This window comes from Coloeus monedula (genome assembly GCF_965178545.1).
Source record: "Coloeus monedula genome assembly, chromosome: Z".
Lineage (NCBI taxonomy): Eukaryota > Metazoa > Chordata > Aves > Passeriformes > Corvidae > Coloeus > Coloeus monedula.
In genome coordinates this window covers 70637859-70782037 of record NC_138822.1, presented here as the reverse complement: position 1 = coordinate 70782037, position 144179 = coordinate 70637859, and the positions used below count along the sequence as shown (strand labels likewise).

The window sequence follows — 144179 nt, the reverse complement described above, 5'->3', positions numbered from 1 at the left end:
TTTTAAACTTTATCCTAATATACATTTAATAATGTAAATGTACACATCCCATAAACCCTTGCACCCCTTGGTAACCTAATTTAAGCACATGCTACCCTATACATGCAATTCCATAAAAATTATCCCCTTTGACAGCTATTCACCACAAGCTGGAGTAGTTAAGGCCCCATCTCTTTAATGGGAAATGAATAAAAAATTTTAAAATTATTAATAGACATTCTCAGCTTGTACACCACACACTACACAAGTCTAGACAATCTTGTCTAGTTAGACAAGACCAGACAACTTTTAGTTTGGGACTCTTTCTGAGACATGTCTGTAAATGAAAACTGAATAGTCCATAGTGCAAATTATTACCTCATACACCTGCAGCATAATAACACTTTTCCTTTAGGAACTTATTTATGAGGAAATTTCTATTTATGTATAATAATAATAATAATGCATTTTATTTTACAGTTATGAGGATGATACTGCACTTAATGGAAAATGCTTTACTGAGTAGTAATGTCTTTAAACAAACTTGTATTATGAGCAATTTTTATTTCCTTGTGTCTCCCTGAATCTTCACATAATCCTTAAATATTTACTAAAATTCCAAATTAAATAGTATTCATAATTACTGTATTTTAAAAAATTAAACAATTTGGCCAACACACCATAATACTATAACCAAACTGTCTACTCCTTTCTAATTTTGAAGCTAGTAATCATCTGCAAATTTAGTACCAAGCAACTACAGGGGAATATAGAATTTAGTAAAACTCTGTGATTGCAGGTTCAAAGAGGTGTGGATAGACAGTGTGAAATACAGACAGTGTTTCTTTTAAAATGGTTGAATACAAGAGTCCAGTAGGACTCCTAACATATAAATAAATTTAAAAGGCTAATTGAGGGTTTTTTTAGAAGTATCCTCAGTAATACTTAGCATTTATATAGAACTTCTCACTTTTAAAGTGCTATACAAATACTATCTAGATGAAATGTATTCTCTAAAGGCAGAATACAAATCCAAGTGAATGGTGATCAAATGAATGGCACCATGACAGCAAAATGCAATGTAATTACTACATAGACAAACTAAGTACTTTATAAATCAGCTTGCTAGGCATGAACTATCATGGAAGACCACACACTTTACAAGGGGAATGTACAGACATAAAATTATTGTCATTCATTAAATAGGTTCTATGACCACAAGGAATTGACACAAGAGCTGTAATTGGCTCCAAAACCTTAAAATGCCTAATTCAGAAATTGTAGGAAACATAAGGAAACCCTTCAGTGATAGACAAGCAGGTTATTTCCAGTGCTAGCACAAACCACCTTTAAAGTCATTATTCCTATACATCAATGTGGATTCCATGTTTTATGGACATTAATTCTCTAGTGCCCGTTAAATACATAATAAATGAACATAGATGAGGTAAAGATGCTGTAATTGCCACATACAGCCAGTACGGCAAGGGAGGAGTTTTTCCAAATGGGCAGATCCAGAGGCCATGACGAATCCCATCACGGACGTGATGAGAAGTCCAGGATATGAACAACATCCAGGGAAGAAAGCACCATGAGTCCTTAAGCCTGAAAAGCTGCATGATAAACTTTAATGTCAGAGCCACCACGGGAATCACAGTAGAACAATGAAGAAGTGGTCTCCGTGGAAGAGTCAGAGCAGCCTGCAGAAGAGAAAAATATTATTACCAGTGGCTACAATTGTGACAAGAGAAAAAAAGAAAAAAGTTTCATGAGTGTCTACAGGTGTACTGTCAGGTGACTAAGTGGAAGCAGAAAGAAAAACATACTCTTCCTTTCCATTGGAATTAATTTAAAACCAATTTAATGCATGAGAGTTGTGTGCTGCCCTGTCTCTCTACTGTATGATATGAATCATGCATCCTCCTAAGTACTATCAACACCAAGACAGGGAGGGAGAGGGATGAGGCATCCTATTTGTCATATAGTCATGTGGTATGCAAGGACTTGTATAATCTGCTGCACTAATTATATGTATTTAATTTCAAGATAATTAAAAGGAAAACAACCACGCAATACACTTGAAATATTTAATATGTTTTATTTGAAATAAATAATGTGCTTTAATGGCATTTACCTTCAAAAATACCACCTGTATTTTACTGGAGTTGTCAACTGTAATGTTGTTTCAGTTGCACAGTGTTTAAAACAGAACAATAATTTTTAACAGGACAAAAATATAATCAAAGTTACATGTATTCTGATCACCTTGAGACAGTATTCTTCATGGACAGGCAAAACAAAGTTCATAAGGCAACATCTGAAACATTTGTGACTGGGCTTTTTGTCTCAACAACCTGTTTAACAGTAACTCACTTGAAAGCCTGACATTGATTTTAATCAGGTGAATGTCTAGCTAGTGAGATTAGATTTACCCATTTTAAGAAGTGATAAGGTCGATTTAATATATGTATTTGAGAAGATATTCTATGGGTGTACTCAGTAGCAACTACACCAGCACCACAAATTCAAACACAGCAAAAAACCCGTAATGGTATTCTGGATTTCTATTTGACAAATCAGTAGATTCTTGTGTCTGTAAGCACAGAAGAAACAACGGCACAATGCTAAAAGATCTACAGAAGTGCTGATATAATATTCATTGGCTCAATTCAGATACTGGTGAACATTTGGAAAGACTGTTAACAGGCACCAGAGATAGAACGTGACGGTGTTGTCTGTTTGCTGTGTTGAACACATCCCTCACTGCACCTACTGCAGGAAGTAAACAAAGCATCTCTAACCTGTTCATTCTTCTGTTGTATTAATCCTTGCAGGATTCAACACCAAGAGGGCCTGGCAATGAGACTCTGGAACAGTTTCATCAAGTTCATGCATAATTTAGATAACTGCATGGAACCCTATCTTCTCTGCAAGGAGACTTAACTAGCCTTAGCCAGTTAACACAGAGATGGGAAGGTATGGACTACCTTGAAATGTAACAGCTCATGCTTTAAACCAAAGCCAACATTAAAAGGCCTGCAGAAAGTTTTGCTCTATTAGCTTCCTACCACATGCTTGTCCATGACTGTCCTGATCAAGTAATGGCGACTAAAAGGTCACAAACTGCCTCAACAATTTTTAAGTCTAATGTTGTGGACCCAATTCATTTAAGTTGGTGCAAAAGGTGTATTTTCTCCAACTTCAGTTCTGTTTCACACAAGCAGATTGTTTGTGGGGTATGCCCAGCCCCCACCCTGGAGAGATGTCTGCTGAGATAAGGAGAGTGCCTAAACCTCCCAGCAGAGCTCCCCTGGAAAGGCAGCCACTCTTCAGTTATAGCGAGAAGCAGACAAACCCAGAATCCTCTGGGGGACTCTATGCAGATCCTTTGTAACCCATTGGCCTTTACCCTCTGGCACCCACTCCCTGTATCCCTATAAGAGCTAGCCCCCTGCCCCTGCGAGGACAGAGAGCTGCCCATCCCTGGCTCCCCTTCGCTGAACTAATAAAGCTCCCTCGTGCGGAACAGCTGCATGAGCCTCTCGTCTCTCCCTGGTCTGGCCTGGAGGCTGCCCTGCAGAGCTGAGCTGGAATCACGAGCTGACAATCACTGAAGAGCTGACAGCTTCTGCACGGGCCCTCCTAGCCAGCAGCTGAGGGAAGACACCGGGCTTCGGGAAGATGATCTCTCTTGGGACCATCTCTCCAGACCGGTCACAGCTTCCTCGGTCAGAGATACTGACCCCTCACCAGCTGCCATAACTGGCACCCGAACAGCCATTGGACCCCGGACCTCCAATGGTCCCCTGGCCTGAGCTGCGTCTTGACCACGCCAAGACAGAACCAGCCATTCGTGTGCTGATCCTCTGAAAAAAGGACCTACGTTGTAGCAGGGCCTTTCCGAGGGGGACAATTCGAGACCCTCCTCTCTCATCTGGGACAGAAATCCCTGAGGATCAAACTGGCCGGACCACCCCCCCAGCAGATGTTTTTTTGGACTTCAACAGGAGCCAGCCTCACCAGAAGATGGGATTTGTAGGTTTAAAACCGGGCTCTCCTCTCTTTCTTGTGTGCAATACTTTTAAGTTCTTTTTGTTTTTTTTTTTCTCTTTTTTCTGCTGAGGGAGGCACTTAACTCAAATGGGAAACAGGCAAGCAAAACCCAGCCTTTTCCAATCTGAGAGAGACCTATACCCCTTTCTTCTAACCCTTCTCTTAAAATCCAACTTTAAATTCTCTAAAGGTGTTCTTTCTAAGAAAAACCTTAAATCTTTCACTAATTGGATATCTCGAAATTTTCCTGATGCCACCACAGACTCTGTCCTTTCTGATCCATTCTGGGACACAGTGGGGAAGAAACTCTATTCCTTTCAAGCAACGGGAAACCTCTCTGTTTCCAGATTCATTCCTTTATTTCATTTAATAGTTAATATGTGTTACGTAGCAAAAGCCCCTCAGCCAAACCCCTTCTCTGCCCTTCCCCTCTCCCACTCCCCCTCTCCGCCTCCATCACCGGCCAGTCAGAGCACGGAGCCCGCCTGCCCCCCAGCCCTGACCAGGCTGGGGCGCCGGCCACCCCACTTCCCAACCCCGATCCCCTATTTCCAGCAGTTCTCCCATACCCAAATCCCCCTTCTAGCCCCCTCCGTCCCGCTGTTACCCCCCAGGCAGCGCGCACGAGACCCCCAAACCCATCCTCCTTCCCCGGGATGGATAGCTCTGAGCCTCCCGCAGCCCAATCTCCCTGTGCCCTTGGTATTTCGCAACCCTCTGCACACGACACTACCCCCCACCCCCGCACCGGCTGGCGGTGCCTCTGACCTCCCCTCCCACCCCGCGGCATCCCAGCTCCCTGCCGCGTCCCTGCTCCTCACAGCCTCGCTCCCCCCACCCCCCATGGCCCCCCCCAGCACCACCGCCATGGCCCCGTCTCAGCAATGCTCTCCGCCGCCGCTGCCCCTCCCCACACCCCCGGAGCAGGCGTGGTACAGCACGGGGCCGGTCCTGCACAGTCCCATGCACGCACTGAGGGGCACGGAACAGGCGTCACGCCCCCCGCCAGTGTCTACCCCTCTCGCCGCGGGTGGGACGTAGCTATCCGCGCCACCGCCCCAGGCTCCCCTCCCCCCATGGCTCTGCTACCCTGGCAAACGCCAGCAGACCCCCTCTCTCCCCCCCACCCAGCTGCATTTTACGCAATCCCTGCTACTAATCTCTCCCTTCCTATACCACCCCCCCCCCCCAACACGGGTTCTTGCGGAATCCCCACTTCCTACACTCCTGCCCTAAAGCCCACCGCCCCTGCACACCCTCCTACAGCCCATGCTGACTCCACGCAGAATTGCGAAACCAGCACCACCTGCAACCCGACCCCCCCCCCCCCAAACAACCTGCTGCTGCACAGCCTCTCCACCCCCATGCTGCCACAACAGACCCCCTTCCCATCCCTCAAAACACCCCCGATCCACCACCACTCCCGCCCTGCCTAAAGCAAAGCCAGCATTTCAAAAATGCCGCGCTACGCCCCCTATAGCCCAGCCCCGCCCTCCCACAGCTAGCTCATTTTCAGATGACAGTTGCAGCAGCTCTGATTCTGAATCTGAGGACTGCTGGGCGTACACACGCAGGGAGGCTAACCGCGAGGGAGACTGGGAGCTAGCCCAAAAAATCTCAGCCTTCCCACTCATTACAGGGAAAGGGAGGAGGGGTGGTCCATCAACTACAAGAACATGGGAACCTATCCCATACAAAGAAGTCAAAGAGCTTTGCAAGGCAGCAAAAGAACATGGGAGAGGGTCACATTTCTTTAGAAACTTAGTGGAAGCCACCTTCTCTGCCTATACATTAGTACCACATGATATTAAAAACATTATTAACTGCATCCTTTCCCCTGCTGAATATATGTTATGGGAAAGGCATTGGAAGAGACATTTAAAAACACTGACACTTATACTAAAGATGCAAATCAGACAGATTGGACAATAGAAAACTGGCTGGAGAAGGTGACCTCCAAAAACCCTCAGATCAAGCTACAACCTTATCTGAAGTAGCATTACAAGACATAGCTATTGCAGCTAAGACATCGCTGTTTCTCACCCCTGATGATTCTGTTCCCACACAATATTTCTCTAACATCAAACAGTCAGCAAATGAAAGCTTCATTCAGTTTGTTGATCATTTAAAAGCTAGCTTAGAGAAACAGAGAGCCCGGATGGACAAAAAGAACTGTTGAATAAACTTGCCTGGCAAATGCTAACGAACAATGTAAGAATATCTTGAGGGCCCTACCCATGGACACAGAACCCACAATAGAACAAAGACAGAGACCTGTACCAGACACACATCCACAGAGAACACAATGACCCAAGCAGTTGTAAAGGGCATCACAGAGGGAGTTTCCGGTGCATTTGCTGCAGCAGCCTCTAAGGAGAATGCCCGCTGTTTCTATTGTGGTGAACTTGGACACTTTATAAAGGACTGCCCACAAAGGTCACCCACCCAGGACCGTCATGCCTCCTACCAAGGACACCAGAGACAGCAACAGCACCAGCAGCGTTCAAAAAACTTCCATCGGAGCGCGGTGTCAAGGCCCCGTGCTCGGATAACAAATCAAAGGCCATACTACCCTGCCGCAGCGGTGAACTCCACATCGGACCACCGAGAGCAGACAACTGGACCTCACCCAGCACCATCATCCCAGGCGATCCCAGAACACGTGAGAAGGATCCAACACATGGAGCGCTACTGATGGGAACCAGACGTCAACTGGTAACATCACTGCCATTTAACTTCGTTGACAAGTGTTTTTATCGTATCCCCACAGGAAAGTATGGACCGCATGACGGCCCATGGGACATTCTTATCCTAAGCGATACCCTCCATGGTCCAGAACAACTCTTTGTATTACCTGAGATACAAACAGTGCACCCTGGACAAGAGATTCTTGTCCAGCTTTGCTGCACGGACACACCTTTCTCTCTCCCACAGGGAACACCAATTGCACAAGCCTTTTTACTTCCACAGAACTGCCCAGAACAGCTTCCTCTCAATCCAACAACAATGTAGATAGAGATTGTGGGCTCAAACAAACCGACCATTGAGTGCAGCTTGTTCTGTAAAGGAGAGGATCTACCGCCCAGGGATGCTGGACACTGGAGCAGACGTGACCATCATCGCCCACTCTGAGTGGCCAGGGAATTGGGAACTGGAGCCAGTGGTAGGCATGATCTCCGGGATTGGAGCAGTATCCATGAGAAGCAAACGGAGTGTCATCATCGAAGGACCCGAGGGCATGATAGCGACCACCCGACCATTCATGGTAAGAGCCCCCATCACCTTATGGGGCAGAGACCTTCTATCCCAGTGAGGTTCCACCCTCACCATTCCCAGCCAGGATTTCAAACTGGGGCCACTGAGAAACGCGTGCTACCATCTATTCCCCCACTCACCTGGAAGACTGACAACCCAAAGTGGACAAGGCAGTGGCCCCTTGAAGAAGAAAAACCCTGTGTGTTGGAAGCCCTAGTGGAAGAGCAACTTGCCAAAGGTCATATCACCAAGACCATGAGCCCCTGGAATTCCCCTGTCTTTGTACTGAAAAAGCCCAGCAAAGACAAATGGAGACTACTCCAGGACCTATGGAAGATCAATGAGGTCACTAAAGACATGGGCCCCCTCTAACCCGGCCTGCCATCACCACCGATGCTGCCCCGAGACTGGATGCTTGCCATCACAGACATAAAAGCCTGTTTCTTTAACATCCCGCTCCATCCCCAGGACACACCATGGTTCGCCTTCTCCATCCCCTCTCTTAATGAACAAGCCCCACTCAGAAGATACCATTGGCTTGTCCTCCCACAAGGCATGAAGAACAGCCCGACCATCTGCCAGTGGTATGTCGCCCACATTCTGTCCCCTATCAGGAGCCTGTTCCCAGAAGCAATCATTTACCACTATATGGATGACATCCTAATCTGTGCATCAGAAAAAACTTACTTGGACAGAACTCTTAAAAAGACAATTGAAGCCCTAGAAGAAGCAGGGTTCGAGATTCGTGAGGACAAAGTGCAGCACTCCAGCCCATGGACTTACCTCGGCCTCCAGATCTGTGAGAGAACCATCGTACCCCAGCAACTCTCCATCAAAGATGATCCCAAAACCCTAAGGGACTTACACAGCTTGTGCGGATCCATAAATTGGATACGCCCCTTACTAGGAGTCAAAACAGACAACCTCACTCCCCTCTTCAGCCTCCTCTGTGGCAGCGGAGACTTGGACTCTCCACGTGCCCTCACACCTGAAGCCCGAGATACCATCACCAAAGTCCAAGAAGCCCTGTCTTCACGCCAAGCCCATTGCGTCGAACCCAGCCTGCCTCTCCAGTTTGCAGTTTTGGGTAAAAGCTCCCCATTTACACTGACTGATCTTCCAATGGGACCCTCAACTCCAAGACCCTTTGCTGATACTTGAATAGGTCTTCACAAGCAATCAACCTACAAAAGAAATAACCACCTTCCCAGAAGTAATGGCACATTTAATAAAAAAGGCTAGAACTCGTCTCCGCTCTCTTGCAGGGTGTGAGTTCGCATGCATATACTTGCCACTGACAACTGGAGATCTGAAGCATTTGCTCCAGACCCATGAGAGCCTCCAGTTAGCCCTAGATAGCTACACAGGCCAAATTTCCATCCACATTCCAAAAGATAGACTTTTCTACCGTGATGCAGCCTTTTAATTGATTCCAAAATTAATCCAAAGTAGAAAACCTCTCAAAGCTCTGACCGTCTTTACAGATGGCTCTGGCTCGTCCCATTGGTCTGTCATGACTTAGAAGCAACCCAATACTCAAAAATGGGAGTCTGATATCCAAATAGTAGAGGGATCACCACAGATTGCTGAGTTAGTAGCTGTTGTCAGAGCCTTTGAGAAATTTGAAGACGAACCTTTTAATTTGGTCACAGATTTGGCTTATGTCGCTGGCATAGCTATGAGGGCTGAACATGCTTTTCTCAAAGAGGTCTCCAATCAAAAATTATACCAATTGGTTTTACATTAATCCATTTAATCTCGCACAGAAAACAGCCTTACTACATTATGCATGTGAGGTCACACACTGACCTCCCTGGTCCCATTGCTGAAGGGAACAGGAGAGCAGATGCACTGGCCATGCCAGCAGAGACTGCAAATGTCCCCAACATCTTTGCCCAGGCAAAGTTGTCACATGCATTTTTTTACCAAAACATTCCTGACCTCGTCAGAATGTTCAAGCTCTCAAAAGATCAAGCAAAAGCTATCATTGCAATGTGCCCGAACTGCCAGAACTACCAAATACCATCTATGGGTACCGGAGTCAACCCCCGTGGTCTGAGCAGCTGCCAATTGTGGCAAACCAATGTAACCCACTTCCCATCCTTTGGGAGATCCAAATACGTGCACATGTCAGTTGACACATTTTCTGGGGCAGTGTTTGCATCAGCCCATGCAGGGGAAAATGCCATCCATGTCATCAAGCGTTTTCTCCTTGCCTTTGCCACCCTGGGAGTCCCTGAAAAAATCAAAACAGATAACAGGCCTGCCTACACCTCTCATAAGTTAGAAGACTTCTTCAACCAATGGGGGATAAAACACAAGACAGGCATCCCTCGTGGAAAGGACCCACCAAACCCTCAAAAGAGTCTTCAATCAGCAACGGAGAGAAACAGGAATTTTGTCTCCTGTCAAAAGACTCTGTAAGGCTCTCAATGTCATTAACTTTCTAAATGGTATCTCATCAGAGCCTGACCCTCCAATACTCCACCACTTCTCAAATTCAACCCAAGCTAAGCTCACAGAGAAACCGTCAGTGCTGGTGAAGGACCCAGAATCACACCAGGTCTCTGGGCCCTTCCAATTGATTACCTGGGGGAGAGGCTATGCCTGTGTCCAGCTACCATCTGGCCCGAAGTGGTTCCCAGGAAAAAATATAAAACCATACCTAGGCCCTATGAACACTGCTCCCACAAACACCAACAAGAACTCTCCTGAATCAAATGCAGGACCTCCCCAAAACCAGACCAGCTCTGCATGGAGACGAAGATGTTGCTGAATGCCCACCGACCAGAGAAAAGATCGTCCCACCACACGGCAGCAGATGAAAAAGCAAGCTGAACAAGATGCTATGGCAAAAGTTAAGCTGTAGGCCAGACACAGCCTGAAAAACTGATCCTTAGTTTATATGTTACCACCCCTTTTTACCCCAAAATATCCTCTTCCCTTGTCAAACCTCCTTAAACTCTAAAACCTCCCTTCTTATCACAAAACTAACAAATCTCGCTTATATTCCCTCTCAGAAGCCCCATCCCTGTCCAAAGATGAAATTTATCTTCGTTGATGCTGTCCTCACTGCTGCTGCGATGCTCTTCAACAAAGAACTAGTAAAAGACCTAAAAGTAGGTAAGAGCCTAGACTGGGTCAATGACCTTTTTGGACGATAGGGAATAACAGGATGGATTGCATCTTTGATTAAGGGAGCTTTGTGGGTATTCATTGTAATTATTATTATGTTACTTATGTTCTCTTGCCTCCTACGTTGCTGCAGAAATGCCTTTTTAATAAATACAGAAGGGGGAGTTGTGGGGTATGCCCAGCCCCGCCCTGGAGGGATGTCTGCTGAGATAAGGAGAGTGCCTAAACCTCCCAGCAGAACTCCCCTGGAAAGGGAGCTACACTTTAGTTATGGCGAGAAGAAGACAAACCCAGAATCCTCTGGGGGACTCTATGCAGATCCTTTGTAACCCATTGGCCTTTACCCTCTGGCACCCACCCCCTGTATCCCTATAAAAGCTAGCCCCCTGCCCCTGCGAGGACAGAGAGCTGCCCATCCCTGGCTCCCCTTCGCTGAACTAATAAAGCTCCCTCGTGCGGAACAGCTGCATGAGCCTCTCGTCTCTCCCTGGTCTGGCCTGGAGGCTGCCCTGCAGAGCTGAGCTGGAATCACGAGCTGACAATCACTGAAGAGCTGACAGCTTCTGCACGGGCCCTCCTAGCCAGCAGCTGAGGGAAGACACCGGGCTTCGGGAAGACGATCTCTCTTGGGACCATCTCTCCGGACCGGTCACAGCTTCCTCGGTCAGAGATACTGACCCCTCACCAGCTGCAGATTAAAGTAGAAAAATCTTGTGATGGTGAAATTGTTTATCACCTGCCCTAGTCAGATTTTTGTTACTGTCAACAAGAGCCTCAAAAGTACATACTAACCTAATTTTGAAAAAACCTGGATAGTGATATGTTTCAGCAGATAATCTATTGACTGGTCTCTATTTCTTCATTTTGAAAAAAGCCAGTAGCAATGTCTAAATTAGTCTTTTCCCTCTGGCCTATTAAGGTTAGGTGCCAACAGCAACACTGTGAGTAAGCAAAATTTTAATGTTACTTATGTACACAGTTTATCAGTATTGGTGCCAAGGTGATGCTTAAATTCTTTTCATACAAATTTTAGATGGCAGGGTTGCTCATATAGCAAACCTGTGTGCTCAATTTTAGCAAGAGAAAGTCCTATTCTGTAATTGCAATACAGCCATAAAATTTCTGATACGCTGTTGCCCAAGGTCTGAGGGAAGAATAGCCTGTTTCCTGTTTTACATTCTATGACTAAAAGAACACTTACATCCTTGAGTTGCCAAGCCCTAGAGACAGACAGTTCTGTTTGATAATATAAGCTGCTATACTCTCTTTTTCCTAACAGGCAAATTTGTTTGCCTTTACAGATCACCAGATCTTTAAAAAAAAAAAAAAAGGTACAAGCTTTTTCGCTTTAAACCTCCTGGAAAAAGCTGCAAACAGAATTTATTTGCAAATTACCTTTTCCATTTGCCTATGTGTTCAATCAGGTGCAAGATCATCTTGAAGTTGCTGCTCCTCCAGCCTCTCTCACTATAATGAGCAGCTGGAGACAGGAGACAATAACTGCATGCAGGAGAACCCACGCAAATTATCTGCTTTAACGCTCATGGTGACACCATGGATGTTATGTAACAACAGATGCTCCCTCACTCATACTCTGCAGTGCCTCACAAGCCTGAAGTCTTCAGTTTATACTAACATATGCAATGTAACATATATTACAGTAGTAATATTAACAATATAGTAACATATTAAATTCTATATTAATTGTGCTTGTGCAAAGTTTATTCTCCAGTTCTAGAAATGCTCCTGTGCAGCCCAGGTCAGTCATGGACAGCACATTTCCCAGCAGTGTTATGTATGTTTGCCACCGATTGCCTTTACTACACTTTTAGAATTTGGCGAGTCTTTAGTAGCAAGACAGCAATTTCTGCATGTCTATTCTGCAACATGAGTGTCTGGGCTACAATCCTGGTGGAGTCTGGGAGCAGCCCATCATGTCATATCTGCACTCTTGACTGATGACAGGCTGTAGGAACTACCACCTTTAGATCTGTCAGTGAGATAGATTCTTCTACACTTACGTGCACAGTAAAAACTACATGGAACACAAAGAACTACAAATTCCAAGTATGAAGTCATTGTAGACTTCATACTGGTTGCAAAAATAATGTGGGCAAAAGGTCAGATCACATGGCACTTGGTACAGAAGTATTTATCAGAGCAAATATATAAATACCCCAGGTGATGAATACTGCAGAAAAATAATCATGACCATGAAAAACAGACCAGTAGCCAAACAATCCAAGCACTGAGCTGTGTCAGCAGGAACAGAAGGAGGTGACTGGAGTAATGTGAAGGTAGCAACTGGAGGTAGAATGTAGTGCTGCCTTGTGCTGCATAAAAAGGTTACTCCATAAAAAATAATCCATCATCAGATTTACAAGTGATGACAACGAGCTTTATAGGTAATTGTGTACAGTAATGTGAAAAATACTATTGGTACAAATTAGTAATAGTGGTGTGGTTACTTAATTAGACATACTAATTTATTAGTTACTTAGAATTGTGTTGCAAAAGCAGCAAACATGGTGGGCTCTTAAAGCAGGTAAGCTCAATCATGCAATTTAAAGATGAAGAAAGGGACTGTAACTACCAAATACATAGTAAAGAAGTATCCCACAAAGTAATAAATTACATAGGTGACAGCCTGAAATTATGCCATGAAACTGAGAGGCACATCATATTAAGCCAAGGAAAGAAAAATCACACATTACTATCAGATCTAGCTGGCCAGACAGCACACAGAAGAGAAGTTTATGGGGATTACATTATATCACAAACCAAAGGGACTCTGATGGCACTTCAAGAAGATGTAGAACCTGTAATACACTACTTTTTATTTTTAAAAGGACAGAAGCACTGTATTTTTGTGCCACTGAAAGGAATGAATCTATGGTATTTGGCTCAAATGAAGTCTCACCTAAAATACTACTCATGGTTTTGGACAGTACCCTTTAGAGGTAATTTAGGCAAAAAAGCAATACAGAGGGAAGGAGAAAAATAGTATGAGGTTTAGAAAACATAAATTTATTCTCCTAAGATTTGGTTTTTTTGAAAGTTATTTAGTTGAGAAGAGAGTTTTTGTAAAGAATACAACTTTGCAAGTTGTAATGATGTTTTTACTCTAAGAGTAAAGAGACCTACACTGGATTATTTCCTTTATTAGCCCAGTTAATATGTGGAAAGGAAAGGAGTTGGTAGGCAATTCACTTTGAAAAAGCCTTTGGGCATCTTGTCTCCTCCTTACCTCAGCTAAGTACATTTGGCTTGGCTACTAAAAGGGCTATGATTCTACCTGCTGTGTTTTGTGCTTCTGATTTGAAAAACAATTTTGGGGTGAGCACAGAAATAAGCTGTCTTTTGCATAAAAACCTTAAAGAATAAGAAAACTAGATCTAACTGTCAACAACAATACTTCAGGCTGGATTAGAAAATGAAATGCTACCTGCTTGGGAACTGAAACAACAGTTACAAATTAAGTGACAAAATTATGAAAATTTACTTGGTTTCACATTGTAGGGATAGGCTAGGCTACACAAACATTCCCCATCATGAAAGGTGTAAGTATATTTAACCTTGCCTCACTGCCAAGAGGCAGGTCACCTCCCAGTTCCATGGATATAATTTAATATTCAACTTTTCAAACAGGCATCGGTGAAGTCTGACATCTAGTGGTCATAATTAAGAAAAATACTGGTAATCATCTCAAATGCATGAAAAAGCAGCAATAAAATGTTAATACTTTCTAATAGCTAGCTAATCATTTACTTACATTCAGTGATTTTAAAATAAGGAAAAACAGATGAGAATAACTAGAGATTTATATTCTATTCCATATTGTCATTCAGTAATAATATTATAGGACCCATTAATCAACCAAGCTAACCTTCCTTTTCTTTATATAGCTTTATAATTGTACAGTAAGTATTTCTCCATGGAGGAAGTACAGAAAGGGGGAGAACTACAGACTACCTAGGAAATAATGATGCCAGGCACCAGGACATGCTGGTGTCTGACTGTCCATGTGCCAAAGATGGACAGTGGTATCCTGGGCTGCATCAGGAATGTGGCCAGTATGTCGAGGGACCTGATTCTTCCCTTTCTCCTCAGCCAAGAGGGGAAAACTGACCAAATGCACAAATAAAAGGCATTTTTTCTCTACAATAAATAGTGATACTGTAAATAAAAAATATTTTTCCATTGGAAATCTGATTTTTACATCTCAACTATAAGCAATATTTGCTTATTGCACTTAGCCGTCACCGAAATATTTTTAAAAAATTGGTACACCATTTTTCTTCCTTACTTACATGAATATAAAGAACAGGATTTCTTTCCTCCTCTCCTCTCCCTCTCCTCTCCTCTCCCTCTCCTCTCCTCTCCTCTCCTCTCCTCTCCTCTCCCTCTCCTCTCCCTCTCCTCTCCTCTCCTCTCCCTCTCCCTCTCCCTCTCCCTCTCCTCTCCTCTCCTCTCCTCTCCTCTCCTCTCCTCTCCTCTCCTCTCCTCTCCTCTCCTCTCCTCTCCTCTCCTCTCCTCTCCTCTCCTCTCCTCTCCTCTCCTCTCCTCTCCTCTCCTCTCCTCTCCTCTCCTCTCCTCTCCTCTCCTCTCCTCTCCTCTCCTCTCCTCTCCTCTCCTCTCCTCTCCTCTCCTCTCCTCTCCTCTCCTCTCCTCTCCTCTCCTCTCCTCTCCTCTCCTCTCCTCTCCTCTCCTCTCCTCTCCTCTCCTCTCCTCTCCTCTCCTCTCCTCTCCTCTCCTCTCCTCTCCTCTCCTCTCCTCTCCTCTCCCTCTCCCTCTCCCTCTCCCTCTCCCTCTCCCTCTCCCTCTCCCTTTCCTCTCCTCCTTTTTTTCTTCCCCCCTCTGTCCCTTCCATCCTTCCTCTTTGAGCTATATCAAAGTGCCCTATCAACAGTGTAATAGTATTATGAGAAAACTAGAGGAGGAAAACTACTGAAAAAGAGTGCCATAATCTGGTATAACAGGAGCCAATTCACCTTTTTACTTTTATTAATAAGCTGATGCTCGCTTTCCTACTATTTTTTCGCTTGTTGAAATTTTTTTTCAACCTGACTTTTTAAAGGTGACAGCTTACATATAGCTTGTCTCTGGGAGAAATATTTAGGGCTGGCTAAAACTAATATATTACTCAGAAACACTGATGAAATGAAATGGAAGCTTTATCATCTACGTTTCACATATTTCTACCCCACATTTCAGGTATTTCAAACCCTTACTGTAAAGAGAAATGGAATAATCCACTTCATCCACAGAAGTGTGCAAGGCAGCACTTAACTCTTTTAAGTTGGATAACAAAGCAACTATGTGATACACTTAGAATAGCATGTATATGTGCAAAACTCCTTTTTTTTCCTTCTAAGTAGCAGAAACTTAACAGTAGATGTAAAATATTTTTATGGCTTTTAAAATCGTAACAACTGCATATAAACATAATTCCTGTATAGCTATTAAATGTATTTAATTAAATTATCAATGGAACTTTTTTTGTCTAGGACATGGTAGAAGAACAATGAAGTAAACAGTGATAAAGAAATTTAACAAATTACTGATCTACTGACTTACCTTTAACGACAGGGATCCAGCAAGAAAGAAGTGGTCCACATCAATGACAGAGGCAAGGAAGCCAGCCAGGGTGATCTCACTGAAGTCACTTTTCTTCCTGAGTCCAATCACTATAGCCCAGGACCACATTCCCAGTATACCATGCACCGCATTATCAGATAAGGCTCGGAGCCAGTCATTTTGCTGAATGAAGGAAAACTGCAGAAGTCTGTCTGCTACAAAGCAGAATATTCCCAAACCTAGACTGGAAATAACTGAGGCTGTACTGAAAGTCTGGAGAAGAGCGTGGGCCTTTTCAGTCTCAGATGCCATGACAAAAACCATGTCACAGCACACAAAATGTCATCAGGACACACACTGTGCATTGTCCTTTGTATCGTCAGTTGTTCTGTAAATGTCACAGATCAGAAAGAAAATTATTAAGCAAAGAAAATCCATTTGCACAAAGCATTTGCTATCACAGTTACCACTGGGCATTAAGAAGCCAAATTCAGTGTTTGCATTTAACATTCCCAGGGAATTTTTTATGTCAATTAAGCTGATTTATTGACTTGAACACTACAGCTCTGAATTAAAACACCTGCCCTGTTTAATTAGAATCAGCACAAGTAACATGGAGAGCTCTAATTCCACTTACTGAAATGTTAAATATTACAAAATTACTTGAAATATATCTATAATGATACACTGAATATGCTTCAAGATTCCTTCTCATCTTAAAGACATGACTTAATCCAATGAATACTTTACACTGTAATAATAAAAGAAGATTCAATTTGGAGGATTCTTAGGACTGATGCTGAAAATCCCAGACCTCTTCATACAGTAACTGTTAAAACTGAGTTTTTAATCTATAATCCAAACCACTGTTTTAATTTACATTCTTTGCCAACATATGTATTATTCCCCTGGCACCCTCTCCTGAGCAACACCTTGTTTAGTTTGGAGACTGGAACATAGAATAAGCCTTAAGAAAACCAAACCTACTAAAACATCTTCCCTATTTATAATAAACACAAAGGCAACAATCATTTAGTCAACCAAAGTAACCAAAACCACCTCCTTACAGAGTAAAGCTACCTAAGCTTTTCCTTAGCATGTGCTCCAGTAGAAAAGTCTGCTGTTACTTTTAGGACTTATCTATTGTCTGCCACATTACCCTCATAACTCCTCTTTTTGCAAGGTAAGTTCTAACTGTCCCAGCTGTTATGCTAGTCTTTTTGGGGAGCTGTAGGGACAGACCACAGTCTTAAAGCCTATATCCTGCCTAAAAATGGATTCTTCCCACGAGTTTGCCATTCTTGTGCAATACATTAAATCTTGACAACCCTTCTTTATTAGGTAAATCCTTAATCTGTACGGACTTTTTTGAGTGTATTAGACTTCCTAAGATGACACATAACAATTTATGATTTTAAACTGATTATTGATTATAAGTCTCACAAGTTAAGAGTGTTTCTTCCAGATTATTTACACACCTGCTTATTGTAGAATTATCCACAAGACAGAACTACTGGCATCTCTGTAGAAAAAAAAAAAAGCCCACTGAATCATTTATTTGGAAAACATTTTAAAAAGTAAAAGAGAAGAAAGCATGAATAATACATGGACTTTGCACAGAGATGAAAAAAGTGGGTCAAGTTTAGAGTCTGTTAACCTTGACTGTGCCACTTCGGAATGAATGTGTAGAAACAAAGTATTTCCTGAAACAATGGAAGTGCTGTTTTCTGGCGGGTGACCTTCCAGTACACGGGACATTGATGAATAAATTCCATTTTAAGGAAAAAATGGCAATCTTGTCACAAATGTTTCTTCTATATAGCCATCATGTCAGATTGGATTTCATTTAAAATTACCATAAAATCTGTGTAAGAATCCAACCTGTGAAGAGGCGATGTAGCAACATACCTTTAAAAAGCACACCAGTATTCAGAATCAAACTTCCCCTGGGACTAGGAGAACATTTTTTTTCCCATTGCAGGTGTCTTACTCCAGTAGGAAATGTGGTCTATGCCTCAGTGTTGAGCCTCCGTGCTTTCTGAATCCAGTGTGCCCAGTCCAGTGCAGGAAATACCAAACACCATTTGTTCCATCCTAAATAAAACCAAACCAGGCACCAGTAAGCACTGATACTATGCAAAACAGCACACATGAAATATGAACAACAGTAAAACAATTCAGAAAGAATAAACATATATTTGACTAATTTGTAAAAAAAATATAATTGAGCTAAAGGCAACTTCAGCTAGTGCTTTGAAGATCTGTAAAAGAAAGCAGAAAAAAAGACCATAAAACAAGATAAGAGCAGAAATAAAAATGGAACATGATAATAACGAAAAGATAATAAAATACAGAGTTCAAAAAGAACAGTACCAATGAGTAATTGCACTTCAACAGATAGAGCAATCCATTTTTACAGATTTCTTCTTGTGCCTGGAAGATTCCCACCTAATGAAACATTTATGAGTCCCATTCAGGGCTTTCTTTATTAATTCCACCCCATCACTCAGTGACCTTGGAATAGATAAAGAGAGACCTAGAAATTAATACAGCAACAGAAGTCTGTGTCAGTTCTGTATTAGGCTTACACTTTCACTATCGGTAGTATTAACATGTGTTCTTTGAGCCAGAATGAAGAACAGGCTGCAGAACTGGCTTCAGGTTGACTGCAGTCAAGAGCCATGTCCAACTATTGTTTTTAAACAGCCTGTCTCAGCCTCCCTTTTAGACAAAAGTGAGTGCCACCTGTGCAAAAATCATATCACATTCCCAGGTACAGCAGCATTACCTAGAAATATTCTGCAGATCAAGAGTGAAGTCAGACCAGAAAAAGCAAAACTGTGTTCAACCAAAATAATCTCTGAATTTACAAATTTTAATGTAAAACTAGAAACTTGTTTCCTGTGAAAAATGATGCTTTTCAGACTGTTTACAAAATATCACAGTAAAGCCTAAATTTTCCAGCCTATAAATCTCAGAAAGCAGTTGTGGATCTTACATTCTTGTTAGAACAGGAAAGTGGGGAAAAATTCACACAAGAATGCTTAAAAAACTGCTGTGTGGTCGGTCCAGTTAACATTCTGAAGGGAAGTTCTAGGTTGGTTTTACATAAAACACAACAGCTGATAGAGTAATCCTGCATGGAGTTGTGGTTTCCCATGTCATTCTTGCATGAGATAAAGAACTAAGCACAATCTCTGTCTATAGTCTCAAAATGCAATTTTGTGGATATGCTTAATTTAATTTAAGGATATCACCATGATAATTTTAATGAATGCACAGTTAACACTTTAAATTACTGACACAAGAAGATATTTTGATCAAAACTGTAAATATACTCTTGGGAAAACAGCTGACACTAAGAGGCCATGGTGTATGAGGAAAACAAAAATCCAGTGGCTAAAATTACCACATAGAAATATTGCCCTGCATAATTTTTGCCACAATTTTGCCCAGTGTTTTCAGGTGTGCAAATATGTATAGGAATTTAATGCATAAAATTACAGAATCACAGAATCAATTAGGTTGGACAAGACATCTGAGATCATCAGGTCCTACAACTGACCACCACCTTGCCAAATAACAGAATTATGCATTCTACACAAGGAGTTAAAAGACTGTAATCCCTTACAACGCTATAATCTCCTAAACCCCTCATTATTTGATATTGGATGTTTGTTTATATTAAAAACTGCATGGAGCAGAATTAAGACACCAGCTCAAACCTCTAGCATACGATCTCATGGAAAAGGAGATCCCAGCCTAAGACTACCGGTGAAGAACTGACAGCGCCAGCATTTTTGGGTCAGGTACTTATAACACATTACTGGAGTGATAATGCAAATATTTTTGGGCCAGATAATTATAATGCACTGTTGTGGTGATCATGCAAATATTTTTGGTCCAGATATTTATAGTGCATTTCTGGGGTTGGAGAGGACAAAAGCCCAGAAGGAAGCGGTAGGATTTTACCAAGATGCTGAAGAACAAACTAAATGACACCGAACAGAAAATTAACCTGGAAACCCGAGATCGGCAGGAGCGTGAGGGGAAGCGCGGGGCCTCGGCGGGTGAGGGGCCCGGAGCCGCCGCCGCCCGCGCCCCGCCCGGCCCGGAGCCCACCTGAGTGCGGCCGCCGCCATCCGCCCTTCACCCCATGGGGTTCAGCCGCCCCGATCCCCGCCGGAGCAGGCTGGGAAGCACCTCAGGCAGCGGGCCAGGAAAAGCGACAGGGAGCCGGTCAGGAAGCATGCGTGGCCGCGGAGCAGGCTGGGACCCGGACCCGCCTCGTCTCCTCCCATCCCCGCCCGGTCCGGGGAGCGGGGCTTGGTTGTGAGGGGGAAATGTTTCCAGGAATATTAAGTACAGGGTTTGGGTGCTCGCGCTTTGGCTCCTTAAAGTGCTGGGAGGGAAATCGACGGTGAGAGTTTAGTTTTGTCACTAAAGACATGGCGAGCCACTGACAGACCACACAGCAGAAAAGTGTCTCCTACCCTGAAATTAGTATTTATTTACTAAAAAAGAGCACCATAGAAAGCGTTTGGGAGACATTTTATTCGGTATTATCTTTGTGTAAGCATCTGAATAAAAGCACGTTTCTACAGTTAAAACTTCCCACCTCTACCCTGGTCACTTCAGGAGCGATCCATCAATCAAATTCATTCGAAAACACATTCATACATTTAAAAGCAGCACTGTCCGGTCAGGGCTGATGTATTTACACAGCAGTGCTCTATTATCTCAGCTGTTCTCTTTGCCTATACCAAATATACCACTGGCATTATAAATGATATTACACTGGCACCTGGCAGACTTGACCAGGAATACACTTGTGCCTCTGGCTTCAGCCTTCATTCCTCTCTCCCCTCAGAGCCTCCTCAGGCACAGCTGGTGAAGACACAGAACACAGGGCTTCATGTGCCCGTGGGCTTCACTTCCCAGAAGCGGCAAGCAAAGATTCAATATCCTGAATGACTTTAGAAGTTTTTTCCAAAGCCTCCAAGACGCAACCTTCGCTGAGTTCTTCCGTCTCACTCCTGTTTTCATTTTTTCTGACTGTGATACCAGATGGATTGGATTTTTCAGCAGAGGTCCTTCTCAAAATGTTGCTATTGTCTAATAAAACTAGTGTTACTTTGTTAAGAAAGAATTTCAAACTCTTCCTCCTAAAGAAAAAAATTAGTTTCTTATAATAAAAATTAACATTTCTATTCATCATTCTGCTTACAAAGTCTCACATTTTGTAGCATGGTAATTACAGCTAAAAAAAAGAAAAAGTGTGTATTGCTTAAAATGTCTACAACATTTATAGGAAAATGTCTTTTAGACTTCAATTTATCCAAGAGTTACTTTAAAAAGAAAACAGGTGTTACACTGCAGTTTAACAGCATGCACTTTTCATACTAATAGAATTGAACAGTTCTGGCTTAAAGACAATTACAGAGAGTGGCTTTAAGCAGATTCAGCACAGTACACATTTTGAGCTGGCTGAACAAAATAGAACAATACTAAGGTAGCTGATAAACAGAAAGATACTGTACTGCAACAACAAGCCCAAAGGCAACTGTGTTATTTCTCTTTCAAGAACAGATCAGCAGATGACTCTTAGCAAAACTGATGCAATACACATAAAAGGGCTTTATTTTCTGGTGACTTTTCATTTTAGTTTTGTACTTAGACACTGTTTTTGTTTGGTTTTTTATCTTTACCACAAGATAAGTGATAAAACAAAAATTATAAGTAAGAAAAAGAGGTAATTTTAAGAAGTAAGACAGTAAAAGATGGTAAGATCAGGATAGAGAGCCTTTGATGATCTAAAGTGCATATTTGAACATGCAGATGAACATCAGAATATAAAAGTGAAAAAAATCTTTACAGATTTTAAAAGGATACAATTAAATCTCTGTATTTTTTCGAGCTCAGCATCAGCAGACCTATCCAAGAAAATAAAGGCTATTAAATTATTTAGTATCATAAAAGGTTCTCAAGGATATTTTCTACTTCAGACTTTAATTTTTAACAGTTTCCAGCAATACTGAAAATTATATCAGCAAAATGCAAGTGAAAAAAAGCATTTTCTCTGTCTTTGATACCATTATTCAATGGCTGACGTTTGTCAATCACTTGTGCTTCCAAAAATTGGGTCTCTGCTCTAAGAATAGTCTCTTTGCTGTAAGTATGTATAAATATAGATAGAATTTAATTTCATCAGCTATAAAATGTGTCAGCTGAATCTGCTACAATTTAAGTAACAACTGCAACTGTAATTGATTTCAATTAGCACATTTTTAATATCCCAATGTGTTTGCTGATGATGTCAGTAGATTTTTGGTCAGTAGCATGTATTAAAAGGGACAAGTACATCAGCAAGAGATACAAGTGCCATTAAGCAGGTTAAAGTACTGTTTTGGACTGCTTGATGTTCTGTTAAAAGACACTTTCTTAGTCTGGTATTCCATCTTTGCCTTCCAAAATACTATCTTTGTAACATTAATTATCCTTTGACAAAGTCACCATAATTCTGATTTTTAAGTAAGACAGGCAAAGCTCAAGGAAACAACCTTCACCTGAAACTCACCTAATATTTTAAACACTGAATGAAAAATACGAAACCATATACAAAATAAATGGACTTTTAAAATAAATTTTCATTTTTGACCATTAGAAAATGCAAGATATAAAATTCACAGCTTATAATATTTTTGAGTTTTGTTTTAAACATTATTTAGAGTCAATTATTTAGGACAAAGATGAATACCAAGTTTCTTGAGTTACAGGGTGTGCAGTATATTCAGGAATCTCTTTCATTTCATTCAAACTTCTGCACCATTCTATTGCTGTTCTGACGTACCTATGTTAATACGAAAATACAAAAAAGTAGTTATTTGTATGAGAAATATACTCCATTAATTTGAGCAAAAAACTGAAGGCATTAAGGAATCCACCTGGATGTGAAAGAAAAAGCTATGATTCAAAATCCAGCTTTTTCTCCTAGCTTGCCTTGCCATTTTTTGATTCGTACTTTTTGTCCAGAATCTTCTTGATATTTAGACCTATACAGATACAGTGAACTATAACAAAGCTGTATGATTTGCAATGAATAGTGTACAAGTGTTAATTTTTGTTTGTGAATATCTGCTTGCTAAAACACAGCACAGAAAACTTCTGATGATTCCCATAATGAGGCTGTAATTAGAGCAAACAGATTAGAAAAAGCAATCTGCAGGCAGAGGTCAGTATCTGTAATAAAGCAAAAACTGGATAAAGTGCTGTGCAGTTCTATGTATCAGCTCTATATAGGACAAATGGTTTTGGGGTTTTTTTTCTTATCCCCTGAAGTAAACGGCAAGTTGCAGCTCTAGTTATTTTTCTAAAAAGACATTGCCATAAACAATTATAATGGAATCACAGCATGCATGGGCCCTGAGTCACACAGGTCTTGAATCTTTGCCAAAAGTAAGATGTCATATCATTACATGTTTGTTCCATCCCTACCAGTATATTGTCAGTAAATACTGGTTTTTTTCATATAAGAGGATTTATAGAGAATCATTTTGTATTTAAATTGTTTCACTTGCTTATACCTTTCAAAGACTCCAGGATGACTTATCTGTATTAGCTGCTGTAGCCCATTAGGAGTAGATAACTTACACCAGCCTACATCTTCATTTATCTTAGAAGGAAAAAAAAATCAAATATTAATTTTCTGCTGCAGTCCAAAGAAAAAAAAAGCAAGTATAATATGCCAATTTAAGAATTTAATATCTACGAACAATCCACTTTTAACACTTGCAAGTCTTTGTTTTGCTAGGGATAGAATCTGGTATTGTCTGCTATGACGAATACAGAGGAAAAACACCTGGCAAAGCCCCAACTCTTGCTTTGTGCTATTCAAGAATAAATTATTTCTAAAAGTGTGTAAAAATGTCTCCAAACCTGTAGAATTTAATTCTTTCTTGTTTTTGTATTTTATAGGCACCAGAACTTTTGTTTCGTATCCTCATTAGTTTCCTAGTAATACTTTTTCCTGGAAAGTTTTAGGAATAGTCCTTCTTCTAAGTTACAAGTTACCTGGATCTCACTACAGGAAGAGCTGAAATCCCAAACCATAGTCAGGGTTGTCCCATCCCAAAATCCAGCATGGACTTTATGATCTGAGTACACAACCAGTCTTCCTACACTGGGAATAACCTTTTCATGCAGCAAAACTGGCAACATTTCTCGTCCATCTGCCTCAGGTACCTAGAACCAAAAAAATGCATTAAAAATGTGAGGAAAGGATATTTACATCATTAAAACTATCTGTATCTGTTCCAGATTTTTAATTAACTTGTTTTTCCGGATCACAACCAGCTCTCTTCACATGCAATTGCTTCTTAAATATAACTTTTAAATACATGCTTCTGATATGCCTTCTGATCTGTGAGGATTCATTCAACATTCTTCCCTCTAGATTAAGTCCTATTCCCTATAGCCTGTATAATCATCCTTATAACACTACAAGATTTAAAAATTTTCAGCTACATACCACTTTCCAGCAGCAAAGATAATAATTATGATTTAATGACAGTTTTGTTTTGCAGCAATACTGAAGTATTCTGAGAAGAGAAAAAAAAATGAACAAAAATTTAAGCATTTCATCCCTACTATGTCTTCTAAGCACTTGCAACCTTTGTTTTATAAAGTTTAGATACATCCTCAGTGCTAAGATAACTTCCTTTAATTTTTATACTTAACATAATAATAAGTGTTATGTGTAATTTTAACTCCTGTGCTTCCAAAGTCAGTGGAATTAACGTAAGAAGGGTACAGTTACTTGGTTGCCTGAGTAATAATTGAGGATATAGAGTATGGATTTCCTGACACATCAGGAGGCAGGCTGTTCACTGAATACATCTTTTCTTCCACCTGCAGTGAAGAGCAGAAAGAAGATGAGTTAGTTACAGGTGCCATAGCATGAAAAGAGCATTAAGATCTTGCAAGTTATGAAATTTCTAACTTCTCAGAAACCAACTATAATCACATTTAAATCTGCCAGAGAACACAGACAAATATCTCATTGATAAGTGTATCCTTAACCTTATGTCTGTGTGAAGAAATATTCAAATATTCAGTTTCTTTACAGTCAGAGAGGAGGCTATAGTTCATTACTGAGTGACAATGTTTGACTACAAGTAAAAGCCTGTGTTCCAAGAGAACAAATCTAATTCTTAATTCTGCTTTAAAAATACAAGGTGCTGCATTAGCACTTGAGAGGACCCCTCCTCTGGTAGAACTTGACAGACACAGAGGGGCAAAATCCTTTCTCCAGCACTGAACAGCAAAGACAGAACAAAACCTGCATCTTCTAGGTTCTAGTAGAAAACACGTCCAAGTAGAAAGAGATTAAACTCTAATCAGTACACTGGCTTCAAGACTAAACTTCTAAATTAGTGAGAAATGCTTGTTGTAGAATCTTACTTTTGAGTTTGATAAAATAAATGTTAAAATGAGGAAGATTTTTCTTATTGTGTAAAATTTACAACAATAAATTCTGAAACAGAAGGAATAATCTCATCTTTTTGTATGACTGATGGCTTGATTGAGGCATTATAGTAATTACCAGTGTTGACTTCACTACACACTGCACAGCCAAATGTCTTAAGGAAGCTGCTAACTTGAAGGAGTTTGAAACATACTTCTAAGTAGTTTTAGTTTTTAAATAGTTTTATACCTTTTTTGTTCCTTTTTGGATTGTATAACGTATGAAATATTTTCCCAAAAATGCTCCCTCTGACTTGAAAAATGAGTCATCACCAGGATAAATTTCTGTGATGTTTGTCTTACCATGGATAAATCTAAGAAAAATAACAAGATTTTATCAATTATTTGAAATGCTGTGTCACTATACAAGGAAAACAGATTAGTACACCTGAAGAAAACAATAAGCAGAGACACACAGCAACTCACATGTGAAAATTTTCTACTGTTTGACGAACAGCAGAATGTACCAATAATTTCTTTTAACACAAAAGATTAGCATTACCAGGCTCTTTGTTTGCACATGTGCATGGGCATGGGATTTCAGTAGCTAAGGGAAGCTTTTTTGTATTGAGGTAAACACCTCTCATTCCACTGACCACAAAACATGGTGATCCCGAAAAGAAAAATCCAACTTTCTTGGTAGACCAGCCCTACCTAGTGTACACAGGAAACAGCCAGACTGAACAGTTCCTGAACCATCTGAAGATCTTAATTTTCACTGCAGCTGTGTGTTTTTCACAAAGATCAATGGTTTTTAAGTTGTGATCATATGGTATCTCTGAACCTAAAACCAATTTAATGACCCAATTTTGCAACTCTGGTTAGATGCCTGGACTTTGGAGGTGGAACTTATAAGAATAAGTATGGCTACTCACCATACTTCCAAGGAAATTAGGATTCTCAGAAAAAAGCTCTGAAGTGCTGCTAAACATTTGGTTTAGATTAGTTGAAAATTTAGGAATTACACTGACAAAAAATGAAGAGCACTGGGCAGAAAGATTAGAAGTTTAAACACCAGTAATACTTTTATTAAAGACTTTTAGATGCTAATAGCAGTTGTAGCAATTTCAATTTAAAGTCTTATTGTTGTGTTTTGGTTTGTTGGTTTTTTTTTTTTGGTGTTTTTTTTTTTTTTTTTTTTTGGTTAACCATATGGACAAGGTGACTCGCCAGAAAAATCCACAGCTGAAGTGCCTGAAACATGTGAATTGGGTCACCAAGATAAACATTTATAAACTAAGAAATTTTCAGCACCAAAAGGAGAAAAATAATTTGCAAAGAAACCAAGTACCATGATTATTAGTGAAATCTGTGGGAAGTCCAGCTGTCCAGTAAACCTTTAAGGAATCATATAATCACTTAAACATGATTTCAGATTCAGACCTGATAATACTGTGCTAGAAAATGTGAAGTTCAGTGAACAAATAGAAGAAACAAAGAGACTCTGACATGAAGATTATGTTCCATTTCTCAGAGAGTGAGAAAGGGACAAAGTAAGACATTTAAAGTTTAACTCCCATACAAATAAAGTCTTCCAGATAACACAAATTACGTCCTACATACCTGTAGAAAACACCCTGGCACCACACAACGTGAATTAGCTGAGGGAATGAATACTTCTCCGTATCTTCATTCTGAAAGAAGTCACAGAAAGTCCACCTGTATAAAATGCAATGAAAGTGTCACTAAGTCCATGTGCTGGTTGTTTTTCTCTGTGTGTGTGTGTGTGCTGGTAATCATTTCTGTAGCTAGAACTGATGCATGCACACTTATTCAAAAGAAAAAGGGACGCATATTTTCAGAGTCCTCTGACTCCTTGATTATCCCCATTAGTTACCAAATTAAACTTCTCAATCCTGCAAATGTTTTTTTTTTATTATTATTTTTAGTGATGCTGACAGACAACATATGCCACTGGCCCACCTCAGAAGCATTATCTTTTCAAAAATGAAGAGGAAAAACCAAGCCAACCCAATACAAAACCTGTGTTCTTTTTTCAATACAAAACCTGAGTTCTTTTTTCAACATTCTCTTTTTCTTTTGCATGTTCATACAGCATGTCAGAAAATAAAATTTACTTTTTCTCTGAACTAAATACTATAGCTTCACTACAGTAGGTTACAGAATGTTGGTTTTACAATGTCATGTTTCAAGAAGTTCCTAAAAAACCCCCAACTGATAGTAATTTTAAACTTTTTTTTATAGCTAGGATTCAGTTATTTCACTAGAAGTTGAAGTTCCAAACTGCAGAATTGTAAAACATATGTTAACAACTACAAAGTAAACAGCTTAAATTACCTGTGTAAATGTGGGGCTCTGCAGCTGAGTGGCAAAGCTGTAGGTAAACGAGAAACTGTTTCATGTGTTTCAGGGTCTGCTAAAACATCACTTTCAACAGCTGTACAGCTGTTTTTCTCATATGTCTTCATTACATTCTTCACAGTATGTAAGTTACAGCATTTTAGTGCCAAGGACAAAGGGTATTTCCATTCTTCTGGGCAGGAGGAAATAGTCCAGCGCTGTGTAACCCACGTGTATTCAGAAGAACAATTTGTGTGGAACAAAGGGACTCCATCTCCAGCTCCTTCGTCCTTTGGTTTTGTTGGTTCCCGGTATTTTCCTTCAGCACAAACATGTTTATTCTTACCGTTTATTCTTGATTTTTCTGCAGCATAATTTTTACTTGGTTTTCCACACTGATCTCTGCTTTGATAGTTGCTGTTCTTTTCAGAGGAGCATGAGTATGCTGCAGATGACTGGCTGACTTTGCATAAGAACTCCACTGTAAATTCTTGCTGCAATTCTGACAAGTAAAGGTGAGCACAGCCATCTACAGATGAGATCTTCACACTGCCATTGTCTAAACATCTTGTCAGATCAGCTGTAGCAGGGTCAGGCCATTTAATTTCTAAGGTATCACTGAGAAGAATCTAATACAAGAAAAAGGATTGGAATGTACAGCAAGATAAAAAATGACCTGCCTTCCAGAACCTGCAATGGAGCATTTACATTTAAATTAATTCAGTCCTTCAGCAAGGTGATGTATGGCAAGAAATGTTGCTCCATATTTATCTGCATGTATGAACTCAGAGGAAGCAAAACATCTAATCTTCATATCTGCTTCCTCCCATACTAAAGAGTTCTATCTAGCAATAATATTTTAATTTAATATCCAGTCATAAATTAGTAAGGTACATGGGCAACTGACCAGGTACAACTGACAGTCCACAACTGTCCACAAATATAACTGTATGTATTTGTGTTTCCAACTGCTTTTTAAAAAATGGGAGAGAATGGCTGAACTATCTTGTTCATACTGATTATCAGTCAATTTGATAAAGAATCGCAAAAGGACACTAAAAAAATAATCAATACCAGACAATGAGGCTGCAGATAAAAATTCAATTGAGATAAATATAATGTGATCTAAATGGGGAAAGGCAATCCTAACTATATATAGTTATATATTTTTTTTATATAGGAGAATGGGCTCCAAGCTGACTGCTGCCAACCAAGATCCCAGTGTTGTAATTCTCACTCCCATGAAAACGTACTCAATGCTCACCAGCAGTTCAATCAGTATGAAATGCTTGAAAATTCTAGGAATGGAACAAGAACAAACTGAACACATAGCGATATCACTGAATATATATTCACAGTTAACCTGCATTTTGAATACTAGCTGCAGTTCGGAACACTGACAAGATCCCCCTCATGGAGCTGTCTAGAAATGTGGGTGGTTGGAGTGGCCAAAGGAGAGCCTAAGCACACCACAGGAATGGGTTGTTTTGAGCTCAAGCACAAGGCAAGTAATGCAGTCTAAGTGTTTTTGTGCCCTGTGGCCCATGAAAGTATTGTCACTGGTAGTAACAGGTCTCAGGTTAACTGTGCAAGGCTGGCCTGTCAGGCTCATTAACAACTTGTTATGAGAGCTAGCTTAATAAACTCTTACTTTATTATGGTGGACTGCTGGAGTGTGGCAAAGAGCAAAGGCCTTGAAAACATGGGCACTGGTTGGTAACAGGCCACAGAACAATTAACTGACAGTAAATTGCTGGAGAAGGACAATCTCAGGAGTTCTAGAAAGACTATTTTGGCTTCAAAAAAGCAGGAGTTTTTCTCAAAGTGAGGGGGAAAAAAACAAAGCAACAAAAAAGGAGTGTGGGGGAGAAGCCAACCAGCACAGAAAGGTTCTTGCTGTGGCCTAGGAAAGTTATTCTTCAGCATGCTGAAGCAGGTAGTCACAAGGGATGCTGTAAGTTAAAAACAGTCTAGAAACCCAGCCAACCTCCAAACGACCAAGATCTTTCAAGGCCTGAGAGAAGGTGGAAGTCACTCACCAGTGACTCACCAGTCACTCACCTAAGAACAGACCATCAGCTCTTTGTTGCTGTACTTTGCAGAGAATGCAGAACTGGTAAGGGCTGATGTCTTTTAATTAAGTATATAGTGATATTGAGCAACAGTACTTTAGGCAGCTAAACATCAGCATGAAGTGTGTTACTAATGAAGGGTCAGTCTAAAAGCTTTAAAACTTGCCTGATTAATCAGTTGTTTTAAGATTCCCACTACGCTGTGCCCTCATTTTTGGTGGGTACACCCAGAGAGATGCTGATCAGGAGCAAAACTTCCATAAATGGTAAATTGGTCTCTGGATGGATGTTCAGTCTGACCTGGAGCAGCCATTCCCACAGAGAGACACTTTGCCCCATTCCTCTCACAGACCTCAGCAGCATTTTCACGCAGGTACTTCAACGGGAAGATCTGACGGCCTCACGGAAAACACCCTCCCGTTGCACTGTGACCCTGACTGCCCTGAAAAGTTTCTACTGCCAAAATGTAACAATGTACAAAATCCTAGGTTTTGCCCTTACTAGGAGGAAACTAACTTCAGTGTTTGGCTTCAAAGAAGTGCATAAACAGAGGGCTAAGTAAGAGTTAAAACCTAATTTAAATGGCAGTTTTAAGAAAGATGATGAAGATTAGCCAAACTGCACTGGATAGATCTCCACGACCTGTGAAATGATATTAGTCCGCTAGAGAAGTTTGTTGTACAAAAGCATTACACGGCTAACTCCCACCTTTTTTCTTTCCGGAGGTATAACACGTGAAGGCAAGTAAGGGCGAGAAGAAAACGCATTCCGGAAATCTAGCGCTCGTAGAAGTTGCTCCTGTTGAAGTGCAAAGAAAAACAATCCTTGTTACGAGTTATTACATGCAGTAATAAAATTTCAAGCTGATTTCATACTGATCTTTTGTGGAGCTGAGGCTATGAAACCACCTCCTTTTTTCACAGAGAGAAACAAGAACTCTTGTTGGTGCCGTGATGCCCCGGGCCGCCCCGTTCCCGCGCAGGGAGGCAGTCCAGGCACTGCCCAAGGGATGGTCCCTGGGACGGCGCAGGGACGAGGTACAGCGCTCCCGTCCCCAAAAGCACTGCCCGCCGCATACCCGGTAGGCACTGACGACGAAGGCGACCCGCTGGCGGGTGGTCACCGCCGGCTGGAGCGGGTGGGCGGCCGCGGGGAGCGCCGCTTCGTACAGATACTCCGAGCCGCAAGGAGACAGCAGCAAGCGGGACCCCCCGGCGTAGTGCACCTCCACCGAGTCGTCCCCGAACAGCACCATCAGCCTTTCCGCCTCCATCGCACCGGACGCCGAGCCCGAACCGCGGGCGGAGCTCAAGCCGAGCCGGCTGAGGCGGCCGCGCCGCCGCACGGCGGGAACAGCGGGGCGGGGCGGGGCGGGGCGAGAGCCCGAACTCCCCCACCGAGCTCCTGCCGAGCTCCGCCCGAACTCCTGCCGAGCTCCGCGCGATCTTCTCCGGAGGCCCTACCGAGCTCCGTTAGTCGGCCAGGTAACCGCACACTCCTGCTCCCTCACGGAATGTGAGCGTATTTCATACACACATCTGTAAAATAACCTTAAGAGAACAGCACACGGTGTCTTTGTATTTTTTTTTTGAAGTAAGTTTTTATTTGCTGAAAACGGGGGTGTCTTTTTTTGCTGCTGCGGAAATGAAAGTTAGCAGTACAAAGGCCTAGAAAAAAACCCCACCCTGTTTACGTGTAACTGTGCTTTTCCAGGAGACACCTCGTCCAGTAGGTGCGCCGCTGCAGAACTTCTTCTCCCGCATCCCTATGCAAGACCGCGGCTCAGCAATTGGGCATTCATTCCTCACCTCCCCACAGCAGCACCTCTGGAAAATCGGGAGGCAGACTGCCCATCTACAACACAGGCTACAGATAAATAATTATCTAGTGACGGCTCCTTTTCATTCACGCATTCACAGGGCAGGGCGAGCCAACACAGAGCTGCGTAGCAAGAACTGGGTAGTAGAAACCCTCCCTGAACGGAGAGAAAGACCAAGGTGCCAAAGGACAATTTTAAAATGATACATAGTTGACTTTTTTGGATACACTCTCCACCTCCCGCCAATACTTACAGTTTAATCAAAGCTGTTTTAAGTGGATTGACAGTTCACATCTAAGTGACAATTATTAAGAACCTCCACTCCAAGCACTTAGCAAATGCAGTTGAAGATCCACACTAGATCAATATGGTCTCTCTTAGCTGCAACAATTGTCCCTTACCTGCTTAGGGAAATACAGGTTTCTCAGATCAATGCAATCATGGACTAAATGCATTCAGTACAAGTTTCCATTCTTGACAGCTGTTGTCTCAGCAGAGAGTAGATCAACACTCAGTCAAGTGGCTGCTGACACAGCCATGCATCAAAATAACCTGGTTATATTCACAATACCTCTTTCTAATGAGTAGTATTATGTACAGTAGTTGCCTAAAGCAAGTTTCAAAGTATATATTGGGATTATGAATGAGTTATGAATATTAATTTTTATAATTCATGGATGATGCATTGTGTTTTGCTGGCACTTACACTGCTCTGGCTGGAACCCTCAGCATAGGAACTGTGGAAATAGGTCACACAGGCTGAAGTAGAGGGAGCAAATCAGCAATTCAGGGTACAAACAGTGTAGTATCTTCCCAGACTTTTGGCCGGAGCGTCATTTTCTGTTCCTGTATCAACTAATGATCTACAGGCATCAACTGGATGATTAGAACTATAATTCAGGCAGAGAGAACTTGCAAACTTGAGCTATCAGTAACTCAATGAGTTGTGTGCAGCAGGAAGGAAAGGCAGAATGGGATAAGGAAGTAATGACCCAGTGAGAAATAGAGATTACTACTACAAACCAGACTGAGTGTCACTAACATTCAGTGCCACAACAGATTATTCTATTGAAAAAAAAATCCCAGCTGTGTGCAAGTTGTGATACCTGTGAAACCTGATGTAGTTGGGCCAGTTTTTCTTCTCTCTGTAGGGCTACAATTATTCTAAAACACAACAGTTAAAGCCCAGTAACCTCTTCTGGTAAAAAAAAAAAAAAAAAAGAAAAAAAAAAAAAAAAAGAAAAAAGAAGGCCAAAGGCCAGTAGCAAGAACTTCCTTGCAGATTTGAAAGGAAACTACTGAGAACAAGCTGACTTCATTTCTGGATATGAAAATCACTCAACAGCAAAGCACATGCAAAGCAGCAACTCTTGCAGCCCATTTTGAAATTACTTTAAACAAAGTGTGATTTTCATATACTAAACATTTTTGTTAAATCATAATTAATTTGTCAAGAGTGGCAAATTGTGTGTATACTTTTACTGATCTGCAAAGCTTGGGTCTCATGCTCAAATTCGAATGTGAAGCCTGTTTCTTTTTAGAACCAGTGATAAAGAAGCTTGCTTCACATCTCCCCCAAATTTTGCTTTCCATGTTTCTGTGCCTTCACTGATTTACCATTCCACCATTAGGAAAATACATCTTTTTAAAAGGTTGTACATTTGCAAGGCACTGTTCAGAAACCTGTAGACAAGAAACACTTTTATACAGTGCAATTGAAATTTGTAAATGCTAAAATTCAGGTGAAATCATCTTTTAACCTCTCATGACTCATCTCTATCATACACAGAACAATGAGCAATTAAGAGTGGGCAGACAAGTGGCAGACGAGGGGGTCCTGACAGTGAAAAACCTGCTGCTTTCTTCTGCTCTTTCACATTCACTAGCTTGTATTGAAGTTCTGTGAGATTTAAGACAAGTAGGAAAGACTTAAGTGTTTAATGAAAAGATTATCCTGTCTTCCTTAGGCAGCAGGACAGAGTTAAAACTAATTTTTCCCTGCTGCAGTAAAGACTGAAAGCACTTACAAAGTTCATCTGTACAGACCATAAACTTGTCCACTAATTTGAACAAAAGTCTCACTTTGATTTTTCAGTATTTTCAGTGGAGGAAAAAACTTGTATTGCAAACTTGACCTGAGCTGCTCTATATATACACAATTCCTAGTTCCTGACTTTTTTTTTTTACACAATGATTTGGCATGCTTCTTATCTACATGTAAAATTGCTGCTTCCACAAGCTGACAGTACATCTGGAGCTGACAGCTACCTTAAAGAAGACTCACCACCAACTATGCAAAACTAAAACATATAAAATGCAGTCCCTTGGAGTCACTGTTACTTTACTGTAAAGCATATATGAATGCTCGTTCCTTGGGACTTTAAGCTCTGAATAAATATGTTTTCCACAAGACATCTGCTTGTAAAGTCAGCAGAAAGTCTGACCTGTATTTTGATTTAAAGTTTTGTATTAAAATTATGCGCAACTTAGAGAATATGTATTTGGAAGTCATCTAGTTTTCACATTTCTAGTTTCTGGATTTTAGTCTAAAGACTTTGAAATGCTAAAATAGTCTTTATGAACATATTGCATTTTGATACATTTTATTTTTCCAGCAAGAATTGAAAGATAATAGTCTCTGCAACTGTGTGCTTTGAAGAAGAGAAAGGAGTGCTCAGTGAAGGAGAGATAAAAGAAGGCAAAAAATCATTTTTGTTTTAAAGCAAGAAGACAAGGTAGTGATATTATACCAAAGGAAATAAAGCTAGTTAAATTTTATTTTCCAAAACTCCAACCTAAATAAGTGTGTTAAATAAACATCCAGAAAACAGTCACTGCTCACTCTATTAGCAGATGCACAACTTACTTAACCAAAAAAAGAACAGTGAAATATTATCAGAATTATTTACATGCATATTTACAATGTGTGTACTTTAGAGTAGCTAACTGTTGGGAAATACTTGCGTTTGTTTTTGGTAAGGATTTCTACTCAAGTCTAACCAGCAACAGGTAACAGGAAACAATTCAACTGCGTTTGGCAACAACAACAATGGAGTACCCTAGGAAAACTAACATGATTATATGGAGTCAAAAAAAAAGAGCAGTTTGCTCCAGAATGTTAACATTAATGAAATTTATGAGTTTACTCCAACTACAAAACTAAATCAAACTACATAAAATTAGAAGAATAAAAGAAAGTTACAAGGGTTGCGAAAGGTAAGACATATTAGATACATTACTAGAAAAAAAAGCAAAATAAAAAAAAGCACTGCACATACTCTTGAGAAGCATGGTTTAGAACATAACTATATTACTATTGCCTTAAAGAACACAACAAATTACAGAATAGCTTTTTCTTGTAGATTTGAAAATAAGCTTATCTGAACTAAAGATCTTGTAAACACCTCACTTCCAAAATACTGCTTGCTTTTTCACATATCAACATGTGACATATTTATTCCAAGAAAAAAGAAAAGTCCAGACCTCACCGATGTGTATTTTGAAAGAAGAAGAAAAAGGGAATGAACAAAACAAAAACTCATACACAGAACTTCCACAAGCCACTTTTCATGATTGTGATCTACAGACAAAAAAAAAAATTTCTTTCTTATTTGGATCATACTCTTCTTGGGGGCGAAGTGGAGAAAGTAAATGCAAGATATATTGTATATGGTAAATAGGATGAGTAAATCCCAATATATACTAAAGCAAACAAGCAAGCAAATTCAGATGATTATTCTTTCCCTTTCTTCCTCAAGGGAAGTTTTATGGGACAGTTCCCCATTAAATTTTAATTTCAATTATAATTTTTAAATAATTTTTATTGCAGCCAAAACAGTGTTCAAAAAACATTTTTCATAAAATAAACTATGATATATACACAACATTTTAAGTTACAGGGCATAAGTTTACAGTTTTTGGCAGATTCTGTTAAACAAAATGGAAATTGTGTAACTTTAGTACTTGGAGAAACTGAAGTTCCTCATTTTGGTACAAATGTTTTGTGTCCCCCTGCACTCTAACCATATCTAAAGTGGTTAAATAAACTAACATTAATATGTAACATCTCACTGTTTTCTCTTATGTTCTGATTCTAGACAGAATTTTTCATATGCTTCTTCAATTTCTGGATCCATCTCATCATCAATCTCATCAAAATACCTGAGGAAAAAAAAATCACCAAATGTGTTAGGTTTACATGCAGATTTTCAGAACCAACAGATCTGTGTAGATGTCAACAAAAAACCAAAGCTTTATAAATGACAGTTATTTATGATATTTTCTTAAAGGGAATTAAAAGGAAAAAAAATAATGGATACTAGGAAAACAAATAAACAGAAACCTCAAAGCAGCACAGACGTACAAATACCTACAGTGTTTGCCACCTTTTTTAGATCATCTTATGCTGCCCAGTTTAAAACACAGAAATAGTTTCCAAGATGACAGAAAATGCAATAATGCAATCCAAGCTTCCCAAAATTTAATAATGCATCTGTACTGATCCATTTACCGGGAAAAAAAAAATTACCAAAATATCAGTGTAATTTTGATTGGTTAGCATCCTAGTTCAAAGACAGAATACATTAATATAGAAACCCTGCATTCCTGTTTGCTGGTATGTAAAAGAAGGCCATAGAAAATGTGTAAGAAAAGTTTTTTTGTTTAAAAGTGTTGTGCATTGAGCAATCAGTCTACGTATTTACCTCATTTGTTCCTTGTAGAAGTGTAACCTTCAGAAGAAGGAGCCCTCACACAGAACCCTCCTCCCTGGTGTCTGTCAGTCATGAGAAATAGCTGACAGCAAATCAGCAGACATTTGTCTAAGCTTTTCTTAAGCCTTCAACAAAGAAGGTTATAGTCACCTTGCTTGAAGGTTGACTTAGAGTGTTTTACATGTAATTTTCAGATTTGCTGTGTTTTTTAACTGCTGTCTGTCTTCAGTTTGCATTTTTCCTACTAAGCAGAGGTTCACATGGGTCTTTTTTTCCCCTTCAGTATGAGCTTGTTGATTTCTGATGGCATCTCTAATATATCTTCCAAAGTTCTTGACATTCCCCTCAGCGAGGTACAACCTGAAAGTTTTCTAATTTACTAACAAAAATACTGATACAGGCCTGCTGTGTTACCACACCTAAAAACAACACTGCAAATGTTCTTGTGTGTCAAATCATGATCTGAAAGTCCTCCTTTGTGAGTGTAAAGCTCAGAGCAATTTACTTAGACCATGTTTCTTCTTATTTTACATATTTCTTTCTTTTAAACCAGTGCCAAAAAGTCAGATTATAGTCTCATCTACTGCTTCCACCTTTACCATTACCTTGCTTTTCTTGCTCAACAGGAATACTGAATGGCCCTCTAATTGAAGGGAATGCTACTTAGGCTGAGGAGAGAGAGTTAACACTTCCTCCCTTTGAAAGACACTGGAAATTCAGTAATCATGTCTTGCTGGGATGTTCATGCACATCAGTCAAATGAATTTAGATTGCCTCACTACAAACACTTGAAGGCCTGGCACTTCACTTTGCTTGCAATTTTTTTTTTTTTAAATGCAGAAGTATGTTTGTACATGTGCATAAACATCTGAAATGTAATTATCATACTCAATAGAACAAATATGAAATAGGTTTCAGACTTGTGTGATTAAAATCCATTTTATACCCAGACAAATACATCCACTGTAGAACTAAATAACAATTACATTATTTAGTTTCATTTTTGTCAAGATTGGAATCCTAAGCCTGTACTATCACAGCATCACAGTAAAAATAACTATTATTTAAAAAAAAAAATCACTAAAAAAGAAAACATACAGCTCTCCATGTCCTGACAGATCTGCTCCATTTTCTTCATAATATGGAAACAAATCCTCTCTTTCAAGCAGCTCTTGGTATTTTTCTTGATAATCTGGCAAAGTAAAAATGAGACTGAGTAGATATATAACTAGTCTTCTAAATTAACAGAAAACTATAAAGTTTGAAAATTAGCCAGTTAACAAAACCATAAACTGCAGGAAACATATTAACAGGAAAAGCTCCCCCTACAACATTTTCTCAGGACATGAATGGATCTCTAGGAATGATGCTTAACTTCCCACAGAACTGTAAAGGTAGTGACAGATGTCTTTACTTCAAATGATGCTATGCCATGTTGTGCTCAGACTACAGATAAAGAAACGAAGGATTTTGATTTGATTTTGTTACTAACAGTGGACAAACAACAGACTTGAGTATTTCTGGCTTTTTGGAAAGATGAAATGCTGTGGACTACTGAACTTCTGACCTTTATGAACTCAAATGCACATTCTCCATTTCAAACATCTACCTTCTTTTAACACAGAATGAATCATGTGCTCCACCAAACCAGGAATTCAGGCAGAATTTTGTCTTTTAAGTTGCATAGGTTTTAGATTCTTGAAGAATAACATTTTATGTTCTTCAACAGCCTGTAAACTTGATTACAACTTTTTAAAGAGGATTGAGAAGACAGGTAAGCTAAACTTGTGCCATACCTGGGTCTGCTGCAGTGAAAGGAACACCATCAGAAGTGTAAAATGTTGGTTCATTCTAAAAATAAAGTCATACAGAAAGTTATATGTGTTCAGAGAGACAGATGTTTGTAGTTTTGAGTAATGTGATTGTCTATGAATCAAACTAAATTCACATGAAAGTAAGGAACTGAAATGTCCATATATTCTTACCATAAAATAGTTTGGGTCATTTTCAGGGGTAGCTTCTGTGTGTGGAGTTGTTCCATGAACTCTACCCCAGTTACTAGATCGCAGTTCTACTAGTTTCAGAAGCATGTGTTTCACATCTCTGAAATAGAGAAGCACTACAAAAGTTAGAGTGTTTTGTGCCAAGCAAGAAATTGGACTTCTCTTATTGCACAAATACAAGGCAGTTAAATCTGTCCAAAAAAATAAGTTCAAGGACAAAATTTGTGTCCAGTGTGTCCTATCTGTCCAGTGCACAGATAGTTTTCAATTCAATTCTACAACTGCAAGTCTAGATGCTTTAAGTGTCCATTATGAGATATTCACCCTTTTTCCTTTCTCTGCTGTTAAGTAAGAAGCTCATATGAAAAAGGAAATTGCTATAGCTTTTATTGAGATACCACACCTTGCAGTACAAGTTAAAGAACAAATCCGTTTTTGATAAAAGGATAATACTGGGGGAAAAAAGGAAGATAATCTTCAAATTTTAATTTAATTTCCTATTTTATGCTCCTGACTTCAGTCTTCTTCATCATGCTGAAATGCGGTAGTCAAAAGTAAGAAGTAATGTCTCCAGTACATTAGATACCAACACCCATTTTGTCCCTAAAATAAGAGAAAAATCCCTTCTTCTTTTAAGCTAGCCTATGGAGAAGAGTATCATTAAAGAATAATTAAAAAATAAAATTTTAATTTCATTTTTTTTATTTTTTCATAAAATTTTCCCAGCTGAAAATGATGCTGAATTTATTTTTGCCTTTTTTTTTCTTTTATATATTCTCTGTATTCTTTACACATGTATTTGTAGCTCTGTAGCCTATTCTAGTATTCATAGCTAGCATTTTACCTACTCTGTTAGACAGAAAGACAAAAAAAATTCCTCAGTGGCTCCAGGCTGGGGGTCCAAGGTTAGGTTCTCTGGGAAGCCAAGGCTGAAACCAGCTCTCCCACACACATTTTCATAAGCAAAGTTTAGTTCCTATCTAAGGGAGGGGGGGGGAGGAAAGGGGAATTCAGAAAGGGTTGCACCTCAGCACTTATGTCTCCAATTGGGGATGCTTGTCAGTTATGCTAATTTGCTAAACATATAAAAATTGTATATGTGTTATGCTGGGTTTGCATCGTTGGTGCTTTTCCACCTGGTGAGTTGTGCACATAAGGATCCTTATAAAAGTAACCCCTTTTAAGTGTGTCTGGTTCATGATTTTAGGATCAGTGAAAAGGCAACAAAATTAGTTTGTTGTTCTGTATCTTTGAAGCCTCAGCTTGTGCCATCAATTTTGGTTCCTGAAGCAAAAATTTCCTCATCCTCCTTGGGGGCAGCTCAATCACAACCCACAGATGTTATGAGCTACTCTTGGCCTCCCTCCATATGGCAAGAGATCAGGGTCTGAACCCTCTACAGGTTTTTAGTAAGTTTGCAAGAAGCTGAGGATAAAGCACAGCAGAATCAGATAACCTCATGCACACAGGTTATTAATCAACCATTAATACATTACTAATACATTAGTCAAACACTCGTTCTTTTCCAGATTGAAGCTAAGACCTTGCCAAAAAGGTGTGCTCTCCAGAAAAAAAAACCCAAACAAAAACCAAACCACAAAGTATATTTCATTTTGCCTTTACATTTGTAGTAATTTGTATGTATTTAATACTGCTACTTATTTAGTACTGTTTGTATGTATTTAATCCTGTTCAATTAAAAATTAAAAGTATAAACTATGAGATATTGCCCCATTGTCTCTTTGTACATACTTGCATTAAGAGCCTAAAGCACTTACAGAGGATTTCAAGACCTAATAGGAAAAGAAAAAAAAAAGTGGAACTTGAAACTTTATTAAAAACTAAAATACAACAAATCCACCCCAAAACAAAACCAACTCAACTACCGAAATATCCACATTACTCTTCAACTGAAAACCACTTTTTTTTTTACGTAGAAAATGACCCACACATCACAGTACTTTTCATAAATATAAATTTTTAAGATAATTTTTTGGACCTGTTCATTACTGTTGAAGATTTTTCAAGGTGTTCTTTTTCATATAAACGAAATACTGCACATTAATTTATCTTCTCACCTGCTACAGTTTGCATCCAACACAACATTTTCAATTCTCTGAATAATTTCCTCCATATCATTCTTCCCTTTTTCTTTCCAGGCATCTTCTAAAACTGAGCCTGTCAACTAAAGGCAAAGGATTAGTTTGTTTTTTTTTAAAAGAAAATTAGAAATTCTTAATAAACAGTCAGCTGAAGGGATTCTGTAACAATTCATGACACTTGGACTACCTGATGGCTGAAGCTCCCGGCTGCCTGTATCTCGTTGCTAAACATATTAATAGACCTCATAAATAGTTTATTTTAAACTACAGACAGCATAGGAGCTCTGTGTCCAATGTTTATGCTACCTAGAAGTTCACAGCCACTTGGTTTCAGTCCTGAAATATGATTTTGAAACCATTCTTCAGTGACATTGGTCAGATCTTACTTGATTTTAGTACGTACTATCCTCCTTTATTTCCTTTAAGTCTTATTTTTGCAGCTGATTCCACCAGTTTACATGACAACAGCAAATACTTTATTAAACTTTAGAAACACTTCAGTCAACTTGTCTAGCACCACACACGCCAGAAAATCCCATCTCGGTATACATAAAGGAGACTAGAATTATCTGACCAAGCCAACCTGAACTTTATTACATAAACGTCTACAAGGCTAAAGCTGCTGCCCAGAAAGCTTTAGCAGCAGTCAGTCTAGAACGGCTATGGATGAAAGCCTCTGACTACAAGAATAGGTACTTCAGTGCCCAATAATTGCACAGGAGGAGTTAAATCAGAAAAAAAAAAATTAGTTTGCCACTAATAGCAATCTCCTCAGCATAAATATTACATGATCAAAAATGGTTGGAATGGCACCTGATGATACAAAGGGATAAAATCCCAAGATAAAAGCAAGTAACCCTAGATAATTAGGTAGTAGCATCAAGATTAATTAAAAATAAACATATTGCACAGCAAACAGGTGAAAAAACTGTATCTATCACTGTATTAAATGGAAAAGATAAATTGAGACATTTATTGCTTTGGTGGTGAAACCAAGGGCTCATGAGGTAGCCCAGTCTAGCTGAATATATACTCAACACTTGTAGTTACTGTAAGACATCAGAAAACACTTGCATGAGCAAAACTAAGTCTCTCTGTTCTGAAACACCTTTTAGATGGGTGTGTTATAAAACAATTTAGATTACTGGTTTTTTTCAGCATGCTGCACTGTAAAGCTTCCTGATCTGTGTATTGCTGCTTAAAAAGGTTCGTCAGTGGGCCTTACCTCAGGGAAGCACTCCCAACATAAGGACTAACTGCACACTCGTATTGAGCACAAATGCACACTTGCTGTGAAGCAGTCTCTTTAAACATCCAAACTTCAAATGAAGCTTTTAAATTACAAAAATCTCTCCTCCCTACTCTCTGTTTATCATATCAAAAGCAGCTGTGAGAAATTACATTCAAGATAGAAGAGTCTGAGAAGTAGTGGAGTATGAGGAAGGGTAAAGAATGAGGAAAAACCAACAAGCCAACCAAAAATCTTCAGAAAAATACTGTTTAGCACTTAACCTTCATTCCTAATTTAGACTGTTTTCCCAACTATGAGTACAATGATACCTAGTGAAGCTAAGAGTTTCTCCTACATAGAAGCTAACCATTTTACAAGAAAAGGCATGGGTTATGAGCTAAGAGATTTATTTTCAACACGAAAGAGAAATCTATATATTTCTACAACAGTAATGACACATATAATACAGAATGAAATAACTGACATTAAGGACCTTTTCCACAAAAAGTGGTGGACCCTAATGGCCAAGCGTCCTTCAGAACACAGAACATACCTAAGATCTCACAATTCGTTCAGGCTGGTTAGTTTTCTCCCACACAAGAAGCAGCAAAATAAGATCTAGAGGAAGCATTTACTCCTTTGCACCTGAGCTTCAGTTCTATTGCTCATTTCTACATAAATGGCCTTCAATTTATTTTTAGAGCACCTTGTTACTTTTTGTACTGGCTCAACTTCCTAATGGTACTAAGGAAAAAAAAAGTAGTTTGCTCTGCTAATGCTGTAATGCATAAAGCCCTATAAATACTTCCTCATTTGCAGTTTACCCTGCTATTCCCAAAGCTAGAAAGTTTTAAAAACTTGATTATTTTTTTGTTTTAAAACTACTCTCACCTTCAGCAGTTTCACTGCACATATCAAATTACTGTCCACAGGATTAGAGAAGAGTGAATTCAGTAATTCCCGAAGACCTTCTTGAAGAATTTCTGCCCGTGTAACCTGTCCCTTTGTTCCTTTGATCTGAAAAAAACATATATAAAACCCCCCAACATTTAAATTACTTGAGTTTTAGAAATTAATTTAGGCACATGCTCTCTCTTGAACGCTGTATGATTTGGTTTGTGATCAACATAGGTGATCTCTGTGGTGGGAAGAACACGCCAAATACTGTAACCATTTTAGAACACAGACTTTTATAGAATGGTTTGGGTTGGAAGAGACCTTAACCATCATCTAGATCATCACCTACCTCAATCTGCTGGCCATACCTCTTCTGATGCAGGTCATGTTGAAGTCCTCATCCACCAACACCTAAAGTCCTTCTCAGCAGAGCTGCTCCTGATTAATTCTCCACCCAGCCTGTACTTGTGCCTGGCCCAATGAAGTATCTTGCACTTGGCCTTGTTTACATGGTCCCATCTCCCAAGCCTCTCTTGGTCCCTCTGGGTGGCATCCCTTCCCTCCAGCACATTGACTCCACCACACAGCTCAGTATCATCGGAAAACTTACTCTGAGTAATGTCCTTTCAATTCTGACATAACAATGCAATGTCTAGCATTTTGTTTCTCTGCTAACAAATTGCTAAGAAAAGCAACCAAATGCCAGCCTAATGGTCCAAAAAATACCAAATTACCAGAACCCCATGCTCTTTTCCATACTGCATTACATATTCTCTACAGCAGCAGTAGCTTGCTTCCAGAAGGCAGTGTTTATATATTTAAAAAGTTATAGGAAATAGTTTCAAAACAAATGGAATACTCCAAAGAATATGGTATACTCCACAAACGGACAACTCCCCCTGCTCCAAAGTCTTTGAAAATCTTCCCTTTTTCTTCTAGCAAGTGAAAAGTAGATTTCAAGGACCACTTACGGTCCAGAAATGGAAGAGTCAGAGAAGGATTTTACTCATACCAGCAGAACATTTTTAGAGTGTTTGCTTAAATCATTGAAATAATCAAGTTTAATGTATATTTTTAACTACACTGCAGCAGGAAGTGAACTTGGTGAAAGCACAGGCAAAATAATCAAAGAAATTTTTTACACATTTTTGTACATATCACAGACATAGAAAACAAATTTAAATACAAGATTGCATACTTCATGCATAAGCCAATGACTCAACCATCAGAAGAAATACCTTTAAAGGTCTGCACTTTTAATTCCTCATTTTGAGTGTTTTCACATCTGCCTCAAGGGTTTGTTAACACCTCTTATTAGTGCCTGAATACTGAATTACATGGGTTATTGATCCTGGTCTGCTTCTGATAGGCATTTAATAATATTTAATAACATTTAATATGTTGGTTAAGTATATCCATCTGGGGTTTTTGCCAGTAAAAAGAAAATACCAAAAGCTTAATTTCGAAGATGTTTATGGTTGGTTCTTCCCAAAAATTCTTACACTTTAATTTTTATACACTTCTCTTCTAATGATCTTTTCCTTCCTTGTTTACATGTTTCTTGGATATACACACTGTAATGAAACTGTTCTAAAGTTCTTTTATTTACTGCCTTCTGCCTTTAGAAGAACACTTCAAATTATAGTCCATTTCAGCGTTTACCTACAAACAACTAAAAATTAATGAAGATCCATGTGACATGCAGCTTTCTTCTTACCTCTAGGTTAAGATAAAGTTCAGCTAAGAACAGCACAAAGGCATGAAATTGTTTTCTAGTAGTCTCATCCCCTTTGGTAGCTTCATCTCTGTTTTCATACTCCGTCCGACACCTGTAAAAATTAAAACAAAATATAATCTGTAGCCATTCCAACATACATAACATGCTACTCATTTAAAGGAATGCTGAGAACTTATGAACTGCATGAAAGCTGTTACATGCTGAATGCTGGGATGTATGATCTGTGAAGCAAATGAGAGGCCTTCACAAAGAAACAGTGGATTTGCATCCTTTTAGATGAATACATATGATTACATTATTACATCTCTAAGCACTGAGATACCTGATGCAGCAAAATTAAATAGAACAACTTACAACGTGTAGAAATTAATACAGTTACACAATTTATACAATAGAATACGGGTTCAGGATGTGCAATAGTAACACAGGCAGCCAATGCCCACAGAAATGAAGCAGACATGTTCCCCTCTTCAGAGTGCTTACCACATTGTCTTAGATGCCTTTACACCTATTTGAAAAATTCTTTATCTTGCCATGTTAAATGATAAGTGATACATAATTCATGACATCCAGCTGAGTGGTGTTAAGTGACACTCTAGAGGGAAGGGATGGAACACAAGAGGGACCCTGACAGGCTTGAGAGGGGGCCCTGTGCAATTCATGAACTTCAGCAAGGCCAAGAGTAAGGTTCTGCACATGGGTCAGGGCAATCCCAAGCATTAAGAACAGCTTGGGCAGGGAAGTGATTGAGAACAGTCCTGGCGAGAAGGACTTGGGGTGCTGAGTGATGAGAAGGCCAATGTTATAGTGCATGCTTGAATCCCAGAAAGCCAGTTGCATCCTGCATCCGGAGCAGTGTAGGCAGCAGGTGAGGGAGGGAATTCTGCCCCTCTGCTCCGCTCTGGTGACACCCCACCTGGAGCATTGCATCCAGCTCTGGGGTCCTCTGAACAAGGAGGACACAGACATATTGAGTGGGACCAGAGGAGGCTGCTAAGTTGACCACAGGGCCTGAGCATCTCTCTTATGGGCACAGGCTGAGAGAGCTGGGATTGCTCAGCTGGGAGATGAGAAGGCATTGCTGACACCTTATAGCATCTTCCAGTACCTAAAAGGGGCCCACAAGAGAGCTGGAGAGGGACTTTTCACATGGGCATGTCGTGAAAGGACAAGAGGAAATGACTTCAAGCTAACAGAGGACAGGTTTAGACTAGATATTAGGAAGAAATTCTTTACGGTGAGGGTGGTGAGGCACCAAGACAGATTGCCCAGAGAAACCGTGGATGCCCCATCCCTGTGTTTAAGGCCAGGCTGGAAGGGACTTTGAGCAGCCTGGTCTAGCAGAAGGTGTCACTGCCCATGGCAGAGGGGTTTGGAACAAGATGATCCTTAAGGTCCCTTCCAACCCAAATAATTCTATGATTCTGTAATTTAAATATAAATACAAATAGATAGGATTAACATACCATGGCAGTGAAGTAATCTTTCTAGTATTTAGCAACTGTGCCAAAAATACATAAGTTTACATAACAGTACAAAAACAAAATTTAAAAAATATTTGAGATAAAATGAAACCCAGACAAATTCTAATGTATTCTCAATTCTTCAAGATTGAGAAATAGTGGAGAACCTGAAAAATCTAAAGAGCTGAAATACAACATTTCAGGTAGAAACTTTGTTGATAAACAGAAGATGATCTCTCTGTAGTCACCTTGTTAGGTTGTTTATCTGCCTATACCCTAACCACTCACAATTTCACCCATATTAGCAAATAAAATTTAAGCAACTTTAAATTCATGGCTTCAGGGTGCTAACATTATTGTTACCGATTGGGTTTGCTTCAAAACCAAGAACCAGAAAATCCAGCATTAACAGGGATTTATTAACACCGTAAAATATTACCGTGTCCCGCAGCCATACGGAGGAGGAGGAGGAGAAGATCCAGCAGGCAGGAATCATGCAGCAAGATTGATTTATTTAATTATTTTACAAACTCTTTTATAGACTTTTTTCTTCATAGTCTAATTGGACAAAGGATCAGCCACCCCTTGGGGGTGATTGGCTAAAATCCTAAAACATCCATTGTCAAAATATTTTTCTACTCTACTATAAACAAGGCTTCTCAAGGTTGCAGGTGTTTGGTTGTTTACATAACTCTGCTACCTCTTCTGTGAGAGAGAAAAGTCTCTCACGGACTTAGAAAATAGCAAGAAAATCCTTGCTAGCAGCATTTTTGTATCCACAGGGATTTCCTTACATGTTCAAGTAACAGATAGTTAAAAATATCAAAAGCAATAACTTTGAAAGGAAAAAAAACAAAACCAAAAAAAGAAAAACAAACCCAAGAGAAAAATGAGCATTTTCAGCTTCTGCATCCCCTGGTTTTAGCTGTTGCTTTGCAGTGTTTGCACTACATCAAGGACTCTTCTGCTTTTCACCCCACCCCACCATCAAGGAGGCTGGGGTGGCACAAGAAGATGAGGGGAGACAGAGTCAGGACAGGTGACCCCAACTGACCAGACGGCTATTCCTCCCATGCGGCCTCATGCTCAGCATGTAAACCAGGGAGAAAGCTGGCTGGGGGCCGCTGCTCCGGAACTGTCTGGGCATTGTGGGTGGTGAGCAATTGCACGGTGTGTCACTTGTTTTGTATATGCTAATTCTTTTACCATTGTTATATTCCCATCCTTTTCTACCCTAATAAAATACCTCAACCCATGAATTCTACTTTTTCTGCCCCCAATTCTCTTGCCTATCTCATTGAGAGGGTGGGGGAAGTGAGTGAGGGGCTGCAAGCTGTTTAGCTACCAGCCAGGTTAAACCATAACATTCCACTCATGATAAAAGACCACTGGAATGCATTACCATAGAAGTTTATCATGCTTTTGCTCCCAAACATTGCTGGACTAAGTAAAAACTTTTAAAGTAAGAGGCAAACCTGAAGGTTAGAAAGCCAGATGTCTTTAAAGAGAAAACAAAAGCACAATTTCTAAAGAATTCTGAAGTGTCCAACTACAATAGTCCTTCAAATGTCATGGAGTAATATTTGAAAGGAAATATAACAATTTAAAAAATGTTGCATTTTTGTCAACTACAAAGTGTAATCATTATCAAACTAAGGTCCCCAGAAATCTGCAGTAACCAGAAACTGAAGAAATTTATACTTCTGGATTTTATACGGCTATATCACAGACACAAAGTCAGTTAGCCAATCAGTGAATAAACCTTGCACAGCAACTCCAGGCAAAAAAAAAGTGTTAAAGAAAAAACCACAATGAAGTTAAGTACTGGGAAGAGTCAAAGGACAAGGACAGTACATATATGTGCATTTAGTATACTTTTAAAGCAGACTAGCTTTCCAATTTGCACTATTTTTTGGGATCAGTCTAATATACTCAGTTCAAAAGAGCCTGCAGAACTTTGAACGGAGTCCTATTTTCATATTTAAAAATACTAAAATATTTTAAAATGTTTGTGTTCAATACTCAGCATGTACCTGTGCTTCGATACTTCTCAACCTATACTACTATTTTAAATAAGTATTTCTTTGTATGCAACAGAGTTAACAAACGAACCAGAAAGACGTAACTGAAGAGAGTAACAGGCTTTAAGTGACTGATACTGACCTTTGAAGTAGCAACTGTCGGAAGTTCCCGCTTTGTGGACTAATGGTTAGATGGTGAGACAGATAGTTACACAATCGTGCTCCCATGTACGAAAAGTTTGGGACAGATGTGGCCTTCCAAAATAAAAATGGAAAAATAAATTATTTATAGCCTAACTATTAGTTTTATCAGGAAACATTTTTAAAAGCCTTTTTGCAATCTGTATGTTGATCAGACAACTCGAGCAGAAAATTAATGACTAATAATCACTATTAGCCATGTTCACTTTTATACTGCATCAACATTTTGCTATATGCATTTCAGCACTTAAAAGCTCATTATACTGTGATTTTGTGGCTCTAAGAAAACAATCACCATTACGCCATGTATCTTCATCTAACTCTACTTCTGCGCTATGACCTACAACCAAAGAGTGTCCCAAGGTCAGTTACAAACTGCTTTACAAAAAAAATCAGCAGTGGACATTAAGACACTTTTTCAAGAATAATTACTCTCTCAAGGATCAATGAGTACATTCAAACAACACCATAAAAAGTTGTCTTGTTTCAGTCTATGAGCTATTTGTTCCAGAATCTCTTTTGGGCCATGGTTAATATCCAAGGAAAGAGTGTAAGAACATGGCAAGTAAAGAGAAATTCTTTCTCCCATACATGCTCCAGCAACCTGCAGAAGAGCAAACTTCTGAATCAGAGAGTAAGACTATACAATTACAGTTAATGGCTCTTGATGGATCCTTTTTATCCCAAAACAAGTCCTGTTATTGCTGAAAAACTACACCTTTCTCATCTAAAGAAAGGTGGTAAGAACACTATTGTGTAAAAAATATTGTTTTAATCTGATAATTCAAAATCTAAATTTATTACTGTTCACCCATTTTCAAGTCTCTTCTAACAATGCCTGAATTTCAGATTATTTCTCAGATGCAGTTGCAGCGAAAAGAGTTTCTGCTGCAAATAACTTCACCAGCTCCGCCCAAAAGAAAATGAGGATACTAAGAACTCAGTAAACTTCTCCTTTGGCTTTATCATCTTTGAATATTTCTTTTACATCTTGATCATCTATCAGAGCTATATATATGTTTGCATGTTTGAACTGTTCCAACATGTTTGAAAAAACGTCTTGCTTTTCTCTACCTCTTACAGGTAGAGAAAAATATATGCTTAGTGTAATTCTACTGTGTGCATAAAGTTACTGGAAAAAAAATGATGTGTCTTTGGAAGATGAAACAAGATTAAGTAATTAAGATAGACAAATGGAATTCACTTTCCAGTAAGAGGCATGTGAAATACCTAACAAGACTTTGGTGCTTTGGTTCAATCAATTGCTCTGACCAGAAAAGGTACCCCATTTTTATAAGGTGCCCCTTTTTAATACTCTTTCCTAACAAAAAAAAACCCCAACCCAACAAACCTCCAGCAAACCAAAACCTTAGCACTCAAACACCTACACAAATTATTCAAACCTCATCTGTATTTTTAAAATATTATCATCCTTATTAGTTGGTCTGTACTTGTGGTTGCATCAATCATTGAAATAATTAAATTTTAGGTGTTATAAACTGGCATAGCACACACAGACAAAAAGAATTCTACCCTGTGTCTTCCTAGTAACCAATTACATTGCAAAATCATATTCTCGGAACTATTATTGCTGGTAATGCCACCTTATCTCCAATTCAAAAAAGTCACAGTCTAAGCATGAAGGATAATCTACCAAGACATAGCTTGAGAAACTGCAGTTGCTCTGACAGGAACAATCCACTGCATTAAGTAGGTAACAGTCAGGGTTCTTAAACTATCAAGTCAGTGTCCAACTTTTGGAAAACAAAAGAACTCGCACTTCACTCTGTTCAGACAGAAATAAGAATAGGAGGAAGTATATAATTAATATTTAGAGACAGGCTAAGATACCTGACACGAGGTGAAGGGAAGACCCTGCAGGACGTGGGTTTACCTCATTTTAGTATTTTTCCTTCACAAACCTAGCATCTGTAAATCTGCTTAGTTGGGTCAAATTTACATCGCTGAAGCAGATGCTTATAAATTTCAGCAATTTTAATTGTTTTGTGAAAAGCCAGGAGACAAATACTTGAGTCTCTGCTCAAGACAGAAGGATAATAAGCGTAGTTGGCTTTGCTTAAACACTATGCCAGCTTGATATACAACAGATCTAAAATTAGGTGCTTTTGGATACTAGCATAGCTTTTTGGCATTAGGTTTTATTTTTTATGTAATTTCAGACTAACACTGAGCTTCTCAGTTGAGGAAGGCACAGTAAACCCTAATGCTGAACTTGTTTTTAAAAGGGAGGCAGAGAGGAAGAAGCAACAGGTTAAACTCTATTAAATGAGACTCAATGATTTTAAAATACAGGAAGTTACAAATAGCATAAAGTCCTCTTTTTTTCTTCCAGTAAAGCTATATGGAATATTTTAATCTTTTCTAAACTATCTTCCATGGATTCAAATAAAGGATGGGAAAATGATGCTGCGAAATGCAGCACAGGTGATCATCAGTCTCACTAACTGGTCTCAATTAAATTTGCATTAATTCTGTATCATAATGAGAAACCTGAGACTCTACAGTTCTGTACAATGCCCAACCAGCCATTCCACTTCTACATATACCAGATTAAAATAATCTGCAGGTATCTGCACTTGAATAAAAGTCTGCATTCAAGGTAAAACCTGAAAGCAACAAATCCATGTAAGGGTGAGACACCCAACATAATAAAGAACAAGCCAGAAGTATGGCTTCATTCTCTGCAGCGAGCCCAAAAGACAGTAACAACAGCTCATTTGCTAAGCAACACATATTAAGCTGTTCTTTCCAATGGCTCCCCCAATTAGTACAGAGTTCAGCTCAAGGTCTCTGTCCTCATTTCCATGGCCATCAATGGGACTGGACCAAGTTACCCTTAGAGGAACTTTCCTTTTCTCCAATTATGCTGTTCTGAAATAAGTATATTTCAAATAAAGAAAAAAGCATGTCAATAAATAAGCATTTCCCAAAGCGTAGTGTGTACAGCAGGTATGGATTTAATTTTTTTAAATACCAAGGAATTGAGAGTATCTTAGGACTAAGAAGAATTTTTTTTTTGCACAAGAGAATAAAAATGTACAACATTGCTTAAGTTTCTTCAATCTTTACTACATAAATACAGAAATTAAAATACAACTTCTTTTAATTAAGTGCCATAATTTCAGCCGTAGTATGTTTCCCAGGAGATACAAACACACAACAAAGAAAACAGAGCAAACTGGGAAAATGTATACAGTTCAGGTATCCTAAATCTGAGCTACCATTTCAATTTCTCGAGCAAAATCCTTCTCTGTATATTTCAGTCCAAAAGGAAAAAAAATTCAAATCATTACAATACTACATTGATACAATTATGTAACAAATACTGGAATGCCTGTCTTGGACACTGGGTAACAGAGGCATAATGTACATCTTATAAGACAGAATACACTACCTGCTGGTAGATGAGTTCAACGAGTTCTTGTAAAGCTTCATCTGCAATGACCCACCCATTCAGTGTTTCAGCAAACTGCTCTATTTCAGTGTCAAAACAACCTGGTTGCTCAGTGAGGTGATTTAGGAAGTCTTGTACATATTCTGCCAGAGTCAGATAGCCATCACATCTATTTTCAAAGGAAGAATCCTATAGAAGTGAAAGAAAATACCAAATACTTAATACAACCTTGAATAATTGTTACACTTACTGTCTCCAGAAATATCCATACAGCCCTTGGTTTTGAGTCTCTGCATACTTGATAGTGATCTTTATCACACGGTTCATTCAACATTTTTACAGAGCATAGATCTCAACACCTCCTGGAGTACAGACCTCAGAAACCTCCTGTAGTCCAATCACTTTAAGAACCAGGTAATGTATTTTTATAGACAGTAGGGTCTCCCAGGAAAATACATAAAAAGATGGATTAAAAAGAAATCAGCTTCCCAAGTTGGGTGCAAGATTAACTAACAAACAAAGTAAGTTTATCTGTTAGGAGTAGAACTACCAATCTGAGGCTCAACACTCATTCCTGGTGTGGACATTAACTGTACTTGTAGCTTCATGAACCATAGAAGAAAAAGCATGGAAAATTTGAAACAAAGTATTTTGCACTTAGACAGTGTGTATAGTGCTTCCAAAACATGCAGAAGGGGGAGTAATTAAAGAAATACAATAAATACATAGTATTGTTCCCATGTAAAAAGTATAATCAGAAAAAATGGTATTTTAAAGTCAGTGTATTTGCATCTCTTGGCAAAAGATGAAAGATTACAAGGCATGAAATGAAACCATTCAAATGGAATTAATTTGCAGCTACTGAGGTTTAAAACCAGATAAGATAACACACTTGCTCTCTAAAGAGAGGAGGGGCTACCCAATATCATTTTATCAATATTTATGCTCCCACCAATGGAACAGAAGAACACTGATTTTGTCCATTCAGAAATGAATGTATGTAAGAGTATTTAAAGTCAATACTCTTCCAGATGATTATAATGCTGGTATATGAAGGGAATAGCAAAGAAAGCAGCATACTTTGTGATGCCACCACTAGCAACACAGTACAAATAATTCACTTTGTCACGCTACACAAGATTGTGAAAAGCATCTCTCAGATTTCAGAAAAGCAAGAAGGAGCCTGAAGAAGCACTTCTTAAAAAGTTACTTACAATAAGCAATTCAAGACATAAGAGTGATATACAGAAAGTCAGCATTCTCAACTGTTCTACCATTTAAAAGTGTTTAAAGGATGTCCATAGTAAAGCTGAGCTAAAATGATAAAGAACTTTTTCTTTACTTAGTGTACATTAATATATCAACAAGGTTTATAAGTATATTCTCCCTCTCCCCCTTCTACTTCCTTAACAGGGATTTTTCATTACTTTGTCTTACATTACTGCCTGTCTCTCCTCTACTGTGAAGCAACATGGATTTGTGAAAATTTTTTAGCTAGGTATGAACTATGAGAAAGACACACATTGTTGAAAATCACATCCTGATATTAATTTCATGACTTGTGAAGAATGTGTGGGTAAAAAAAGCAAACTTTCCAAAAGCATTCAGACATGTCATAAGGTTATATACTTAAGCTAGTGAGGTGGGGCACACATCTAAGAAAGATTTCATATGATATTTAATTAAGTAGAAGATTTTCCAGTTAATAATACTAAAGGCTAAATAACTTAATGTTGCCTACCAGAATAGGAAAAAACATATGGGTTTATCGAAAAACAGGCAAATTGTTACTACCTAAAGCCTTTGACAACCTGAGGATTGGAGCACGAGCACTTCAGAGGTTCTTTCTAACCTAAGATTTTCTATGATTGTAATGGCTTGGAGCTTGCAAACCCAAAAAGTAAAGGCCTATGTATGACTTGCTAAATACTCTGCTTCACTAAAGGAAACCAACATTTATGAAGCAATTTCAAATAGCCCCATAAGAGTTCTGTACAATGAACTTAAAACTAGTTTGTTTCATAGAACTATTACACTACTGTGCAGCTACTGTAGCTTAATCAAATAGAGCTGAACTAGCATCTCTCCAAACAACCTGTCTCAAAACTCTCCAGCCAGGCTGCAGAGCATGCAATTGCTATAGCTAGTAAAAGAAGCTGCTCTTTCTGACAGCCATGAGATCGTTACAAGATCCTCCTTCAGCAGAGAGGAAGGTATCTTCCTCTCATAGTCCCTTGGCAAGAATCCAATCTTGGAGAACATTCTTGTTTTGTAAGGGATTCCAATACCATTTGGTACACTGGTGTCCCTATTGTATACTCTTACTTCCAGTTTGTAATTACGATGCTAAACACAGAGAACTAAACTGTACCATATTCATCTGCCTGTACTAAATATGCAACTTCAAAAGAAGTATAGGTTTCAGTGACTGTGATAGGCATCTGAACAAATGGGAGAGAAAAATGAGTACTTTAGGAATTCAGAAATATACAACTTTTAAAAAATTATATTTACCTGATACTTTAAAAACTAACTAAATTTAGCCCAACAGCCTCTAGACATAACGTACTTGCATTGCTCATTGTCAGATTTTAGGATTTAACATAAAGGTAGAACCATGTAGTGTATCAACTCAAGGAAAACAAAGCAAATGGCTGTTATTTTTTGAGAGGAGTTGGCTAACAGAAGCCTGTAAGATTACACATCACTACAAAGTTATAATTTACAGCCACAAAAGTCAACTAGAAATTTTCTGCTAATTTCAATAATTTGTCCATCAAGCCACCACTCCAATCCTTCTCTCTAATCGTTGATAGCTATAGGATGGGATCCTGGATTGTTCACAACAGAAGAGTAACTGATGAAAAGTTTATAGATTTGCCTCTCTTATTATGTGTCAGTTCATGAGCTTACAGACATGAGTAGAAGGCTAAATAGGTACTAACTCCTCTGATTTACATAAAGATAAAACAGAAAGTCTATAGACAAGATTCTTGAGCCAAATCTACTCTTAAGACTCAGCTTCTGTATATGTACTGATTACCATTTTCCTATATCTAGCAAATACACATTTCCACTCATGAACTTAGTCACTAATATTATATCATTTATTTGATTTTTCTTCAGACTTCTTAGGAACAAGCTTTTTTTCCTTTCAGTTATATGAACTCAACAAGTTTCCAATAAAGTTATTGCAAACTCAAGTACAAAAAGACTGTTGAATATACAAAACCACCCATGCATGCTGAATGAGGTTAAGTGGCACTCTCATGCTTGGCTTCTGATGGAAATCACTGAAGTTAAAAAAGAAAAAAGCAGGAGGGAAAGATTGTGGAATCCTAAAGTAACAAAAATCTCACCCCTAAAACTATGAAGTAAGAACGTCATTATGCCCATCTGATGGAATGACAGCCATGTTATACACAGAGCCATGCCAAGGAACAAGTCTGATGTCAAATCCAAACCTACATCTAGTCACTAGTTCTGCTGCAGACATCTACAAGCTCCCATGAGTTGGACTCTGTATGCAAACAGAGAATCCCACTGTTGCCTTCCTTCAAAGTCCTGGTAAAGCTTTTCTGAAAATTCTAGTAAATCGTGTATTCTGTACCCCTTAAACCATCTTCATGAGTAATTGATAGTTTTAAGTATCAAAAACTGGAAAGACTGGAAAGTAACTGACCCAATATCAAATGTTATATGGACAGACACAGTAATTACAATAGTGCACAATCAAACAAGAAATCAACACTATTTCTAAAAAAATAAATGTTTTTTTCTATTGCAAAACAACCATGTACTAGAAATACAAGATTTCAGATCTAAAAATGCAGGGGCCTTTATAAATGAAACCTAAAAAGTACTGATTTTAAGTAAAAAAGAAGTTTCTCTAGCTTTGTTTTGATTCAAATTTTAAAACTCATGGTCAAAATCAGTGTAACTGTAAAGTGTGCTAAATTTCTTATTTTTATTACAAGTGAGCCCAGTTTATAAAATTTCTTCAGTTACTGAAGTAAAAAAAACAACAGATTTTGTAATAGTGAAGGATGAAAAAAAAAATACAGCTGTTTTATGCCTATCATATTCTGATTAGATTAAAGTCCCTGCAACATGTTTTGCTAACAGTTTCAGAGGTATTTTTATTAATAGATGAGTCACATTCATAGCATATTCCAACAACATAGCAACCAAGAACTCCCACATGCTCCCGAGTTTTTACAAAATAGATGAAAAGCAACATTGTTGGCATTGAAACTTTGCAGTTTCAAGAGTGCACTGTGTATGCTATTTGAAAGGTTGTTTGGGTTTTTTTTTTTTTTTTTGGTCTTGAAACTGAAACACTTTATAGAAAACATGTAACCAGTACTGGGGCAAAGTAGTTATTTTTCCTCTAGATTATCCATTCACCAAAAAAAGCACGTTCACACTGGCATTATAACAGTTGGATATTGGCAGTGGGTTTGTATTATCAGGAGAGTAATTATATTCAGTAAATAGGCAAAGCTGGTAACAATCAGGTAACATGAATTTTACTGGTGAAGAAAAGATTTCAAAACACCAAACCACCATATTTAGCACTCAAATGAAATACGTTTCTACAAGCAATTAAAAATCTATTTGATTCAGCAGCACTGTTTTTTTATCACTTCATTGCATTTGCAAAAGTTCCCACCTGTTTAGATATAGTACCAGAGTTTTACTGCTTACATAACAAAAGGATATTCCAAGAATTCACACAGATCTTCCCTGGAGTAGAATTACTGAAGCAGTAACATGGAATACAATGGAGTAGAAAATAGAAGTACCAACTTTTGTTACATGATGCATCTACAGATTGATCAGAGATGAGTCTGGCTAGAGATACATTTCTTATTAGGTGTGTGGGTAGGTAACTGCTAGGAATGAGTCTAATACTTATTTTGCCCTTTGGTGATACAAAACCACTGAAGGAATTAGAAGACATGATGGTACACTAGCTCAGGCAGTCATGATGAATGGTACCTGTGGTGCAGGAAATTCAGGAAAGGCAAAGCCTGTGCTCAGAAAAGCTGAAGTTCAAGCTTTCTCCCACGCTTTCTTCAAAACCCTGTGACTTTTGCATAAAAGTTCAGCTAGGCTTTCACTTAAAATGCAGTGTAGATGTAACTACAACAGAGGTAGTCATCAAAAAGCAGCTTACTCTCATACTGGATGTAACCAATGCTTGGTGCAGTCAACAAGGAACGTGGTTATCCGCAGCAAGCTTTGGCAAAATATCCCACACTAGAGGCTCTCATGTACACCATAATATTCATGCATTACCACTTAATATTCTGGCTGCAACTCTGGAGGTTATTATCAGAATTTTTGCAATCTCTTCAGCAAATACAGAATTCAAATTATCTGACATAAAAGATCTAAAGACAACATTATTAATTTAAATACAAGTAAATTGGCACATACTAAGGAAAGACGTTAAAACACTCACTGTGAAATTCTGATTGAAGTTCTGGTTGTATCCTGGTGGATAAAATTCAGGTGCTTTAACAGACAAGTTTGATGTTGCTACAGGATCCACAGCTAACTGAGGTTCAGCCTTTTCTGGTCCAGAATCAGGAACTGGGAGTTTATCTTGTGATCCAGATGGAATTCCCGTCTTTTGCAGGTGTTCTGAAAAATTTTTGTTAACAGCTTGTCTTAGAAATCACTCAATTAGTATGTATTCAACAGAATAAGCACAGAATATGTGGTTTTGTTGTTTTTTTTTTTTACTTCAAGTATGGTTTTACTATAAATATACTTCCTTTAAATACACAGCCTTACTTTAAATACACAAGTTTTATTGTTTATTCTCAGGTTTGGATATTCATTTGACCACAATCTAGATGTCCTTCTATATGATAGACAGTAAACAGTGTTCATGTGCAGGTGACAAAAAAACATGAAAAGGGAAAAAAGCCTCTCTTCGTTCCCAAGAAAACATGTTTTCTAAGAGTTAACCTAAGAAACTAGTAAATCTGCTTATAGCACATTTGATTATCCTGTGTTTTCATTGATTTTAGATACAAATACAAGATACAGTTGGAAGGTCAATAAATGACAGACATCACTGATTTTTACCAAGACTTACTTTCAACAAAATGCTCAAGGACACTTGGCTATTGCTGTTTTTATATATCATTTGCCAAACCATCCAATTGAAGTGTTTTTAAAACACTATTTTCCAAACCTCTTTTTACAGACTAGCTCATAAGTTTACTGAAAACAGAACCTGATACCTAGCTGACGAACAAACAGTGCTTTGTGTTACTGCTGGGTTGGGTTTATATTTTTACAAATAGTCTGGAGTTCTTCAGTAGGGGGAAGGCTGAGACCATCTGCAGTCAGATTAACAGATGGATAAAAAGTACACTCAGATGTGGGGCACAAAAGGGCAGAAAGGACAGAGAGTATTGCAAGCAGCTGCAATACAACATCACACCTTTACCTGGTCCAGGTTCATAACCCTGTATCTTGGTTTCAGCTGGGACAGAGTTAATTTTCTTCTTGCTAGCTGGTATGGCACTATGTTTTGGATTCAGTATGAGACTAGCGTTGATAACAAGCTGCTGTTTTGGCTATTGCTAAGTCGTGTTTACTCTAAAGCAAGAACTTTGCATTTCCCATGCTCTGATGGTGAGCAGATGCACAAGAAGCAGGAAGGCAGCAAAGACTGTTACAGCTGACCCGAACTGGCCAAAGGGATAATCCATACCATAGAAAGTGATGTTCAGTATATAAACTGGGGGGGAGTTGGCCAGGAGCTGTCAATTGTTGCTGGGCATCGGTCAGCAGGTGGTGAACGACTGCACAGTGCGTCACATGATTCTCTTTGGTTTTCTTCCTCTTACCCTTCCCTAGACACCCAGGTGTCCCCCGGCCCCCCGGGCTCACCACGCTGACCCGGCCTCAGCGCGGTGCCCGCATCGCATCCCCGGGAACAAGTACAGCGCTCCAAGAGGGCAGGTGCCGGTGCCCCCGCGGCGCCGCGGGGAGCGGCGCAGGTGCCTCGGGAAAAGAAAGAGCGGGGAGAGCAGCCCGTACCTGCCATCCCGGTGCCCAGCGGCGCCGTCTTCGGAGGCCGCAATGGCTCCTGCTGCGGGAAGAGGCCGCCCGGCTGGTGCTGCTGCTCCGAGCCCGAGCCGCGGGACGCGCTGCCCCCGGGGCGGGTCCCGCCGCCGCTCTCCAGCGCGCCGCACCCGCGGCCCCGGGCGGCACCCGGCGCTCGGTCGAAACTCTCCGACATGCTGAGGCCGGGCGGCTCGGGCGCTCATGGGAGGGAGGAGCGGAGCGGAGCGGGGCGGGCAGCCCGCGGGGGGCGGGCGGAGCGCGGGCCCGCCCCGGCCCCGCACTTTCGGTTTCACCCCCGCGCAGCGCCGCGATAGCCGCGCCCGCCCCGAGCCCGCGGCAGCCTGGAAGCGGCGTTTCCAGAGGCACCGCATTGCCTGCGACTGCATCTCCACGGTAACGAGCGGGGCGAGGTGACCGTGACAGAGCCGAGGCTTCAGCTGCAATGAGAGACCTGCAGCCACAGGTGTATCACGCCACGCTGTGCATACACAGCTGTTTCCACCAGAAAGGGATAGAAAAGCAGCAGGCGAAATTCTAAATTTAACCCAATAAAGTTAAGTCTCCAACGTGACCATATTATTGTATGGTTAGGGCTACTTAATATAAATGTGTTTGTTCATAACAATATATTTTCATGTATAATTTACACATGATAACAAATGCTATTCTGATTTAATGTTTGACAACTACCTTCCAGGCCAATAGGAACCACCTGAAGAACATGGTCCATGTAATGCATCTTTCCTAATATTACCACATTAACTGTAAATGACTCAACTCACATGTCCATTTACAATTTAATTGGTCCATTCTTCTTCAATTTCAGTCCTAAGTCTTGCTCTACATGTTTTGCAAACTCTGTATCATAATCAGCTTTCAAGATGAGGAGGACAAGTGTGATCTGGGGTACCCCAAATACACTTCAGCTGATCCTGCTGAGGGAGTTTATATTTTGTCTCCCTGAGCAGTCTGGTTTGTGCTGACCTTGCCACTTGTTCCTGCCACAGACAAAATCAAAAGATTGTGTGGCATTGGGTCAAATTCTGTTCACCACTCATGAAGGGGTGAAAAAAATAGGCAAGAATGTATAAAATATTATTTAAAAAAAATCAGAATAGCGCTGTCCTGTATTTTAAAAACAATCCAATTGAATTGTAAAATGGTGCCTTTAGAAGTCATGTTCCTATTGGGTTTATTATTACATGTTACCATTTTCAATTATTAACAGGGGAGGAGCAGGGTATAAGATATTTGTTACTTCCCCAAGGCACGAACTGGACTGATTTTTGGTGAGATAAAAAGGTGGCCAGACATTTAAGGTGTCACAAGTTAAAATTAATGAGGCCCATGGGAAACTGTTCCTAGGCAACCCTTTCTGCAAATACAGAATGATAAACTAATAAATATATGCTCTGCAACTGGAATGAGAGCCAATGCAGGATGTTTTTGAATGAGTCTTAAAAAAAATTGTAATATGTCACTTGTGTAAACCATTGTTGAAACTAATTTAAGCAGTATTGCCAATTCTTTAAAGATCACAAATTAGCTACTAAATTTCTACACTAAAAATATTCAGTGTTCTTGTGTTATTTCAGCTCCAGTTTTAATGCTTATATTGTGACCTCTGTCCACATCTGTAGACTTTGCCTTACCAGGAGGAGAATGAAAAGCTTACATTAATGTGAAGATGAAAGCTGAAATTTTCCATCATTATATACTGGGATCACTTTTGAATATGCCTATCTTTCAAGTTACCAAATCTCATTCTTTAAGGTATACACCTAAGGGAAACTGAATGCCTTAAATTATTGAACAAGTTTTCACTTTTGGACATAAATGTGAATTCTTTTCACTAAGCAAACATTCTATATTATCTTAATTTAATGACTGTTTGGCAACTACTTACCATTCAGAGTGGAATGTGATCCCAAATCCATATTTGTCTTTCAGATGCACTACTTAAGTTTGCATTAACGCAGTTATGTATGGTTGGGAACCGAATTTCTCCTCACTGGTGTAGACACCTAAAACAAAATTAAGAAAAATAATCAGGCAGTTAATTCCAAAATGACAATCCTTGAATACTACCTACAACAGTACACCCCTTTAGACTATTTAACATTATGCTTAGAATGTTTTGGCCTGAGTAGATGAAGTCCTGTTAATTACTTCAAGCCTCTGAGACCAAACAGCAGAACCCCTGAGAGCTCCAAAATAGAAGGACCTATGCCTAAGCACCCAATGACTGGATTAAGACTTTCACCAAATACAATTACGAACACTTCTAGGCAGCCACTAGGAGATACCTGCTTTGTTCTAAGTGTCTAAAACTTAGTTCAGAACCAACTACACACACACACCTTCAGTGCCTGGTGCCAAGAAATCACAAACTGTAGCCTTGTCACTATTCAGAACACAGATATGTTTACATGCCTTATTTTTTTTTTAATGCTGGTAAGATATTTCTAATAAGAAAAAAGGAGAGGGCTGGTTCTAGCTTTTAAAGGGTAATTAATTGTTAATAGCTGCAATTATTCTGATTGCTACCATACTGCTGAGGCATGTTGTTAGAAGAGTCAATGGTTATTGAGCCCAAAACATAAAGCACAGGTATAATCTGTAGGTCTAAAGCTCTACAGATTTCACACAGACTTATTTAAAAGCACAGTAATGAACATTTAGTAGTAGAGTATCCTATTAATTACTCCCAGAGTAACTCTCATGTTTTCAGTGCTTAACTTTACTTGCTAAATCATCATTTACAAGTCTGGAGGCTCTGTGACACATCCAGCAACATGTAGTTTGCACGAGCAGCTACAGAGACTTAAGAAAATTTTTAAAAAACCAAACCAAAATATGCCTAACTTGTACATGGAACCCACAGATCGTGTGAAGTAAGACAACATACGCAGGATCATGTGAAGAGAGTATATGGAGGCAATGGGCAACCTGGCTCGTTGTCCTCTGGAACTGCCTCTCCAACCGCACGTGCTCTTCATCCAGCCATATATTATTTTAACAGCCATAGAATTACAGAAGCACAGAATCGATTAAGTTGGAAAAGACCGCTGAGATCATCGAGTACAGCCTCTGACCGAACATCACCACGACAACCAGACCATGGCACAGAGTGCCACGTCCAGCCTTTTCTTAAACACGTCCAGGGACGGCGACTCCACCACCTCCCCGGACAGCCCCTTCCAACATCTTATCACCCTTTCTGTGAAGAAATTCCTCCTAATGTCCAAAGTTGACACAGCTCCCGATTTTCTGTTCTCGTACTGCATCTACCATTCCGACACCGCGCCGCTTTATCACGCATTTTAAGTAGCAACAATAACGAAGAGGACACCACCTACGTGCTATGGCGTTTGTTCCACGTCCAACACACACGTTTCAGCACGTCTGCTCGCCAGCCCCGACCTTCGCCTCCCGGCAGCAGCCAGCTCCGGGCGGCTCGGCGCGGTTATGCGGCCAGGACCGCGACAGCCCCGCGCCGCCGCCCCTCAGACGCCGCGTGACGCGGCCGCCCGACCCCCGCGTGCCCCTCAGTCCTTCCGGGTTGGCGGGCTCGGGCCCGCCCCCGCCCCGCCCCGCCCCAAGGTCGGTCGGAGCCGCGGCGGCGGCACCGCGGGAGAGAGCGAGGTGTCGTGCGGGGCTGTGGCGGTGCGTGTGCGGAACTGCTTGTGGAGCTCCGGGCGGGGCGTGTGCGGGGCTCCGGGCGGGGCGTGTTCGCGGCGTCGTGTTCGCGGCGTCGTGTTCGCGGCGTCGTGAGGGGCTGTGTCGGCATCGCCGCGTTCTGCCCGTGCGTGCGGGGGCCAGCCGCTGGTGGGGAGAAGGCAGCGGTGTCCCGCTGTCGGGGGAAAGGGAGGGAGGGAGTGTGGCAGGACGGGCGCGCGGAAGGAAGGACGCGGGGGGAGGCAGGTGGCCCGGGGAGCGGCCTCCGAGCGCAGGAAGCGGGAGGTGGCGGCTGCGGGCTGTCCCGCGAGTGGGGACAGTGCGTGGCGGGGGACGAGCCGCCTGCCCAAGGTCATTCGGTGGCCGCGGGCTATAAATAGCGGCGGGAGAGAGAAGGGGCCGCTGCCGCGGGGGCCCGGCGGGATTCCGGGGGAAGAGCACATTCCCGGCTCCCCTGCCCGCTGCCCGGCTGTCCCGCCCCGAGTGCGTGCTCTGCTGAGCCTCCCGGACGCCTGCAAGCTATGTCCCGCCCAGGGTGACTCCTGCGGGAGCTCTGGCAGGGATTGGAGCCGTTTGTTTGGCGCCTTGGGGCGCCGCGGTTTTCCCGTGCCACGGTTCCTGTTTTCGAGCAACGGCGTAAAGAGAAAATGGCCTTGAGTCGCAGAAATGCCATCCCCAGGTCGGCTCGTCACGGCAGCTGTTTTGGTTAAGAGCTGTCTTACTTAATTTGGAAAAAAAATTGATTGTGTTTCCTAGCCAGAAAGATAAAGGTGGTGAGGAGTGATTGTCTCTAGGCTACTGGCAGTCGACTGGCCCTAAACCTGCTGCGTTTACATGCCTTCTGCCCAGTGTCATTAATAACTCTTGATTTGTTTTCACATTTGCCCCAGGGATTCCATACGTGGCAAGGAATTTGTTGTGAAGTCTGGGTGCAATGGCGAGCCTTCTGCGTGTCACTGTCAGTGGGTGCTCAGCTCCTGTTTTTGGCAATGTGTTCTCACCAAAGGCGTGTTCCGCAAAGATTCCATGTTTGCGAATGTTTAGAACCCACCAGGTGCTTGGGTCTCAGGCAGCTCCAAAGCCAGGTAAATTGATTAAAGTACTGTAAATAATCTTTTATTTTAAAACATGCATATAAATTCTTTCTTTTTTTTTTCTTTCTTTCAGATCTGCATTAGTACAGAAAAGACTTAAAATAGAAAGAACACTCTTAAATCATGTCAGCAGCATACTTGAGTCAGTTGCAGCACAATTTTAGACTGGCTTTATAGGACTTATGCAGAAGGTGTTTGTGTTTATTATGGATACTTTGGATCCAAATAGTTTTTGTGGGTAGAGTGTCCAAGCTCCTGCTAATACTTTCCCTGCTTGAAGGAAGTATTTAAATAAATGCTTTTCTTAGTAAAAGCCTGAGTTCCCCATGAGTTTTAGTAGTTTTGGTAGTGCAGCTCTTTGTAAGTACATGAGAGAAAATACAGACCTCACAAAGAGAGCATCTGCAAGCATAAGTATATGTGGACATTATTATCCCATCTGAAAAAAACTTCTTTGTTTAGGAAACACTTACATTGTATCACTTTGAAAAACTATTGATCTGTATCTTCATGTATAGGGTTTGTTAGTGTATTTGCACAAATTGCATTTCAGCAGATAATGGACAAGTTCAGGTATTTTCAGGAAAAAAAAACCTGGGAAAGGGGCACCCTTGTTTCCAGTTTCTAATATGAGCCTAATATATGAAGATCAGAACTGACAATTTTTTTCTCTATTCTATGCTATGCATAACCTGATAGTTGGAAGACAGGTCTTTCGTTTTTCTTCAGCACCCAGTAATTTGTCCCCCTGGCAACATATATAGGGAAAATTCTTTAAGAGAAAAAGAAACAGAAGGAGAACTCCTAAAACCCCAACACTGAAGAATACATAAAGCAGGTTTAATGCTATTTTTGCCCATTAATACTGCATGGGTCATGTCTCCCTTGGAATTTAGAGACCCTGCTTCAGCGCAGATCTAGAATCTTGTTCCGCAAAACGTGAATGTGGAGAGTTGGACTGATTGCACACATGATGTTTGGGTCTTCCAAATGTAGACAGTAGGTAACTGCATTAGATACTTGAGAGTATTAGGAAAGTAGTGTTGTTGGAAATAGAAGTGTCTGGTTGTGAAAACATGGGACACAAAAGTAGCATGAAATAGCTCTGAGAAGCCTGTGTTGCATAGAATTTGTGGCAATACTAACAGTGAATGGTGCATTTTGTGGTCCTTTCAACTTGGTGACTGAAGATTTTGGAAGTTCTGAAGAAATGTGATGAGAGGAAGTTTCTTTACTCTGAGGGCTCCTGATAAATCTGTATCACAGTTGCGTGATGAAACCAGAATTTTTTTGATAGATTTGCAATGCTCCAAATTTTTTTTTCCATGTTAAATATCTGAATGAAAGAGACATCTGTCAGTCTTGATATGGCAGATTGTCCCTTGGTTGGGAGTGTAAACTGGAGCATAGGAAACTAGGTTCAAAGTTCTTTCTCAAATATCCCAGGTAAGTGTCCTTGTTTGAGTTTGGAATCAATTTTGTATTTGATTTTGACCACAAATTTCATCTTGAAGCTGAAGAATCTCTACAGTTTTACTGAAATTGGTATGCTACTCTGTGTGTGTGAATTTTCTTGTTTTTAAGAATCACTTTTGAAAAATTTTTCCACAAGGATGGAGAATTCTGATTAGTGTCATGTGTTTAAACATTCAGTGCTACCCTTTCAGATCTGTTGTGTGGAAGCCCTTATTTGGGGATTAGTAGTATTCATGAAATGCAGTTATTCAGTATGGGGAATTACAAGTTTGGTAGTCTTTTGGTTAATAATTAAGCTGTCCTTGTAGTATGCTTTGGTAACATGTGATTTGTCATTCAGTAGAGGACAAATCAAGGATAAAACAGCAATTTAATGACAAATTAGAAGCAGGGCTATTGCTTTTATTTACTTTTTAAGTGCTCTTGAATCAAAATGTAACAGATACAAACTAACTGTGTTTTATTCTTTCAGAAATTATCTTTGATTATAGTAACACTTGGTAAAATCACTGTATCGCTAAGAAGAGTAAGTTTTCTGAAAAGACTAGTGTCACAGTGATTCTTCTTAAGGCTGTAGTTATTATTTTTCTTGTCTCAGATTAGCTTTCTTTCCATCCAGGCTGTGTTATGTACAAGAGTAATAGCTGCTTGAGGAGAAGAGATATGGAGTCAGCTGAGAAGTAAACTTGGAAGATGGATAATTTTCGTACTGCTAGCTGTTTTGCTGCTGCTTGCTTATTAGAAACATAGGAACTTTGATATAGGAGTAAACAAGTATTCCCATAACTTGTCCCAGATAGTGACTATGACCAGGTGCTTCAGAAACAGGTATAAAACTTTCTGAAGCCATGGGAAAGGTGCATATGGAGTGACTGACTCTGAGCTTCCCAGTATACTTCCAGATTGGTTTGTCCTACAGCTCTGTGACTTTTACCCCTTTCTATTTTGGGATTTTTAATATCCTTTTTATTTTGATATTTATTTCTTAAAATTTCCTGGTTTTTTTCTAAACCTATAACAGTTCATTTTCAATTAATTCTCTAGGTAAGCATTATGTTATTTATAAAGAAGAAATATTCTCCTTTAATTTCATTTTGGGTTTTTTTTTTTTTTTAATTCCTTGCTTATGTAATAGGAGGGATCAGGTGTTCGTTTAATCTTCTGTACCATTTTTTTTTTTTCTTTTTGCCAACATCATATTGCTGTTCTTCGGAATATGTCCTCATCTTCAGAACAGGTGAGATGGTTTGTTTAAAGGTTATCAGAGTAAATAAAAAATAGGCAGGTTATGTATCCTGTTTTCAATCCCCGAACATATTGCATATAGTCAAAACTTCTTTACCTTTTCCCTAAGTCACTCTCTAACACTTATTGATACTATTTCGTTGCAGACTACTTCCCGAAGTCAGGTTAAGGAGGTAAAAACCTGTATTTTTTTGCTGTAGTTTTAACGTAGAATCTTGTGTAAGATTCTTGTAGATAGAAGTTACACGGAGAAAGTCACTGTTATAGTTTTGTTTACTTGAAGTTTGAATATGTCCTCATTACACAGTTAGCACTATGGTAAGGGAATGAGAGAGTGGCTTCTTACTAGTTTTTCTAAATTCTGAATTTTGTATATACCACAGCATTTCACTGGAATCTATATTCCATTCTAAGACCTGTGGAATTTAATGATTCTACTTCTGATAGTGGCAGAATCTAAGTACTGTGTATATTCTACTCAATATATTAAAAAACTTCATGACTTTAAAAGGTGCTCCAGGTATGTGTATATCAGTCAGTATTTGGAAGATGTCCATGATGTTGTAAAGCAGTAAGTCACTAAAACATACTCAAGGCAGTTCTTAAAGAGATTATCTGACATGAAGGATTAGAAAGGCAGCTTGTAGGCTTCACACTCTCCTGTAACTTTAAACCCCTGGCAAGGATAGCAAATGAGCTTCCTCAAAATAAAACCTAAATCAAGGTCCTAAATTTATAATCGTAGATTTCAATCTTTCAAAACTATTGACTTCGATGAAATTGCTGAATTCAAGAAACCAAATCTGTGTTAATTACAAAGCTTCCTCCTGCCGGAGTATTCGTCATACCGTGTTGTGTGTGTCGGGGCAGACAGGCAGCTGGGACAGCCACAAACTCATGTCTAGAATGCAAAGAGTAAATTTATTTCCATTACTTCGCCAACGGGGTATTGCTGAAGCAGCACCCAAGTGGAGGAAAACAAGCGGAGACACAGGCACCAGTAAATCATCACAGGCCTGCTGTTCACATAGGCTTATCAAGAGTTATTTCCAGCTGAAAGGGAGCTTTGCAATCCTCCTTGCCTGTGTGCTGCTTTTTAACCCTTTCTTCCCAAGACCTGTACTGAAGTTTTAAGATAGATCTTTGTTTTTGAGCTGTAGACATCTGCTCCATTCTGGTGCTGAATCATGTGGAAGCTCAGGGCAGTCTACTTGAAAAATGTCCTATACCTGCTCTAGCTAAAAGCTGGCAAACTGACAGCTTGCTTATGTATTCATTTGCTTCTGTGTTTATGGATTACTGGAGGTCTGGTAGTGGGACAGAGAAGAAAAGAAGGTGAGGCAAATGAGACTTGTTGGATATTTATCTTGGATTTTATCTCCCAGAGCATTGGAGAAGAGCATGTTCCTCAGTACTGGTCTGTGATCATTCTGTTTATTAAATAAGGTGCAAATACTGTCTATCTGAAAAAGTTGTACTAATTTTTATTGCATGCAAGATATACCAATAAAGAAAGAAGTAAGGAATGAGGAAACACATCTGGCATCTAGTGAGTGTATATTCCTGTCCTGTTACTCCTAGCCATTTGCTTTTCTATTCTGATATTCCACTCAAAAGCAAATGAGCAAAAGGAAATCAGAAGCATCTATTGTCATTTGAACCTTAGGAGCTAAAAAAAGATTAATTTATTTGCTTGAGAAAAATAAAAGCTTTAGTAAAATGTCTGTATGCCTTTAGATTTGCAGTTATCTATTTCCTTTATGCTATAATTTATTCGTCCCCTCCTTTGTTCCCCCTTCCCCCCCTGCCTTTTCCCCTTGTTTTTCCCTTCTCCTATTTTCCCCCATGTTTCTCCCCTCCTTTCCTCCCCTTTGGCATTCTTGTGCTACAAAAACTTTCAAAAGGAGAAAGGGAAGGTAGGACTCCAGTTCTTAACTTTTCTCAGTGCTTTTTGCATTCTATCCTACCCTAGAGTTACTTCCTCTGAAATTCTGATTGGTCTCTGTTATCCTAACAAATTTCAATCTTCTAGGTTTCATTCCTGCTTCTAAAAGACAAGAGAGCTCATTTCCACCGAGTTGATTTAGTGAAAATCAGAAGCAGGAGTTTATTGTGTAGTAATTAGAAGAGATGAGGAGAAAAGTGTCTTCAAATGACGAGGGTAATTTGAGTGGCAGCAACAGTTACCACAGCTGGTAACAAGTGGTTAGTCCTGCTGTGGTAGGTATGGCCTGAGTTGCACGGTGATGTTTAGATTTGGTGTATGCTGGTGAAACAAATCGTTGCAAAGCTCTGTTACCTTTGTGGGTCTGTTGTTTTAGATGTGCATTTTTGCTCCTGTTGTGACTTTATGTTCTTTTAATGTATGTTTTTCTGAATTTGTTGTCTTATGATTAAAACATTTTAAATGTTCTCCAACATATAAAACATCAAAAACACTTCTATCTTCAAACTATTTGTTGTTATTTTATTAGTTAAATTTCAAAAACAAAGCTAAACCAAAACAAAAGTAAAAGTAATTAGAATAATAGAATCACTAAGGTTGGAGAGGAACTCTAAAATCAAGTCCAGCCTCCAGCCTTTGACTGAACACCACCTCCTCAACTAAACCATAGCACTAAATGCCACATCAGTCATTTCTTGAACACTTCCAGGGATGGTGAATTGCTCACCTCCCTTGAGCAAGCCATTCCAGTGCTTAACCACCCTTTCAGTGAAGAAGTTCTTCCTGGTGTCCAACCTGAACCTGCTGTGGCTCAGTAAAACCTTCCCTGGTACAGCAACTGGAAGTAATGAACTTCTTTGTCTGGTGATCTTTCATTCTGTCTTGTTGGATGTGTTCAATTTTTTTTTTTTTTTTAATGAGTTAGTAGGCTGAGAAGTACAGGTAGGTATTTAAGTACCAGTTCTTAGCAACTATACTGTTTTTTCAGAACATAATAAGTTGACAGTATCTTGAAAGTTTCAAACTAAAAATATTTTCAGATTGTCAGCTTTAAGCACATTGTAGTACAAATGCAATTTCATAGGTAATTATTTTGGTATTTTAAATCTAAATCTAGTTCCTCAAAGCTCTGATACTGTAGTATGTTTTTTGCTTTTTTTCGCTTGTTTATTTGCCTGGTACAATTTTTTGTAGCACAATACATAGTATTGGTGGACAATTCAAAAGCAGATTTGTAATTTAAAACAAGTGTGTCATGAACGTCCTCCCCTTTTTAAGGTTTGGGGTTTCTTTGGTGGTTTTTGCTGTTGTTGTTGCTTGGTCATTAATATAAGTGACTGCTTAGACTGCTGAAATTATAGTTCATTAATATATATGTGCTGTAAATGTCTTGCATAGTAATGTCACAATCCAGGTTTAAATTCTGGATAGATGTCAGTGAAAGCTGGTACAGGATTCATCCTACGTGTCAGATTGCATGCTGTCAGTGTAATTGAAGCAGTGTGATAGTTTTATGTATGATTATTCTGCTTGAGCCTGTGTATTCATAAATAATGTATTTAAACACTTGTTTGGATCAGAGAACTTTAACTCCCAAATATTAGGCTGAAGGCCCCCAAATTGTACTCAAACGAAGTTAGATGTTTGTAATTTGAAAACTTTAACTAAAACATAAATTTCAGCTTCAGCAGTTTCCTGGTGTTACTTAGTGGAGCTTTGAACAAGTTAAAACAAGGAAATAACTTTGAAGAGAAATATTTTTGAAGAAACTAGTAGATGGATATTCCATTATTCTTCAACTACTACTGAATTAAAGTTTTTCATTTCTGTGGCAACTTTTAGAGTAGCTTATTGATGTACTTATGCCTTTCAATGTCCTTTGTGCGTATGTTGCATTCAGTCACAGTGATTCGATGTAATTTGATATACATTACAAACTGTAATGTATATTACAGCTGTAATTTGATATACATTACGTGCATACTCAGTTAAAATGCAGTTTCACTGTTCAAGCTCATTTATTTCTTTCTTCACAATAATGTGGAAGTGACTAGAGAGGGATTTAAATTCAGACCTGAGGTACAATGTGTTATCACCAGAACACCAGGTATTGTGTAAATCAGAATGCCAGTTACACAACCAGGACTGTGTAAACACCGATGGGTATAAACTGCACCAAACACTTGTTACTGCTTGTGTGGCTGATTGTGCTGACCTGCTGATTGCTGAAAGAACAAGGATGTCTAGGAAGAAGGTGTAATTTAAGGAAATGTAAATGACATTCCTAGAAAATAGCATTCTGCTTCCTCTTCCCTTAGGAGGGAGAACTGCTAACTGTGACATGTCTGCATGTGTCTGTACAACATTGAAGAGTGTCCCTTATATCAGTTAATTAGTGTTTAGTACAACTAATGCTGTCTTATCTGCCACTCTTACAGGAATTCCTTATAAACAGCTGACTGTAGGTGTCCCCAAGGAGATATTTGAGAATGAGAAGAGAGTGGCTCTATCACCAGCTGGAGTTCAAGCCTTGGTTAAACAAGGCTTCAATGTTGTGGTGGAATCTGGTGCTGGAGAAGCTTCCAAATTTTCTGATGACCATTACAGACAAGTTGGAGCAAAAATCCAGGGAACCAAGGAAGTTCTGGCTTCTGATTTAATTGTGAAAGTAATTGCTTTATTAGTATATTTCCTATTACATTGTTTTTGGAGAAATGTATAGGTAATTTTTTTCTGATAATCTGTGGAAAGTTCAGTAAATAAGGTTCCTTAAAGTAACATTTTCCATTTTGAGTTCTGATTCAAGTTTTGTATTTTTTTTAGTAGTTCAGGTGTGCACCTCCACTAAAAAAAAAGTAAATGACAGCGTTGAAAAAACTGTGGATAATTTCTTAGCAAGTTTTTAACAACCTAGGAGGAGTTGTGTTTTCTAGAATGAGGTATACTGGTTTTGGAATCTAATCAGATGAGATCCCTGCTCTAAGAAATCTTTTATCCAAAATTTGTAACATACAACTCCAGTTACTCTTCAGATAGAGTGGTTTGGAATTTTGAAAATATGAGTCTGTAACTTTTCTGAATTCCACAGCAACAGTATGTTTCAAAATTTGGGAAAACAGCTAAAAGCGGATATGCTTGAGAGGTCTGAGGGTTGTGCAGAGAAGGAAAAAAAAAAGACCTTTACCTTGATATTGAGGCTTTCTTCAGTTCCTCTGTTTAAAATTGTCCCATCAGCATTGAACATAGAATTCTGTGAGCTACTGGGTGAACAACCCTTTTAAGTCGGTTTCACCTTGAAGAAAAGTGAGAAACTCGGGAGTGAATATAGATGAAGATCAGTATCTACTGGACATCTGGCATGAAATTCCCTATATGTAGTCATGCACTGCAACCTAATTAGTGATTCTTTACCTGTGGAACTTAATTGTCATATCTGTTGAGTAATCATTTTGCTTAAAAATGGTGGGTTTGAGGGTAGCTATCTGTTATAAAAGCAATTGACTGCTGGTTAGAAGTCATCAGATCTTTCTGAAGGTGTGTGCTGACAATTATTGCCCCGTCACCAACCCAGCTAGAGCCAATTCCTTGATGTGGACTGCAGCTGAGAAGTGCAGTTACTCAGTTCAGTTGTGTAAATAGCCTTTGATATACTTTCTTCTTTCTGTACTTTTTTGGATGGGAATGGACAGATTGCAAGCTGGGAGAAAGGAAGTGGAATGTGTTCTGATTTCTTTCCTCTGATTAACTTGGAAACTTCTGTCTTTTGTCAGGTGAGGGCTCCTATATATAACTCATCTCTAGGTGTACATGAGGCAGATCTTTTCAAGACGGCAGCGACCCTGATTAGTTTTATCTACCCGGCACAAAATCCAGACCTCCTGAAAAAACTTGCAGAAAAAAGAGCTACTGTCTTGGCTATGGATCAGGTTCCACGGGTCACCATTGCTCAGGGATATGATGCACTTAGCTCCATGGCCAACATTGCTGGGTATGATTAATTTTTTTTGGCTTCACTAAGTATTGCTGGTTTAAAATCATGTGCTTTGATATTCGGTATATCTAAAGTGATTCTACATCTCTGTTTTCATGCAGCACTTTTGAGCAGGATGGTGCTATTGGAGGTGCCAAACCACTAGTTTCTTATGGTTAGCTTTGCAGCAGATCAGAGCAAGGCTTTTAAAATTAACAAACCTGAATGTAATTCTTCTAATTCCTTGACTGTTTTGTGTAGTGCCCTTTTGCTCTGAACTAGATTATCTTGAGCACAGAGTGACTGTCATGAGGATCTGGTGTTGTTAGGAGCTCACTAACCCAAACAACACTCAGTGTGAATGCAATTGCCTTGGCAGATACAAACAAAAGGTCAAATATTGTCAGACCATCTCCATGCTTTGCAACTAGCATTTTAGGTATTGCTGTGAATTAAAATGTTGCTGTACAACATCCTTTTATTGGCTTCTTTTATTTGGTTGGTTTTTTTAGTTATTATTTTTTTTTGTCCTTTTACTTAGATGATGTCTGAGGCACAATAAACCTTTGAGAAGGCTGCCAGATTTTGTGCACACAAGCAGTGCACGTCCGTGTACATGTTAGCTTACTTCCCCATGTTTTCATTTGGTGAAATTTTACTAAAATACAGAAATTCATAATATATTTGAAGGTATAAAATGTACAAGGTGTGTTCCAAATTTGAACTAATTTTGTGGCATACAGACCTCTATATCCCTCTGCTAGAGGTAGGAAAAAGAGTGGAATGGGACTGTTGAACCTCAACACTGCTAGTAAAAATGCAAGAAAATATGCCCTGTTGTTAAGAAAAGAAAAAATTACACATTAATCTTTATTTTCAGATAGCTCTGCGGGTATTAACTTGGTGTCCAGCTACCCATGCTTGGATGGGGCAAATGAAGTAGCAAGGTTATTTGCCCTAAGCCATATAGCTCCAGAAAGTTTAGGGTCAAAGTACCTTTCTTGAATGTGCGCCTACTGGTCTAAGTGAGCTAGCTGCAGGGTTACTCTGAGTTTTGCAGTTATTTGTTCATTCTCCCTTCCATAACAAGCCTCAGGTTACAGCCTTGGAAGGTAGTTTTAAGGACCACAGAGTTAACTTCAGGCAAATTGGGCATTTATTTTTTACGTAAAATTTTATTATTGAGAGTGAATAGTTGGAGACATCCAGTATACTGCAGTCCAAAAATTATATCTGAAAATGCATTCCATGATTAAAAAAAAGGCAAGAAATATGACCAAAGACTATTAAGCTTATGTTCAATAGTAAAATACTAAGGTTGCTTTATTCTACACATGCTCTAGTCAAATGTTCATCATGTAGATTGTTTGTAATGAATGGAATTTTACTGAATCTGAGAAAATACTGATGCATGTTCATCCTTGATTGACAGTTACAAGGCTGTGGTCCTGGCAGCAAATCACTTTGGTCGATTTTTCACAGGTCAAATCACAGCTGCTGGTAAAGTTCCTCCCGCAAAGGTATGTGCAATTAAACACATACTGTGGCAAAAGGATATGTGAGTTTCTGAGCACACGAAACTGTTGCTGAAACTGTGTTAAAAGACTTTTTTCCTGCCTTTGGGCTGTTTCTAGAAACTTTAGAAATCACTGTAATTATTCTCATGCCACATTTTGTTCACATCTGCAGTGATTTTGTTTTGGGAATAGTAGAATAATTTGAGTTTTATTTAAGTTTGCTTAGTTTTAGACATCCCATTAGCTATATGGAGTTGGATTTTTTTTTTTCCCAAAATGGGGGAAGGTAAGGAAGCAGTTAAGAAAATTCAGAGATTGGTATTTCTGATGCATTGAGAAGTGCAATGGAAAAGTTTGCTTGATTGGAATTACAGGTGGATTGGGTTGAAGAGAAATAAAAGTAGAATTAGGGAAGGGAAAAAGGAAGATAAATCAAGGAGAAAACCTGTGTTTACTTAAACTATTAGCTACAAAAGAGTTGGTCTTAGATATGTGTAATTAGGAGTTACAGCTTTCAAATTGTTGGATGTATGGGGCAACTCTGCCAAAGTAAATTTGGTTTTATCTGAAGGTATCTTGTTTAAATGGCTGGTTGATGAGGTTTATCATTCCAGGTCTTGATCATTGGAGGCGGGGTTGCTGGCCTGGCTTCTGCGGGAGCAGCAAAATCGATGGGTGCAGTGGTTCGTGGATTTGATACTAGGTAGGAGTGTGAAAATTGTAATATCAGTCTGAAATTACTTTGTTTGTGGCTGTATTACAGTGAAATAATTTGTGTTGCACTGAGTCATAATTCACTTTCTACCATTTTTATGCCATCATTAGTCCTTCATTTTTTATTCGTTCTAAAATCTGTCTAAAACTTTTCCCTTTTTAAAATTCCCTTCTTAAGCACTCCAGATACTGTTATCTTGAGATGCAAGAACATTTCTGTTTAGTTCTCTGCATGTTGTGAATGTTCATCTAACACTGAAACTTAGTCTCATTATTTATTGTGGTGTCATATGATGCAAAATAAATTACAGAATATTAAAAAGCCACTACTCCAAATGCCTCTTCCCCCATTCCCCCCCCCCCCCCCCCCCCAGCAATTTACCCTGTGAAAATAAGACTTACTAGTACTTCCCATCTCATAGTTTAAAGACAGGGTCACAGGTTCTGTGGTTATTTCCCGTTTTAGGCATCTTAGTTTGGGCTGTAGATTTACCAAGTCATGACAAGAGAAGTGCATTAGTCAGCAGCGAAACCCTCAGGTTTGAGGCTTTTCTTGGAGCAACTCTGCTGGCTATACAGGAAACCATAGGCTGCCTTCATTCCTTATTCAAGTCTGTCTGGAACCTAAATTTATCAATGTGATTACTTTTTTCACTGAATACAGAAAGTTGAGGACTTAGGCTACAGTCTCCTTAACACTAGAATAAGTTTTACATCTCTTGAGTTTTACATCTCTTGTCTGAAGACTGTTACAAAAGCCACTGGTAAAGTCATGATGTATTTTTAAGGTAGTGGTTTTTCTCTCACCTGCAATTTACTTTTTCTAGAGCTGCAGCCCTGGAACAGTTCAAGTCTCTTGGTGCTGAGCCTTTGGAAGTAGATTTAAAGGAATCTGGAGAGGGACAAGGTGGTTATGCTAAAGAAATGTCCAAAGAATTTATTGAAGCTGAAATGAAACTCTTTGCCAAACAGTGCCAAGATGTTGACATTATCATCACTACAGCACTTATTCCAGGTATGTTTTATATGAAAAATGCTAGTTTTCATTTATATAAATAAGTTTGCATATTCTGGAGTTGCATCTGCATGGAAACAGAGGGGTTGGCGAATTACATCTGTGTGAGCATTTACCTTTACCCTTTTGTGACAAAAGACCTGGTTTTAGAGTGTGTCCCTTTTTTTTTTAACAACTTTTGTTTTCATAGGCAATCAGTCTGACTCAAATACCATCATGTTTTTTTTACTATAAAGGAATCTGTAGTAATAAAGTAAGAATATATAATTCTCTTACATATTTGTTGCATCATTGCTACTTCTGCTATACAGTTTGTGCACTGAAACAAGTCTTATTGAAATGGTACTGTCTTTTGTAATTGAAACATAGTAAGGTAGAGGTTAGATTTTAGTGCTTTGTATGGCACAATGTCTGTAGTTTAACAACTTGTATTGTGGCCATTTTTTTGTTATGACTGGAATTGTAAGATTGGATAAGACTGTTGGTTTGCTGACAGAACTGGACTTACCTTTGGTAGACTACCCATGCATAACTTTTTTGTATGCTTTGGAGCGGGATGTTCTAGCATCTCCTCTGTCTTTATAAACAAACTTTCTGTGATTTTTTTTTTTTTATTGTAGGTAGTGATTACTTGAAAATTTTGCTTACAAAATTAAAGTTTATATATAGAGCAAAGAGAAGTCATCTCCTAAGTTCAACAGATAGAAAGCCGTATTTTGTGTTTAACTTGCTATACCTTGTTTATCAGGCAAAAAAGCTCCTATCTTGTTTAACAAAGATATGATTGAATCAATGAAGGAAGGTTCAGTTGTTGTGGATTTAGCTGCAGAAGCAGGAGGAAATATTGAGACTACAAAGCCTGGAGAAATGTATGTTCATAAGGTGAGCATTTTAATCTGCAGTTCATTCTTGGTTTGCCTGAACTTCCGCCGTGTTTTGTAAACTGCATGCTGAAAATGAGTAGCTGAATTTTCAACAGTCTTTCAGCTGCTTTGGGCTGAAGTAATCTTTTAGATTTGTGTTTGGTAACTATTCATATGTACACCAATTTGAATATTTTAAAAGAAACTAACACCTTTGTGTAATGGTAATTTGGTTGTTAATGGATATTACATTAATTCTTGCTACTTAAACTTCCAAGTCCAGTGTTTGTCTCTTCTGAGTTGAAGGTGGAGTTTGATATCTATTTCTTGGTCTACCTAAAAGACACAGCAGTAGCAATAGGTTTTTTGACTTTCTTATTATCTCCCCTGACTGGATGTTAACATTGCCTGTCATAGGTAAAGCTAAGCAGGTTCAGACTGTCAGTGTACTGTACTTCAGTACAAAGTATCTGGCTTACTCAGTAGTATTTCAGCTTCAGGAGGGTGCTGGCTTTGCTTGTCTTTATCTTCAACAACCTGCATGTATCTCCCATAGAGTATCCAAGGCTTTTGGAACCCAAAGTAGATGTAGCATAAATTGGTTCATTAAAGTAAGCAGGTTTGGTCTGGGCTGAACTACTTTGGTTTTGCTCCAGTGTTCATTTGCTCAGTTGAGAACTTGTCTTTCTGCTTTTTGGATTTTGTTTTTGGTACTTACAGGAAATCTCCTAACAATTACAGAAATCTGGGTGATGAGATTTATAGTAGCGGATTTCCTAGGCTGTAATTTGGTAATGCAAGGATATAATGCCTTTATTTGGGAAGCCTGTAGAACGCTGCTGCCATGGTTGTCATTGACATAAGCAGAATTCTGTTTGTATATATCAAAGAATCACATGTTGCATTTGTCTTTGTGGCTTTCTAGGCTTTTGATGTCATTGGTTAAAACCTGAAACTAGAGAATGTAGAAGAGAAGTAAGCAGATACTTGCATGAAGAGTTCATATGGAACACTTAGTCAGAAGAGTATTACCCCTGGATTTAGTGTACTGGCTCTGTGCTATGGAAAATAGCAGCAGTACAGAACTATTAGGATTGTGCCAGAACATTGCATTAGGAAGCCAGAGTTCTGGAAGCATGCATGGGCCTTAGCTGTAAGTTGTGGGAACACTGTTTTAACACAAGCCTTCTTTGGAACACCTAAGTGTGTATGCCAGCCTCAGTTTCCCATTCCTTCCTAAAGCCTGATATCCCTTAGTTCTCATTAGTTCTGTAAGAAGTGAGGATATATTAGGTTACATTTTTTACATATGTATGAACTCAGACATATTACTTGCACCACTCTGAGGGAGCACTCTTCACTCCACTGGCACACAGAAAGTTATCGCCAGTGTTTGCCTTCCAGAAAAACTGAGAAGATGCCAAGCATTAGGCAGATCTACTTAAACTTCCAAGTCCAGTGTTTGTCTCTTCTGAGTTGAAGGTGGAATTAGATATCTATTTCTTGGTCTACCTAAAAGACACAGCAGCAGCAATAGGTTTTTTGACTTTCTTATCACCTCCCCTGACTGGATGTTAACATTCCCTGTCATAGGTAAAGCTAAGCAGGTTCAGACTGTCAGTGTGTACCTGATTGCTTAAAGAAGTTAGGTTCTGAGAGAATGGCAGGATTTGGAGAAGACAAGCTCTTGCATCGGTATGTCTTCCTCTCTGTGAAGTCTTGTTGCTAACAGAATTTAAGGTTTTGTATTTGACCATGTTGGATTCTGTAGCTATTGTGAGTAACCTTTCCCTGATTTAATAGTGTCAGAGCTGCAGGTAGCTGATTTAGTTGAGGTTATAAACAGAAATAAGTGAAACAGTTTGGATATGTATTTCCAGAAGGATATACTGGAAGAGATGATGGTTTTTCAGAGATTGTACAAATCCTTATTATTTTACTTGGATTTTTTTTTCAGGGTGTTACACACATTGGGTACACAGATCTGCCTAGCAGAATGGCTACTCAGGCCAGTACCCTGTATTCTAATAATATTATCAAACTTCTAAAGGCTATTAGTCCTGACAAAGAAAACTTCTACTTTGATCCAAAAGATGACTTTGACTATGGGACTCTGGATCATGTTATTAGAGGAACTGTAGTAATGAAGGTAAGCCAGTAAATATTCTCTTCTTAATTTGTGAATACAGACCTAACATCATGTCTGTCTCTTCAAAATATGTTCAAAGATACTGCATATCAACAGACTTCAGAGGTGACTTGAGATGGAGCATGTGGGAAAGTCTGTGTTTATTCAGCTGAATATTCCTCTGTCTCTTAGTTTTGTCTTCTTGTCAAGGTTAAACCTAATGTGTTTACTAATAAAAAATAGGAAAAGGATAAAGGTTGCATGTTTCATGTGATAAAAGCATAGCTACTTAAAACATGTTTGAGACTTTACCAGACCAAAACATTCTTCCAGAAAAACATTTTTCCTTTTTTCGTTTTTTAAATAAGTGTTCCTTTTATAGTAAGAGAAAAAAAAGGTGAAACTAGAATATGCAGAATACTTTAAGCTTTATCAGAAAATAATAAAATAAAAACTCAGGGCATTGACTTCAGCTCTCCCAGACCACTGAAGTGGTGTGTACAGCTCAGGGCTGATAGCTCCAGTTATTCCACAGAGGCCTGAAGAACAACAAGAAATGTGGGATATCAGCCTTGGTTCCTATCTGAGGTCTGGGAAGGCTGTGATTGCAGTTCACATCTATAGCAGATTTTGTTATTTCCAAGACCTTGTTTTATTTTGCATAGATGTTTTCCACTTCAGGAACTTTATCTCTTTGTTTTTCTCTTGTTTCTGCTCTGAAGCCTTGTGCTGTGTCTTTACCAGGTGCGCTTGGACACTAATGTCAAATCTTGTTTGAAGAATGTGTAAACCAGTATGATTAACTTGGTCATGCCTTGCAAACTTCTGCTGATGCAGAAAAGGAACCTGTTGTGGACATGGCTGTAGGATGTTAGCACTTGCCTGAATTGCAGGATTGGGAAGAAAAGGCTTCTTTAAATACTAAGCATCTGCCACGTATAACTGTATATAAGTGATGTATAACTGTAAATATCTCTTGTCAGGATGGCAAAGTGATTTTCCCAGCACCTCCACCAAATAACATTCCTCAAGGAGCACCAGTGAAGCAGAAGACTGTAGCAGAGCTGGAAGCAGAAAAAGCAGCTACTATTACACCTTTTAGAAAAACCATGACTAGTGCATCTGTATACACAGCAGGTAGGCAACTTCCAGAGCTGGAGAATCAATGTAGAGTACTCCCCATTTTGCTAATATTTTTGAGTGACCCATCATCTAACTTGTTCAATTGAATGGCCATTTGGGAGAGCAGTTGAATGGCTGGTGTATCCTGGTGCAAAATCAGTGTAATGTAAAAACTGCTTGAGAGGGAAAATAAAACTTCAGAAATTTAACCAAAAGTCTTGACATTTCAGCAAGTGCTGATTCATGCTCTGTGCATATATGTGTGTTTGGCTCTATTTAAATATTAGAAAAATGCTTAAAATTCTGAAGGACTCCTGCTAGGGACTGTGCCCATACTTTGCATCAGAATCAGTTCAATGCCTTTGCTTTCTTCAGATTTTACTGTACTGTGTGAGGCTTACATGTCCACAATCTACTAAAGTACCGGACATAGGACATTTGCTTTGTCAAATAAGCATTTGTTCTTCATTTCATTTGTTACTCTCAGTGCATCAGAACTTCTGCATGAGGTAATTAATGAATTCAGTAGTCTTAATTTTAATCCCTGTTCTTCATACATATGCTTTGATGCATCCAAGTAGTGTCTCAACATAATTGTGACTTCTGCATTTTTTTTCTATAGAACGGGAGAGTGACAGGATTCAGTGTTGGTGTGGAAACCTATCTGCTGCATTGTGTGCATGCATAACAAATAAGTGTGGATTATATTTATGGCTTCACTTCCTATTGTAAAAGAAACACTAGCACTGAAAGAACTTTGTGTATTTGACAAAATGATCCCCCTGATTTTGAAACTAGTCCATGCAGAGAACTCCATTTTGCTTTTGTGTCAGTACTAGGCTCCTATTGTATACAGTTTAAATGTAAGAAGTCACTGAAAAGTCACATAGTTTTCCTGTGCTTTCCTTCTAGGTTTAGCTGGTATGTTAGGGCTGGGAATTGTAGCACCTAATGCTGCTTTCACACAAATGGTGACGACGTTCGGCCTCTCTGGAATTGTGGGGTACCACACAGTGTGGGGTGTGACTCCTGCTCTGCACTCCCCACTCATGTCTGTGACTAATGCTATCTCAGGTAAGTGGCTGTCACACAGCTGCTTGTGCCTACTTGAAGCAGGCACAACTTCTTTTACTTTAGACATAAGTCTGCTAATATACCTTTTAGAATGCCTAAGAGCCTAGTATTACTGTGCGTGTTTGAGTTTCATAAATAGCAAGGACACCTGAAACATTGTATTTCTGAGAGTATGATTTTTTTCAAAAGAAGGGCAAATGTGTTGCTGTATACTTTTAATTTTCATAAGTAATTTTTTACACTTGACCTGTTTGCTTAAAAGTTTGTTTTGCTTGAAGTGCTGCAGTCTCCTTTCATAGACCACATCCTTTGTCCCATCTCTCCAAAAGGTTGCCCTGAAAATAACTTTTTTTTATCTTTCATAGTTTTTTACATTCTTTTATTCATCTCCTCAAACTATGTGTTGTGAGAGAGGGGGGAAAAAGAAAATCCTAAAACACGCATAAAATTCATAATTCTTATAAATAAGATTTTATGTGTCTGTGTTTGGCTATATGTGGCAGGTTACAAGTCCGATCTACTTTGATTGTTAAAAGCAAAGTTTCTTTTATTGAACAAGTACTTGGCTAACTCTGTAGTTGAGACACTGTTCTTCAAAATACATCCACATAGTATTTTTTTTCTTTTGAAACATGTTTGTATTCCTGGAAAAGACTGTGGTAGTCTTCCTTTAAGCATCAATGTGTGAAGTAGGGGTCACAATTTGAGTTGACTGGTATTTGTCCTGCAGTTGAAAGGAAACTTCTATAGGTATAGAATCTTTTAAGGTTACACAGTAACCTTTTCCAGTAACACTTTTTTCTCTTTTAAATAGGTCTGACTGCAGTTGGTGGGCTGGTACTAATGGGAGGACACTATCTCCCTGAAAACATTTCCCAAAGTCTAGCAGTGCTTTCAGCCTTTATCTCTTCAGTCAATATTGCAGGTATGAATGTTAGGGTTTATCTCAAGCACACTTCAAGTTCTAGTGTAATTTTTAAAATTTCTTCTCTCTCTTTAATTGTATAATTCCAGAAATACTAGTCTGAGAATAGAATCTGAGACCATTTATCAATAAAAACCCATCAACCCTCCAATTTTCACAGTAGTTATTGTAGATATTTTGCATACCCTGAGGAGCAACCTTTTTTTAGGAAATATTTAAATGTGCATTTTCCTTCTGCAGTATCCTTTGGATGATGATTATATACAATGTATTTTCCTGTATAACCCAAGATGGTAGTGGATTTGTACTTGTATTCATTTTCCTACTTGAAATATATACTAGTTGCCTAGAATAAAATTCTGCTTCCTTAAGCTTCAGAAGTCCCAGCTTCAATAATAAAAAAGACAAGAAGGTAAACAATGTGACTTAGAAATACCACTTTTGCTAAAGTAGGTGAGGTGAACACAGTCATAAACTACGATATGTCCTACAGTCAGTGTAGAGTATGGAGCCAGAGCAAGTCCTCCTTTTCTTCTGGAGTTCTTCCAAAGGCTAAAAGAGACAGCAAGATCTAACCCTGATTATACTTTGCTTTCTGGTGGTTTTCTAGGTTACTAGCTTTATTGATTGCTAAATTGTGTGGTAATATGGTATTACTAAATATTTCTCCTATATCTTGGCATGTGCTTGATTTCAGATTTTATTTTTTTAAGATTGCTCCTTTACTTTGTCCAGGTGGCTTTTTAGTTACACAGAGAATGCTGGATATGTTCAAACGTCCCACAGACCCTCCTGAGTACAACTACTTGTACCTGCTCCCTGGTGGTGTGTTCATAGGAGGCTACACAGCTGCTCTCAGCGGTGGCTATAACATTGAACAAGTAAGAAGATAATTTTATGGCTCTTAGCCCAGTGCTCAGTGTTATGTTTCTTCATGCCTGTTCTGTTGAGGAGTAAATAACAAATAATCTAAGGTCTTTCCATCAGCTGCATATTCCTACAAGGCCAATCTGAAGCTGATTAACTGTAAGATTGCCGTCACAGAAATAACATACTTTAAAAGCTTTGTTGTTGTTGTTTGGTTTTGTGTAAAGTAGCAGGTGCTTTTATTTGTTGGACTGTTTTCCTAAATTACAGTCTAAATACTACAGAAACTACAGACATCAGTCTTTGATTTAAATGTTTCTGGAAGTTGAACTTGGCATGACAGTTAAAAAAGGATGGGATCAGTTTTCAGCACAGAGGGATGTACAGGGATTTGACCTATAGCACCTTTTATAGTAAACTTTTGTTTGCATTTGTTTTAATAGTAAGAAAAATCAATCTGTATTGCCTTGTGTGTTTGGAAAGAGTGAATCCAAACATACAGTTATGGCAGGGGTTTGTAATGTATTTGTGTTTTTTCAATTATCTGGACATATATAGCTCAGTTCATGTAAATTTGTTTATACTTTTTGAAAACAGCAGTTATAGAATGTCATATAATCATTAATATAAGAGAAGACCTTTAAGATCATCAAGTCCAACCATCAGCCTTGCATCACCACCATGGTCACTATAAACCATATTCTCAAGTACCACGTCCACAAGCTTTTTTGAACACATCCAGGTGGAGTTCCAGTGACTCCACCACTTCCCTTGGAAGCCTGTTCCAAAGTTTGACCATGCTTTCCATGAAAAGAAAAGTCCTAATATCTAATATAACCCTGCCCTGGAGCAACTTGAGGCCATTTCCTCTTGTGCTCTCACTTGTTACCTGGGAGATGAGACCACTTCCCACCTTGCTGCAACTTTCTTTTGAGGAGTTGTAGAGAGTGATAAAGTCTCCTCTGAGCTTCCTTTTCTCCAAACTAAACACCCCGGACTCCTTCCTTATCAGACTTGTGCTCCAGATCCTTCACCAGCTTTGTTGCCCTTCTCAGGACTCACTTCAGCCTCTCAATGTCCTTCTTGTTCTGTGAAGCCCAAAGCACATTCTGCATTACAGTTTCTTGACTTCAATTAAGAATTGTCACTTAAGCACATTCTGGAGAAATCAGCCCTTTTGTATAATAATTAGAGATTATTAATTAATTAATCATAATAAGTAAATAAATAACATTAATTAATCAGAGATGTTTTTGTTGCCATTTGTTGCAATGCAATTTGTTACTACTTCATATTGATGGTTTTCTTATTTTAAAGGTGATGTATCTGGGCTCAGGACTGTGCTGTGTTGGTGCCCTGGCTGGTTTGTCTACCCAAGGAACAGCTCGTCTTGGAAATGCTTTGGGTATGATTGGTGTTGCAGGAGGTTTAGCCGCAACTCTTGGAAGCCTTAATCCCTCGCCTGAATTGCTGGCACAGATGTCAGGTGCAATGGCACTTGGTGGGACCATAGGTATGTGTATGATGAACTAACAATCATGTGTTCCATGCATGCATACATGGAAGCTGTATATACATAAAATACTGTATAGCTTGCAGGTGAATTGACTAGCTGACATTTGTGGCTTGTGCAATATTATTTTGCAAATGTGTGAACAAAATATCATAACTCTCAGGGCTTTTATTAATGCTTCAGAATGTGATAATGGGCTGACTGGTGGAAAAGCAGGAGCACATCATCTCTGATAGGGAAACTGTGTCCAGAGGTAAATGATCTTGCCCAACTTCATACTTCAGTTCCTGACTGAATACTGCCAAGTTCCCTCTTTCACACTGTTTGTCACAGAAATTAATATCTCGATATTTAGTGAAGCTTCTTAGAACATGATGTGCTTTAATCTTTCTATTTTTCATTATTTCCCCCTTGCACAAAATACACATATGCAGCCTTCAGTTCAATGCCATAGTAATTTCTAGTTGGAACAGGCTTGTGTGTGTGTATTCATTGCGCACTGAACCATCCTGTACTAATTTCTAGCTGAACAGATTGGTTGTGTTTTGTAAGACTTCCCTTCTGTTTTCAACTCTCAACAGGTCTGACAATTGCTAAACGCATCCAGATTACAGATCTGCCTCAGCTAGTGGCTGCTTTCCACAGTTTGGTCGGTTTGGCTGCTGTGCTCACCTGTGTAGCAGAGTACATGATCGAATATCCTCACTTTGCCACTGATCCTGCTGCAAACCTCACCAAGATTGTGGCATATCTCGGCACATACATTGGTGGAGTGACTTTCAGTGGCTCTCTTGTTGCATATGGAAAACTTCAAGGTGAGACCTTCTATTTAGAATTGAGCATCTGTTAAAGGGTTTTTCTTCCCCCAGAATTTAGCTCTACTTTTAGACTGCTGTGTAAGTAGAAAGAAACATTGTGTTTCGCATCAGATAAAGGTTTATATGTTTGATTCTTATGAGTGCACTTTTTTTGTTCTAATTCTGTTTAATTTGTGTACAGCTTTAGTTATGAAAGGTTGTCTTCAGTGCTTGGGCTTATTATTACCATTCATTACAAAATCCTGTGAACTTTGCCTCAGTTCATCTTGTCTAGAAATAAGTGTTGCTTTTGTGTAAGACTATCTGACACTTTTTCTTGAATCAATTTTATTGAACTTGGATGATCATAACTTTGTATTTCTGAGCAGACATTTTAATTGAAACTCTCATGTTGCTGGATTCAGTGAGCACTGCTAATACTTCTAGGATTTTGTTCTTAGCATTGCAATCTTCCTTAAGGTAGGCAGCTTGCAGTATTAGTTGAGGCTGCCTCACTTTAAACCATTCAGTTCACTGTCTGTTTACCTACTGCACAAACTCTATGCTCCATGCCTCTTGCTGTTTTAGTAAGTATGCTCTCTAAGTTAAATGCTCACTAATCCCTGATTCTTACGCATGTGAAGGTTTCTTTATTGCATTTATTTTTGGTTTCTTAAGCACACAGCTTTTGAGATGCTGAGGCAATACTTGTACTAAGAATTTCAGGCTAAGAGCTTCCTATTACTAATCCTGTTGTTAACTTTGCAATAGTTCCTTTGGGAAACATCTGTTTGCTTTCTTCAGTGTTTGTGAGACCAGCCATTGAAGCAGGAAGTATGACAAGGATGGAAACCTGTCTTCTCTAATAATCTTTTGAAAGATTTGTCAGTAGTTTCTGATGTATCCCTGCTAAGTAGTTACTCATTTATTTCTTCTCAGTTATTTTTTTCTCTCCTTATTGTACTCCCTCAGTGATTTGTGCGCATATCCCTGGTGAACTTCACTGCCTGTTTGAGCCTGTTCTCCTATTTCTGTTTATTTTTTTTCTCCCTTGCATTTTCATATCATCATGATATGAAATATGAAGCTTGTCTATACTATTGAACTACTGATTCTATACTATGGAAAAGGGTAGTAAGTCACGCGCTTTGACTCCTCCTGCCTGACACCATCAGTTCACTCTTTCCCTTGAATTTAGCTGAATTTAAATGAGATGATGTTATTTCTGATGTAAGTGATTACTGAGAATCTTGCATTGTTTCAACTCTTGCCATGTTGTTTGAAAAAAAAAAGCCTAGTGAAATAAATGTGACTGCCTTTTTAAACTGAATCACACAAATACTGAATCCCCTTTTCCCCTCAGGTTTCTGCCAATGTGGGAATCTGTGGGAGTTCTGTGTGATTGAGGGTAGTGGTGAAATTAATGCATTTGAAAGCAGAAGTGTTTTGTATTTGGTATTATCTGTGTAGTCATATTTTTCTAAGCACACAGCTTTTGAGAGACTGAGATAATCCCTGTGTAGAAGTTTTAACTAAAAGCTTACTACTACTGCGTGTCATATTCAACATACAAAGACCTCGAGACAAAATGAAAGGACATTTTTGAAGGAAAAATAGAAAGGCTTTTCAAAAGGAAAAGAGATTTGTGTGACTGTTCTGGAGCACTTCAGTGAAATTAGGAAGTAAACCAAGTTTAAATGGGACTATTTGAGAATTTAGAGGAATTTTAAATGTGTTGCAATTCTGAGTCAGCACAAGGTGTCAGTTTCTACTAACTTGTTTTGTCTTCTGCCCCTCCCTTTTTCTCTTTTTAATTTGTCTTTTGCTGAGTTATTCAGTCTTCTCTGAAGGCAAGAAACAGGCTCCCCAGAATGTACATGTTCATGCCTGAAAATGCATTTGATTGCAGGTATCCTGAATTCTGCACCTCTGCTCTTGCCTGGTCGACATGCATTGAATGCAGGATTGCTGGCTGCCAGCATTGGTGGGATGGTTCCCTACCTGATTGATCCCAGTTACACCACGGGAATTACTTGCCTGGGTTCTGTGTCAGCACTCTCAGCTGTAATGGTAAGTCAAGGAATTGTAGAAAGTGAAGCAAGTTACATGAGGAGTTTATTCTCCAGTTTTGCAAGTTTCCTCTTCAAGGATTATATTTTGCCATCCTGAGTCACAGTGGGCATGGTGCCTGCCAGTGTGGTAACTTGCAAGTAGCAACTGACTTTTCTAGATCTACCAGAACTGTTCCAGAGAGCTGGAATGCATTTATATAATTCCTTTTTGTAGCTATTGATTAATGAAGCTTTTTATAGGACAAAGCATTATTTCTTTTGGAACTTTTTGGAAAGTTAATCCTTAAAATACTTCAAAGAGCTCTGGGTCTACAGATTATTATGATAACTTCTTAAGATTACTCCCCTGTGTAATTTCCCCCATTCACTCACACCAGTGTACACAAGTGTTGCAAAATTTGCCCTGAATATTGCAACATTCTGTAAACTGAGTCTCGCAAAGACTGCTCAGTATGAACTCCTTAATGGTATGAAGAGTTTCATGGCGCTGGTAGGATATTTTTGCAAGTAAAAAAATACGTGACTAAGTACAGGATGAGGACAGTGGGGTACTTTCCTGTACTCTCTAAAACAGCAGATTTGGTAAGTCCACTCCTCAGGCCACAGCTTGAATACTTACACTGAAAATACTTGAATAAGTTCTACGTAACTTGAAAATTGCCTAGAAAGGTTGTGGATGCCCCATCCCTGGAAGTGTCCAAGAGCAGGTTGGACGGGGCCCTGAGCAACATGATTTAGTGGGTGACATCCCTGCCCCTGACAGGGCAGTTGGAACTGAGTGATCTTAAAGGTCCCTTCCAACACCCACCATTCTGTGATTCTGTATTTATTTTTCAGTGCTGCAGGTAGAGTGTCTTGTCTGGGTGTCCTCCTTAGTCACTGCTGACACTGAAGTATTTTCTTTCCTTTCCAGGGTGTCACTTTAACAGCAGCTATTGGAGGTGCTGATATGCCTGTAGTTATTACTGTCCTGAACAGTTACTCTGGATGGGCTTTGTGTGCCGAGGGCTTTCTGCTGAACAACAACTTGCTGACCATTGTTGGTGCACTCATCGGCTCCTCTGGGGCCATCCTCTCTTACATCATGTGTGTGGTAAGAAGTCAACAGAAACTGTGCTTGTTTGCTGAGTAATGAAAGAACTTTTTAAACCATGTTTTTTAGGAAGATAAGCTATTGGATCTCAAGCTGCTAGGTGTCAGTAGACTAGAACATTCTTGATTGAAACTGTTGGAGCAGATATCAGTCATTTTTCTTTGGTTTGGTCAGAGACATATCTCAAAACCGAGGGAAGCCCCTTGCATTCACTTGTGCGTTAAGGGTTTGAATCTGGGCTCAAAGAAGTATGATTACTTGTGCTCAGCAATTTATTTTTTAGTCATGTACCTCTGAAGCGTGGTTAAATTTAAGTTAATTTAATACATAGCAGGAGATACTTTTAAATATTATGTTCGTTTAAAAAGCTGTTAGTCAGCCAATAATTTGCAGTTTGGTGTTTGGAGTGCAGGAAGATATGCTCTTTTCTTCAGAGCAGCTACTTTGGAGTACCACGTGGTGGCAGCAGGCTTACAGGAATTCAGTGCTGATGCAACTGTGTGTCGCAATCTTGAGCTTCTACTCGATGTGTGAGTTGTATTGCATTGTTAGTAACAACCTCCCTTTTTCTGGAACATTTGTATAAAAATCTTGTATTCAAAGATGGAGAGATAGTGGTTTAAAGAAAACTGTTCACAGTGCAACAGCTGCCAGCCTCCTCATTCTCTGTTGGGTAATTCTGCTTTATTTCTGCCCTTGTACTCTTGTATGATCAATGCCACTGTTCTCCTGTCTGATATGTTTTCCTCTGGTCAGCTCTGGCTGTCATCTTTTACTTCGTCTCCACTAATAAATAGTATTGTTACCATGTTAGGAATGCCCAGCATAATTTTTTTCATCTTTCTTGAGGAAGAATTTCAGAAAAGCTTAAAAAGGTATTCTTGTGCAGCTACATGAAAGTGAGTTCCAATGAACAATTCCAGGTATGAATTTCAAAGAATCTTATATTTCTTAAAAATTTTCTGTCTCCTTATCAAAAGGAAATCAAATTATGTATCTTATATATTTAGTTGTATACATTCAGGAATTTAGTCCAAATCAGTAGAAAAATAGTGCTTATGGGTAACACAGGTATGAAAACTATGCTCTTTAAAGATCAAATTCTTGTAAATCTTAGGGAAAATATTAACTGTTTTGTACGTATCTACCAGTAATCCATTCTATACCTAATTTTTCTTTTACTGTCTCCTACTTCTCTTAATATTGCTCACCTCTCTTAGTACTCACAAGAGAGTTTTGAAATAGCAACCAACTTGCAGTTGATTGGAAGAACCGAGGTAAATAGGAAGCTTAGGGGAGTAGTTAGCATAATAATTATGCAGTGACAGAGTGGCTTTCCTCTGTTTCTCCAATTTCAGGAAGTTTAGTTTTTGAAGTAGTATTCTAGAAATCTTGTGCTGCTTTATATAAGCTTAGATAACTAAAGTTCATCAACCAGTAAGATTAAAATTATTTTGTATGATTTCTGCACAATAAGCAGAACATCTTGTTTCTAGCCCAGCAAATTTTTTTCTGCTTTACTTCCTTTAATGGAGATCATTACTTTTTAAAGCATTTTTATAAACAAGGGATTCACTATCATTGTCTTGAAGCTGCATTTCCAGAGAAAGAAATGCTCAAGAGTTTCAGTAAATTCTGCTTTAGGTGTTGCAACCTCTCCTAATGAAGCAACAGTTTTCCCTTCCCCTTTTTTCCTTCTTTTTTTTTTGTTTGGTTTGGTTTGGTTTGGTTTTGTTATTTCCCCCTATTATTTAGTATGATTTCTGTCAAAACCATTATATATATTGATACTTATCTAGTACAGGTGAGAAGGTATTTGTGGAAACATCTTAATGGTTGAAACCATATTTTTACAATATTTTAATTTACTTTGAGAGATAAAACTTAATCATCCAAAGCCAGTTCAGCTAATCTCCTAAAGCTTCAGTTGATAAAATTGGCCAGTATGTGTTTAGATAACCACTTAGTTTTTGTGTTCATATGTGCTTGATTTTCCACCTATCTCTCTGTTGTACCTGTTAGTAGGGGTAGTTAAAAGACAGAAAATTTAACTTCAAAAGCAAAAGCCTGTACTGTTTGCTCATCCTGTGAATTGTGACTCTTCTAAGACGCCAACACAATACATCTTCAGAACACTTGATTGTCAGCATGTCTTTGTCCCTCCTTTTTTCCCCAGAGGGGAAACGTGATGATTGCAGTTCTGGTATTAGAATCATTATGGGATGGGCAAGAAACTTAAGGTTGAAGAGGAGCCATTAACTGGGTGGGTGAAACAGAGCAAGAGAAGGGACAAACTGTGTTAGTCTTACAAATTGTATGCTGGCCACTCATGTGTACTAGCTGTGTAGTTTCTGTGGGCACAGTGGAAGCACTTGCTGTTCTCAGGATTCAGGTGTTCGGTTTTCCCTGGACTGTAAGCTTCTGACCATTGTTACCTGTCTATGCACAGCACAGAGGGCTTTCTGCCAGTTGTTGGATTATCAGTGAATGATGAAGCCTGCACTTTAAATCTCTATATTTGTGGTAAAGAAGGTGGAAGAGGGTACAGAAGAGTTTTCACACTGTCCCAGCTATGTTGGTTAACTGTTGCTTGATAAGGTCTTGGCTCTCCTTGGAAGGGAGAGTTCTCTTGGAACCACTTGTTCTCTTGGAAGGGAAGTTCTTGACTCTTTGCAGTGAAGCCAGGCAAGGGTGCTTCAATCTCATGCTTGCTTTTGGCTGATTCTCGGATTTCTGATAATATTTTATCTTCTTTTTTTTCCCTCTCTGACTTGGTCTAACTGTTGTCTTTTGGTTTAGATATGTGTAGAAAGTGCTTTGCTTCTGGTAAGCTTGGCATGTACAACATCTGAAGAGGGTATTCCTCTGTCTAGGCTGTCTTACCTGACACATAACTGCTGTAATGTTGTGATCATGCCAAAGGCAGTGTGTTCTTGGGGCATGTGTGGTGCAGATACTAAAAGATGTTGATTTCACTGTGTTTGTGTGTGTCCCTTACAGTATCTGAAATAGTGATGACTGACCAGGAAAAACAAAAGTTCTAACATCACCATTCTGCTTAATTGCTAGATGATGAATTTCAAGGAATGGCACATCTTCTGAGGCTGTAGCAAAAAATCTGTGGAATTGCATGATTTGAAATATCAGTGGAGAATGGACATCTGGAAGCACACTTTTATGAGGGTGATTCCTCCCTCTATATGTGTGTTTCTCCAGATCCATTCCTAAATTTTGTCTTGGTTTCTCAGCTAGTACAGAAGATATATGACACATGTGTAATTAAAGAAGCAATTTATCCGGTTCCTCTCCTGCTTTTAAAGGTTTTTTTTCCCTGCAGTTACAAGTTTTGCCTATTTCCAGTTATTGACAGATATTGCTTTGGGACCACAGACACAAGTAGACGTGCCAGAAAAAGCATTTAGCCAATGGCTTTTCCTGGCTATGTGTCTAATGGAGCCAGGTTTTCAGGGTGTGTTCTTCTCAAACCTAGTTAAAGTTTTCCTTTGGTGGTCAGCCAGTTAAGTTAATGGTCCCCTTCAGTTCTTTACAGTGTGGCTGGTTTTGTGTGGCTTTTGTGTTTTCCTGTCTTGTTGCTCTAGGGGTTTTGCTCCAGTGCTACCTATAAGAGCTTTGTGGATTCCATGCTGTCATGGAGCAGTGCTGTGCTTACATGTCGAATTGGTTAAAAACTATGGGAAATATCTTTCAAAAATTTTGTGTGTGTATATATATGAATGTAAAAAAATTTTTAGAAATTCTGGCATCAAATATGCATTCCTTTATATTCCTCTCTTTTAAGAACAAAAAGAGACCAATATTTGCTATTTGTGTTGTTTTGTTCTTTGTTTAGGGGAAATGTTGGTGCTCTCCCATCACGTGTAATGTAGCGTGTTTGAAGCTGATGTTTGGTGATTGCTGTGTTAAACAGCTTTAAAGAGCCTGTTTTAAAAGGCTTTGGGCCTTTTTAAGAAGGCAAAATGAGCATATAAAGACTATTGTCAGAAAGCCTTTAATAATTTTCAGAAAATTTTTTCAGCCGTTTTCTTTGTGGACTCTCACCTTTATTTTTGAATTTAATTTTTATATGATCAAAACCATCCTGTCTTTCAGGCTATGAACCGTTCCCTTGCAAATGTGATTCTTGGTGGCTATGGCACTGCGTCAACAGCTGGTGGGAAACCCATGGAAATTACTGGAACTCACACAGAAATCAATGTGGACAATGCAGTTGAAATGATAAAAGAAGCCAATAGTATAATTATTACTCCAGGTAAGACTTTCTTGACTTATACAGCAAGATGTTCAGAGAATGTATTATTAAAAAAAAAAAAGATCCCAACCAAACAAAACCACAAAACAAATGAAAAGACTGTAGCCTGAAGATGCAGCATGGCAGCAGCATGTCAAATGTTGACTGGATCCATGTGATTTGTTTTTGTTCCCGGGTCAGTTGTCATTCCTCTGTACAGAGATATGTGCCACTTAATTTTTCTCTGTATATGTCTCTTCAACCTTTGTCCTTCTTATTTGCATTTTAAAATCTTCAGAACAAAGACTGTCTTTAAAATTAAGCTTACACCACAACAGCTGTACAGAAAATTAACTGTGAATTTCCAAGCAGTACCACAATACCAGTGGTACCAATACATCTGTCTGTTAAATTCCTGAAAGACAGGATTTTGTTTACACTTCTCATGTATGTGCTCAATTCTCCACTGGTTTATGAAAAAAAAAAAGGCAAAAAACCCCCATCCAAAATGTAGTTAATATAAATAATGTAATTAAAGTAAAAAAACCCAACCTGAAAACCAAAAGCTGAGCTGTCTGAAACTATTATGTTGGCTGTTCATGTTGTTCAGTAGCACATTCCCTGATAGGAAAAAGTCAGGTAGGGGACAGTTCAAAACTTCACCTTCAACTGAATGGCATGACTATCGTGTTAAACTCATTTTAGCACTGGAATGTGAATAATGCTAAAATACAAAGTCATCTTTCATTTTGCTTCAACTTTAATGAGACCATCAGTCAGGCAGAGTTCTAATTTTGGAAGTTACTTTGTTTCTAGTGAAGCTTGCAACCATCTTCAAGGAGTTTGCCTCTTTCTCCTGTGGTCAAACCTTGAGGACACCATTAATAATATATGCTCTTTGTTTTTCTCCTGGGTATAGTTGCTCTGAAGAATTAGCTCAGACAGAAAGACTGAAAAGATTGTTTACTGCTAAAAGCCATATCCAGCTACTGGATTTGCATTACGCAGATTGAAATTCTGTTGAGGATAATGGTTGTGAAGTAACCTAGCAATTGCCCTTTTATCAATTTTTCAAAATACCTGTCTGCAACATCATTTTCTGATAGTGAAAGAAACATGTATTGTTGTAAAGGTGAAATTAGTTGCTTTAGTTTGACTGGTCAAATCACTGCACTGTAAGTGGTCAGGGAGATAAAAAAAAAGATTAATTACAGTGGGCAGGCTGTGAATATATGAGAATCTGATGTGTATGTATTTATTTTATTTATTTTTAATTATAAGAGCTTCTCTTTGTGTCTTTTTGTCTCTTGTTGTCTACAACTAGTCTTTCTGCAGTAAAACAGGAAAATAAGTTAAAATTTTGAAATTCTTTCAGGTTATGGTTTGTGTGCAGCAAAAGCTCAGTACCCAATAGCTGATCTGGTGAAGATGTTGAGAGAACAAGGGAAAAATGTCAGGTAAGTGCTTTCCTTCATGATAAGTATTACAGCTGGTTTGGTTTGGTTTGTTTTTTTCATTAAAACCCCCTGCAAGTCTTAGTTTTGGTTTAATATTTTTTTCAGCATTGACACAGGCACAGAATAGCAAAGTTAAAGAGATTTCTGGATTGTCTAGTTCATGCAGCCCCCTTGCTCAGATCAGAATCAACTGGAGAAGTTGCCTAAAATCTTTTCCAATTGGATTTTTAATATCTTGTCTCCACAGATGGAAAATGACAGCCTCTTTGGGCAGTTTCATATGATGTTCAGTCATCCTTAGGGTACAACTGATTTTTCCCGTATTTCAATTTGCAACTGTTGCCTCTTGCCTGTTCCCTGGATACCCCTGAGAAGAATCTGGCTCTGTCTTTTTTATTGCCCTCCATCTGTATTTATACAGAGCGATAAGATTCCCTTAATCCTTCTCTTCTGCAGGCTGAAGAATCCCAGTTTTCAACCTCTCCTCTTGTGGCAGATACTCCAAATCATTTAGCAACTTAGACTTATGGGGTTACCATAAGATTTTACTGTGGCAAGCAAGACTGCTATTATAGTTCTTTAAGCATTGCTTAAAAGGATTATGGGAGTGCATGTCTCCACTCTCAAGAACTTATTCTGCTGGAGTGCTGCTCCAAAAAGCAGAGATAATTTTTAGGTTGTCAGTATTGGCCTCACGTCCTTTCCTCCTTCAGTTTTTCTGTAGACCTTATAGATTCTGAAAGTACTGGAAAGAAAACATTATGTCTTTCTTGCTGATTGTTTGAAATTTTGCTTGTTTTCTAATTTTGATAACTTAATATTTTAAAATCAATCGAGGCTCAATTTTCATTTCAAACAAGGTATTTTGGCAGATGCTGGCTAGCCAGACTCATTCTCTGATTTCTATATGTTTATTTCAATTAGATGGTGACTTCCCTTTGGCATGAGTACTCTAGTAATTAGTGTTTTTTTGGTTTTGTTTTTCTTCTTCCACTACTTTTCCAACCTTATTAAAAAGTTGCTTGTAAGCTTTTGCAGTGTGTTACAGCATGGTGTTGGATAACACAACACAGAGTTCTAGGGCTTAGAAGCAATTATTTGTTACTGTTTAACCAGGATTTTGCAATTTTGCATATAAAATTGCTTTATGAATGTATATCTTCATGCATACATGAGAAATGAGGGTGTGTGGTGGTGTGTTTGCTTCCTGGAGCAGTCTTTACACCTTGTTTCTCCATGTTTAGCAACAGCTCTGTGTGTGTCCAGATTGCATTAAAACATTTGAAGATGCCTTAGTTGTGCAACAAAAAAACCTCTTTCATGGCAAATGCAATGACAGTCTTGTATGATTCTGGCTTTCCTTTCAGTGCTTCCTTGGGGGGTTAGCTTTTTCTTGACCAACCTTGGTGAAATAAAAAAAAATACTATTTTTTCCTTTTATGTTGGTTTTGAAAGGGAGAAAAGTGAATGAGTCCTTGAAATAAATGGCTTGTACTTGAAATGAGTCAAATTCAGGAAGGAATCACTGCAGTGGTTACCTAGTATTTTAATGAAATAAATCTGTATTTACGGTTTGTGGTAATTCAGGCCTTTCATCACTTTGCTGAGCTCCCATGGTGTTCATTGAGTGCAGCTGTTGTCCTCTGGTTTCAGTAGGCCTGGAGTGCCTTGGGACCCTAATACACTCGCCATCCAGATGTAGTGACACTCTCACACACACGCTGTGGAGGGCTGCCAGCATGGACACGGGATTGCATCAGTCTGTAGTGCCCATCGTGTGCCAAGAAAAATTGCGACTGTCATATGGTCTGTTTTTTTGCTTCATGGCTCACCACTGATCCAGAGAAGCTGTTGTTTTAATTTGCTTTGCCTATAGCCATAACATTCTCAGTGAAGACCGCAGATTATATAACATGATGCGTAACCTTTGACTAGGATTTAAATTTAGAAGTACAGGAGAGTTTTTGGAAACTTTAGACTGTTTTAGTTACACAGTTGCATAGCTAACATCATCGCTCACTTGAGATGGTCTTGCAGCAGATCACATCTTTAATGCATTAGTAAAGTCACAGAGAAAGCTGGATATTACTGAGCCTTGAGTATAGCTTTCCCTTGTCATGGATGGATAAACAACAAAACTTTTTATAGGCTAAATCCCATAGCCCCGAGAATCTATTGGCCTTGGAGAGGAAATGGCTGTTCTACAACTGGTGTTGTATTTCTGCAAAGTTAGAACTAAGTAAATTGTTGAAAGTTCTTGCCTTACCAAAGTTCATTAGCCACATGTTATGTCGTTTGTAGAACCCCGGTTGTGAAATTCTGATTTTTTCTATATAATAAAATTATATTCTGTAGTAATTTTGTATATAGAAGCATAATTACAGTCTAAAACTGTATGTGCTCATATGTGCAAGGGTTGTTGATGCTCTCCATATCCACATCAAGTTAACTGTCCTAGCTTTTACCACAGTATGACTTTCCTGAGATGTTCTCTTTCAATGTGTTTTGTTTTCCTGCATCATAAGATGTTCTTGATAAGAAAAAAGCATTTTTGTATGGAAGGACTCTTAAAATTGTGCTTTGCATAGACTTTCTAAATAATTTCATAGTTAATAAGTTGATTTTCTGGTAATTCATAGTTGAGAGACATGCACATTGCTGTTTTAATGGCCTTTCAAAATAGTTGCTAGTAAGTTAGTGTTTTGGTTTGGGGTTTTTTTAACCTACTTTTTATAGGTCGATATCTTGAAGGACTTGGATTTCTGTGTTTTGATGCTGGAGAATGTAATTACTTTTTAACACATGAAAACAAGTTTTCTGTATTTTTGAAAATGTGGTAGTATTGATTTAGTGTTGTACCTATGGTTTTTGATTTTTTTTTTTTATTGATTCTGCAAGGATTCAGCTGAGGTGTGCTATCGGTTCCATATGGGTCAGCTTGCCTCTGGATGACCTTACTAGGTCAGCATGTGATGCTTTGTGGAAGCGGGCTTTTGTTTTTTGCTTGTATTTGGGTTCTTGGGAAGGCTATTGGACTGAGCTAAGATTCATCTGGATCTTGCCCCTGCTGTCATAAACGATAGTGGTTGGAAATAGGGAACCAGTATCAGCCCTCATTTAACTGTATGTAATTTAGCTATCTAACTCAATTTAAATTTAGCTGACTTGACTGCTGGAGAGCCACTGAGCTTGGTCCACGGGACTGGTTTTGGGGGCATAGGTTGCTTTAGGCACGACACCAGGTCTAAACTAGCTGGGCTAGCTCTGTGTGTTGATGCTTGTAACCTACAGAGTCATCCATATGTGTGATGAACATTATACTGTGATACTCTGAAGTCATGCTGCACTGCAACTGTTACATGGCAGAATTCAAGCTGTGGAATATCTGAGTGATGCTCTTCTTCGTTCATCTAGTTTGCTGGTGGTTTTTTTCACTTCCTGTTACCTAGAATAATGGATTTGCACTGAAAACAGAGCTGCAAAGAGGTGTCTAAATAAAGTGAATGAGATGTGAGGAACTTCAAGTGAGGCAAAACCCTTGGGCAAATACAGCATTTAAAGTGTTGAGTAAGCTAAATTAGGCACCAGCCAGATGTTACTTTGCTCTGCCCAGCTTTGTTACAATGACAGGAACCCTATCTTTACATGGATGAAGTGATCCTGAAACACTTCTGCACTGGGTTAGGTGCTGCTCTTTTGAGCCAGCTCTTTCAGTATTGATTACAAGAATGTTATCCAGCCAGCTGTCATAAAGATAGATACTGACTTTATGAGCTGTATAAGAAATAATTTCCATTCTGAGATTTTTTTAGTCATTTTTTGTGCTATAGTTGCCTTTTTGATATTGCTAACTTCATACTACTTCTGCCACCTTCAGTCCTTTCTATCCCACTCAACTCCAGATGAAGTGTTTTCTGTGCTGAAAGTGCTAGATATGTGTATGTCAGGAGTTTTAGATATTTAGCCTACATTTAAAATAAAATGCTGCACTTTTTGTATTACCCGAAAAAGTTTGAAACGTAAACTCGTGTGCTGTGTTGTCTGTATAAAACGAAAAGGTATCTAGTAGAGGCTGGTTAAGAAAGTTGAATATCTTTGCTTGATGCTGTTTATCTATGAAGTGTGAGTAGTGAGGTGATGTGCACTTCACGCTTGATGCGCCAACCTAACGCAGTTCTTGTGCTCGAGGCACGAGCTCTGGCGTGCCCCAGGTCAGAGAGAGCCCAGCTGCGTTACTTCTGTGCGTTGCTGAAGCGACTTCAGCATCAGGAAAAGAGCTGCTGGCTGGGCTGGCTAGCTGGCTTCTTTGCAGAGGGAAACACGGCAGGAGCCGACGGTATCGGCTCACATTAGCTCGGAGACAAAGGAAGAGAGAGGCTGTTCAGGTCTGGCTTCTAACAGGTTTATTGTGAGAAGATTCGCAACCCGAACAAGCTCGGAAGGGATGGAATGCAATGGGAAGCCCCCTCGAGGCTCGTCCTCAGTTTTACAGGCAATTTGAAAACCGCGGCGAAAGGGGAAAACAACCAATGAGTTACAAGCCAGGGGGAGGATACAATGTAACAAGAGCCACTGGGGAAACCGAGAGGCGGGAGTTATAGCAGAACCAATGAACGACCGAGTAACCGGGAATTTTCCCGAACCGGGGGAGGTGGCTTGTACCCGGGCACCGCCCGGGGGTGCAGCTTAGGCTTCTGAGCCGCCCCTCGACCCACCCTCTGAGTCTGCCTCTTTGGGAAACTCGATCCAGGGGATGGGCTGGGATTGATTGGCATCACGCTGCCCCAGCCCCGCAGTGGGGTGGGTCACAGCAACACTTCAGTATTTGACAATTGGTGGTGGTAAGCAAGGCCCACCTTAGGTTGTCAGGGTCAAAAGAAAAAAATTCTGTTGAATTCTGTATTTCAGTGAAATACCAGAATAATGTTTCAAGTCATACACAACCTGATTGTTGCTATGTGTTGAGGTTTAAGATTTCTTCTTGATTTATAAACAAACCAACCAACCGAAGGGAGTTCCTGCATAACTGATGGCAAAAGAATATCAAAGAAACTTGGCAATTTTTACTTGAAAGCATTTTTACTGCAAAACATGTTTCCCTTTAAAATAATTTGTGTTAAATTTTTGCGTATGAATGAGATTCATGTTATGAACATCTGAGAGAGCATATGTAACAAAATGTTCCTGCTGAAATGCACATAGCTTTGAAGAACTGCTGCTGTTGTGAGTTGGAAGCAAAACTGATGCTTTTATTAGACAAGTTATGAGCCATTAAGGATTTTAGGTATCTATTTTCCATGTTTACCTGAATTCTGCTTTCCATTGGACAGGCTGATTTCACTCCAGAAGTGTGTAAATGTTACCTTGTGACATTAATTAGAGCCTTAGAGAAGCTATGTTTTTTAATTATTCTTTTTGACATTCTTGCACATCCAATTTCAAGTAGTACTGGCAAGCTACTGTCATATTTGGTTAACAGTCTCGTACAAGCAGACTTTTGGGAGTCACTTCAGTATTTGTCCAAAAAAGCTTTTGTATGAGCAGCTTTCTCAAACTTTGTGAATATGCAGTATGTGGTTTCAAGCAGAGTCTGTCAGAAGTCTCTAACTACTGATGGTTCATGCCCTAATTCTTCCTGCATGAAGATAATTTGTTCCTTTCTTTTCTTCTTTCCTTGCCTCTTGCCAGGAATGGTGAAGTCAAAGGTGAAATTCATTCTCTTGGCAGCTTAAATTTTGGCTTTCCAGCCCTTGAATTAAGATTGTATGTGTATATAGTACTTAATAGAAACCTCACGAGTATTTTGTTTTGTGTACTGCCAAAGCAGCTTTGGTCACAAAGGCACTCAAATAATTTTATTAGACACAAAAGAGAATTTTGTTGGAAAATCTGTTTTCACTGCCAGAGGAGTGATGAGTTTTCTCAAGGGTACTTCAGAATAAGAGCTCTCCTACTGTACTTTTAGTGATTGAATTTGGTATACTTAAGGTCTAGCTGCAGTACTACACATGGCTTGTGCTACTGAGTGAGTGGTGTGAAACATAAGCTGTTAGTAATTTATGCTGTATATTTGCTCTCCTTCTGATTCTCGGTATTATCCTTTGCAGCAGGGTCCCAAATGTTTACTAGCTGAATACAATCTATTCCCTTTCTTCTTTAAAAGCATTCTTTTTAAAACTAGCTTTTATCCTACTGTTCAACCTAGAGCTTAAAGTTGTAGTATATCTAGTATTATGTGGATTAATCATATGTCCTTAATTTTGTTGCTGGAGTTCCAATTGTCTCAGTTTTGTATTGTATTAATGTTGCCTTGATGATGGAGTGCTCAGTTGCCCATTTAAGGATGTATTTGTACAGTCTTCAATTACCAAGTGATCTATGTTGATTGGACTGTGACTTGTGGTCCATCAGTGATGTGTTATCCATTCCCATCGCGGTGGAGTTGAAAATAGAAGTATGTGTCATGGCAAGTTGGTTTATTAGTCTTTCTCTCATTTCTGAAGAAATCTAAATAACTTTCGTTTAATTCCTGACTTACTTGGATTTCTGTTCAGAAACTTCTGTTCCAAAATCCAAGAATTCAAAAATCCTTTTTTTCTTGGCTATTTTTCTTCTCTTCCAAAGTATACATAGGCTTCTGAATTAAACATTTATCTTCAGCCCTGTACAATGTTCATCTGAGGCACTTCTGGCATGAGTGAGTCAGCATTCTATCTGGTGATAGCTCCAGAAATGGAAAGACAGAAAGTACACAGGACAGTAGACATGGATATGCCTTGCTTGTAAGGGCCAGTAGATGATCAGAAGAGTACCAACATGAAACAGATCTGCTTCTAACCAAATATGTCCTTGGTGGTGCTGCTAAACCAGTTTACATCTCCATTCTGGCTTTTTCAGGTTTTTACTCTTAGAGAACTGCATGCATGCTGAGCACCCCAGGTGCCACCCTGTTGGTCTGTCTGAAGTTTTAGTAACTCATGAGCAGTGTATTTTCTCTAAGTTGTTTTTGAGCTGTTCTGAAAACATTTTTTAAAATGTTTATGCTTAAACTGTTACAGTTTCTTAGGTCTCAACCTTTTCACTCCCCCTCCTTTTTTTGTCCTCTTCTCATTTCTTCCTAAGGTCAATCATAAGAAGAAAGTGGCATGTTAACCTAATTCGGCAAGGCATTGTCTTGTGCTTGAAGTAGAGTCCCTGTTAATTTTTCTGTTGGATTGAAGTGTTTCTTCATACAAGTGTTTCTTGTACATACTCTAAAGATACCTGAATCAATAAAGTCATTTGCCAAGGGGTTTTGCTTCAGAAAGGTGGCATGGTCTCTTGCCTTTTTCATGGTGAATTTATTTAGTCTGTGGTGTTTTCAGTGATGTAAGGGACCTGAAAAACATATCAATATGAATGGTAGTTTTACAGTTAAAAGGTTCATTTGTAAAAGCCCAAAAGAATCTGTCACAAGACTTGAAATATGGTACTGCTTGGAAGCTGAACTGTTAAAGTTTAACAGTTCCATTTTATTAATTGCCATTTGTGCTTATACTTAAGAACTTCTCAGCCTTGTGAGTCACAGGTGACAATTCTAATGTATTAAACAAAGTGGTCCAAATTTATTAATGGGATTTGTTCCCTTTTAGGTTTGGTATTCACCCTGTGGCTGGTCGTATGCCTGGTCAGCTGAATGTACTGCTAGCAGAGGCTGGCGTTCCCTATGATATTGTACTGGAAATGGATGAAATCAATGAAGACTTCCCAGGTTAGCATGTGAGCCATAAGTTTCCAGTAGATTGGATGATATATTTGATTTTGTTTTTGCACTGCACAGGGATTTTTAACAATAGAAAGTCAAGAAGTCAAGCCATTCAGTTTATTTTTATAGAGGACTAGAAGTCTTTTTAGGTGGGGGGCAAGTGGGGAGGAGTTTTTTTTTTTTAATTGCTTGTAGCTGTGAAGTAAATGGCAAATGCTGTATCTTTATTATCTCTGTTACTGCCCTGTCCCCACAGAGGAAAACTATTGTAACTTCTTTAGGTCAGGTATTGTGGATAACTTGACCCTGTCATGTCTTGCAAACCTGTATAGCACTGTACTGGCAACTTCTTGCTTTCTTACATCTTTATTTAAAAGGCAGAAGGTTGCCAGTAAAAGGTTTTTCAGAAGAATATTCAAAAGAAAAGTGAGGCACAAAAAAGTTTGAAAGTGATGATAGTATGTGTGTATTCAACCATATTTAAAAATCAAAAGGATTTAAATTTTGTCTGTCAGGGTGGTCTGATGAGTCCCTTAGAATTGGGTTGTGGATGATTGCAGCTTGTTGGAGGTAGCTGGCAGCACATTTGAATTCTCACATATAATTTGCCCAAGAAGTTTGTAAAATACTTGTGTGCATACTGTCTCCATAAATGTTTGTAGAGTACTTAACCATTAGGGGTTCTTCTGCCTAGAAATATCAGATTTTACACAAAAATGTGCATCAGCCTCAGTGGTCAGATTTCAGATAATTTTTCATCAGTGTCATTTTCTTTGTCTTGCTGCAGAAACTGACTTGGTCCTTGTAATTGGTGCAAATGATACAGTTAATTCAGCAGCTCAGGAAGATCCAAACTCTATCATAGCTGGAATGCCGGTTCTTGAGGTCTGGAAGTCAAAACAGGTGAGATTAACAGAGTTGAGTTATCACCTACCTTGAGCAAGATTTTAAAAACATGGTTTATAGGATAAGCTAACAAGATTCTTCCATTATTCTGGTTTCCACAAGAAGCTTTTCTCCAAGTTGTCCAACAAAACAGTCAGTGCTTTGCAAGTGTGATGCACTGTTTGTGATTCTATAATCATCATCAATGGCTTTAGTGAGACTAATTATGACTGTAATAGAAAAGATCAAATAGAGTGCTTCTACTAGGATGTGATTAGAATAAATGCTTACATCTGCAGCCCTGAAACATTTCTGTACAAATACCTGTTCTGTTGAGTTTATAGCTGATGACTTTAATACTGAGGTGGAAACACTAGAATTAATAATATGAGTAAATAAAATAAAAATAATAATTAAAGAACAACAAACACCCCTCAAAACCCCCAAACAATGCATGGCTGAGTCGAATAGAAAGCTTAGACTGTCCAGGTTGAACCAACAGTTTAGTTACCTTAACAGTTTTGCACTGATCTAAAGTACATGTACTTGTGTTTCCTTGATGTGAAATCTTTGATACTTTGTTCTGAATGCAGTGGTGGCCTCAGTTGTTCTGTGGGTTATCCATTCAAGTACTCAGTCATGGGCACATCTGTTTATCAGTAGTGTGCGTAGCTATATATTGCAATTTGAGAAATAAACATGAACATAATTAAGGTAAAGCTTCTCAGTTTCTCTGCTGAAGGTGCCACAGTTAACTAATTTGACATTTAATAGCTAAAACTGGCTGAAAGTTGTTTTGAAGTCCCACGGGCACTTCAAAATTAGTCTCAAAACCCTTCGATGTTATGGTTATCAGTGCACATCTTGCTTTGACTTTATTACATGGAATAAAGTAAATGCATGTGTAATGTCCACAATCTCTTCATCTGAAATGTAACACTGTATTTAACAACAAAATATTTCTGAAATATCAATATCAATTTATCTGCTATATTAAAGTTTAAAATAGTTTCATAGCAGTGAGCACTCTGTTTTGGTCAGAGATGTCTCTTCCCCTTCCTTCATTTTTGGAGGTTGGTTTTGTGTTATCTTTGTTTGAGGAAGGATGGTAGCTGGGTGTTTTGCTGTTTCAAACATGAACTCTTTGTGTGCAGGTCATTGTAATGAAGAGATCTTTGGGAGTTGGTTATGCAGCGGTGGACAATCCCATCTTCTACAAGCCCAATACTGCCATGCTGTTGGGAGATGCTAAGAAGACTTGTGATGCCCTGCAGGCCAAAGTCAGGGAATCATACCAAAGCTAAATATTGATTTATATTCTGCTCATATTTTCGACTACAGTTTTGTCACAGAGGTCACAGAAAATGAGAGGTGGAAGGACCTCTCACTGTCATAAGGCAGCTGGCTTTTGGAGAAGACTGCATTGACTCCTAGGAGATGTAGTTCAGTCAGGGGATATAGACTATTATAAAAAGATGGGCAGATTAGCCCTTCAAACTAAATCTCCAATGAGACAATGCATAAAAGAAGGAAAATGTTCTTTATAAGGCCAAGATTGTACTGTTACAAGAGGAAATTAATAACTCATAGCCATCTTTAAGTAGTTACTGACTTCCTCTTCCTTACTGTCTGTACTTCTGTCATGGAAATTCACTAAAATATACTGTGCCAAAACTGTATTCAGTCTTATCATCAAAGCTGGTTTTTGGCTGGTATGGACAATGCAACTGTTGATTTCATCAAAACTTAAATTTCAAACAGATGCAAGCAGAAGCAAATCCTTGCATGTCCCTTCAAACTCAGGACATTCTCTAAAATAGATGCTTACATGATTTGAGATCTAAGCATAATGTTCTTTTTCTTTTGGGGATTGTATGGATGCTGTGAATCAGGAACATTTTAGGAAAGTTACTTTTCTTTAAAATACGGTTCCACTTTTTTATGGTGCACACTTACGTTAAATGAAACACAGAATATCAGGCACTTGCCAAGTAATCTTCATGTCTGACAAGGAAATGTACATTTATTTGCATTGCTTAACTATTTTAAGCAGCTGCTAAATTCTCCATCTTTTTCAGTCTGTACCTTTTTAAGTGTCTGAGAAAAAAACATGGTCCAGTTCTGCACAGGCAGAAACCTGATCTGTTCACAGAATTTGGACCACAGTGTTTCAGTTTGTTCACCTAGACTTTTAATTGTACTTACTACTTTAAAACTTAGTGATGCTTTCTTAACTAATATTCTTGTGATGCTGAAAAAAACACTTTTGAACTCCTTCTCTTTTCTGCTCTTGTGAGATCCCACCTGGATTGTTGTCTGCAGCTCTAGGGCCCCCAACACAAAAAAGATGTTGACCTGTTGGAACAAGTCCAGAGAAGGCTGCTAAGCTGACCACAGGGCCTGAGCACCTCTCCTGTGAACACAGGCTGAGAGAGCTGGGATTGCTCAGCTGGGAGAAGAGAAGGTGTTGCTGACACCTTATAGCATCTTCCAGTACCTAAAAGGGGCCCACAAGAGAGCTGGAGAGGGACTTTTCACATGGGCATGTCGTGAAAGGACGAGGGAAAATGGCTTCAAACTGAAGGAGGGCAGGTTTATATTAGATGTTAAGAAATTCTTTACTGTGAGGGTGCTGAGGCACTGAGACAGGTTGCCCAGAGAAGCTGTGGATGCTCCATCCCTGGAAATGCTCATGATCAAGCTGTATGGGGCTCTGAGTAACCTTGTCTAGTGAACGGTTCCCTGCCCATGGGGTTCCAATTGGAACTGGATGATCTTTAAAGTCCCTTACAACCCAAACCATTCTGTGCTTCTACGTTTAAGATGCTGGAGTTCATTAGAATTTCTCTAAATAAATAAGCTATTGTTTGGACAGCACAGAAACATACTAAACATAAAATCCAGTGATTATTTGACTTCTTACTAATTTAATTAAAAGCACTATTTAATTTCCATAAGTCCAGCAAAGTTAAATTATGACATAGATTGCTGTTTTGTTTTTATTATATTAAGTATACTTGAGTGAAATTCAAATATTTGCCTAATAACATGAATTTGTCATATTTCCATAACGTCCACACATATTTCCATAATGATGTAAAAACTGTCCATGGTGACAAAGGCTAAACAGAAATAACTGTCCTTGTGTTAGAAGCCATTCATATCTAGAGAAGACAAACTATTATGAAGTAAGTCTTGAAATTAATCCATCTTGGTCAATAGAACAAACTATTTTTTTTATTACACCATGCATAGAGACCTCATATAAAATACAGTACTTCTTCTTGGCTACCTCTGTTTTTATGTGAAGATCACTTAAAGCACAGATTTTGAATAGGTAGTACATTAAAAAATGTAATGATATACAGCAGATCTATCATTTTGCAGATCTCTTTTCTATGATTTAACAAAAAAATTATCATGCATTAATATGTTATATTCTGCAGGAAAAGGCTTGTAACTGAATTTTAATTAAGAACATTGTGACAACCATATTTGAATGTAGCATGTATGGCCTCTTGATTTCATTGTGTTCAACCTTTCCTTCAGGTCTGCAAAAAATAGGAGGGAAATGGGAAAAGAGAGAAGACAAAGAAATAATTCTCCATCTCTCTCCCTCCTAGCTAAGCAAAAAAATGGGGGATTTGAAGGCATCTAACATCCTAATGCATTAATTTTTGTCTTGTCAAACTGGCTGCAGTATGCATCATGTCTCTGCTCATAGGTAGCTAATAAAAGATCTAGCTTTTCTTTAAAAAATAGCAAACAAGGGAGGGGGAACACTTTTTCATTTGTACTCGGAAAAACCCCATACTGTTACTTTGGATCAATAGTACCAGGGTTCTCTTTAACATGTGCTCTACCATGGAACACTAGCTAATTGCTGAAGTGCTAATAAAAAGTCAGTTATTTTTCTCTGTTGATCACTGTCTTTGTTCTCTCCTGTTGTTTTTCCTGAGTAGTTAACTAGTCCAAGATTACTTTTGGAAGTTAAGAGACTCAAAGTGCCACCAAAGGATGTTGAGATTGAAGGCTGTAGTGAATGGAAATCATGGCAAAATATTTTTTTTTTTTTTTTTAGTTGGTTCTTTACATTTTTTCCTTTTAGGTATGACTGTCATCTGACTGTAGGAACTTCACTTAGTTTTTCTAGTAAATGAAGAGGGTTAGACAACTGAGAGTGATTGAACAAGATATGTGTTGCTTTTTTGAGATTAAAGAAGAAAGAAAGCTGTAATAACTGACTGGTCTGAGTAGTTTATTTTCCAGTGGCTGAGGTGTGAGATGAATCCTATCCCTTTGAGCCAGGTGCCATAAAAGCTTGCTTCAGTTGTTACTTGGTTCTACAAGACTGCTGAGTTGATTGCTGTGATGGTTACAGTTTTCTACCTTCAAAGTGAGTGATAAGTGAATAATTTTAGCCATCTGACAGTCTGTTCAGTATACCACAAGTCTGACATGCAGCTTTCATGTTTTCCCTCAAGCTTCAGTGAAGCCCAGACTGGAGATCTCTTCCAGAGGCTGCAGCCTGGTGTTGACTCATGGAGTAACCTGTCTTCCGTCTTGGAGGATCCCACCTGGGGATCAAATACACAGAGCCTATGGGTTTGTAGTGTGACAGAGAGTAAGGTCTAGTCTATATCCTGTGGATCTGCATGCTGCTTTGAAGATTTTCCTCTCTCTTCCCTATTTCCAGCTTCTTAGTATCACCCAAGAGGTATTTGCTCTAGCCTGCCTCGAGCAGGCTATGACAATCTGATCAGATCATGGCAAAGCAGTGCAGCAAGAACATGAGTATGGAGGACACTCATCTCTATTCAGCTGTGGAACTTTCACGGTGTGCAGTGTGTCCGTGACTCACTGAGTCAACTTTAATCTTTTCTGTGGTTTTCTTTTTTTCTTTTTTCTTTTTTTTTTCTTTTTTCTTTTTTTCCTTTTTCTTTTTTTTAATTTTTTTCTTTTTAATACAAATTGTTGCATTACTGAAGTTACAGAGAAATTTAGTTTGGAAAGATCGACTAGACATAATTTGGCTCCCTTCCCTACTGAAAACAGGTCCAATTTTATTAGATTGGTACATCATTTGAACATCTTGGTGGAGATGTCAACCTCACTGTCATTACAGTGTTTGATTCTTCCAGTTGGGAATAAATTATTTTTTAAAATTTTAATTAGAATTTCCTTTTTGAGTATAATTAGAATTTCCTTTACTGGAATTGCCTGCAACCTTGGGAGACCAGTTTGCCCAGTTGTCCCAGTCTCCAGCAGTATTTCATACCCTTTTGCAGGCTAATGTGCTCCCCCATCTCTGGAATGCATTAATTGTGCAAGCGTCCAGTTTATTCTGCAATACCCACCTGCTGTTCTTATCTTAGAAAAACCATGCTGAACATCAGAGCCGGCTGAAAGGAAGGGGATGGAGGGGATGTGTGGGGGGTGGATGGACTGAAAACAGAACTAAAGCCCAACTATCTTTCATCATTGTTCCACTCTTCTTGAGCCAGCAACTTATTTAGATCAGAAAATAAATGTAACTTTATAAAAATGGTATTTCTAAGAAACACATTTCTTACTTACTGGACTGAGAAGTACAAAATTTTTTGTGCTGTTAAAATGGCTTTAAAATTTCTTGCAAGTAGGGGAATTTTACTGTTTATAAAATGACAAGGTTTCTATTGTGTGATCTATCAATCTGCCTCTTAGATTCTTTCTTTAGTCTATGATGTGGTTTCTAAAATTCCAATCTAATGAGTCATATCTATCCCACTATATTGGTTTCATGCAGCAATCATGTAATTCTGGTCCATTCAAATAGAGAAACTGGGGACTGAACCTGCTTCTGTATTTTAGTTTGAATTTAAAAAATGGCATTTGGAGTTTTATTAACTTGCTAAGTTTTAGGTTCTGTTGCAGAGCACTCTTGGAGAACACAAATTGGATGTTTTTGAAACTAAGATAGTAGACATTTTAGCACCATGAAGGAACATTCAGTCTGTAGGACCAGATTAAAGGTCATCTACAGTAAACACCCTTAAACAAATAGGAATGGATTTCATATCCTCAGCACAGAAGACCTTGTTTGTTAGGTTTGTTTCTAGAGGGCCAAAATAGCTGCTAAAGTAGTCTCCCAGATCTACAGTGCGTGAGAGAGAATGAGGGGATATATTTCAGTTTCTTCCATTCTAAGGCTCAGTTATTTGTAGTAAGTAAACATTTTAAATTCAAAGAAACACACCAAATTGAGAATGATTTGCACCACCAACACATGTGAGCTTTTGTGTAAGCTTTCAGATTCTGCCGGAAAACTTTACAGGAGGGAATTTGAATACTGGGTGATCTGTGCCCTCTGTTCTGTACCTAAGCAGTGCAGTTCAAATACTCATTTCATAAGACTTGCAGTGAGTATTGCTCCATCAATATGATTAGTGTGGGGTGGTTTACAAATTAAGTAAATTACAAAAGATAATAGCTTGCATAATGCAACTGCTCCGCAGCTGCCCAGAGGATATATTGAATTGCTGGTTTAGGCTATTGGGATACATGGTTCTTCCTGAGAGGAAGATACGTACTTAGACGTTTTCATGAATGGACTTAGTAATATTTGAAGCTCCAAGTTCTCAAAAGGTGATGGTTTGGAGAAGCAGAAACAATCCTAAAATACTAATTTATGGTGTTACTTGAGAAATTAGGGGACTAATTCATAGCCCTTATTCCAGGGTGATCATCCTAAGGATTTCTAAGGAAAGAGCATTTTCTCCAGTTGCAAAGATAGCAAGGAATGTTAGCTAATGAGAAAACAGTGACCAGGAAAAATTGTTAGAGGAAACAACTATTCTGCTTTAATTTCACTTTTGCCTGGAGATGGATTTTCCCTGAGGATGAGTGGGATCATATTCTTCAAATGAACATATGCAGAGGGAGTTTTTTGTTCTTCCTTTAATGACAGTTCATTGGTTTTGGTTTTCTCCATACACTCCAGGACTGGTTGTAGACCTCTACATCACTCTGAAATCTAGCAATTCAGAATCCAATTTTCTGCACACCATATATAAATCACATGCTAATACCCATTTTTACTCACTTGTTAGAGAAATGGTTGTGTGAATTCTACATTACTAATTTTTAAATTCACACTTCTTGACACTTTTTTGAACTCTGCAGCCTATATTTCTGCAAAGCAGTTTTAATTGGAAAAGGATACGGGAATTTGTTATTAAACCTTATTTACCAACTACAACTGCTTTTAGAATATTATGTGAACAAGGTACAAAATATGTCTGTTACTCATTTTGATATTAGGGTTAAAATGGGCCAGACGTGGGGGAGAAAGGAATTGTATGTCAGTGAATTAAAGGAATCATGCTATAAAGATCAAACCTTTACCTAGCAGGTAAGTATGGCTTTGAAAATAAGGTTATACATGATGCAGTTCTCTTAGATGTGCTAAGTATGACATTTACTAAGTGTGATTAGACATGATACTGTGAAAAGTCCCTGTGTGTCTCCTGACCATTTGTTCCTGTCCCTTGTTGACAAAACCCCATAAAACTGGTTATTATCCAGCCATTGCTCTATTAAAGGAAGCAACAAAGGAACTGGAGGACAGAAGGACTTCACACTCAGTAAGAAGTGTCTTCTGAAAGAAGATTGAGGTTGAACGCTAGCACAGCATGAAATTAAGTTATTCTATTACATGGTCAGTCTAACCCATAATTCAAAAAAATCCCTAACAGAATGGAAACTAACAGCTAATGAACATAAAAAGCTCAAGCAGATGTTAAAGCTGTCTCATGCAGTAATAACTTGCAGTTGCGTATTCCCCCTATTAAAATATTACAGATGTGGGTAAGAAAAGCCATTTAATTTTCTTTACATTCTCAGAAGCTCATTGTTGTTATGGACCATGGTACACTGAACTTCATTTTTCAAGAGTTTTATGGTGAATTTGTTGATCTAGGGAGACAATGCACGAAGTCTCGGATTTATAGACACATCAACAATCCTTATTTTTCATTAGCATTTTGTCCCCCAAAATACCCATTTCATTAGTTTAGTGAACAATAAAATTCGGTGTGATTGAATTATATCTGAGTTTTGAAAGCAGAAAAAAGTGCAAATATGCCAACAAATGCAATGTGCTATATATTGCTCTAATTTTCATGTCATATTGCTGCTGTAACACTGAGGGGTTTTTTTAATTTTCAGAGATACCATAAGCCACACTTTACACCTGGTCAATTTGATCTGGAAAAGTGTTAAGCTTATCCATGGAGCTGCTGAATTTTGGCTGTAGACCTTGGACCCTTTTTTTCTGCAGGATGATATAGCAAGTAGCATGTGTTGCCTTTTTACCTACTCACTCAGTTTTGTGTTTTGTGTGAAATTATCATGACATTTGGTACTTAAATGCTAACTCTTTTTGATGGATTTAATTTCTGTTGTCCCCCTTGGGAACTAGTCATCTTTGCATGTTTTTTATGGAGTTAATCTTACAGGAAACCCTACAGTGGCCTCACCCTACTACCCTATATCTCTAACTCTGCTGCCACGTTTAGAAAAGAGAGGGAGCTTCCCATTTCTGCTGGAGCAGCTGTTGTGGCTGTTGCTAAAATGTTACCTGGCTGCTGCTCATTTGTCTTTACAGTGACGGTAGTGAGGCGCTGGCACAGGTAAGCCCCTTATGTTCAATACAGATCTGAATAGAGTAAATATGGCCTGAATGGGAGATGATATGAGTGAGAAGCTTCAGTTTTGATGTGGAAACTTTCCCTAGTGTATTGTGTTACTTTGGGATTACATAGTCTTCATGTCAGACATACGTTGCAATTCCTCAGATTTGTTAAAATTAATTTTATTAAAAGATTAAGTAAAACAATGTTGGGATGAAGTTGAGGTGACTGAAGACCAAAATACAGTTTGAAAACTATAGTGTAATAAATGCTGTAACACTGCACATAAAAAGCCTTGCTTTGGTTATCCTGCAGATGTGCTAGATTGATCTCCCTAATGAATTGCAGTGTACCCCTATGAATAAGAAGGAAACATCTGAAATTTTATGTCTTTTGTTGATGACATGAGAAATGAGATTATTTTCAAGAGGGGATGAGTTTGACTTTTGTAACAGTCAATTCTCTTTCACTCCATTCAGGGACCAGCTCTGTGGCTTTGGGCTGAACAGTTAAATCTCAGTGTTTGGGGGGCGTGATATCCTTCCATCTCAGAAAATGTACAATGGCTTACAAACAGCAACCATTTTTTAAATAAAGTAAGTAGTAGCCTTAGCAACACATTGTTTCTGTGCATGCATTCTTCTCAAAATAATTGTCTTCAAAATTGTCAGCTCTTAAAAAGAGAAAGAAGAAAGCTGGCTCTTTCACCAGCAAGAACCTGGAACACATACAATGTACAAACTGGTCTGATGCTGCTCTTGTGTTTGTAAGGTGGTATTCTACCCTTAGATCTTAATAAAGCTGTAGCACAACTTTCCATGGACAAATAGCTTCTTACTCCAAATAGCTGTAAAATCTTTTTAGCCTATTTAATTTAGGAGTAAGTTCTACTATATAAAAGACATGTATTTGAGAGGATGTTTTGTTAGAATTGTTCCTGCAGACAATGTTTTTTTTTCCTCAAAAAACCCCATGCCAGTGAGGTGCAAAAGTTAGTATTTGAGCCTTAGTTTTCAACCAATAACTTTTTTATTCTGTCTTCAAATTATACTGATTTGACTCTCATCCAGACTTACCTAATATATTACAAAGTCGTGACAGGGAATTAGCTCAGGTTTTGATCAGTTTGGCATTAGGTTTACCATACCTGAAGACTTATGTTCTTTGCAGGAAATACCATAGCATCCTGTCAGAGTTTAAATTCATTATTATTTTTCCATTTCCAAGCAGAGTTAATATCAACTCCCTTTTGTCTACCTAGCTCCAAAGACTGCTTCCCTCCTGGCTTTTACTTTTAAGACTAGTTGTGGTTGCCTTGGGAATTACTCTGATGATCTTGAAGTATAAATTTTAATGGATTCATTTTTTGGGTGAAAATTAGTTTTGGTAATTTTCTTAATTGTCTGAATTTTGTGTTGGAGGAGGTGGCCATAATTTGTAGGAATAAAAACATGGGAAAGAATTACTACGCTTTGCAAGCAATTAAATTGTGTTGAGTATAAATATAATAGGAAGGGAACCGAGACAAATAGGAGTTGAGTATCTAAAGCATCTTTTTTTTGCAAAAAACCTTTAGTGTTTTTATAATAAAGTTTCAACAAAATAAAGACATAGGCTACTTTATCCAGACTGAATTAGATGCTGTATCCAAAAATTTCTGTGCTCCGTATAGGAATTACTTGTGATTTATTACAGTATTCACAAGCTTTCAAAAAAAAGGCATTTAAGAAATGTAAATATTGAGATGTTTGTCTTTGAAATATGACATTCATGTTTTCTGATTAATGAGTAGATAAACCATTGTCCCCTCACTGGATTGTATTTGTTGTGTAGAAAATATTTTCAGGGAGCCCAAAACATGGGATGGTGGAAAAGAAAGGCCCTTAATAACACTTTATGCCCCAGGGCCAGTTTGATACTCTGAGTAGGGGAGTCCCAGTTTGCCTCATGTCTGCCCTGTGATGGTAGTACTACTTTAGAAGAGGACTTATGATCTTTTTCACCCCAACCACTACTTAAGTGTTCAGAGTGTGGAACACAAGTTCCCACAAAATAAGACCTTTTAAGGCTAATCTTTTGCCATAATTTATTAAAATCCTGTAGAAATAAATACTGTTGAGGTCTAAACAGCGGGGGTAGAGTGCTCTGCATGTGTGTTGTAGTATGTTGTCAAAACCTAAATTTCAGCAGATATTTATCTCTACAAACACATTTTGCTCAAGTATCTATGACTTTTATATACGTTGCTGCCTGGTTGCATATTTACAGAGTTTTTTTGAAAGCTTGTTCTAGAAATGTCAAAGTTAGGTCTCTTCGGCTTAGCTCATATTCCCATTACCACTGAGAATTAACCTCCTGCAGAATGTGTAATGGAGCAGCTGTGACATTGTCTTCTGACAAAGACCTTTCCCTCTTCGTGGGTTGGTTGGTTGTTGCTATTGTTTGGTGGTCTGCTGTTGTCATAACAGACTAAAAATGAAAGGGAGAGTTGACATCTTCTATTAGGGAACTACTGTAGTTGGGAAAAGAATAGACACATTTTTTTCAGCCCTCATTTTCTTCCTCTAGTCAGAAATGGCCTTGTACTTAGCTTTGAAGTGTGCTTAGCTTGAAATATTGTCTGGTCCTTTTCCAAGCTATATTGTTAGGTCTTGCATATTTCTTCTTACAAAACTTGCTTTCCATGGCATGTCAGGCAAGTCTTTATAAATTTTCTTATTGCTGTGGGATCTAAAATTAGTGACCATTAATATGGTACTAAATATATCTAGTGTGGTTTTTTTCTGGTATTTATTCTTAAATGAATCCCTATTTTCCTTTTTCTCTAACAGCAGTATTTGTTAATCTTATTTTAAATTCTAATGTCTTGAAAATTCTTAAACAAGAATTTAAAATGGAATGCACATGTTTCTATTGACACAGCAAAAATGAATCATGTTCCTGTAAGTAAGCAACAGCAAATAAAAGAATATGTGTATGCATAGTAAATAGGTACAGATTATATTTCAAGATAGGAAAAAGGCAAAATTTTTTAAATACTACATTGTGGTTTTTGGCCTTTGATGTCTTTCACTAGAGTACTTGATTTGAACATTTTGTTAAATATATCTTTAAAGTTAACTGAAACACTTCAGCCTCTTACAGAATTACGTATCTCACAGCATTCTGTTATTACTTAACTGGTACCTTTGGTCCAACCATAAACCTGGCACTCATCCATGACCCTAAGTGGCATGGAGTGGTTTTCATGGCACAAATAGTCAGTAGCTGCCTGCTGATGGGACCTGACCTGCTTTTCTGTGCTGTGTCCTTTTTCACTGAGTTCTAGTGGTAAGAACAACAGCAAGGTCTAACAAGTCCCTGATGCTGTGACTGGGCTTTGTGCTTGTGACTTGTCACAGGAATCACTCCAGAGGGTCCTGTATGAAAGAGGGCTTTGGTGAATCCATGCCATGTTTATTCCACAGGGTCCCTCTTGGAGACGCTTAGGTGGCACTCTGCCAGCACCCACGCGTGCACACAATCTCACCCTCACAGGGTAGTCGTGAACAGCTGCTCACACACACAGTCTAAGCACAAGCCAGAGATGAAGAGGCGAGAGGGGTTCTCTGCACGCAGTTCTGAGGCATTTAATGGAACCAACACACTTGAAGGAAGCAGGGACAAAGAACCAAGAACGAAACGCACACGTGGGTTTATCCCAAAGGGTGTAAGGGGCGGGCAAAGCATCAGAAGCCAATGGTCTGAGGGCCAGGGGGCAGAGGCAAGGGTGAGTGACATAACAGGAGCCAATGGGAGAAGGGATGGGGGTGGGAGAGAGTCAGTAACCAGTGGAATCTTGGTAAAGGGAGAACTTTCCAGCACAGAGGTTTACAGAGAGACCACTTTCAAAGCAATGTGGCGGGTGTAAAGTGGACTTAGCCATTGCAACATCTCCCCCTAACTTACTTTAAAAGAAGGCTTCCCCCACTTACTTGGAACTAACCAAGGTGGGAACTGTTCTTCCTGTTTCTGCGAGTGGGAAAAGGGTATTTTGATTTTAACAGTGAGGGTCCAGGGTTGTGGCAGTATTTCAGACAATGAACAGATGGCAGAACAACCAGAGACACCCACAAAGCCCCCAAAAGGAGGCAACCCCTCTCCCGAGTTCCCAATGTCCCAACAAGTCCTGAGTTCCTTTGACGATGCTGGGTGCAGTGGACCTGTCTGGGCTACCAAGGCTGCTGTTTCCATGCTCCTATCAGCCACAGCACCCATAGCTACAGCAGCATCTCTGGGTACTTGCTCGGATTGGGGACATCTAGGAGACAACAGGGTGACAGGTGCCAGGTTCCATGGGGGAGCTGGGGCCGGTGTCTCTGTAAGGGTCTCAAAAAAAGTTGTTAAGGATCATGGCAAGATTACTGAAAGATCGAATCACTCGAGGAAAATACCTGAACCTGGAAATGTTTGTTCTCCCTTTATCAATTTCCCCTTTCCATCCCTCCTTTCCAAAAAAAGAAGGTAGGTATGGGGTATGGGAAGGGTGAAGGATTATTTGGGCAGGGAAACCATGAGGGAAGGTCAGAGGGGTTCAGGGGGATTTTAAACTGAAACAGTCTGGAGGGGACACAAATCACATGTTCAGGTGGCTCGTCACTTTGCGTCAACGTCGCCTCCAGGCAGCACTAATCTCGTCTTTGGCTGATTCGGCATCAGGGTTATCTGTGTTTTTTCTTATGTTCTCAGGAGCTGTTGTTGGTGATCCAGGGTAGGGCTTGATATTCTTTCCTGGCACCCATTTCAAACCTGCTGGTGTGGAAACACAAGCATATCCCCTCCCCCCAGTGATGAGTGGAAAAGGTCCCTGAATTTGACAGCTCTCTGGATCCTTGACCAACACTGGTGGCTGTTCCTTTAATTTGGCCTGTGTTGAATTGGTAAAGTGTCGGAATACAGGGGGGGTGGGTTCCGAGAAGGAGTTGTTTAAGAAATTGATGGTAAAGAGAGCTTTGCAGAGTCTAACAACAGGAGAATTAACCTCAGCACCTCCGCACTGTTGGTCGAGGACCCTCTTGAGTGTTTGGTGGATCCTTTCAACAATAGACTGTCCTGTGGGGGAGGGAGGTATGCCAGTGGTGTGCTGGATGCCCCACTAACTAAAGAAGTCTTGCACTTTATTAGAAACATAGGCAGGACCATTGTCCATTTTCACTTCTCTGGGCACTCCCAGGGTGGAAAAGGCAAGGAGAAAGTGTTTTATTACATCTGTGGCCTTTTCTCCCACACAGGCAAAGACAACTCCAGAGAAGGTGTCTACTGACACATGGATGTATTTCAGTCTCCCAAACTGGGGGACATGGGTGACATCCATCTGCCACAACTGGCAGCTGCTGAGGCTGCAGGGGTTTACCCCAGTGCCTAAACATGGTAGCTGATACTGCTAACAGCTAGGGCACGTCACTACAATTGCGCTTGCTTGATCTCTATGGATTTTAAACATTCTAATGAGGGCAGGAACATTTTGGTGGAAAAACTGGTGGCTTAACTTGGTTTGTGCAAAGGTGTCAGGTAAGCTGGGACTGTGCACAGCCATGGCCAGGGCATCAGCTCTCCGGTTTCCCTCTGCGATGGGTCCTGGCAGATCTGTGTGTGACCTTACATGCATCACATGATAAGGCTGCTCTTGGTGAGAGAGAAGGTAGACCGGTTCTGAGAGCAGTTGATATAATTGGGGATTTGCCACTTCTTTTAACAGGGCATGTTCTGCTCTGGTGGTCACACAAGCTACATAGGGTGAATCTGTGACTAAATTGAATGGTTCTTGAAATCTTTCAAATGCTCTGACCACAGCTGCCAATTCAGCAATTTGTGGGGATCCCTCTACCACCTGGACATCAGATTCCCACATCTGCATCCTGGGGTCCCTCCAAGTTATCACAGATTTGTGAGAGCTTCCTAAACCATCTGTAAAGACCGTCAGAGCTTTGAGAGGGGTTCGACTTAGCAGTGATTTTGGAACCAGATTGAATGCTGTGTTAAACAGCTTATGTTTGGGTTTGTGGACTGAAATTTGGCCTGTGTAGCTGCCCAGAGCATACTGGAGATGTTTGTTTGTCTCGAGCAAATACTCCAAGTTACCAACTGTTAATGGCAGGTGTACGCATGCAAAATCGCACCCAGCGAGGGTTCGGAGGTGAGCCCTGGCCCTCATGATTAATTGGGCCATTCATTCCTGTGGTGTTACGATGCTTTTGGGCGACTGATGTGACAGAAAGATCCACTCTATGATGATTAGAGGGTCCTTCTGCGCTGTGTCCCACTGAAAGATCAGGCCATGAAATCTGGGTGCATTACCTAGAACAATGAAACTGAAAGGCAGGTGTGGAAGGGTCTGGTGAGCCTGTTGAGATGACAGGGCGAGCTGCCCCTTGTCGACGGCTTCCCAGGCCTCCGTGGTGATAGCACGTGGCAAGTGCAGGTCCTCACAACCCTTGAGAAGGTCAAGCAGGGGCGAGAGGTCTTCCGTCGTACTACCCAGCAGAGGACGTACCCAGCTGATGGACCCACAAAGCTGATGCAAGTCCCGAAGGGTCTTTGGGTCATCTTGGATGGTGAGCTGCTGGGGCACGACGGTCCGTTCACCAATGCGGAGTCCAACGTAAGTCCACGGGCAGGTGGATCTTCTTGGATTGAATCTCACACCCTGCTTCCTCGATGGCTCGGACAGTCTCTTGGAGAGTCAAGTCCAGGTAATTGTCATCAGGTGAGCAGATCAAGATGTCATCCATGTAGTGGAGTATGATGCCCCTGGGAACTCTTTCCTGATAGGGGACAGGACGTGTCCGATGTACCACTGGCAGATTGTTGGGGAATTTTTCATATCCTGGGATAGAACTCACCAATGGTACCTGTGCATGGGGTCCTGCCAGTTCAGGGATGGCACAGAGAAGGCAAACCGAGGGGCATCACGTGGGTGCAATCGGATAGCAAAGAAGCAGTCTTTAATGTCTATGACAGCGAGCTTCCACTGTTGGGGGAGCATTGAGGGTGAGGGCAGGCCGGGCTGCAGGGGACCCATCTCTTCAATGACCTCATTGATTCTCCGGAGGTCCTGAAGAAGCCTCCCCCTGTCTTTGGCTGGCTTTTTTAGAACAAAGGCAGCGAGTTCCAAGGGTTGTTGGAGGGAACAAGGTGGCCTTTGGCCAGCTGTTCCTCTACAGGGGACTCAGGTGTGCTCAGCTTTTAGCTGACAGGAGCCACTGCTCACTCCAGATGGCTTTGTCTGTCTTCCAGGTAAGAGCTGGAGTGGCCCCAACTAAAAATCCCGCGATGGAGGTGGGATTGCCAGCTGAGCTCCCCATTGGCTAAGGAGGTCCCTGCCCCATAAGGTGAATCCTGATGGGATGGCAGATGGCCTGATGGATGCATAGTGTCCATCTGGGCCCTCAGTAATGATGTTATTTGTGCTCCTCATAGATGCTGCAGAACCCCCAATCCCCATAACTACCCCAGCAGCTGCCTTAAGCCCCCACTGCCATGGCCACTCTGCTTTGGATATGATGGTGATATCAGCCCCTGTATCGACCATCCCCACCAGTGTGGCTGTGAATTTCCCATTGCACAGTTTGCAATGAAGGGTTGGTTTGTCCCGTCCCACTACCTCTGCCCACCATATGGATGGTGTCCTGTAGCACCTGGGGAAGTCCTCAGGTAAGATGATAGCCTGTACTACCACTTGACCCTTTTGTAGAAACCAAGAGGTGTTGGCACAGGAGACAGCAATCTGTACTTGTCCGCTGGGGTCCACCCTGTGCACCTCGGGTGAAATAGAGAGCTCGGGTGGACCTCAGACAGTGTCTCTGATTACTAAAATGTCCACTGTTTTGTCTAAAAGTTTTTTAAAGCCTGTGTGTATGGGTTTTTGCGTTCTGTTGTGGAAGAGGTGTGCACAGGTACTCACAAGCAGAAGTCTTTTGCCTGCTTCCCACTGTGGTGACAAGTCACCATCCGTGGCATGGGTGGCAGGGCAGGGAGAGATGGCCACTGATTTGGTGTCATTGCGCAGGGCCAGGCCATGCTTCACTGCCTGTTTCCCAGGTGGTGTTTGCAGGTAGAACAGGCTGAAGTGTTGAAAACTTCCACAATTTTAACACCGGGGCCTTTCATTATCATCCTTTCCTGCTGTTATCACACCCACCACCCCTTGCTGGAAGCCTGGGTTAACAGTGGACTCTTCCCATACTAGTTTGGTGCACACTTCCACCATTTGGTCAAAGGTGGGGGCAGGGTCCAGGGGGTGGGCTCTTATGACACTTTGGCATCTTGCATTTGCTTTCTCTCTCACCAAAGTTCTAAGCAGCTATCTCTGAGTTTCCATGCTTTTGACCTGGATCTCTATTGCCCCTTTTAGCCAGTCTACAAATTTGATGAAGCTCTCCCCTTGTTCCTGCTTTATACTGGAGTAGCTGGCAGGAGGGGTAGAGCCGGTGGGGGTAAGGGACAACGCCCTCTCTGTAGCCCGATCCAAGTCTCCCAGGACTGGCTCCGGGAGTGTCTGGGCCTGATCCTCAGGATTTCCAGGTTGCTTTCGCCACATAGCTGCTCTAGGGTTAAATTTGGTTTGTTGGGATCTCTCTGGTAACTTGCGTGGAGATCTCAGAGCAGCCTTTTCCAAGTCTCTCCCACAATAGACATTCAGTCGGAGAGAGCAGGCAGGACGTGATCCTTTTAATATCATGTGGCACTAGTATGCTTGTGGCAAAAGTAGCCTGTACTAGGCTTTTAAAATAAGGAGATTCTTGCCTGAAATCATTTGCAGACTTACACAGCTCCTTTAATTTGGCAAACAGGAATGGTTCCCACTGGGGATTCTGTCCCTGCCTATTGTATGTAACAGGGGTGGCTGTAAACTCCCAGTTTCTGTTCACTTGCGGGTTTGCGGGACTGTGGGAACCAGAGGGGGAGGCTTGGGAACGGAAAGGGGACGTGGGCTTAGGGGAGGGGCTGCCGAAGGCAGGGGCAGGGGTGTGGGTGGGGCCCCTGACACAAAAGGGATTCCCCATGGGGGTGGGATCTGCCTCACAGAAGGGATTCCTGGTGAGGTAGGATGATCCCCGCCCAGTTACACTCATCGACTTAGGGGAGGGGCCTGGCATGATGATGCATGTGGGCGCGGACAGAGGGGGGCTGCAGGGGACTACATGGTTTCCGCCATTTTGAGGGGCTGCCGCTCACACGTGGCCCCCATTGTCTGGGGCAGGGGAGGGAGAACCCTTGGCAGGGGGGGAAGATGAGGTGCCCTAGCCGGCCATGTGGCCCAAGCCATGTTTGTGGTGTAGGGCTGGGGCAGGAGCACACGAAGCTGGAACTCGGGAAGGCACTGTAGCGGAGCAGGCTAGGCTGCCGCCGCTACTCGGTGGACTGGGGGGGGGACACGCCCTGGCATGGCAGCAGCCACACGCAGCTGCGCTGTCCGTGGGCGGGGAGGAGTGTCTCCCGCCTGGGAACCTGCATTTTCAGATGTTGCAGCCTCGTTTTCTGATTCCGAGACCGCTTTATAAATTAAAACTGGTAACGGAAAAAATTTCTTAACTGACTCATCTCCACCTTGTCTCTGGAATGCCAGTGTCTTGATCACCCAGTCCCAGAACGCGGAGTTCTTAACTGATTCTATTGTAACATTAGGAAAATAATAGAATATCTAAGACACTCTTAGAAAAACAGATTTTCCTTGCTTTTAGGGTATTTTTAACTTGGATAAAAGCCTCTCACTGGGGAATTGCGAATTTTGAATTGAGAATCTTTCCACAAACCTCACCCAGCCACTGAGAGAAAAAAGCTGGTAAAAGAAAAGGTGAAAGGGGACGCGAATGAGCTTTCCTCAGCTTCATTCACCCCTGAGTTTCAGCGGCTTTCGCTGCCTCTGAAGCCGCTCCACTGAGCCCTTGCTGTGGCGTCTCTGCTCGTGCTGCACCCCACTGTCTTGGTTTGAAAGGCAGCTGTCTGCCAAGGAAGGCAGGAGTCTCCCTTGAAGTGAAAAAGAAAATGCAACCCTCTTCCCTCGAATTATTGTAATTTTGAAATTAAGGGGCGTTCAGGCAGATAGGAGGAATAGGAATAACTGTTCTTTACTATTATTTATATATATATATATATGTATAACAAGGCAAACAAACAAAAACAACTCTGGCAGTAACAGCAATCACAAACCCAGTCCCAGCCTTCTCGGTTGTCAGGCCCTTTTCCCAGGTGCAGTTCTGCTCGCAGCCTGCAGGGGGCGCTGCGGAGCGAGCTCGGGGAGCACATGACAATGGTGGCCTGGGATCCCGGGAAGAGATGGAACAAAGGCTTCACAAACCCCTGGGCAGCCCATCCTGGTGTCTGGCTGGACCCTCGGGAACAGCAGGCTGGAGCAGCAGGGACAAGCACAAATCCTGGATGGCAGACGAGATGGATCAAACTCCGGAGCTTTGGTGGGAAACCCTGGGAGGTCTCAGCAGGCAGGACGTGTGGGGGCTACAGAGTAGCAAAGGCTCCAACGCAGTGGTGGGGGCAGAGAAAGGCGGGTTTGGGAATACTGGGGTTTCTCCAGTAGAAAGAAGGCAGCCGAAAACAGAAAGCCTGCAGTGCTGACGAGATGGCAGCAGCCTCTCTCTCTGTCTGAACACCTAGCACCAACTGCCCACACACCCAGGTGAAAGAGAGTAGCCTATTGGACCACACCCTCAATGGCTAGGTCCTTTGTCCTTCCCAAGTACCCAGCAATTTGTTGCCCCGGCAACATATATGGGGAAAATTCCTCAAAAGGGGAAAAATCCAGAAGGAGAACCCCCAAAGCCCCAACACCTGCCAAGCCCTGTGGCTCCCATCTCTTGGGTAAAAGAAAAATTCTCGGTGGATGGTTCTCCATTTGTTAGCCGGCTCTCTAATGCTGAGAGAGGTATCGGCCTTCCTTCCAGGCAGGTCTAATAGAATTTAGATCCCCTGTTGGGATCGTGGCGTTTTGGAATGGTGGCTCCTCAGGGCTTTCACTCACCCAGGGACACTATTTCAGGGACTTCAGCCGTGGTCCCTGTTCGGGCACCAGATATGAAAGAGGGCTTTGGTGAATCAATGCCATGTTTATTCCACAGGGTCCCTTCGTGGAGACGCTTAGGTGGCACTCTGCCAGCACCCACGCGTGCACACAATCTCACCCTCACAGGGTAGTCGTGAACAGCTGCTCACACACACAGTCTAAGCACAAGCCAGAGATGAAGAGGCGAGAGGGGTTCTCTGCATGCAATTTTGAGGCATTTAATGGAACCAACACACTTGAAGGAAGCAGGGACAAAGAACCAAGAACGAAACGCACACGTGGGTTTATCCCAAAGGGTGTAAGGGGCGGGCAAAGCATCAGAAGCCAATGGTCTGAGGGCTAGGGGGCAGAGGCAAGGGTGAGTGACATAACAGGAGCCAATGGGAGAAGGGATGGGGGTGGGAGAGAGTCAGTAACCAGTGGAATCTTGGTAAAGGGAGAACTTTCCAGCACAGAGGTTTACAGATAGACCACTTTCAAAGCAATGTGGCAGGTGTAAAGTGGACTTAGCCATCGTAAAAGTCCTGGTTGAAGATCTGACCATCCCCATGTTCTCTGGTGTATAAATTCTGCCCATGTGATTTTATTGTGAGTAGTGTTCAGGAAAACAGATTGATGAGATGATTTCCTAGGTCTTTATGTAACTATCTCTTCTGGGAAAGTTAGTATGGAAATGCTTGATTTTTGAGCTCATAAAAATTAAGCTGAATGCAGTTTATAAATATGAAAATACACCATAACAGAATCTACAATACCCAGGAAAGATGCCTAATGCTGCTTCTGTGTTCCATTTCCTAGTCCTAGAATACTTGGTCTTGCTGGGATTTTTTAGACACAATTTCTAAATATGCCTTCCCAAATCAGCTGTTCAGCTGTGCTTTTTTGAGAGTACTCTATGGAGCACTTTGAGCATTGATGAATATCACAGATAGGTCACAAATTTCATAAGACTGCCTTTGGAAAATCAGTTTTCATTCTGCCTTTTTGAGGATTAAAACAAGCTGCAAAATAAATAGCCTTGCAACCAAATTCCACTGCAAACCTGAACATCAAAATCCTCTTGTAAATGTGATCTGGGGTATCTCTCTGCCTCCCTAATTCTTGTGTCAGTCTCTCGTGTGATTTTTCTAGTGAGGTCCCTGAAGAAGTTCCTTTCAGTCAGAAAAACTGGCTGACTTGCTTTGGGCACTTGGAGTAAACAGGGAGCAGAACAACGGAAGAAGAAAGATATGGGTGCTGGAGCACCTGGCTTGAGAGCTGAATGGTAATTGACTGTACCGGCCACTGGATGTCACTTGTTCCACATAAATACATCTACGAAACTAAATGTCTGGCAGCAGAGACATTAGTTTGTGTGTCTGTTGGGAACATGGAAATGGTGTCTAAGCGAGCACGGGTAGCAGAATTTTTCTTCCACTACCTTATGCTTTTTCATATGAAAATCATGAGAGCTTAGTTTGAAGTGACATCTTGTTGCTTTGGAGCACAAGTGGCTTGTGCCTGACTTTTGCCTATGCCAACCTTCTTAAGTTTGGATGCTGGCTTTTCCTGGAATGTGGAACCATGAGGCAGCCATCAGGAGGGTCCTATTTCTGCCACTACAGTGCTGGTCTCCATCCCCTTTGTAGCATTAACAGTGACTTGCACCATAAGTTGAGTCAACAGTAATGTGGTTTTCACAACAGTGCTTTTGATCTTCCATGTGTAGGTTTGCCTTAAAGATGAAAATGTGGGTGTAGACAAAGATACATCAAAGTCAGAAATGGAAAAAATGCAGAAAATAAAACCAAAAAGAGATAAAAAAATATAGAAAGGAACAAAGCCCAAGGGGAAATATTCTATTCTTGATGTAGTGACCATTCACTGCAGGTATTATGTAGGTAAGGAAATTCACATCTTGGAAAAAAGTGTATGGGCAATGTCAACACCAGTCAAATATTTACCATCCTTCTGTGTATTGCCTTATGTAGTTACACTTGATCGGGTCATGTGCTGTGCAGACAGAACTGTGACTGGATGTACACCTTGTCTGTCACCTCCTGGGAAGAGACTGTAGCCAGGTGGGGTCAGTCTCTTCTCCCAGTAAACCAGTGGCCAGACAAGAGGACACAGTCCTAAGCTGTGCCAGGGAAGGTTCAGGTTGGACATCAGGAAGAATTTCTTCACAGAATGGTGGATCAGACATTGGAAGGGGCTGCCCAAAGGGGTGGTGGAGTCACCATCCCTGGAGGTGTTTAAGGAAAGACTGCACATGGCACTTGGGGCCATGGTTTAGTTGACAAGGTGGTGTTGGGTCATAGGTTGGACTCGACGATCTCAAAGGTCTTTTCCAGCCTAATGGACTCTGTGATTCTGTGCGATTCTGTAATTGCGACATCTATCTGACAGCAATCAAACATCTGGTATAAAAGGAGGAAGGGCCTTTTCCTGACTGATCCACAGATAACTGTGTCTTTTTCCTATGTCAATGCACATGCAGGTAACCCTCAGCCAGAGCACACTGTCCCATCACTTCTTTTCCTGGCTAAATTGTCATCATTCTAGTAGGTATGAAGACTATGTAAAAGTTTGTACAGCTCTGTAAAAAAGGAAAATAAAAATAATTTTCCAGATACATTAACAAAATATAATATGAAGACATGTAAAATAAATGTAAAATACATAGTATGCATAATATTAGCTATATGTATAAATAACATCCCATAGTTAGTGAGTTATGTCAATACAGACTTTCTCTAGTGTCAGAATGTTATTTTCTACTGAAATGCTTCCTGTCTAAGTGTCAGCTCTTAAAATTTTACTGGTATTTCAGATGTAGAATGGTACTTTGTCCTTAGTAAGGTGAGGTCTGATTCTTCAAATGACTTCAGGCTAAGCATGTTTTTCTCATGTGAACAGAGTTGTTCTGAAGTGTTACTGCATTCTTGGAAATAAACACTCAAATAAAACTGTTCCCTATCATCTGGCAAAAAACATTTTAAAAATCATCCAGTGAGAAATCAATCTTGATTTTTATTTCTAATCAAAACTTGTTGTTCAAAATGAAAATACATGTTGTTGCATCTTAAAAAATTCTGTGCATTTGACCTGAAGAATGGGAGTTCAAGTGTGGATCCAATCTAAAAATCACTAATTATTAACAATTTCTTCCTACTTTTATTTCCTCAAAACTTATGGCATAAACACTGAAGTGATAGTGCCTTCACAGGGTACATGAATACATTTTTAATATGATTGTATTTGTATGTTTTTATTGTGTTTTCACCTATTTATAGTAAGTTGCTATCTTCAAGTTTTATTTACTGCTTTGGACAATTTTTAGTTTTTTACTGCAATGTATCAAATATTGCAGGTGTTTAAAACTGAAATAGTATTTTTTTTCCTTTTTATTTGCATTTTCTGCATCTGATGTCATCTGCCATTAAAACTCAAGTAAGGTTCACTGCATTGTAGAGTCTTGGGTAGCTGCTGCTTACCAACTCTACAGGCTGTGTTGTTAGAGAATGGTCTCTTTCCAAGGGTGTTTCAGTCAATCTGAGTGTTTTTATGTCTGGTCTTTGATCACATCTTTTATAAAGGAGTTTTGTCTCCTCAGTTCTGTTGTGTCTTGTTACTCTACAGCGAAGTTTGAAGTCCCAGTTTTTCATTACTCTGTATAGTATAAATTTCCCAACAGCAAAGGTTGCCTCTGCCTGGTTACTATAATTATTAGATACCAATGGAAACAACAGAGCTTGTTTACTCTTAATTACATACAATTCAAGCAGTGTATAATACAAACCTTAGCTAATTTTGTTTCAACGGTTAAACATATTGGTCAAATTTGGTAAATGACGCCCTAAAGGACTGTGCTACAGATTACAAGATCTATAGGAGCTTGTAAGCTGCTTTCTGGCACTGAATTTTAATTAAAAATATGAGGGGACCTTTTGTAATCACACACATGTGAAGACTGGGAAAAAAAAAAAAGAAAATAAATAAAAAACATCACCTTTATAGTTGTACACTTTAACATATTTTTTTCTTCTAGCCGCTATAGCAGGATATTTCAGATCTTCCCCATGTAATTCAAATAGGGAAGGAGACAGCTATTTTCATGAAAGCTGTTCATGGATCAAGGCTTTCATGTGCTAGGTCTCCATCCCTGCTTTCAGAAGGAGCCATATTCACAGCTTGTCACTTTCTGTGATGGCTCCACCGGTATTCAGCTGGTGTTTCATTTCACATTTGAGGAGCGCAGGGGACTGCAGGTAGATAGTGACATGTATTATGGCTTCATTTCCTCTTTCCCTACATGCCCTTTGTCCTCTGAGCAGTGTGAATTTCACCACAAGCACGCTATTCCAAGTAGTTTTATTTTGGCTGGGGGGTTTTTGTGCAGCTTTCTAATTCACATGATTAGGAATTTCAGGAACAAGAGCAAAGATGTGTCAGGGTTAGTGTGAAGTGAAGTTTCCACTTCTCCCTTGCTTTGCTGGGTAACTGAGGGACACCTCACTGGACTTTTTATTAAATTACTTGTCTAGCAGTCCTGTAGGTCTTTTTGTTTTGGGGGTTTATCCAGTTGTAAATTATAGATGGGTAGACACAAGCAACTTGCTTGTCTTGATTTGTATCAACTCCTTCCAAAGGAGTTCTTCCACCAGATTCATGGAGGATTTCCCATGTCTGATCCATAATATTGAAAACATAATTTAAGGAAACATTTCCTAGCTTTAAATTCACGTTATGCAAACTCATAGATTGGTATCCAATAGAAACACATGTATATAATGGTACCAAAAATACAGCAGATCCTTTGGGTAGTAGTATTTTAGTCATACAATAGCCCAGGGCTGTAAATTTTACTGCAGTCAGGTTACAGACACTGTAAGTGATGAAATGAAACAGTACCTACTTGAGTTCCTCTTCATGCAAACATTTCAAACAAGCTGAGGCAAAATGAGTAATGCATGCATTAGTGTTCTGCAGGGTGATAAATTCATTAATTCTTTTAAAGTGTGTGGTGGACCTCCTTGTGAATCATGAGAAAATACCAAGTCCTTCCAACCTGCTGAGTGTCAAAAAATGGTAGAAAAGCTAATCTAGGTTTTATTTTGTTCATTCTTTTTAAAGCGTGTGTGTCTGTGTACTTTAAGCTCCTGATAGGCTATTAATGAAAACAGGTTTTTTTCCTTTTTTCAATTCTTTTTTTTTGTACAGCAAATAATGACGCAGTTCCGCCACTGGCAGCTCAGAAAAAAGTAGAGAGAAGAAAAATTCAGGCAAAATAGTGTAACTGAAAGTCATTTTGTCCAAAGAAAACAGGCAAGGAGACGAGACTATTTTGTTGAGTTCTGGCAAGTATCGAAATGACTCATGTTGTGACAGGGCACATTTAGCTCCATGGTAACACCCAGGAAAGCCCTGAGTTCCACGTCCCGATAGACTTACCAATAAATTTGAAAAAAAGTCTTTGCATGGAGTGTGAACATTCTCTGTCAGAGGATCCAGGCTGATGAGGTGACCATCGCTTAGAGTAAAAAGGTATCTCTTGACTCAGCTGAGCAGAATTCACTTCTCCCTCCCTTCTCTCTCCAGTAAGGCAAATTTTGGCATCAGCTCTATTATGCCTGTGTGAGCAATCTCTTTCCAGCAGAAAATCTTTATGACTGTGGGCTCAGGAGAGCAGGCCCAGCTGGGAGCTCCAGCCTGGTGTTAACACAGCCGATGTACCTCGGCACTCACACGGTCTGGGTGGATGACCAGCAGGTAACTCTGGATTTCACGCTGCACCTCTGTAGGCACAGACCTTTTGGGGCCTGAGCCCATGAGGAATCTCTGTCTACAGAGCTGCAAGGGTTTGGAGAGGTTTCATCCCCTCCAGGTGGGATGACTATGCCCAGGTCAGGCAGTGGGGAAGGACCTGCTTGCACACAGCTTGTGAAAGGCAGGCATTCCTTCTAGTGAAATGGCACAAATGGACACTCGAATGCATTTCAATAGGCAAAGTCATATGTAGTGCTTTCTCTAATTAAAAAATGTTTATGTGAATAATCTCTTAGGAATATGGGGAAAAACTATCAATTTTCCCACATTTGAACTCTAGAATGTGACCCCGATGGAGAATTACTTTTGCCAGCAGATTTTTTTTCATAAGCAATACTCTTTGGTCTGACATTTGAAACTTGTGCCAAAACCACTGGGGTCAAAAGGTAGAATTAAAAAATTCCAAACCTCCCTTTTTCTTTCCTCCTTTTTTTTTTTTTCTTAAGGAACAGGTATGTTTCTCTATACAGAAATTAAAGAGATGGAGCATTTTTGCCTTTCAAAAAGTTACTTATTCACTAGAAGTTTTACAGAAGAAAAAGTTATTTACACATTGGGCAAATATGTTCTGTTTATCTGCCAAGACAATTCTTGCACCATAGTAATTCCTTCTGAAGAAACAAATGTCCCCTTTCACATTACAGCTATGCACAGTTTACATGAATTTTTCCAGGACTCCACTTTAGAAAAACTGAGGCAACACTTAAATGTTTTTCTTTTCCTTCATGTGTAAGCTGTGACCTTTTTATCATGGCCCCATGCTTATACAAGCCAAAGCACTGGTAGGTGATAACCTGTAGGTCTTATGAAAAGTACTTTGCTAAACAGGAGCACTGCAAATTTTGCCAGAGAAAATAGTTTTACCACATCCGTGTGAGAAGGGCAGACCAGAATAGGATTTAGGAGCTCACACTTGATGCAAATGTGGGACTATATGATCCATGAAAGACACCCTTGATATTTTCCTTTCTTTTGGGTCCTCTTCAATCAATGTTAAGGGACCCATTAAACTTAAAGCAAGTCTCTTAACATTTGTTGTGCCAATAATTCTGGTATTGCCTGCCAGAGAATTCTTTAAATAAAATCTTGAGCCTGGGCTGAGTGATGCCCTTGGGATACCAGTCCACTGGGAATTCTCCCAGGACACTTAGCCCTGGTGGCCCAGTGGAACTGGATTCCTCTCAAAATAGAGTTATACAGATGCTTTATCTTAAAACAGGATTGGCACAAAAAATGTCAGCAAGTAACATATAAAACAAACTCCTGCTCAGAGCAGGCTCTGGAAGTAGAGTGTGTAAGCCATGAGGAGACATCCTCCTCCTCAGAGGATGAAGACATGTCTCCAAGAAAGTCTTTAAAGTGTGGACTTCAAAAACATCTCATACTTTTATTATATTTCAAACTAAGCTTGACATTTTAACCATACCAGGCACAGACTTTAAGAAAAGGGGTGCACATCTTTGAGTTGTGAGATGGGAGCTGGTTCATCTCCTTCTTTGGGGAGTTTAGTGTTATAATCAAATTTATTGCTCCTGCTGGCCATGTCTGTAGATATCCCAAACTGATTGTGCCCAAATAAACATCTGTAACACTTCTGTGGGGCAGAGGTCTCTGGCCATTATGAGTGGCCAAAGTAAAGCTGGTTTTGCTGGACTAACACCCCGCAGGTACATCGCCTCCACCAAGAATTCTCAATAAAACCCAAGAAGCATTTTTTAAAACTCATAACCGCTCAGATATTCCCAATTGCATATCTTCAAAATACTTTGCATATCACTAGGATTAAGCATTATTTGTTTTGAGTCACCTGTGCCTAGGAGTCCAGCAGTTACAGGTTCACTCTTACTCTCGACAGTGCCTTACTTTACTGAAAAAATACTGTTTTTTCTTGTTAGCAAGTTCCTTCTCTATTGGAATTGATGTATCGTGTCATTCACAAAAGACTAGTGACGTTATTTATGTGATGTATAAGATGGAGTTCACAGAAAATCTTCATCAATTTTAACTGTGCAGAGTGATATTATCTTGATAAGCAGAATTTATAAGCACCTTGTGAAAATTGTACCTTTCTTATGTTGTCCTGCATTTTAAAATGAATGTAAAAATTATCAGAAATTAAATGTGCAACACAGGTTTGATACAGTAAGTTCAAATGTAGCTATTTCCTGTAAGAAATACGTCATTTTATAAACATATTTCCTTTTTTTCTGGAGAAGAATTTGATCAGTATTTCCTGTGTTTTAATACTCTTGACATATTTGTTATGATTGGTCACAGGAAAAGTAGCTAGACATTTGGCTAGTGGAAATGGAAGATATATTATTGTTTTCTTTACCAATGGTAGCTTCACTTTTAGGACAAAGGAATGTATTTTCTTTTAAAGGCCTATAAGTTTACAGATTTTAGGTGCTTAAATGAAAAGCAATATTGATATGGTGTGTGATTAATATAAGATAAAACATGGAAAAAGAAAACACTGAAAATATTTTAGTTAGGTTTTCTTCCCTTGCATTTTTTCCTGCCTGTGAAGTGAGAGCAGGCCTGTGTGTTGGAATTTTGAAAAAAATCTATTTGGTTTCAATTACCAGCTTTTATAGAGTAAAATGTTTCTTAGAAATGCAACAACATTAGGGAATACTTAAAATTTGAACTGTTCTTTTTGCTGGGGCAGTTTAAAATCACCTTAAGTTTTGTATTACCTTTACATTTTTGTTTACAATTTTATTACTAAACTCAAAATTTAGGCCTAAACTACCTTGACACTGTCTCTTTAAGGAAATGTCAGCATATAGTAAGCACTCTGGATATGCTTGAAATTTTATTATTGTAGAAGGTTTTTTGTGGGGGAGGGGAAGGCAGGAGGGATATTGGACAATTCAGAGGAAAGGGGAAGAAAACCTAACAAATTCTTGGGTACAGTCCAATTCCTGAGCTAAACCATGAACTCCATATTTGGCTTGAAATAAGGAATTTTCTCCTCAACAGCTGTCCCTGGAGTCAATATAAACTATTCTAAAATATTTAGTTACCAGAAGAGAGGTACTACAGGAGACACAACCAAACTGTTGGGAAGCACTGTCCATTGCAAGGGAGCCCTGATTCACAGACTGACATTGCATAATGGTGCAGCTATTCCCCTGCGTGCTTCTAATGTTATCCATGTTACATAATGAGAGGGCTTCCAAGGCACCCGAGCCATTCTTTTGGGAGGAATGACACAGAGATCAATAAAGCTGTTTGTAAGGAAGGAATGCAGATCCAGGCATGATGATAGAGGTTGAATTACCTTTCCTTTATTCCTAGGAAGACTGCAAAAAAGAAAGTATGGTGTTCACCTCTTAGCCCGTCTTGGTACTTTTTAAAGACTTACTACTATAAAAAATGATGAATTTTGGAAACAATACTTTCTGACAATGGAAGAAAGCCAAAACCCTGTTAAAACCTAAAAGGATCAATAGAACTGAAAGTACCCTTTGAGTAAAATTTTACCACTTTGAATGAACTACATGTGCAATCAAAGTATTGAAATGCTACTTAAAATGAAGCCTTACAAAAGACAGTACTTTTCTTCTTTCACTTGTAAATCTTCATAAAAGCAGGACAAAAAGTTCTTTGTGATATGCTGCTTGACTTCTCAGCTGCTGAACTGAAACCTTATGCTAATTCAATGTATGCAACTGAATAATGAACTGAGACTGAGGTTACCTACTCCAGGTTGTATATTTATACTGCTAGAGAAGCAGCAACCTTACTGTGTATTTAAACAATGTATGAAAGAGGGTGCATGCAAATAAAGAATGTCAGGTAGATATAAACCAGAACTGGCTGGAGTAAGGGGGCTATGAAGCTGCATCTTCTCTTATGGAACATTTTGCAGCCTGCTAAAAACTGTGTGTATTTTATTATCGTCAAGGATGATGACTGTTGTTGAAACCTGAAGTATTGACATGGAAGGCTTGGATGTAACTTCTGCAAAGCAAGTATTACCAGAATGCATCACTGCAAAGAATGTTTTTTGCAAGATTTCTCCCCTTAAGGGCAGTTAGAAAGAATGCAATAAAATGGATTTATTTTGAACAGAAATGCAACAACTGGCAAAATCTGTATTGCAGCCAATGCAAAAGATTAAACCTGGCTTTAGGTTGAATGTGTTACGACACCAAGAGGTTGAAACGAAAATCTTTAGCTCACAGGTATTAAATAAGGATTGCTGGCAACAAACTCATTCATGTTTCGGTCATTGTCTGTTTCAAATGTGGTTAACCTCATTCTGTTAAACTGGAGGAGTGTCTATACTCTTACTAGAAAGAGCACAGCAGAAAAACCCCCAAACTAACAGCTTAACATTTATTGCAGAAAACAGAGACGGTGTGGGAAGATGATGGTAAGGCACAGCAAAAGGGAAATAGACAGACAAAGTAAATACATAAATATATGCAATATATAAGAATGCAAATAACCGTGGGTTCTGAAAAGATGAGAGTTTTTCTTGTATTGCCCATAGTATCCGGGGACTGAGCAGTTCCAAATAGTGACTAAATTTTATATTTTCTAAAGTGAGGCAAAAGTTGGTATTAGATTTCTGGACATATTTGCTGTCGTCCTCAGCAAAACTATTGCCATGAATGAATGACTGTATTATCTTAAAATAATTTCTAACCATAGGAAACAATTTTTTACATTAAATGGAACATATTCTTTGGTGTGTAGCAACTTCTAAATGAGAAGAGGCCGTTTCCTAGGGACAGTCTTCAAGAATCGTTTTCTCTGAAGCCATGGCTGGTTGTGGTTGACACAGCTGGCACGTGCAGTCTGGCTCATCTCTCCCCCGCAGCCAACTGCCTGGTGCAGAGCCCACAGGAATGTTCTACATCCCTCCTAAACCTGAATGCTCATCAGCCTAGGACAGCTAGGGTGATCTATAGGTAAAAGGACAAAGGGCAGCATTGCATTTACTTACCTTTGCTGGTTGTGGCTGGTTTGGCCAGCTTGTAAAATGATGCCTTTCACTTCTGCTCCTTGTAGAAAAACTGTCTTTGGCTCTCCAACTTCCAGCTCTACATGGAGAATAAATTAAAAGGTGTTCAAAAGAGATTCAGTTAAATTTAGAATGGATGTATAAATGAAATGCATGCTCGTGCTGTCAATGAAAAACCTGCTAGAAAGCAGAAAACTTGTTGTAACCGCTGGACTCTGTCTAGCAGGCTGCTGTGGCCTGAAAGCTCAGCGAGGGTTTCCTAGGGCCTTGTGATTAATCGCATCCCGGAGTCCATTTCGGACAGCCCCGCGATCGGGCTCCGGCAGCCAGCAGTGTTACAACGCAGTGGATGGTAAAGAAGGTAGAGAAGGGTCTCTCATGAGGGATTGAGATGACTTTAATCACATCTTGTCCCTGCGACGTTCTGATGGTAGAGAGACAGCGTGGTCTCGGTGCGGGATGGTTTTGTCAGGGGCCCAGGGGCGGTCCCTGGGCGGGGTTGGGGTACAAGAACAAATAGGGAGAAACTGAGGGAGTGGCCAAGACTAGGGAGGGAACAGGGGGAACATGTGAAATAAGAAAAGTGGTGGATTAAGAGATCCCCACCAAAAATCAAGTTAGAAATATTTAAATTCATACAACTGCATCTCTGTTGTAACCCCTAAATGACGTTCATTCCCTGGAGATAAATCCATTTCTTTTTGTGTGCATATTCTTCCAGTAAAGTGCTGGTATTTTCTGCATCTGCTTGCATGATCTGGTCCCCTATAAGAATTTATGTGGCATAAGAATATTCAACATTTTGAATGAAATCTCCTTGGGGAATTTTTTGTTTTATTTTTCATAACGTAAATTGAGCTGTTGACACTTGATGAATAATAACAAATACTAATTTAAATAATGTGATTACTTCATTTAAAAAATATAAATGGAGGTCTGTTCTGACAAGTTCTGAATTCAGGGCTTTAATTAAATTATATTACTTAATATATAATTTAACTTTTCTGTACAAGGTTTCAAATTAATAATGTGTGGTTTGCAATTTCCAGACAATTGTTGATTTGTTACAGGACCTCTGCAATGTAAGAGGTTGTTTAAAGTTGTCAATCTGCAGTCTATATAAATCACCTCTTATTTCTGTGAATTTTACTGAACATACACTTACAAATAAAAATTAGGCCATGGCTATCAAATGTTGATAATTCATATCTGCTGAAATAACTGATTTTATAAAAATATCCAGTAGAATGTATACTTGGTACTTGGGCACAATCTGCACTCGGTATAGAAGCAGATTTATAAGTATTAATGTGATAAAATTTATTATGCCCATAACCTTTCATTCTGTGAACGTAAAGCCTTCAGTTTTAAAATTGTTTGCTGTTAGAAACAAAATGAACTGGATGGAATTCTGTCTGCTTCAGACTCAGAAAAGCATCTTACGGGACAGCTAGGGGGATTTTTAAATTTTCCTCTGAGGACAGCATTATGACCCTAAGCATCAAGATCTTAAGTAGATCTGGTTTACCTTCATTTGGTCCAAGTTTGCTCTAAGTGACTACAGATATATTAATGAGATTGTATAGCTGTACCAGCCAGCTCTCATAGTTCCTGGCTGTGGCCCAAACCAGCTGGTACACTCACAGAGGAGTCCCAGCTGTGAGACCTTCCAGGAACCATTCCCAGGAGCTGGTTTGGATGTTTCTACCCTCTTTTCCTAGGGGGATTGGGAAGGGTATACATGTGGTGTGCTCTGTGCATGGCTGTTGGCCTCAGGACCAGCAAACAGTACTGGTCCTGCTGTGAATATAGCCAAAACATCCAGCAAGGCTGAACGGAGCACTCTCCCTCTTGCTTATAGAAACCTTTTGTGGGTAGGAGCAATTTATCAGTACCTTCTGGAAAAACACCAAAGAGGAAGTTTTTGTTATGCCACCCCCCAAAATCTGTGCATAGTGCTTTAGCAGGGAAGTGTATTTTTGCAGGGGTCTGCTCCTTAGAAGCTTATTTTCTTCCTGCTCTGCCCAAAGCCTTCTCTCTGAGAAACTGTGATATATCTTTCCTTTGCCATTCTGGGCCTTATTTCAGTCCTGACATGAGCTGGGACTGTTTCTTTGCAGACCATGCAGAGCTAACACACCCCAGGATATTAACCTGCAGAGTCTCCCATAAATGCAGGTGGACAGACAGACCCATTTATCTCTCCAGCAGAGGTACTGTCTCTTCCTAGTAGCTCATCATACTGAAAAACAGTTTCTTACCCACTTTTCATTTCTTTCAGAAGAAAGAGTGAAAAAAAAATTTCCTCAAATCTTATGGCAGTAGTACTATAGAGAGAAAAATAGCGTATAACCATGAATTTTGTACATAAAATATTTATGGTGAAATCTAAGATTCTTTCCCCTGGGCTTGATTTCACATTAATGTGTGCCAAAATCAGGACCTGCAACACAGTCTACTGATGATTTTAGTCTTCCGGAGAGAGGTGGGTCCCCAGGGCACCAATTATTTGAGTTATAATATATTTGGCATTCCAATACCTCCATCTGAAATTCATAATCTCCAGGACTAAGAGGTCAAAAAAACATTTGGAAACAACTGACAAAGGCATTTTCTTGTTGTTTCTCTTTCTGGGATTAATGTGGAGACATTTGTCTTCTGCAAACTTTAGTTCAAAGTGTTCTGCCACTGCATCTCTACTCCAAATCACCTTGTGAAGAAACTAGTATCTATTGACTAGACCTTAAAATTGAGACTATTCATGGCTACATCACCTTCTTTTGGGATCTTCCCAAATCTGACAAGCTAAGTAGGGTAGTGCATGTTGGGAAGCTTCTGAGGAGAGGCTGCAGTTGAAACTAAGGGCAATCAGCAAGTCACTTTTGTCATAGCTTTCCTGGGCTTGCACTTAGTTTTTCATGCAGCTTCTTGTTTCTCAGTGTGACAGAGGCAGTGTCTGGTCACATGCCTAAGTTCAGCTGCCTGGTTTTTGGGTCACTCAGTGGTGTGTCAAAATGCTTTGCATCCACACTACCCTTGTCCTTACCACATCATCATCATATGGTAGACACTGTGCAAGCTGATTGAGAGGCTTTTATTGAGTGGATCCCCAAAGTGTGGAGGCTGGGATTATCCTAAGATGTTGCATAATGGTGTGGTTGTACATCTCTGAGATATGTATGCTCTGCTTTTAGGGGCCTGCATGGGCGACTCAGACAGGCAAGTGTGTTCATCACCCTTCTGCTTGCACCCCATGGGCTGTGAAAACAGCCTTGAGGGACGGCAGGGAGCCCATTTGGTGCAGAAAGTAAGAGTGATCGCATGTTTCTACTGGTTCTACAAAGTTGGGCATCTTTCCAAATCTGTTGTTTTGTGCCTTGGTTTCCCGCTGATTTAAAATATCATGCCCTTGTCTTAGAGAGGAGCTCTGAGAACAAAGGTACCAATGAGTCCAGTGGTATTCTACAACACCATTGCAATAGAGGCCATTAGTGTATTTCCTTTCTTTTAAGTGTTTTGCTTTGGAAATGATGTGATAAGTAAGTACACTGTACTTACAACAGTAACATTCGTGTTAGAAAAACACCAGCTTGGACCTGGTAAGAAGCTATGGAAGCTTAGCTATTTCTTATAAGTGTTGTAAGTTACACACCAAATGACATTTGTCCGTAAGACAAATAGTTTTTCACTTTTTGAAATTTTTTTTCAACACCATCAATACGGTAGAAATTCTGTTAAATAAAAGTTTTGAGTCTGTCTGTGTTTGTATTTTCCCAGGCTCTTTCAATGCCTGAGGGAATAATTTATAGGGCTATAATTTTGTGGGTTACTGTGTTATGACCATTTATAAATGTCTCCTTAGGGCACTAAAAGGGCCAAGAATATGTAAATACAAACACAAAACAGAAACAAATACCTGCAACATGAAGAAACCTACAAGGAAAGAGACCATATGGCCTAAAAATTGAACTACACTTAATGGCTCCATTCACCTCCAATTGAAATAAAAGCATATTTTACTACTGACCATGGTTAAAGAAGAATTGAATGCTGAAACCTCATCTGTAATGTGACAAACACCTAACTTTGTGTTTGAAAGTATTCATACTAATGTATGTATTTATTTTTTTATTATTGGGCATCAGTGCTTTACCACCAAATATAACTGCTTGTTCCCCTTTCCCTCCAAGTTTAATAATGAATATTTTGCAAGCTTTGGGCTTGGCTACTTAATAAGCTCTGTATGATTTTTTTATATTGGAGTAGTTGAAGGGAACTGTTGGCTGGGACACCTGATGGGAGTCAGGCACTGTGGTTCCTATTCAGTGTTTATGGAGACAGATATGTGCTCCCATGTGGAGAAATGGGAGCTTTGCTGGGTTGTGAAAGCACACACCTTATTGTCCAGAGCATCCAAGAATCGGTCATGGGCAAAACATTTCTTCTCAGATCATTTTTACTTAATCTATGTCCAGTTCACATCAATTTCTGAACAATGATATGGCTAGAGAGAAAAAAAAAGAGAAAATAAGCATTAAAAAAATCATGAGGCAAAAACTTTTCCCTCCGTCTTTCCCAGGCTTGACTTCCTGTATATTTGTTGGGGTTAAACTCAGTCTATCCCATTTACTCTGGTCAGATGATAGGTGACACAGGAGGTCTGGAGTTGTGTGCATAACTGTTTTTTCTGCTGCTCTCTTCACTTATTTATTTTGTTCTTTGCACTTTGCTTCTTACAGCATTTCCTCTGCTGCTCTTTGTTTCTTAGTATTTTTCTTTGCTGCTATTTGCTTCTTCATTGGTGGGGTTTTTTGGGTTGTGTTGTGGTGTTTTTTTTTTTTTTTGCTTCACTGCTTCTTAGTGTCTTTCATGTTGGTTCCTGTTGGCCATAGTCTCTCAGGGGTGTCCCTGTCTTGCTGTGGAATACCTGGGGCCTGTGGTCCCACAGAGATGTCCCTGCTGCTGTGTGGGTCCCCTGTGGGCTGCAATCCCATAGGGGTGTCCCTGCTGCAGCCAGGGTTAGCTGTGTGCCACTGTCCCTCAGGGGACTGAAAGGTGTCTACCATATCCTTGAGCTGGAAGAGCCTTCCTTGAGGAATGATTTTTGAGCCATCTTGGGAATCTGGAGAGGTCCCAGTTGACTGGAAGATGGTGACAGTTGTCCTCATCTTCATGAAGGGCAAGAAGGGGGACCCTGGAAACTACAGACCTGTCAGTCTCATTTCAGTGCCTGGAAAAATCACAGAAACTATTATTCTGGTAGGTATTGAAAAACACCTAGAGGACAATGCAGTCATTGGTCACAGCCAGCACAGCTTCAGGAGAGGAAGGTCCTGCTTATCAAACCTGATTTGCTTTTATGACAAGGTAACCCACTCAGCTGATCTAGTAAAGCCAGTTGATATAATCTTTTTGGACTTCATAAAAGCTTTTGATATTGTCTCTCACTGTATCCTTCTGGGCAAAGTGTCCAGCTCACAACTGGACAAACAGCTCCTGTGGTCAGTGAGCAGCTGGCTCATGGGTCAGGCACAAAGGGTTACAGTGAATGGGCGAACATCAGACTGGGGATATCACACTGGTGGGATTCCATAGGGTTCCATCCTCAGCCTGTGCTCTTCAACATCTTCATAAATAACTTGGATGCAGGACTCAAAGGAATACAAAGTAAGTTTGCTGACAACACGAAATTGTGAGGAACTGTTGACTTTTTTTAGGGCAGGGAGGCCCTGCAGAGAGATCTCAACAAATTAGAAGATTTAGCAATCACCAACCATAAGAAGTTCAGCAAGGGAAAGTACCAGATTCTGCACCTGGGATGGGGCAACCCTGGTTTTATGTGTAGACTGATAATAGGATGTCAGAGAGCAGTGTTGTGTTGTAGAAAGGAAGCTGGGGGTCCTGTTAGTGGCAAGTTGAACATGAGCCAGCAGTGCCCTGGCAGCCAGGAGGGCCAAGCGTGTCCTGGGGGGCATCAGGCACAGCATCGCCAGCCGGGCAAGGGAGGGGATTGTCCCCTCTGCTCTGCACTGGGGCGGCCTCACCTCCAGTGCTGGGGGCAGTTTGGTGTGCCACAGTGTAAAAAAGACATTAAGCTGTTAGAGAGTGTCCAAAGGAGGGTCACGAGGATGGTGAAGGGTCTGGAGGTGACAAAGTGGTGTGAGGACTGGCTGAAGTCACTTGGTCTGTGCAGTCTGGAGGAGACTGAGGGAAGACCTCATTGTGGTCTTCAGCATCCTCGTGAGGGACAGTGGAGGGGCAGATACTGATCTCTTCACTCTTGTGAGCAGTGACTGGACCTGAGGGAATGGCCTGGAGCTGAGTCAGAGGAGGTTTAGTTTGGATGTCAGGAAAGGTTTTTCACCCAGAACATTGGAATAGGCTCTCCAGGGAAGTGATCACAGCACCAAGCCTGTCTGAGTTCAAGAAGCGGTTGGACAACACTCTCAGGCACATAGTGTGACACTTGGGGTGTCTTGTGCAGGCCAGGAATTGGACTGGATGATCTTGATGGATCCCTTCCATCTCAGTGTATTGTATGATTAAAAGATCTATGTGAGCATCATCATCATAACTTGTGAAGTTTCTCTCCATTGTGAAGCGAAAATTTCAGGTGTGCTTCTAATTCCTTTGGAATTAGATTCCTGAAAATATATGGAAAGGTATTCCTTTGATCTTTAATTCTCTACTGTTAAAAATGAGTAGACCACAAAAATGTATAGAATGCATACACAACCTATAAACCATGAGGTACTCCTGAGGTTGAGGCCATTTGGACAAATGTCTCTTTTTAAGAGAAAATGTATTTTCCTTTATTCTGTGATAAGATTTTGTTAGTAACTACCTGCAAAGGCCCTGTGAGCCAAATCATGGGCAGTAATCCTGCACAGGTCTAACTTCCTGGCTTTATAGAGAAAAATATGGATGAGTTAAGCTCTGTGATTTAATGATCTAGGGCAGTGTTTTTCTATGAGGAGTCTGTGAAAGACAGTTAATGAAATCAAGGTTTTGCTTGGCTTATGTTTGCCATACATGTCTCCCATCTTCTCTGCAGAAACTTTGAAGATCCAGAAATGGGAAGGGCCAAAAATCATTGGTTTGGGCCATTCTTCCTCTTATTACGTCTGAGTTTTTCCAATAAATCCATTCGAAATGGGACAGAAAGCTGTGTGAGAAAGTTTAAAGGGGCTGAGGCAAAGAATCCTACCTTTTTCCCATCAGAGGAATCTTTTACAAAATGGCAAGAAAATGAAAAGTGAGTCAGGAAGCTTTTTCAGCCACACTGATGGTTTGCAGAAGGGTAGGTGCCATATGAACAATGCTGCATGAGCCTTGAAACCTCCTGGCAAGGAAATCAGTTCTAAATGAAAAATCCTTGCCAAATGCATCCTGTCATGTTTTCCATCAGTAGAACTGGATATTTGTGTATAATTCCTGTGGGATTGGAGGATGGTAATGTATACACACAGAAAAAGTTCAATTTCAAGTAGCTGCTAACATCCAGTAAACAGTATGTTCCAAATTCCTTTCAAGGAATATACCAGATGGCCTTGTGACAGTCCATTTTTAACATCATAAAATGGGGAGAATCTAGGCCCTTGTTCTATGGGGCCTTGTGACCAAGGCGGGCAAAACACACAAAGCTGCTGTTGGTACTGGAGTGGAACATAGTAGCAGGGGCACTCTCAGAAGTGCTTCAGATGCACCTGTAAAATCACTGACTTTTTAAGAAGAAAATAAAATCCCTGCTCAGGGTTTTTGCAAAGCTTTACATCCTTGTGTTTGTGTTTACGCATGCTCATAGTGAGTAGAACTTTTGGTCAGCCACATGACAGCATTGAAACCCCTGTCATCAACGCTGAAATTACAGAAGAAAATTCCTCTTTGTTTAACTCACATTTTGTTTCTTGATACAGCACAAGCCATAAACATCAGCCACCAAACACTGCAGCTCGTCCAAACACACTGAATTCCCTTTCGGCTTTGAGAGTGCATGGAAGCATGTGGTCAGCCCTTGTTACTCTCAGACAGCCTTTTGCTCTCTTCCCATTAATGTCATCAAGCAAAGGAACTGCTCAGTCTTCATTTAAAGAGAAGGACATGTGATGGGCCATACTTGAGAGACAAAATATTTATCCAAGAGCTTATGCAGTACTTCTGGATGTTAAATAAACAGACTTCAAAAATAATGAGAGTAACTTAAAAATCGTGACTTGACACATCATAAAATGCTCCATGGTTTCCCTTTGGACTTTGAACTTTTAGACACAAGGGACATTTAGGCATTTTTTAAACCTCAGCATGAGAAATTTCATTTTGTGTCCAGGTCACCTAACCTGTGGCTTCATTTAAACCACATCAGGACATCTTCCAGGATATCTTTCCCATCAAGAAGTCCATTTAGAGGCCTGTATAGGGAGGGTCTGTCTGCTTAAATTCTGTAGGAAGGATTAATTTCTTGGGCATATCAGTATTTCCATACAAGCTCAGGGTAAGGACTGAATGCCCTCTTGTAAGCCATAAACTAAAATTCTTCATGAACTGTGATTTTGAGAAAATGACAATATACTTGAATATTCTTGATAAAAACCTGTGAGATGCTAACATTATGAAAGAGGAGACCAATCATACAATTTTGTTTGGAATACTTAGGGCCCTTAAATTCCTACAGCTGTAATTAGCGTTTCCTTACCTTCTCCTTACGTTCTCCTTACCCTCTTAGTTTTTCCTTTTCTCCTCCTTACCTTCTTCCCCAATAAAAAAATTACAATTAAAAGTTCTTTTATATTTTGATTATATACTACTAATTGTCAAGCCACAAACAGTACTCAGAAGTAGTTGCATATATGGCTACCCAGTGTTTGTTAGTTGATTTTCCAGTACTTTCTCAAAGTGCAAATAATGAACTTGTTTGCATTATTGTACTGTGTCTATAGAGCAGCAAGGTGGTTACTGGCTGCACCTATCACACTGGATGGACACACTGGATTATGTGTATTTATGTGTATTTGGATAATCTTACTATTGTGAATCTTATGGAGCGCCTGCTAGGAATTGGCAATGCAGTTTTTTCCAGTTCTCACAAGCTTATTTGGCCCTTATATAGATAAAACAGGCATTCAGTCTTCTGACTCCCACCAGTTAACTTCAATATGTGATTCTCCCCCCTGCATGGAGACTAAAATGATCTTTATAATGATCTTTGTGATTATGAGGTGAATGTGTGTGATAGATGTTGAGTTTAGCTTACAGCAAAGAGTAAAGGCAAGAAAGGATCCAGTCTGTCCAGATCCCTTTGCAGAACCTTTCTGCCCTCCAGCAGATCAACGCTCCCACACAACTTGGTGTCATAGGCAAAGTGGCTGAGGGTGCACTTGACCCCCTCCTCCAGATCATCGAAAAAGAAATTAAGCAGGACTTGCCCCAACACTGAGCCCTGGGGAACACCACTTGTGACCAAGTGGATTTATATCCATCTATCATCTCTCTCTGGGCCCTGCCATTCCACAAAATTTTAACCCAGTGAACAGTGCACCTGTCCAAGCCATGGGCTGCCAACTTTTCTGGGAGAGTGCCATGGGAAACAGTGTCAAAGCTTTACTGAAGTTCAGGTAGACAACATCTATGGCCTTTCCCTCATGCACCAAGAGGGTCACCTGGTCATAAAAGGAGATCAGGTTGGTCAAGCAGGACCTGCCCTTCCTAAACCCATACTGAGGCCTGATCCCCTGGTTCTGTATGTGCTGCATGATGTCACTCTGAATGATCTGTCCCATAACCTTCCCTGGCAATAAGGCCAGGATGAAAAGTTGTAGCTCCCTGGATTCTTCTTCTGTCCCTTCTTTTGAGTGGGCATCACTATAGCCAACCTCCAGTCAACTGGGATCTGCTTGGGTAGCCAGGACTCATGATAAAGGATGGAGAGTGGCTTGGAAAACTCTTCTGCCAGCTCCCTCAGTACCCTCGGGTGAATTCTGTCCAGTCCATTAGAGCTGTGGGTCTTTAAGTGATGCAGCAGGTCACTGACTACTCCCTCATGGTTTATGGGTAATTCATTCTGCTCCCCATCCCTGTCAACCAGCTCAGGAGGCTGATTGCCCAGAGGATCAACCAGTCTTTCTCTTATAGATGGAGGCAAAGAAGGCATTAAGTATCTCAGCCTTTTCCTCATCCTTGACAATGTTGCTCTGCATGTCCAATAAAGGATGGAGATTTTTCCTTGGCCATCTTTTTGTGAATGTATTTATAAAAAAACCTTTCTATTTCCTTTCACAGTAGTGCCCAGATGGAGTTTTAGCTGAGCTTTTTCCTTTCTAATTTTCTCTCTGCATGGCCTAATGACATTCTTGAACACTTCGTGAGTCACCTGCCCCATCTTCCAAAGATTATAAACCCCCTTTTTCTCTCTGAGTTCTAGCAAAAGCTCCCTGTTCAGCCAGGCCAGTCTTTTACCTCACCAGTTTGTCTTTCAGCACATAGGTATGGCCTGCTTCTGTGTTCTTTTAAGATTTTATTCTTAAAGTATTTCCAGTCTTTCTTGGTTGCTATGGACTGTTTCCCAAGGGACTCTCCAAGGCCATGTCCTGAACAGGCCAAGGCCACCCTCTGGAAGGTAAAGACTTTGTTGATCATCTTTCTTACTTTGGTGAGAAGCAAAAACTCTATCATTTCGTGGTCACTATGCCTAAGACAGCATCTGACCACCATGAACTGCTAAAGCCCATAACATTTTTTCCTACATGTCATACCTCATCCTTTGACTTTGTGCAGGACTTCAAACACAGAAGTAAGAAAGTAGGATCTGACAAGGGTGACGTTACACTAAGCTGGAGAAGAATATCTTCTGAACTTTACGAATAAAAGTTGAGTTTCTATTCTAACCAGTGAAAAGCATTGCCTTGCCCTAAATAATCTGTGAACTGAAAAAAAAGAAAAATTTCCACATCTTAAAATATGGCATCAATCTTTATGACATATGAGCAGAAAGGTTAATCACACTGGTAGTTTTATTAGTTGTGCAAGCAGTCTAGCTTTTCTTGACAAGATAACAAAGGTGCCCTAACATGATTCCAACACTACTTGTTAGATACAGCTATAAATTTGTGAAGCACTTTTAATACGTGTGATAATACTTTGCATTTCAACAGGGACTGTTATCTAAGCCAGAAGGCTTACAAATATTAATTAAGTTTTACAAAATTCTTATGAAGTAAGTGTAATAAATATAGTGATGTTAAGTTTAGATGAAAGATTATCTGGAATGCTAAGCAATGTGCCAGTACAATTACCCAGTGCTTGATTTAGGAATACCGCTCTCCAGTAAATGCTCTCAGCCATTAGGCTGCACTGGATTACAGTTCACTGGAACTGTAAATTAATTTAGAGCAGTCCTAATACCTATGGAAAAGATGTCTTAATGTTCTCTGTCAGCAAATTGCAAGGCAGCAAGTCAGTTACACTGGAACTTACCAGAGAATTTGATGCTGGAGCAGTTGGATTCAATAATGCAAACTAATGATACTTGATGTGGCATTATATGAGAGGGTTCTCCAGCACAGACAGAAATGACATGGTTGTTTTGAGAGTAGGAGAATCCCATCTTGGGAAAGTCAGATGAGTATTCAGGCTTGACTTTGA

The 144179-nt window shown here is 39.8% G+C and overlaps 4 protein-coding genes across 11 annotated transcripts; 1 reads left to right on the top strand and 3 right to left on the bottom strand.

Moving 5' to 3' along the window:
- Nucleotides 1-1343: 1343 nt before the first annotated feature.
- TMEM267 (transmembrane protein 267) lies at nucleotides 1344-16323 on the bottom strand (the record flags this gene model as incomplete). The annotated part of the gene is made up of 2 exons (XM_082301307.1): nucleotides 1344-1679; nucleotides 16000-16323. 2 exons carry the CDS (start codon nucleotides 16321-16323, stop codon nucleotides 1344-1346), a joined length of 660 nt encoding a protein of 219 aa, XP_082157433.1.
- Nucleotides 16324-20762: 4439 nt separating this feature from the next.
- LOC309584905 (uncharacterized protein C5orf34 homolog) lies at nucleotides 20763-31167 on the bottom strand (the record flags this gene model as incomplete). Its single annotated transcript, XM_082301224.1, has 12 exons — nucleotides 20763-21123; nucleotides 21892-21932; nucleotides 22757-22849; nucleotides 23583-23671; nucleotides 24070-24240; nucleotides 24527-24596; nucleotides 24815-24906; nucleotides 25712-25835; nucleotides 27085-27180; nucleotides 27820-28451; nucleotides 30603-30692; nucleotides 30973-31167. The coding sequence occupies 12 exons, from the start codon at nucleotides 31165-31167 to the stop codon at nucleotides 20930-20932; spliced, it is 1887 nt and encodes a 628-aa protein (XP_082157350.1). The 3' UTR covers nucleotides 20763-20929.
- A 4022-nt stretch (nucleotides 31168-35189) lies between these two features.
- PAIP1 (poly(A) binding protein interacting protein 1) lies at nucleotides 35190-62121 on the bottom strand (the record flags this gene model as incomplete). Of its 3 annotated transcripts, none has more annotated exons than XM_082302254.1 (12): nucleotides 35190-35874; nucleotides 37524-37617; nucleotides 38222-38276; nucleotides 38411-38528; nucleotides 40507-40613; nucleotides 42653-42778; nucleotides 44376-44487; nucleotides 48023-48135; nucleotides 51497-51685; nucleotides 56964-57145; nucleotides 60492-60609; nucleotides 61941-62121. In XM_082302254.1, 11 exons carry the CDS (start codon nucleotides 60520-60522, stop codon nucleotides 35781-35783), a joined length of 1221 nt encoding a protein of 406 aa, XP_082158380.1. In that variant the 3' UTR covers nucleotides 35190-35780. The 3 variants fall into 3 exon arrangements, with proteins under 3 accessions (XP_082158380.1, XP_082158379.1, XP_082158378.1); XM_082302253.1 differs by having other exon boundaries at nucleotides 61945-62121; XM_082302252.1 differs by lacking the exons at nucleotides 60492-60609; nucleotides 61941-62121 and adding an exon at nucleotides 58559-58760.
- Nucleotides 62122-62166: 45 nt separating this feature from the next.
- On the top strand, nucleotides 62167-105951 carry NNT (nicotinamide nucleotide transhydrogenase). 6 transcript variants are annotated; one of them, XM_082301567.1, is made up of 22 exons: nucleotides 62167-62251; nucleotides 63154-63348; nucleotides 70462-70691; nucleotides 71794-72011; nucleotides 73426-73513; nucleotides 74125-74213; nucleotides 75052-75239; nucleotides 75988-76121; nucleotides 78060-78251; nucleotides 79214-79367; nucleotides 80265-80426; nucleotides 81241-81351; nucleotides 82087-82232; nucleotides 83536-83731; nucleotides 84313-84546; nucleotides 86438-86598; nucleotides 87514-87693; nucleotides 91804-91963; nucleotides 93318-93399; nucleotides 101031-101149; nucleotides 101931-102046; nucleotides 103183-105951. In XM_082301567.1, the coding sequence occupies exons 2-22, from the start codon at nucleotides 63198-63200 to the stop codon at nucleotides 103330-103332; spliced, it is 3261 nt and encodes a 1086-aa protein (XP_082157693.1). In that variant the 5' UTR covers nucleotides 62167-62251; nucleotides 63154-63197; the 3' UTR covers nucleotides 103333-105951. The 6 variants fall into 6 exon arrangements, with proteins under 6 accessions (XP_082157693.1, XP_082157694.1, XP_082157698.1 ...); XM_082301568.1 differs by having other exon boundaries at nucleotides 62211-62230; XM_082301572.1 differs by lacking the exon at nucleotides 62167-62251 and adding an exon at nucleotides 68111-68239 and having other exon boundaries at nucleotides 63205-64803.
- The last annotated feature ends 38228 nt before the right edge of the window (nucleotides 105952-144179 follow it).

Coding starts and splice junctions, on each gene's coding strand:
- NNT (XM_082301567.1), top strand. CDS start 63,198: ATGGCGAGCCTTCTGCGTGTCACTGTCAGTGGGTGCTCAGCTCCTGTT. Junction 81,352..82,086: donor CTCTTCAGTCAATATTGCAG/GTATGAATGTTA, acceptor TACTTTGTCCAG/GTGGCTTTTTAGTTACACAG. Junction 93,400..101,030: donor GAACAAGGGAAAAATGTCAG/GTAAGTGCTTTC, acceptor GTTCCCTTTTAG/GTTTGGTATTCACCCTGTGG.